General features: G+C 43.0%; 3 protein-coding genes and 2 long non-coding RNA genes across 5 annotated transcripts; all 5 read right to left on the bottom strand.

Annotated features, from left to right (window-relative positions):
- Nucleotides 1-19019: 19019 nt before the first annotated feature.
- Nucleotides 19020-48952, bottom strand: LOC143518344 (neoverrucotoxin subunit beta-like). The gene is made up of 4 exons (XM_077010782.1): nucleotides 48871-48952; nucleotides 26728-26828; nucleotides 26205-26452; nucleotides 19020-21284 (listed from the first exon to the last, which is right to left on the bottom strand). The coding sequence occupies exons 2-4, from the start codon at nucleotides 26825-26827 to the stop codon at nucleotides 19782-19784; spliced, it is 1851 nt and encodes a 616-aa protein (XP_076866897.1). The 5' UTR covers nucleotide 26828; nucleotides 48871-48952; the 3' UTR covers nucleotides 19020-19781.
- LOC143518377 (uncharacterized) lies at nucleotides 24244-26134 on the bottom strand. The gene has a single exon (XM_077010824.1). It carries the CDS (start codon nucleotides 26001-26003, stop codon nucleotides 25086-25088), a length of 918 nt encoding a protein of 305 aa, XP_076866939.1. The 5' UTR covers nucleotides 26004-26134; the 3' UTR covers nucleotides 24244-25085.
- Nucleotides 48953-73641: 24689 nt separating the features above from the next.
- LOC143518355 (uncharacterized) lies at nucleotides 73642-74727 on the bottom strand. Its single transcript, XM_077010795.1, has 4 exons — nucleotides 74474-74727; nucleotides 74162-74359; nucleotides 73887-74080; nucleotides 73642-73731 (listed from the first exon to the last, which is right to left on the bottom strand). Exons 1-4 carry the CDS (start codon nucleotides 74664-74666, stop codon nucleotides 73687-73689), a joined length of 630 nt encoding a protein of 209 aa, XP_076866910.1. The 5' UTR covers nucleotides 74667-74727; the 3' UTR covers nucleotides 73642-73686.
- A 9131-nt stretch (nucleotides 74728-83858) lies between these two features.
- Nucleotides 83859-118320, bottom strand: LOC143518164 (uncharacterized). Its single transcript, XR_013132065.1, has 3 exons — nucleotides 118148-118320; nucleotides 117930-118023; nucleotides 83859-84050 (listed from the first exon to the last, which is right to left on the bottom strand). It is a non-coding gene; the product is annotated as an uncharacterized LOC143518164 (long non-coding RNA).
- Nucleotides 118321-128471: 10151 nt separating this feature from the next.
- On the bottom strand, nucleotides 128472-131325 carry LOC143518163 (uncharacterized). The gene is made up of 6 exons (XR_013132064.1): nucleotides 131307-131325; nucleotides 130629-130694; nucleotides 130231-130265; nucleotides 130086-130100; nucleotides 129821-129845; nucleotides 128472-128643 (listed from the first exon to the last, which is right to left on the bottom strand). It is a non-coding gene; the product is annotated as an uncharacterized LOC143518163 (long non-coding RNA).
- Nucleotides 131326-144179: the final 12854 nt, after the last annotated feature.

Raw genomic sequence — 144179 nt, 5'->3', positions numbered from 1 at the left:
CGGTAAGTGTTTTGATTTATTCATGGCTGGTGTTGGTTTGTTCCCGTGTTCGGAGTGTGGCATGTTTAGTCTAGACCCTTTCGCCACTGATAGTAATAGTGATAGTATTTGTGAGAGGTGCCAGTTAGTTACTTCTCTTGTGGCGAAAGTGGAAAGTTTAGAGCGACGCGTCCACTCATTATTGAGGGATAGAGAGACAGGGTCTGTAGTAGGTGTGGACGCGCCAGGGAGAACTAGCGCCTCCGCGACTCCGGCGATAGAGCCCTCACAGCGGGGTGAATGGGTGACGTCTCGGCGGCGTAGTCGGAGAGCGAGGGCTGCAGCTACCGCTAACGCCAGCGCTAGCCCACCAGAGCACCACTCCCCGGTTCACGTGTCCAACAGGTTTGCCCCGCTGAGTGTTACACCCGCTGAGGAGACTTTGGTCATAGGAGACTCTATAGTCCGACACGTGAAAGTAGCTGTACCTGTAGGGGCACCAGCGGTTACAGTCAGCTGTTTACCGGGAGCCAGAGCGCCGGACATTAGTGGCAACCTTAGATTGTTAGCTCATAGGAGGTTTTCTAGGATAGTGATTCATGTAGGGGCCAACGATATACGTCTGCGGCAGTCAGAGGTGACTAAGGCTAATGTTAAAGAGGTGGTTAAATTAGCCCAGACGATGTCCGATGCCGTAATCTGCTCTGGCCTGTTGGAAAAAAGAAAATTAAAGGCTAATAACTTGATGTGTCAATTTAGTGTTTTTCAGGAAGACTGTGGGAAAGCAGGAGTAAGGAGGCCTCAGTGGCCTTGAGGAGAACAGAAGGGGCCTATTCAGTGCAGGATGTGTAGCAAGCAGTTTTTAGATAACCAGGCACACAGGCTGGGAGAAGAGGAGCAGGTGAATTTCCATGGAGAGCAGCCAAGATTGGGGAGTTATCGAAACTTAACAATTCGAAACTTATGGACAGAGAGTATGAAAGAAAGGACATCGCCCAGCACGAGAGGCTTTTCGCTTGGACACTGCTGAGATCCACTTGGGTTAGGTAGATTCCTAGGCAACTAGCACCAGTGCACTGAAGAGTTTGTACCACGTATACTTCTATTATATTGCATTCAATTATATTCTATATAAATCATTTTAAAAGAACTTTTGTTGTCGAGACTTTGCTTGGACCACTCAGTCAAAAACCAGCCGGTTCATCGGGGCGGTGTTGGGGCCCGTCTGGGTCGGAGAAGAAAATTCCCAACAAATTGGTAGCAGAGGATGGTTTTGGCTGGAGTCGAATTCTGCAATTAGGACAAGAGAGGAGGTCAATCCGTCCGTGAGGTGACTGAACTAAACCGCGCGGTCTGAAAAAAGGTAAGGAGCCATTCTCTCCTATTGGCTGATGTTACTACGTCATAGGCTAAATTAAAGTTCAGTCACTAAATGGTCGAGGCGAAATACTCTCTGTAAATTTAGTATTGAAATTGTATACGTGTTACAAATTCGATATATAGACAGGAGGATTGCCCTACGACTCATAAAGTCGTAGGAGGACGCCCTGTAAACTGCAGTAAATTTGGCAGGTAGCCCGATTATTCTTGGAACAATCGGAGGTCGCGCCCGTTTGTTGTTTTAATTAAGGCAGGTAGCCTGGAATTCTGTGAATTCCGGAGGACGCGCCAGTTTGTTGTTTTAATTAAGGTAGGTAGCCTGGAATTTTGTGAATTCCGGAGGACGCGCCAGTTTATTATTTTAATTAAGGCAGGTAGCCTGGAATCCTGTGGATTCCGGAGGACGCGCCATTTTGATTATTGGGGGCCCCGTGTGTTTTGGTAAAATTCCGTGTGTGATTGGTGAGATTACGGCCGTGTGTGTGTGTTTGCAAATTTGCAGGGTTGGGTTGGTTTTCATGTATCGTGTGGTTTTATGCTGAATAAAGACCTGTATAAGTTGTTTGAGCATACGTGCTATAATAAAACTTGAGAGCCTTTCATTGGGGGACTTATAAACCCACGCCCATAAATCCATGAGCCTCTGTGAGGACATTTGAACCCCTGAGTAAGTTGCATGAGTCCCCAAGAAAGACGTTCGTCATTGTGTACACAAGCACAAGAGAAACATTTCATAAGAGGTTAAAGTGTAAAACAAAAATTATTATATATTTTTTCATGCATGAAATTATAATTTGGTTTATGACGCTCCGTAAACGTACGATTTAAGTGCTGGAAGTGAAACTCGCGCGAGCTGTGTTGAGCTGAAGTTGTTTGGAGTGTGGAGATATTAACTTGTGTCTGTCTGCCCTTGGGGTGCGCGCTGGCGAGTTAAAGCGCTTGCGAACACGACGATAAAGTGATAAAGTTTACTGAATTAATTTGGGGGTATTAAAGTGCTAGTGAGTACAACGAAAAAGTTTTAAAATTTACTGAATCGAAGCAATAGTGATTTGGAAGTAGTTTAAAAATCGGAGTTATATCATGGATAATATTAAGGGTTTGGAGGATTATTTGGTTGATACTATGGAGAAACGTGCTGTGCCGAGAATGAGGTCTGACACAGTGATGTATGTGAAAAAATGTTTTGAGAAGATGCGATCCGAAGGGTTGTGGCCAGACCCGGACGACCGTGGTGTGTATCAGGTTGATTGGGAGCACATCGAGAAGCATTGGGTCACACAGGTTAATAAAGAGAAAAAAAGATTAGAGGCTAGCGGAGCCCTAACTAAGCAAAAGCGTAAAATCCAGCTGGAAGAAGCTGAAACTTATTTGTCGTACGTGAGAACATTTCGGAAAATTTGTCAGAAGATTAACGATAAAGAACGAGTTGAAACCAAAAAGACAGAACTGCCTGTGCCCCCTCCCTATGGTAGAAAAAGCGTGTGAACCCAGTGCTCCTCAATGTCCGCGTGCAGCGCTGATGGCGCCTGTGTCTGTGAGTGAAATGAGTGACGTTGGTGTGGACGGGGCTTCTGCACGTCCAAAATCAGTGAGAGAGCGTGAATGTGATGAGGGGAGACAAGTGGTAATGGAGGTTGTCAGTGATGTGGCTATGGACAAAATAGAAGTAGACTAGCGAGGCTCGAAGACTGTGCGCGTGAGAAAACTGGAGAAACAGAGATAAGTGATGCATTGCAAAGAATTGAACAGCGAATGGCTGAGAGTTTGAGTCTGAGTGCCCCCACACGGTTCGAACAGACGTTGAACAGAGCAGAGAAAGTGGTCTGTGATGTGGAGAAAGCCATCAGGCAAGAAGAAGCTAAGTTGGAAAAAGAGCATGCGAGACAGCTAGAGGAATGCGCTGCGGATGATAGGAGGAGAGATAGAGGTGCACCTGACAGAAGAGATACATTGATTGTGACTGGTGAAAATTTAGAATGGGAAGTGGAGAATGACGAGGGTGTGGCGAGCAGACGAGTGAAAACTCCCTCTTCAGAGGAGAGCGAGGTGGGAGATGAATGTATAAACCTGACTGAATCCGAGCAGTGGGTGAGAGTGCCCGCCTACTATGACAGGCACGGTGTGGTCACGCGATCGAAAGCCAAGAACACGTCGACCCCTGGTGGCCATTATCCGCTAATGGCAGTACCAGGGAGCAGTTACGCACACACATACGCACCGTGGACACACAGAGATTTGCACACTATGATAGATAAATTACCCAATCCTAAAAAGGGCGTTCAGTATTTCTTGTCTAAATTTGAACAGTACACGGCTGGGGACATGTTGTGTTTGGGAGATATAAGGACATTGTTTAAAGCTATGGGAGTTTTGAGTATGTTGTCTACAGCCGAGAAGGCGGCTGGAACAGAGCATCTGGCTGATGAGGCCCCGTTCGGTAGAATAAGAAGTGCTTTGTGGGGACAGCTGAGATTGCAAAATCAGGACACGTTTGACACGGCAGCCTTATCAGGGGTTAAACCTAAAGAAGATGAAGACCCGATGTCGTACTTAGATAGGTGCAAAGAAATCTGGCAAGCTAAAACTGGCGTTAGGCATGATAAATCAATCCCAGTGCGGGCTATGTACAGAGCAGCGGTCGTGGTGAGTTTATCTGAGGGAGTGCAAACGAAACTAAAAGATGTGGTCGCGCTGGATCAAAAGGAAGAAGGTGAATGGGAAGCTGTAATTACACACCATATGAAGCGTGAGGCAGAGAAGGGCGAAAACACTGATAAGTTAATGAAGGATGCATTACTCAAATTGTTGAGGGAGAAGGACAATTCAAAGCCTAAAAAGCAATTAGTGTCAAAGGAGGACACTCCAGTACAGGTAGCGGCCGTACAGCCACCCGCGCAACCAGTGATGCAACCCATACAACCCATGATGCAACCTTATGTTATGCCACAACAGGTCAACAGCTGGGCGGTGCCACAACAGCCCGGTTACTACGCCCAGGCAGGCCCATACCGAGGCAGAGGCAGAGCCAAAGGTAGGTTCAGGGGAGGCAGAGTAGGGAACTTCCAAACCACACAAAGCAACGGCTGTTTTAGTTGTGGCCAGATGGACCACTGGGCAAGAGATTGTCCGATGACGCAGCAGCAGCAGCCAATGCAGTACCAGCAGCCAATGCAGTATCAGCAGCAACAGCCAATACAGCAGCAACAACCAGTACAGTATCAACAGCCAATACAGTACCAGCAACCCCAAAATGTAAATTACCAGCAGAAACCCGCACTCACACAAGGACAACAGGTTGTGCCTCCTGGCATGCAATACATGCCAGCGCCACCTGGTGGCCAATGAAGCTGCCCGATGTCCAGTTCCCCCACATGCAGTGAACCAGTTGTATGTCTATTGGTGGAGGGGGAGCCAGTGGAGTTCTTAGTCGACACGGGAGCCACCACGTCAGTCTTAACAGACAGGAAGTGGAAAGGCTACTTGTCGAAGATGTCACTATCCACTACTGGATTTCTGGGAAAAACTACACTGCAGCCACTGACTGTGCCCTTGAAGGTGTCAGTGGGCTCAGGCCCACAGGTCGAGCACACATTTTTGTTTTCAGAACAGTGCCCAATTAATTTGTTAGGTAGAGATTTGTTGTGTCAATTTTCAGCCATTATCGAATGCACACCGAGTGAAGGTAAATTAGCTGTCTCTGTCACCAACCACGATGAGCGCCTCAGAATACTTAATCAACAAGCAGCAGACGGCCCAGCTCACATTTACTGGGCCACATTACAACATCCTGAGGAACAAGCAACTGCAAAAAATTTGCTTTACACGTTTAATTTATGGAAACCATGGTTCCTGTCACTTCAGAGTATGACCCCACCAATAGACAGCACACACTGCACTTTTAATTACATCAGAGGGGAGGATGGGGTTTATGGACAGCTGTGGAATAACATTGAAGGTCAATTACAAAATATAAATTGTGAATCAATGATTTTTGGACCTGAAGGTGTGGCTGCACTAGTTGTGTTAACAGGAGAACAGATGACGTACTGGAGAAACCCGGACCAGCAGGATTCACTACCACATGTCTCGCTGTTGGTCTCGGCTGGACACGAACCTCGTGAGCTGGGCCCCATGCTGGCCACTGCCATGAAGGAACAGTTTCGCCCAACCTGTCTGCCAGGGGTAGAGGGTACGTCGGATGGTAAGTACTGGAGAGTCGCATGTGACACCAGTGACTTGGCGTACTTCTGTAACCAGCCCCTGACAGCCACACACGGCAGAGCACTGTTGGATCACCCCCAGGCCAAAGAACAACTAGAGACGGTCCCAGCCAACTTGTGGACCACGACAAAGGTAGATGTAGGATGTGCATCACACCACATGGCTCCTATTAGGTTAAAGCCAGGAGAAACAGTCGTTCATCAGCCACAGTACCGAATCAAGCCAGAAGCCATGGCAGGTATTACAGACACCATTGCAGATTTAATCAAAGTTGGAGTTCTGAAACCCACGACATCACCGTGGAACACGCCCATACTACCTGTTAAAAAACCTGGAAAAGATGAGTATCGTATGGTGCATGATTTGAGGCGCATTAATGATGTCACTGTAACTGAGAACATACCAGTACCTGACCCCTATCGATCTTTGCAGAACCTAACGACTGAACACTGCAGCTTTTCATGCATAGATTTAGCTAATGCTTTCTTTTCTATACCAATTGATGAGAATGTGAAAGACATTTTTGCGTTTACCTTTAAAGGTCAACAGTACACATACAACAGGCTACCTCAAGGCTACAAAGACTCACCAGGCATCTTCAATCAATGTCTGTTGAAAGATCTGTCTAGATTAACTGACAATGATTTGATTGACTCTAACACCGTACTAATACAGTTCGTGGACGATTTGTTAATAGCTAGTACTTCACCTGATAAGTGCCTTAGAGACACCATAACCATTCTAACCTTGTTAGCTGAATTAGGTTACAAAGTGAACAAGTCAAAACTCCAGGTGGCCAGGCCGATGGTTACCTTTCTGGGGAGAAACATCTCACACAAAGGTCACACCCTGACTCCAAATCAGAGACAGTCAATACTGTCATTTCCAAAGCCCACTACAGTGTCCCAAATGATGTCATTTTTAGGCCTGACAGGCTACTGCCGCAACTACATACCTAACTACAGTGATTTAGCTCACAGCCTCAGAAAACTTGCAGTGTCAAAAGGTCTGAGTAACGGGAAGGTGGAGCTTGACTGGACGGTTGAGGCAGAGAGGGATTTCATAACTCTGAAACAAGCACTTGCTAGCGCTACTGAATTAGCAGCACCAGACTACACACAACCTTTTCATTTAAATGTTTCTGTAAGAGACAATCATGTTCATGCTTGTCTCTTTCAGAAGGGGGAGAGTGAAGGAAGGAACATTTTATTTTTTCACAGTTCCAAATTAGATCAACCAGTGATAGGAACAGGACCATGCACAACATACATGGCAGGACTCACCACAGCGATAGAGAAGACAGCACACTTGGTAATGTGTCACCCACTAATAGTCAGCACCAATCACGGAGTAATGGCGTTCATAAACTCACAAGCCTTTTCTTTGTCAAGAGCACGACAGAACAAGATAAAAGCCATACTCACACAGCCACACATCACGTACAACACTGCGTCAAAACTTGTGAATCTGACTGATAACATTGAAGTAGCCGAAGATGCGACACCACATGACTGCGCTGACGCCACAGAAAGATACATTCAGCTCAGACCAGAACTGCACAAGGTCAGAATTACTAAACCAGGAGCATGGGAACTCTGTTCAGATGGGAGTTGTTGGAGACAAGGTAACGAACTGAAGGCCTCTTACGCTGTGGTACAAGCATGTGGGGAAGAGTGGGAGGAGGTGGAATCAGGAGTGGTTCCACAACCAGCTTCAGCTCAGCTGGCAGAAATGGTCGCACTCACTAGAGCACTGGAACACGCGTCAGGTCAGATTGTGAACATTTACACAGATTCAGCATACGTGCACGGGGTCATCCACCATGAACTAGTCAGGTGGATGGATAATGGGTATACTAACGCCACGGGACAGCCAATCAAACATTTGAGAGCAGTACATGAGTTGAGTGAAGCTATCATGTTACCCAAAGAAGTGGCTGTGATAAAGGTAAGAGGACATCAGGGTAATGACAGTTTTGTTTCTAGAGGTAATGAAGCTGCTGACAGAGCAGCCAAAGCTGCTGGAGGGTACAACCCACAGAGCTTGTTGTTGCTGGAAACTCATAACATGCCTGAGTTGACAGAGAGCCACCTGGCACAGATCCAAGAACAGGCCACGGTCTATGAGAAGCAATTGTGGATAGACCGGGGAGCCACTGTCACTAAAGGACTCTGGAGGAGTCCAGAAGGGAGGGTAGTTCTGCCCTTAGAGAAGATGAAATTGATACTATGCGAAGCACATGGGCCAACTCACTCCGGAGTGTCGGCCATGGTGACCAAATTAGAATGTTTATGGTGGCATCCATACCTCAGAGACCACGTGAAGCAATACGTGAGCGAATGCGATATCTGTCAGTCATACAATGTGAAGAAGCCATACCGGGTGAGAATTGGAGGATACCCAGTGCCCACGGGGCCATTTGAGGAGATTGTGATCGATTACACAGACATGGGGCCAGACAACAGGGTAAGGGGGTACAGGTACCTGTTGGTCATGGTAGACAGATTCACCAAGTGGGTAGAAGCTATACCCACCAAAAAGGAAGATTCAAAATCAGTCATAAAATGGTTGCAAAATGAGTTGATTCCCAGGTACGGCCTACCAAAAGTGATTAGGAGTGACAATGGGTCCCACTTTGATAACAAACACTTGGCAGAAGTAGAACAAAAGCTGGGCCTAACCCACAAGTTTGGCACTGTCTACCACCCACAGTCACAGGGGTTGGTGGAAAGAGCCAACCAGACCATTAAGACTAAACTGGCCAAGGTGTGCGCAGCAGGAGACATGGACTGGGTTCAGGCGCTGCCACTAGTGTTGATGTCCATGAGAGCGACCCCCACGGGAGAATACAATCTCTCACCACACCAGCTCATGACAGGACGACCCATGCCAGGGTGCCCTCGACCAAGGATTGAGGGACCAGCTTTGGAAATCCAGGAACAGGAGATGTCAGAGTACATGAGAGAATTAACCAAGTTGCTTTGTGAAATCAATAAGTCTGTTCAACAGGAAAAAGGAGAAGAAGACCTGGAATCACCCAAGGTGAAGGTGAAGCCAGGGGATTGGGTAAGGATCAAGGTGCACAAGAGGAAGTGGAACGAGCCACGGTGGACAGGCCCGTGGGAGGTCGAAGGTGCCAACGAGCACTCAGTGAAAGTGAGGAAAGACAAAGGTAAGACTTGGTACCACATTTCACACTGTGTTGCAGCAAAAGAACCAACAAGAACCACAGGAGAGATCAAGACACACCTGGAGGAGACAGGAGAAGCCCCAGGGAAGGAGTTGGTGGTGAGTACCGATCCCAGTGTAGCTTTTTACAGAGAATACATCACAGCCGAGGACTGGTGGGAGGAAGGTGAAGGAGACCTGTTGGAGACTGACTGTGAGGCTATAGCACACTGTGTGAGCGCGGACCTGAACCTGGGAGCTGGAGTGGCTCTGCAGATCAGACAAGCGTTTGGCACTACAGGTATAGCCAAGGTGCCCATAGGCAAGTGTGCCACACAAACCACACAGACACACATTATATTCCATTTAGTGACCAAAAGATACTACAGGGAGAAGCCAGAATTAGGAGATCTGATTTCAAGCATACAACACCTGGCCACATTGTTAATATCATTGAACATTAACACTCTAGCCATACCGAAGCTGGGTTGTGGACTAGACGGATTAGACTGGAGGACTGTGAAACCAATCATTAAAACTTTACTTAAACCAACCGGTACCAAGGTGGTGGTGCATCATCTTCCATCCTAGGATGGAACTGTGGGAAATAAGAGACATGTTGTCGGGACGTGTCGGACGTCCAGATGAGGCTCAGTACCAACAATATGTTAGAGTAGGGAGATTAACTTTGAGAACATGGACTTGGCTATGGGGGGGAACATTTCTAGCCGCGGTGATAATAGGAGCGGTGGTGATATTTAGTGTAGGAAATCAGAAACAACCCAATAACGTGAACGTAACTTTGTGTCGGTGGGACGACAATCACACTGCCTGCAAAGAGGTGAGGCCCGATGAGATCCACAGCCCTAACCCGCTAGTAAACGCGACCAAACCAGAGAAAATAGACTTTAAAGTAAGAAAACCAAGAGGAGCTGGAACCAGGCCAGTAGGACAGTCCAAGGACCGGTGTGTACGGACATACGGAGGTGTGGAATTGAGTTATAGAGATGGTACAGCCTCGAGCTGGACTTTTGACTTATGTGAGGTAGTGGACTGCGGGGGAGCCAATGCCTCATACAGAGGATGTGATTTGTACATATGTTGGACCAATCAAGTTAATGCGGGCTGTCATGGAAGGGGGAGTTTCTATAGTGCAGACTGGTGTCCTGGTTGGGGGTCAGTGATAAAGTACTCGGGGAGATGGAAACCGACATTAGGAGATAAGAAAGGTAACCCTTCCACGACCTCTTTGAGCAAATGGTGGGTCGATGTGTCGTTTCAGCGAGATTATCACGTGTCCCAAAATCCAGTGACTTTTTCTGTCAAATGGAATGGGCAGATATGGGGTAATAACAGACCGTTGTACTTCACCCTGGGGGTGGAACAATCAGGACGTGACATATGGGGAATAATTAAACTCAGCTATTTAGCCAAACCCAAGCCACTCAGCCCAGCAAAACCTGAGGCAAAAATAAAAGAGGTGGAGGATTCAGCAGACAAGTTCACTCTAACCACAGATTTCACTAAATTAATGTCCCAGCAGTTAATAGAATTAGCAACCGGTTACAGCGGCTCGAATTTGTGGTTGTCATGGCTAGAACAAAACAGTAGAGAAAATGGGTTAGAAGGTTGTGTGGCCTGTGCAGCGGCCCGACCCGCATTAATGACCTCACCAGCCCCACTGAATCCTGAAACAGATCCAGTAGGATATCAGTGTATGTTGAATTTAACTAAGGTGAAAAGTATTACGACCTCAAATTGTTCCAGCCTGGACAGTATTTTTCCGTACGTCAAAAATTTGGAAGGAGGTAACGCTCCTTTCGTGCCAGTAAAACTTAAAGGACAGTACCAATGTTTTAACTTGACCGAGAAAGACGCAATCATGAGTGTGGGAGAAATTGAACCAGATTGGTTTAACGCCACAACGAAGGTCCCGGGGATAGGGAGAGTAGCCCGGGCAGGGATCTGGTGGTACTGCGGAGGACACACTCTGTTGGCATTAATACCAGGAAGAGCTAAAGCAATCTGTGCTATGGTTAGACTAATCACACCAATAACAATGATAGGGCTGAGGGAAATCACACCGCAGCCTGCTATAGCCCAAGGGAGAAAGAAGCGTGATGCCTTTGATTTGTCCATAGGGTCACCAACATACATTGACTCCATAGGAGTGCCTCGGGGGGTTCCCAATGAATACAAGCTAGTTGATCAAATAGCTACGGGCTTTGAGAACATTCCAATTATATCAGCCTTGTTTCCAGTAACACCGAACAAGAATGTAGATAGGATCAACTTTGTCCATTACAATGTGCTGAGATTAACCAACCTAACGAGAGACGCAATAGAGGGGCTGAGCGAACAACTGAGAGCTACCTCACTGATGGCCGTGCAAAACAGAATGGCTCTAGATATGCTCCTGGCGGAAAAAGGGGGTGTATGTTTCATGTTTGGCGACAACTGTTGTACCTTCATTCCCAATAACACCGCACCGGACGGGTCGGTGACCAGAGCTCTGGACGGACTGAAGGCTTTATCTAAGGAGATGCAGGAGGCCTCAGGTATCAGTAACCCCATGGAGGAGTGGTTCACGAAGGTGTTTGGGAAATGGAAGGCACTGATTATGTCCTTGTTTATGTCAGTAGCAGTGTTCATTGCAATTGTTGTTATTTGTGGATGTTGTTGTATACCATGTATCAGATCTCTCACCCAAAGGTTGATCACAGCCGCGATTGAGAAGGGGGATGCAAAGAACCCACCACCATACACCATGCCACTGATGGTGGAGGATGATGATGACATATCATCTGAAGAAGACGATTCTGTGTGAAAAACTTGTTGTTTTTGATTAATTATGCTTGCTTTGTAGGTATTGGCAGCGTCAGCGACTGATGAAGAATGAAGACGCACCACACATTAGAGCACAACCAACAGCACATGAAAGCTGATTCACTAGTTTAAAAGTAATATGCATGACACATGGGCACATTAATAGAACGGGTCGAGGTGATCTCCCACCAGGCGGGACCTGGGTCTCAGGGACAACGTCAAGTCACGAGACCGTGGGAGATGAAGGGGGGCATCTCCGAATAGTCTGAAAGGTCTCGGCCCACGACTGGGGAGTGATCCAGAACCCACAAATCACATAAAAGAACACATAGACGTTGTACTAACTGACATAGTCACACTATGAATGTATACACATTTAGGGATTTTTATGATTGTCTTTCTGTTAATAAGTGCACTGGGCTAGATAGATTTTAGTATTAGACTAGAGTTAGACCAATGTTTTGGTCTAAAAGGGGGAATGTTGGAAAAAAGAAAATTAAAGGCTAATAACTTGATGTGTCAATTTAGTGTTTTTCAGGAAGACTGTGGGAAAGCAGGAGTAAGGAGGCCTCAGTGGCCTTGAGGAGAACAGAAGGGGCCTATTCAGTGCAGGATGTGTAGCAAGCAGTTTTTAGATAACCAGGCACACAGGCTGGGAGAAGAGGAGCAGGTGAATTTCCATGGAGAGCAGCCAAGATTGGGGAGTTATCGAAACTTAACAATTCGAAACTTATGGACAGAGAGTATGAAAGAAAGGACATCGCCCAGCACGAGAGGCTTTTCGCTTGGACACTGCTGAGATCCACTTGGGTTAGGTAGATTCCTAGGCAACTAGCACCAGTGCACTGAAGAGTTTGTACCACGTATACTTCTATTATATTGCATTCAATTATATTCTATATAAATCATTTTAAAAGAACTTTTGTTGTCGAGACTTTGCTTGGACCACTCAGTCAAAAACCAGCCGGTTCATCGGGGCGGTGTTGGGGCCCGTCTGGGTCGGAGAAGAAAATTCCCAACAGGCCCCATCCCAATGCGGCGCGGTGATGAGCAGTACAGCAGGCTCACGTCGCTAAATCGCTGGATGTCCAAGTGGTGTTCAGAAAATCAAGTGGGCTTTATTAATAATTGGGAAGAGTTCGAGGGCAAGCCTGGTCTTTTAGGCAGGGACGGTGTCCACCCCACCCGGGATGGCGCTGCCCTGTTATCTTGCAGCATAGCCCATAGCCTGTTAGCTAGTCGGCAGAGTAGCACTAGGAGCTGCTGACTGTCCAGGGTCGCGACCAGGCCGCAGACTAACGGGTTAAACCTGTCTGCGAGCTGCTTAGAGGCGTCACCAAGTTCCCTTAGGATTGAGACTGTGTCTGTGCCCCGGGTTAAACTAAATCATTAGAAAATAGTCCGCCCGAAGTTTTTAACTAATATTCAGACTTCACATCAAATTATTACAACCTATATGACCGATCTGAAAATTGGATTAATCAATATTCGATCGCTCAACTCAAAAGCAGTTTTTGTAAATGAACTTATAACAGACCAGAAAATTGATATTCTTTGTCTAACTGAAACGTGGGTTCAATCTGGTGATTATTTAACTCTAAACGAAGCCACTCCTGTGGGATATAGTTATATACATAGACCTAGACTGTCAGGCAGAGGGGGTGGAATATGTATAATCTATCGTGATTGTTTAGAAATTCATCAGAAATACTTAGATATCTCAAACTCATTTGAGATGCAGTCTATTAATGTAATTAGTCCATCTGAAAATAAAAGTTCATTCTCCCTAACTAATGTATACAGACCACCAGGGCCTTACTCAGATTTCTTAAACGATTTCACCGATTTTGCAGCAAATTTAGCAGTATGTAGTGACAAAATAATAATGGTAGGAGACTTTAACATACACTTTGATAATGCGGAGGATCCACTGACAAGGGCTTTTACTTCTATATTGAACTCTGTCGGCATTAAACAAAACGTAGTAGGACCTACACATTATCGAAATCATACCCTAGATCTAATATTAACGCTGGGTATCGACGTAGATAATATAAACATACTCCCGCAAACCGTAGCAATCTCCGATCATTATTTAGTAAAATTCGATTTTCACCTTAACATAAATACCCGCCCGTCTCCTCGGCAGTGTATAAAGCGCTCAATAAATTCATCAACAGCAACACAGTTTATTGAAACCCTCCCTGACTTAACTGCTTTAGCCCACTCGCCATCCGATCCAGGAGAGTTAGATAGTCTAACCGACTACTTAGAGAATACCTGCAGATCAGCTCTAGATATAGTAGCTCCACTAAAATATAAAAAAGCTAGATCCAAAAAGCTCGCCCCATGGTACACCGACCAAACTAGAAACTTAAAACAAATAGCACGTAAATTAGAGCGGAAATGGCGATCTACTAAATTGGAAGTATTCCACTGTGCCTGGAAGGATAGCATTATTGACTACAAACGGGCACTCACTAAAGCACGCTCAGCATACTTAGCCTCACTGATAGAGAAAAATAAAAACAATCCTAGATTTCTTTTTAATACTATTTCTAAACTTACAAAAAATCAAGCAGGCACAGAACCTCAGATTCCAGTAAACCTCACTAGTAATGTATTTATAGATTTCTTTGATAATAAAATAGAGAATATTAGACAAAATATAAAACCCTTTATTAGCAATACAACTGGTATGTCATCTGGTTTGGTTGATATTGATTTAAATTACATACCGGGAGAAAAACTTGATGCTTTTCATCCACTCCCAAAATCAGAATTAGAGAAAATAATTTCTTCCAAACCATAATTTCTTCCTTAAATTGTACTACCTGCACATTAGACTCAGTTCCCTCAAAGTTATTAAAAGAGGTATTACCAGCTGTAACTGAACCTCTTCTAACTATAGTTAACTCATCCATTACAATAGGTCACATGCCCAAATCATGTAAATTAGCAATTATCAAACCTCTGATCAAGAAACCAAATCTTGATCCGACTGTGCTATCTAATTATAGACCCATTTCAAACACATCATTTATATCTAAGATCATAGAAAAAGCTGTTGCCCAGCAATTATGCCTATATCTGCATAGGAATAACACATTTGAAAAGTTCCAATCTGGTTTTAGGCCCCATCACAGTACTGAAACAGCATTAGTTAAAGTAACAAATGATCTCCTCCTTGCATCAGATCAAGGCTATGTATCACTGTTAGTGCTTCTTGATCTTAGTGCAGCTTTCGACACAATTGATCATAGGATCTTGCTAGAAAGGTTAGAACGCTGGGTTGGAGTCTCAGGCACAGCCCTTTCATGGTTTCAGTCTTACTTAACAAATCGCTATCAGTTTGTAGAGCTCAATAATATTTCATCCAAACGTACAATGGTTAAATATGGGGTCCCGCAAGGCTCCATCTTAGGACCACTATTATTTACATTATATATGCTACCATTGGGCACAGTTATAAACAAACATGGTGTCAACTTTCACTGCTATGCGGATGACACTCAACTTTACATATCAGCCAAACCCGATGACAAACTCAGTTTAGGAAAAATTGAGGCCTGTGTAAGAGATATTAAATGCTGGATGTCTCTAAACTTCCTACAATTAAATGAGGACAAAACAGAAGTTCTCCTTGTGGGCCCTAAGGCCGCAAGACAGAAAATTCCAAATTTAATGCTTAATCTTGCAGACTATCCCATTACACCTGGCACAGTAGCCAAAAACCTAGGCGTCATACTCGACTCCGACCTATCATTTGATAAATATATAGATAATACTACTAGGATAGCTTTTCTACATCTCCGCAACATTGCCAAATTAAGAAATGCATTATCACAGGATGATGCAGAAAAATTGGTGCACGCCTTTGTTAGCTCTAGACTAGACTACTGCAATTCACTACTGTCAGGATGTTCAAATAGGAATCTAAATAAACTTCAAGTAGTTCAAAATGCCGCAGCTAGAGTTCTGACCAGAACTAGAAAATTTCAGCATATTAGACCAGTCCTATCAGCCCTGCATTGGCTCCCAGTTAAATTTCGTATTGATTTTAAAATTCTATTATTAGCATATAAAGCACTACACGGGCTTGCTCCTGAATACCTCCAGGAACTTATTTCCTACTATGAACCCCCACGTCAACTAAGATCACAGGGTGCTGGTCTGTTATTAGTTCCACAAATTAACAAGGTAACAGCAGGGGGAAGAGCCTTTTCTTATAAGGCCCCCCAGCTTTGGAATAATCTTCCTAAATGTGTCCGGGACTCTGACACAGTCACAATCTTTAAATCTAGGTTGAAAACCCACTTATTTAGTCTAGCATTTGATAATTAATATCCCCCTTAGATAAAGGTACAGATCCAGGGGTTCATAGACGAAGGGTTTTATGGTAGACTGGGGTGCTGGTGCTGTCATCCTGTCACTGCTCGTGGTCACTCAAGTTTGTTGACAGTGCAGTGGACGGATGCCATTGTCTCAGAATGCCCCCAAGCCTATGTTACCTTCTGGTTCTGCCTTTTTTTTAGCTAGGCTGTAATAATTTAACTTGGTGCCGGAGTTGCTGCCACACTCCAGAAATGTTTATAATTTTACCTGTCCTGTATATGTCCTCATACAGAGCTAATTTTCCCTGTTTCATTTCTCCACATGGCTGCCCGCCTGCTTGAGGTATAATGAGATGAGGAGAGACAAGCGATCCATCCTGGCCGGCCACCTCCTGCCTAACCGGATGCCTACACCATGATGGACATTATTACATCTTTTTCGGTCTAAATGGACATTATTGCATCTTTTACATTCTGTCTACATTCTGTCTATATTGTTGTTGTTGTCATGGTGACCGGTGTCGGCCAGAGGAGGATGGGCTCCCCCCCTGAGTCTTGGTTCCTCTCAAGGTTTCTTCCTCATGCAAAAACTGGGGAGTTTTTCCTTGCCACTGTCGCCCTTGGCTTGCTCACTGGGGGCTAGGACTCGGCACTTGTAAAGCTGCTTTGTGACAACAACTGTTGTAAAAAGCGCTATATAAATAAAATTTGATTGATTGATTGATTGACTTCTGTTACCACAAAGGGGGTGGTTCTTATGCCCATTATCTACCAGAGCCTGCTGAAAGGACTGAAAGTGAGCACTACAGCAGTGCATTAGAAGCCACTCCCAAATGTCCAGTGTTAGGGGTTAAAGGTCCATCTCCTCTGATTAAACTTGACAAGTTTCAGATGATCAATGAATTTGTGCCTGAATATCAACACAGTGTCTGTTTAGGTGTAACAAAACAGCTTGCTGGTCTTTGGTTTGATTCTTGTCACCATGAAAATCAATGGTACATTGGTACCAAAAGAAAATTGATAGACAAGGAGCTGCTAGCAATTCAGCCTCCAGTGGAGATTACTAGAACTCCTAGGTCAGTGGAGGAACATAAATACTGGAAAGCTTCTGAATGGAGAGCATTTCTCATATTTTATGCATTGCCAACAATGAAGGGTATTCTACCAAGAAAATTCTGGAACCATCTTGACAAAGTCAAGCAGTGTGATATAGACCTTGCAGAAAAGGCACTGAGGAAGTTTGTAATTGAGTTCCAGAAGCTTTATGGAACAAAAAATGTGACCTTTATTGTACATTTGTTAATGCATCTAACTCAAAGCGTTCGAAACTGGGGTCCTCTTTAGGCAACCTCAACCTTTTCCTTTGAATCATTTAATGGCGTACTTTTGAAGTTCTTTAATGGAACGACTCATGTTCCTTTACAGATTGTTAAGCGATTCATGCGGTGGAGGAGTATCCCAAAAAGAGCTAAAACATGCATGTCCAATGGTAACGACAATATTCAGCAGTTATTCTGTGAAATACAGAGTAGCAAAAAAGCCAGAGAGCCAGCTAGGTCAAAACATTTAAATGGAGACGTTCGGGTATTTGGTAAGCCTTCAGCACAAGCTAGTATCTCTGTTATAGACAGAATTGCAGTGGAACACTTAGTAGGTTTGAAGATCAGTCCTAGGTGGCACTACAGTCGCTTTATTGTGAACGATGTGCTATTTCCTTCAGCTGGAAAAAAGATGGTGAAAAGGAATAACTCAGTAGTGAGGTTAGATAATGGAATGATTTGTGCTATTAAGGGTCTTATAACATTCAAAGTAGAATGTATTCATGGCAGTTCAGCTGATTGTGACTGTAGACAGGAATGCTGTGTGGTGGTAAAGGAGCTTACGAAATTACCTCGGACACTGTGTAGAAATTCTGAGCTTCAAATCTCATCAACTTTTGTTTATGAAGTTGAGGAGTCTGATAATGTAATCGCTGTCTACCCGAAAACATTAAGGAATAAATGTATTGTGGTCTCGGTTAGAGAAAACACATTCATAATTCCTCTGCCTAATCCATTCGAAAGAGATTAGAACAGTCAAGGAACTGCATTTGCACAAATGTAGTATTTAACAACATGCAGGTATGCCTAGGCTTAGGCACTGAAATCAGTACTTTTATTGTATTTTCTGAAGTATTTGTCTTTGTAAAGAATATTGAAAAATTCCAGATTTTATGTAAACTAAGTCCGCATAGCTTAGTCAATAAGCATTTTTCTTGAGGACTGATTGTCTGAATAACTTAGAATGGGTTAGCATAACATTATTTTGTAATTGTTATAAAGTCTGCTGCAGTCAATAAAATACAGCAACTACTAGTATCTCAATCTTTTTTCTTGCTCTCAGCTCTAGTTGTGCTTGAGTATATCTTATAAATGTGTTCAATTTCTTTAAACTTATTGCATGACCTGTAGCACCACTATAACTGTGGTGTTATAAATTGTTGGTGACTTTGAAAGCAAATGTATATGCACTATATGTCCAAGGGGTTTTTGGGCACACCTTGTATTGAACATATGGCTGACACTTGTTCAGATTCACATAAAAAGCTTATATAGTAGAAATTTACTTCCATTGGAATATGAATAGGAATAGTTGTCATAATACTTTTGACCTTACAGTGTACTTTTGAGTTTTCAATTTTATTTTTATATTAATGTATATGTATTTGTGTTGTATTAAAAATGAGTTCACACATATGCTTTCACATTTCTGTCTGTTTTCAATCATTTGTTATAAATTGCATTTTGTTAAAGATGTTAAATTCTATTATCACAACGTTTGTCATGGAATATTCATTTGAAATTGTAAATACCCATAGATACTTTCACTGAAGTACAGCACAATAAGTTCTATTGCAAAAATATAGGCTCATAGGACACATTTAGTAAAAGGATAGGTTTATCATAAAAAAGCACAGTTTAATACTAAGTATATTTTTATTAAGTACATAGCCAGTACAAAAGTAGCACAGCCAAATAAAGTATACTTTTTCAAAGTATACTGAAAGACTGATTAAGTAGGTAAAATTGTAAGTATAAGAAGAAAAAGTATACTTTAATTATTCCGCATATAGTTCAAGTATACTATTATTGTATTTAAATATACGACTTTTTCTTTATCAGCAATTAACTCACATACAGACCAGACCAGACCAGACCAAATAAACCCTAACCAACAGAGCACTACAGGATTACATCTGGAGAGAAGGAGACACTTGAGACATGGGAGACCCCAACGTAGGAGTAAGAGCTGTTACCATGGCACCAGCCAGGCCTTGTGTTTTAACTCTGAATCCCAACACAGAGCAGATGGCTATAGGAGAACCTCAGTTAAGTCACAGCAGGTCCAGGACACATATACTCTCAGCAGACATGTCTTCAGCTTCCACTCGCTTATGCCATTACTCTCTCTTTCATTTTTTTGTCTTCTCTCTCCTGATGTTCCCCTGGTTGTGTTTCAGGTTTACATTTACAACATTGGTCTTGTTTTTCTACCTTAGCTTCTGCTCCAGCATGGTGAAGAATGTTCATGGTATCATTGGAAACTTTCTACTGACTCCAGCTTGGCCACTTCATTTGTGGTCTGTTCTTCTCTCTCTTACTTGGTCTTCTCCTGCTCATTGTTCTTCACACCTTCTGTACCTCCTCCTGGATGATCCTGATGTTGAGTTTTCTATTCATGTGTAAAATGTTATGTGCATTTTATTCAGTTGACATATAAAGCAACATGCCGCATGATGGAACAGCCCCTGGATTCTGAAACAAGCAATAAAGTGATATTTTTCTGTGTAGAATAAACTAAAGAGGGAATGTTTGTTTTCTGTCATACCCTTTAAATGACTTTCTGTGTATTTCTGAGTAGATCCTTGTCTATGACTCTCAGACAGATCACATCACTTTCAATTGTGTAGCTCAACTTGCCCACTGCTACACATTTTATCTCATAAATTGTGCTGTAGTCCAGATCAGTCAGAGTAACACTATCTTGGTTTTTCTCCAAATGCTTAACATTCCAGTGATTCTGCTGTTGAGTCTTGTACAGTAGTCTGGTCTCCACTGTGAGAGGACACGAGGGACCCAACTTTATTGTCACATTGTTATCCGTCATGTGATCCACAACTGGACAATCTGGTTTTGATGGAGGATGAAAACACACTGGTTCATCTGATCCATTTTCATAGAGCAGAATGAATGAACCTGTATGATTATCCACTGGTTTTGAAATGACAGTAAATATTGTTTTTTGATTACTCTGATCACACTCGTGTTTTTTCTTTAACACTTTAAACACACACAAGTTATTCTTCATGATCTTTGTAATGTCTGATGACAGCCATGATTTCTGTTTGGGACCAGGTTGAGATGGGTTATCGATTTCCTTCTTTGCTGTGGGTCTTAAGTATTTCTCTTGTTTGGTTAAGAGAATGTCTGCTTCCTGCAGAGATGTGAAAGTGTAACAAACTAAATTCTCTACTTCCAGATCCATTAGTAGACTGTCTATATCACCATCAATATATTCTTCATTCAGTTGATTAAGTAGAGCTTTAATTGTTGTAGATTCGTTTTCTTTGTCTTTTATCCACTGCTGAAGATCCCTGATATTAAAAGGAGACTCTTCATAACCACGCAGAAGATCTGTCACAGCACTAATATCTGTTTTACCTCCACGGACATTTGGCAGCAACAGTCCAAGTTTTGTCATGAAATCCACTTTGTAATTACAGCAGTACTTCTTAAAGTCCAGCACTTTGTCTTCAAATGCTTTGAATGATTTTGCTACTGTATCTTGCAGCAGGTCATCACATTTCATTTCTATGGCATTTGAAGTCTCAATTACTGACTCCACAGCCCTGATGATCTCTGTGCTGATGTTTCGCTCAAGTCTGGATGCTCTTGAGTCTAGTTTGACTAGAGGGTAAAGCCATACTTTGAGTGGTACAGCATGTTCTCCATTCACTCCAAGCATGTTGGGAAGATCTGTGTAAACCTTCATGGCATCTTCAAATGTGTTTGGGTTAGAGGGCAACTTGAAATCACCATAAAATGTACAATTAAATTTTTCAAATGCTGCCATTTCATTTTGAGCCATGGCTAATGTTCCCTGTGATCCTACAGAAACACCTTTCAGTTTAGCAACTGCAAGGTCTACTTCTCTGTTTACATCTTTTTTCTTCTCATCTGCAGAAACTTGTCTATCAAACACAAAGTAGGCATTAGCTCCATATAGCACCACATGTGTTGCTATATTATTTACAAAGACATCAGGATGAGCCACACTTCCCAAATGATCCATTGTCAACTGTGTAAACTTGGTGTTTGAACCATAGTGCAGTGTCAAGTCAAGTCAAAGTTTATTTGTATAGCGCTTTTAACAACTCAAGTTGTCGCAAAGCAGCTTTACAGGATTTACAAGGTTAACAATACTATGGGTCCAGAACCCTAATGAGCAAGCCAAAGGCGACAGTGGCGAGGAAAAACTCCCTATGATGGTGGGGAATAGGAAGAAACCTCGGGAGAACCAAGACTCAAAAGGGAACCCATCCTCCATTGGGCGGCCCGTTAACACACAAATACACAAGTCACACATAATTCACACAATCAGACTAGGTAAAAGGTAGAATTGAAAGTTCTGGGTTTTGATATTGTCACTGTAAATGTCTGTTGATGAATGCCAGGCTTTCATTCCGTGTCGGAGCAGTGATGCTGGTATTGTAGGCTCCGACTGCAGTGTTACTCCCCAGGTGAACCCCGGTATCAGCACATCCACCGGCAGCCAGACCATCCCCCAGGTGCCTGCAGGTGCCTGTATCCAATCGTCTTGGGTAGAGCCATGCAAGAAGATAGATAATACAGACTGAGTGGACGTGAATTTAAACCACCGTTGATTTAAATGTACGTAGCTCACGTAAAGTGATCAGCATGTGGCTCCGGCAGACTAATCTATAGCAGCATAACTAAAGGGAGAGGTTCAGAGGTGACCACAGTCATGAGGGCTCACTGAGACATTGCTTTCCAGTCAAGTCATAGTCACAAAATAGAGTGATGCCAAGACACAGCTGGATGACAGCATCAACATCTCAGATCACCAGAAATCTCAACGTCTGGGGGCCCCCAAGCCCCTACACCTTACAAGGGGAATTTTAGCTGAAGGCTTGACTAAACAGGTGAGTCTTAAGTCTAGATTTAAAGATTGGAACTGTGTCAGAGTCTCGGATTGGAGCTGGAAGGCTATTCCATAATTGAGGGGCTTTAAAAGAGAAAGCTCTGCCTCCGGCTGTAGTTTTACTAATTTTTAGAACTACGAGAAATCCAGCATTTTGGGAGCGCAAAGGGCGAGATGGGTTGTAATAATCAATGAGTTCACTCAGATATTGTGGGGCAAGACCATTTAACGCCTTATAGGTTAACAGGAGAACTTTAAATTCAATGCGATATTTAATTGGCAGCCAGTGTAGTGCGGCGAGAGTGGGACTAATATGATCGAATTTCCTAGCCTTGGTTAGGACTCTAGCTGCGGCATTTTGTACAAGTTGTAGCTTCTTTATGGACTGTTTAGAGCATCCAATTAGAAGACTATTACAGTAGTCCAATCTCGACGAGACAAAAGCATGAACTAGCTTCTCTGCATCAGCTAATGAAAGTAAGTGTCTCAGCTTGGCAATATTACGTAAATGGAAAAAGGCAGCCTTAGTGACATTGCATACATGTGTGTCAAATGAAAGATCAGAATCAATAGTGACACCTAAACTTTTTGCAGTAGATTTTGGTGTTACTGAAAAACCATCTAGGGTAAGGGGAATATCAGCCCAATTGCTTCTAACAGCTTTAGGCCCAAGAATCAGTACCTCAGTCTTGTCAGAATTTAGTTTACGAAAATTAGACGCCATCCAGTTTTTAATATCCTGGACGCAGTTCTCAATCTTGAGAGTTGTGGTGGTATCATCTGGATTAGAAGATATATACAACTGAGTATCATCTGCGTAGCAATGGAAGCTAATACCATGCCTACGAATGATAGTGCCCAGTGGTAGCATATATAATGAGAATAATATGGGGCCCAGTACAGATCCTTGTGGGACACCATACTTTACTTTAGAATGCTCAGAGCATTCGTTATTTACTAGCACAAATTGGTAACGATCTGTCAGGTAGGACCTGAACCAGGAGAGTGCTTGACCTCTTATGCCAATGAGTGTCTCCAGTCTATTAAGTAGAATATTATGATCAATGGTGTCAAAAGCAGCACTGAGGTCTAGCAGTATGAGAAATGAAATGTGTCCTTTATCAGAGGATATTAAGAGATCATTCAGTACTTTAGTTAGTGCTGTTTCAGTGCTGTGATGAGCTCTAAATCCAGACTGAAATAACTCTAAGACATGTTCTGTCTGTAAGAAGGAAGAGAGTTGTGAAGAAACTACTTTCTCTAAAATTTTGGATATGAATGACAGATTAGAAATTGGCCTATAGTTGGACAGTTCTTGGGGGTTAAGACCAGGTTTTTTAATTAGCGGCTTGATGACTGCAAGTTTAAATGAACTGGGAACGTAGCCCAGGCTCAGAGAATAATTTATTATAGTAAGCAACGGTTCTACATTGCTGTGCAGTAATTCTTTAAGTAGATGGGTTGGTACAGCATCTAGTATGCATGTGGAGGGTTTAGCAGATTTCACCAGTGAAATAAGCTCCTCACGACCAATTGGGGAGAAGGACTCGAACAGGGCATCAGAGCTGACCAGACAGCTGTCAAGGTGCATTGGCATGTTGACAGGCTCTGAGATAGCACTACTAATGTTTTCCCTAATTTTATCAATCTTATCATTAAAGAATTTCATAAAATTGTTACTGCTACACTCTAGTGGAATAAGAGAATTGTTTTGTTCATGACTCCTCGTAAGGCTGGAAACAGTTTTAAAAAGGAGTCCTGAATTGTTTTTATGTTTTTCTATTAAGGCCGATAAGTATAAGGACTTTGCCATATGGAGGGCATGCTTATATTCAATAAGGCTGCTTTTCCATGATAGTCTATACACTTCTAACTTCATATTTTGCCATTTACGTTCCAGGATCCGCGCGGCTCGTTTGAGGCTACGCGTGTGCTCATTGTACCATGGCGCTATTCTTCTCTCCGTGGCTCTCTTATATCGTAGTGGTGCAACTTTGTCTAAAGCTGTACGAAGGGAAGTCTCGACGTGCTCGGTGAAATGCTCTAGGTGCTGGGTGTTATAGCTCGTTTAATTTGATAGCGAGGTGGCCGATGAACACAGTCAGTTAAACACAACTCGTATGTTATGAGGCTGTGGTCAGAAACAGCCTCACTCTGAGGAAGAATTGCTAAACTGGATATGTCAATACCAAATGACAAGACCAAGTCTAAAGTATGACTACAGTTATGCGTAGGACCCACCACATTCTGAGTGATACCCATTGAATCAAGAATTGCTTGAAAATGAATGCTAAAAGAGTCACACCGATTTTCAAAATGGATATTAAAATCACCCACTATAATCACCTTATCGGCTGATAGCACTACATGAGACAGGAAGTCTGAAAACTCCTGCAAGAACTCAGAGTATGAACCAGGGGGGCGGTAAATAGTAATTAACATAAACGACTGTGACACTTTGTTGCTTGTTAAATTTGAAACATTTGATACAGTGAGGATGAGGTGTTCGAAAGAATTAAACTTGAAGCCAAATTTTTGAGAAATGCCTATATCAGAGTCATATATTGTGGCGACCCCACCTCCTCGACCATTTGGACGGGGGTTATGGACATATCTATAGCCAGAGGGAGAAGCTTCATTTAGGGCCATATAGTCGTCTGGTCGGGTCCAGGTTTCCGTCAAGCAAAGCATGCATAGATCATGATCGGTAATCATTTCATTAACAAGCAATGCTTTAGATGACAGGGATCTAATATTTAGTAGTCCTAGTTTCAGATTTAAACTGCTCTCTGAGGGAGCATAGTTGAATTTAACATTGATTAAATTTTGTCTACTAACTTTACGAGAATTATTTTTTGGTACTCGAGGAACAGACACAGTTTCAATCTGGTGTGACCTAGGTGACGTCTCTTTGCAGCTCGCAGACAGTCGGATTAGCCTGTTTGTCTGCTGCCTGGCCTCGGTTCTGGTTTGTCAATCCCCATTAACTACACCTACACTACCACTATTAAGCCTAGCAGATATGCTATGAGAAATGAGAGCAGCACCCTCCCAAGAGGGGTGAATGCCGTCTCGCTTCAAAAGGCCAGGCCTGCCCTCAAAACGTGTCCAATTATCTATATAGCCCACTTTGTTATCTGAGCACCATTTAGACATCCAGCGGTGTAACGCCCATAACCTGCTGTAGGTTTCAGCGCCACGCCGAACTGGAATGGGACCAGAGCATATTACGGCATCTGACATCGTCCCCGCTAACTCACACACCTCTTTAACATTATCCTTGGTGATCTCAGACTGTCTCAATCCCACATCATTGGTGCCGACGTGTATAACTATCTTAGAATATTTACGTTTAGCCAGCACCTTTAAATTAGCCCTGATGTCAGGCGCTCTAGCCCCCGGGATACACTTGACTATGGCCGCTGGTGTCTCTAAACTAGTCGCTACGTTCACGTGTCTGAGCTGTGAATCTCCTATCACCAGAGCTCTTTTAACAGGTCGCTCAGTCGGTGTATTACTGAGTGGGGCAAACCTGTTTGACACGGGAACCTGAGAAGGACGGTGCTCAGCCCTACGGTTATGCCGCCGAGACGTCACCCATTCGCCCCGCTGCGAGGGCTCTAATGCCGGAGCTGAGGGCTCGCTAGCTACAGCTGTGCAACCCGGGCCTGCTACGCTAGCTGCGCTAGCCGCTACGCTAGCTGCGCTAGCTGCTACAAACTTTCTAGGACTTTCTAAAGCCCGGATGCGTTCCTCTAAAAGCGAAATCTTCTCCGTCATACTAATAACTAACCTACACTTCACACAAATATAATTATTATTATCACTACTGACGGAAGAAGAGTAGCTATACATGCCACACTCAACACAAGCAACAAGGGACTCAGACATGATGAAATACTTAGCTTCGGTTAAGATGTCGAAATGTCGAAGATGTTTCCAGTCGAAGAGAGTAGTCAACTGTCTTGATAGTGGAAGCACTACCTGTAATAGTTGTCTAGGGAGGCAAAAAGTAAAGATTAGTACGTAAACAGATTATCACACTTTAGAGAAACAATCAAAATTCGCTCCGCAACAGCGTCGGCAGGAAGCAGCGTCGGCAGGAAGCAGCTGTGTCAATCTCTCTTGTCTAAAAGATTTCTTTGTATCCGCGAAATACTTGGATGCTCCATTTAAATTAACTAATCCACCCAAAATACTCAATTTAAGATTACCATCAACCTTTAGATTGTAAAATTTTTCATCAATGGAGTCCTCTGTTGAGACTTTGAATTCGGTATTATGCTGAGGACAAACATCTGTGTTGTGCTTCAATTGTTCATGTTTCCAAAGTGTGATTCCTGTGAGCAATCAGAAAGATTACATATGGGACTTATTGTAGTTATCTTTTCAAACATGCTGTAAGAATACTAGACTCATGCATATAGACTTGAACTGTATAAAAAGATCTTCAAAAGACATTATGTGAATGTACCTGTTGCCTCACTATAAAACATTGCAATCTGTTTAGGGGGTGGGAGTATGTACTGTGGAGTGTGTACTGTGGAGTGTGCACTGTGGAGTATGCACTGTGTATCTTGTATGCTTGCGTGTATTTGGTGTTATTGGGTAATACCTGGTACTAGTGCATCCTTTCGGATGTCATAGAGCATTCCCAGCTGGAAGGGTCTCCCCAGGGTTGCAATTTCTAACATATCCTCTCCTGTAGCGGCCATCCTTAAACCAGAGCACCATGGGACACAACAAATATGATTAGACACCTATTTTATGTTGTTGGCTTTAATGGTACACTTCTAATTCAGCAAAGCTAAAAAGAAATGGATTTGGTGCAAGAACCTAATTTTCTTTCCTAAACCTGTGACGCGCGGGCAGGGCGAAGGATGAGAAACTGGAATCCTTGCTTTCTGTTGGTCACTTTAATTATTAACAGATATTGCGCAATAGCGCACGAGTAACACTGAAACATTCACACAGAAACGTGTAGACTCTAGACAACGACAAGCACAGGACACTGCGCGAACGCACATTAAATAGACAAACCACATTAGCCACACGTGATTACGAGACGATTCACAGGTGAGACAGATTATCACACGACATAAGTTTTTTGTTAAAACTATAGAAGTAAAGCATTGGTGTGTTAAAGAGATAATGCGCTTCACATAAAAATATGAAATAATATAAAATGTGCTTTTCAAAAAAAAATATTGAGAGAAAAATTAAGCAGCAACAGGCAAATAATGACCAGCATCCGGTGCCTCAGATTTATATTCCAAAATGCCCTATCTTAATCTTTCTTCATTTGAATTTCATTTTGTAACTGCAGTTTATTACACGTAACTATTTTGTGGTCTACCAACACCCTAGGTCTAAAGGTAACTAGGTCTAAAGGTAGGTCTAAAGGTAAGTTCATAGTTAGACAAGCTATCATTAAAATATATTTTATTGCTATTGTAGTGAAGATAGCGAAGGCCACTTCACTATTATGCACAGAGATGACATCTCTTTCTCAGCGTGTGAGAGACTGACTCATCTAATCCCTTTAATTGAAGGTAAAGAAGGTTTTCTACCATCACCCATGCCCTGAGAAACTCAGAACTCACAATGGTCTTCTTCTTCAAAGCTTAGAATCCTTAGCTTAGAAAGGCAATAAAAGGGTTCTGGTCATGGTCACCCTTCCTCTGAAGGACACAAAGCTCACAACTCAGGAAGGACCTAATCTCAAACTCTAAATTCCAGCCTTATCTGATTCCCCAAGGCTTCAACTCAATTCAATTTAGCATCCCTTGGAAGTCCGTTGTTAAGACTCATAACTGAGGATGCAAATATTTCAGAGGTCTTTATAACTTCAAATCTAAAATGTAACATGGAATCAAAATCCAATCTACAGGAACGAACTATGCGAGGTCAATCTAAACACACCAAACTCGACAGCCTTCCAACCAAGGGAAGGGTAATTATTCTTGAAACCAGTGTTCATTTTTACCAGCCCTTAAGGACCCTGGACAAAGGATCAATGCAAAAGTTAAACCATGTGCCTATGAGATTTGAACATTATGTGATCTGTGGTTGATATAAACACACAACGTATGATCTCTCATGTATTCAGTATTAACACTAGAAGCGCCGCGCCTCATTTACATACTTATACCTAGAAGCGCGGAGGGCCGGTCATCTGACCGATTTCACCACCTCCTACTAGCGCCGTGTTGTTTTCACCTACTTAAAGCGCGCCTCAGGCGGTCAAAAGACCGCTGAGTCTTTACACAGGGGAGCTGGTACTGACACATAATTAACGCTAGATGGCGTTTTGCACAAAAGGAAGAATGAGCCGCCCAAACAAAATATTCGTAATGGTGACATTTGCACGTAACGTCAATATGTTAACAAATTAATGTGACTAAACCTTTTAGAATCAGTGCCTTGTGACCTTGTTCTCAGTAGCTTTCCCATTGTCAGTTTTGTTTAGTTTCATATTGCATTTCCTGGTTTGTGCGAAAACGTAAATGCAAAATATAGTTTCAGTTTTGTTTCTTGGTTAGTGTAATAGTTTGCTTGGTTAGTGTAATAGTTTGCTTATTTGTCTGTGTGTTATTCTGTTGGCATATATGTCACTATATTATCATGTACGTTCGCCACACCACTAACCCACTGGCCCGCACCCCCACTGTGAAGCGTTCACGTCTTTTGTCTTGCTAATGAAACAGACTGCGCTGCAGCCTTCCACCCCCACATCCACAAAAAGCTTGTTCGATACTCGAGTAGCAAAGTGAAGCCCGTAGACCGAGCTAAAGCAAGTTTGTTTGTATACTCAATGTTACGCCATTTCAAGTTTTAATGTCTAAAAGTTGTGTATGTTAGTGAATTGTAGGCTATGGTGAACATAACAAATCTACAAATAAATGTCTATAATGTTTTGTGTTAGACAAAGAACAAAAAGCATAAATAGGCAAAATAATTACAAAAATATCATTATAAAAGGTAGGCTATGTACCTTTGCGTAACAAAACGCAAAATTATTAAAATGATACGGATGGCTTCACGAATATAGTTGCCTCTGTCCTCTCTAATGTTCACTTTTTTATCTTGCCGTATTGTGTTGCCGTTTCAAATGAGGTGTTTGATCGGTGAATAGCCGATGTGTGATCCCACGTCCTAACGACCGTGTTATCACCGAGCGTTATCACCATTCGGTGATTTACATGTATCGTATATTGCATAAGTTTCGTTCCCCACCTCAAATTAAGTTCCATTTATGTAGTGAATTGTGAACTTGAGAATAAACCTCCGCCACTGTGGTTAATGTTCATGCACTTGTAACGGATTTAAATTAGTTTATTTATTTTTCACACAAAATCTTCGTATTTCATGTGTTGGAAATTATCTTGGGTTGTGTTGGGCAGAAAATGTGTTTAATACATATATTTTTTTATTTTTATAATTATTATTTCAGTGTATTTTATTTCTCTCCGTTTCCCTTTGTGGGCGGAGCTACTGCTGTATCGGCCGCATCTGCCACCCTCTCCTCAGTTGGCTGTGAGTACTGCAGGAGAGAGGTCGGTGAAACTTTGGCTTCTTGTAAAAATATTTAAAATAATGTTCAGCACAGTGTTAAAAATGTTAAAAAACAGTACAATATGAAGCGAAATGACTTTGTTTTATGTCATGAAGGTATTAGGGGTGGATGGTATGTATTTAGGCGGAATTTTACAGTATAAGGGTGAGAATTGTTAGCAAGCTACAGCTGCTAGCGCCATGTGCAATGCTAACTCCCCTCCCCCACCTTTTCTGTGATTTTGCGGTCACGCAGGAGGTTGTGTAGGCAGGCACGAGGCTGGATGTTATTTCTCACAGATTGTTGTCTTTTACATACAGGTATGGTCTTAAATTCGCTTCATTAGCTCAGAGGGTTTATTTCTTTTGTTTGTTCTCATGTTTTTAAAAGAGTTTCATATAAAATATAAAAAGCAGGTATTTAAAAGGGGGATTCATTAAAAACATTAAAAATGAGGTAAAACTCATATGGAAACTAAGTAATATTGCACATATTTCTAGTTTTTGTTTTACAATTTGGCACTTTATCATTTATCATCTTATAAAGATGTATTATATGAAGTAACATGTATATATATATTGAATGTAATTTTTTTTGTTATATCTGTACTGGTTATGTCTTCGGGTTTTTTTTAAATATTTTTTTTATTACAGTATGATTGTTGGTTTCTTTCATGTTACTGATCATATTGAGTTGGCTGTGAGTACTGCAGGAGAGAGGAGGTTGTGTAGGCAGGCACGAGGCTGGATGTTATTTCTCACAGATTGTTGTCTTTTACATACAGACAATAAAAGATCCCCAGTTGGTACCGGCATTGGAGGTCACGAGTTTTCCCTTCTCACAACACAACGCAGAGTAGTCGTGGCCGGGTTCCCTTTGCATGTTCGCTGCATGTGAAGTTTGGACCCGCTACATTGGTGCCGTGACCCGGATTCTTCAGAAGGATCAACACCAGTTTGACCACCGGGAGACGCTGCAGTATTTGCTCATCATAGTGACTGGTTTGAAAACTCTTTTTCCAGAGAAAAAAAATTATTTCCTGATAGGCAATTGTAATCCTTTGGATATGAAAATGTATTATGTGTTGGAAATGGAGAGTGTTATGCAACATGACGATGTAGAACTTGGTCTTGGTAGGACGGGAATTCAGGGGGAGATAGTTCAAACACCAGATGCTAGAGGCGTATTTGATTCTCCAGCATTATGTTCCACTCGTATGCCTGCTAGCCATCAACCTCGTAATACAGATATGGGTTCTCCAGATTTGAGTAACCTTATCACTCAGTTAGCTCATCAGATAGGCCAGTCTATAACTGCTCAGTTGCAGAAAGGATGTGAAATCAAAGAGTCAGGGGTAGTTGAGGCTCAGAGTACCCAAGTAGAACAGTCCCCAGCTGATTCACGTACACTCAATTTGACAGGTGTAAAACTGGTCATCCAGGCAGATGTAAAAGAACCTCCTAGTTTCCATGGAGATGGGTCTGATAAAGTGTCAATTCATGAGTGGGAGGAGCAAATGAACTCATACTTGAGGAAAAGGGGTATACCACTAGAGGAAAAAGCTCAGGAGATTTTGTCTAGGTTGTCGGGGAAAGCTAGAGACGTGATTAAAATCACTCTCCGCAACAATTCCTTCCTGAAGCCCAGTGAAGATCCTAACGTGATTATTGACATATTGAAGCAACACTTTAGTGAGTTGGCTTACTCATCTATGCCCCTTGCTGACTTTTATAACACGTTACCCATTGTTGGAGAATGCGCCATGGATTACTGGATCCGCCTGCACAAAGCTGTCGATGTTGCTGAGGAGTGCTTGAAAAGGCAGGGATGGAAACTTGAGAGCCCTGGTAAGGAAGTGATTATGATGTTTATAAAGCATTGTCCTGACCCCGCGCTGTCAGCAGTTTTGAAATTTAAAACGGCTGATAAATGGACAGCGAGTGAAATTCAGGAGCGGCTTGATGTTAGCCAGACTGAGTGCAGGGCACAACAGCAGCAAGCGAGGCAAGGACGTAGCATTACAGGGAAATGTGTAACTGTGCACTCACAGACATCAGTATCAGCCAAGCCTGAACTGCCATGTAACCTGGAGAGTACCTCAGAACAGATTGGAGTGATATCTGGAGCTACTGCGTCAACTGAGAATAGTACTGTCCAAACTCTCATTGGTCTTCTCGATTGTGTGATGAAACAGAACAATCAAACGACAGCTAATGTATCTAATTCCTTCAACCAGCAACAGCCATTTCGAAAACCATGTAGAGTCTGTGGAGCTACGGGGCACTCCACCACCATGCACTGCAGACGAGAGGGATTGTGTCTGGCATGTTTTCAGTCAGGGCATTGGAAAAAGGATTGTAGAAACCGCAAATCGGGGGCTGCTGATCCTAGCGCACAGGTCTCCCAGGGATGCCAGTCTTTAAACGCCTGAGCCTACATTTGGAGAGGGAACGTGTAGGCAGTGATTGTGAATCCCTCAAGAGAGTTGAAAGCGATCTTTTAGAGCAACAGTATGTACATGCATGCGCTTCGATTCCTGGAGACGTCAAAGTGGTTGTACAAAATTCGCAAAGAGTCGAACCAGTTAGTGAACTTTTCTATACTTCGGTTACGGTGAATGGAGCGTTCCAGGTGAAGGGCATGATTGATTCTGGTTCAATGGCATGTACGCTGAGCGAAGAGGTAGAACAAAAGCTGCGTAGTGAACATGTCATCTCCAAAGAGCAACAGATGAACGAACACATTGTCTTGGTTGGCTGCGGAGGTCATCAAACACGCCCCAAATGTGTTTACGAAGTGGAACTTCAAGTTTATGGGATAAGCTGTATTGTTCCCGTCCTTGTCGTTCCTGGGCAAACGGATGACCTCATTCTTGGCTCCAACGTGCTAAAGTTTATCATTCAGAATTTAAAGAGCAGTGAGGATTATTGGAGGTTGATTTCTCAGAATAATGATCAGCCATGTGGCGATGTTGCTCATTTCCTCGATATGATAACTGGTTTGTCTAGGTGGAGAGAGAAAGATCCACCTCCCAAGATTGGAACAGTTAAGCTGACCCAAGCCATCACACTTCTTGCTCAGCAGGAGCACCTTGTGTTTGGTAAGCTGCCAAGTAACGTTCCTGTTTCACCTGGAAGTACGGTGGTTGTCGAACCTACTTCTTCAAAAACAATGCCACGAAACATCATGGTAGGCCGGGTCATTACCTCTATGTGGAGCGACCGGTGGGTTCCAATGAAAGTAGTGAATCTTTCAGACAAGCCAGTAACATTGAAGAGAAACTGTAAGCTGGCCGATGTTTCACCGTGTTTAGCCGCCGAAGATCTCTCTTTGTTCCAGAACACCAATTCAGTCAAAAATGCTTCATCAGAGTTTGGTACTGTTACTAGCTCTGGGGATCTAAAGAGGAGACTTGAAGAGGTTGGCTTGAAGGATATTGACACTGAGTCATGCCAAGTCAGTTGTTCTACCAAGCAGGAGCTTTCACAGCTTCTTGTTAAGTACCATGATGTTTTTTCTAAACACTCCTTGGATTGTGGTGAGGCCAAAGGGTTTACCCACCGCATTCGTTTAGTGGATGAGAGGCCGTTCCGTCTACCGTACAGAAGAGTTCCTCCCGCACATTACCAGAAATTGCGTCAGGTCTTAACGGAAATGGAGGAACAGGGCATAATACGGAAGTCTGTAAGCGAATATGCTTCCCCGCTGGTAATGGTTTGGAAGCGAGATGGTTCACTAAGGATATGCACCGACTTTAGATGGCTCAATGCACGCACCCTGAAGGATGCACATCCCTTACCCCACCAGTCAGATTGTTTGGCCGCTTTGGGTGGTAACACCTATTTTAGTACAATGGACTTGACCTCTGGCTTCTACAACATTCCGATGTGCGAGGAGGACAAAAAGTACACAGCCTTTACTACACCACTGGGCCTACACGAATATAATCGCATGCCACAGGGTTTGTGTAATAGTCCAGCCTCGTTCATGCGGATGATGTTGAGCATATTCGGTGACTTGAACTTCAGCAGCCTGTTGTGCTACCTGGACGATCTGCTAGTCTTTGCATCCACAGAGAACGAGGCATTGGAAAGGCTTGAAGTAGTCTTTCAAAGACTTCGCCAGCACAATCTGAAGCTGAGTCAGAAAAAGTGCCATTTCTTGCGCACTTCAGTCAGGTTCTTGGGGCACATCATAAGTGGTGGTGGAGTGGCTGTGGACCCTGAGAAGGTTAGTGCTATATCTGAGATGTCTGTAGCTAACCTTATGGAGGATGATGGTATTACCCCATCTGTCAAAAGAATAAAATCCTTTTTAGGGATGATATTTTATTATCAACACTTCCTCCCGAACTGCTCAGCTATAGCAAAGCCTCTTTTCGCCTTGACTGCTGGACAAAAGCGGAGAAACATGAAACAACGGTTGGCCAAAGCTGGTACATACAGAAGGCTCAAACCCATGGATTGGACATCCGAGTGTGTTCAGGCTTTTGAATCTCTCAAAGAGAAGTTGTTGCACTGCGCTGTCTTGGTACATCCTGATTTCTCCAGACCTCTGATTCTCTCCATTGACGCCTCCCTAGATGGGTTAGGAGCTGTGCTCTCACAAATACCACTTGGTGAGACCAAAGCAAGGCCTATTGCCTTCGCCAGCAAAACTCTCAGCACTTCACAGAAAAGATACCCAGCTCATCGCTTGGAGTTTTTAGCACTGAAATGGAGTGTCTGTGAAAAATTTAGCCACTGGCTTAAGGGACATGTGTTTTCTGTATGGACGGACAACAACCCGTTAACGTACATAATGACGAAGCCTAAACTTGATGCGTGCGAACAACGTTGGGTTGCCAAGTTGGCACCGTACACGTTTGACATTAAGCATATCCCAGGCAGACAAAACGTTGTGGCTGACACGCTCAGTCGAGACCCTTTCGCCAAGACGGTAGGTCACAGACTCCTCAGTGAACAGTATAGCAACCTCCTGTGTGAAGCCGAAGGTGTCAGTGAGGATGGAATCCAAGACACATTCCGACTGAAAGTGCAGTGCTGCAAAACAAAAGCAATGGCTGTGTTGTGTCCTGGCTCTCTTAGTTCAGAGAATGTGCACGCCCTTTATGAATCCCATAGCAGTTGTGACATAGCAGCGGAGACCCGTGCAGCACAGTGTGTTCAGTCGGTTCAGCAGTTTTCCATGCCAGGCCAAGACGCACTCCCTACACTCTCCTTGCAAGAACTCCAGCAACACCAAGAACAAGACCCTGTCATATCCTCAGTTCTTCCATTTGTCATGCGCAAGAGACGCCCCTCCAGACGAGAAAAAGCTAAGCTCTCTTCAACCTCTCTTGGGTTAGTTAAGCAGTGGGAGAAACTCCATGTGCAAGATGGCATACTGTATAGACTGTCTAAAGATCCTCTGAGCAAGCACAACCGATATCAGTACATCCTTCCACTGAGTTTAAGAGACAAGGCACTGAGTGGTATCCATGATTTAGCAGGGCATCAAGGACAAGCAAGGACGCTTCAGTTGGCTAGGCGAAGGTTTTATTGGCCTAGGATGGAGCAAGATATTCAGGGGTATGTAAAATGCTGTAAGAGGTGCATCCTTGCTAAGACACCGGAACCATCTGCTAGGGCTCCACTAGAGAGTATTCAAACATCAGCACCCATGGAACTTGTGTGCTTAGACTTTTGGTGTGCAGAGGATTACAAGCAGCGTGCAGTTGATGTATTAGTGGTCACAGATCACTTTACTAAACTGGCTCATGCCTTTCCATGCACAAATCAAACGGCTAGACAAGTAGCCAGAAAACTGTGGGACCACGTCTTTTGTGTGTATGGTTTTCCACGGCGGATACACAGTGATCAGGGAGCCAATTTTTAAAGTGACCTAATTGCTGAACTGCTTAAGTTGTCTGGTGTTGCAAAATCACACACCACAGCATACCATCTGATGGGAAATGGATGCACTGAAAGGTTTAATCGCACCTTGGGCAACATGCTGCGCTCCTTACCCTTGAAAGCTAAACACCAGTGGCCTCAGCAGATTCAAACACTGACATTCGCATACAATGCTACTGTCCATGAGACAAGTGGTTTTGCACCATTCCAGTTGATGTTTGGGAGAGTTCCGCGACTTCCTGTGGATGTGATGTTTCAACATGCCCTCAAGGACCCCATCGTTGTTGGATATGATGCCTATGTGGAGACCCTCATGTCCTATCTTCAGGAAGCCTCAAAAATCGCACAGCAACATGCCACCAAGGAACAAAGGAAGCAGGCTCAAAATTACAACAGGAGAGTGAAAGGCCTTCACCTTAATGTGGGAGACCGTGTGTTAGTTGCTAATAAAGGAGAGCGGGGAAAGAGGAAGCTTGCGGACCGCTGGGAGGCAACCGTATACACCATTGTCGATCAGAATCCACAAACGCACACCTACAAGTTGCAGGGGGAGAGTGGAGCTACGAAAGTAGTACATCGCAATCTTTTGTTGGATGTAAGCTACCTGCCTGTTGGATTTGAATCAGAGGAAACGGATATGGCTTCAGATGGTGATTCCGAGAGCTTGAGAAATAGTGAATCCAGCTTTCAGCATTCAAACACGATTGATTCTTTAGAAGAACAGAGCTCTGAGGCCAGAACAAACCTGTGGGTTATGGAAGGTTCTACTCACTCCAAAAGTCAAGAGTCTTGTTGTGAGAGCAATCCTGCGTCAAATCAGAACCGGTGTTTGTCAGAGCAGATCCCTAGTCAATGTAGCGAACTTCCTGATGACAGGAGTCTGACTTCAGGATATCCCCAATTGAGTAATTTTGACTCAGATAATAGAGGCAATACCTGTAGTGTTCCTGACACAGGTTTTAGAGGTCTGACAGACTCAAACTCAGAGGCTATTCCTGGCCAGATAGTGCCTAGTCAGAGTGCAAACCAAGACACCCAGGGTGGGGAAACCACACACCATCAGGTTACACGGACAGGTAGGGTAGTCAAAAAGGTCAGTCGCCTGATTGAGACTATGGCCCAGAAGCAGTTCAGTCTAAAGTCACTTAGAGGTTCAATGAGTCAGAAATCTCAGTCACTACTGACTGTTTTGAGCAGTAAATGATAGAAGTAATGGGTTACTCCGTTTTAAGTTGATGTTTTTTTTTTTTGTATTATTGAAAGATTCATAAACATATGGACATTTAATAGGCTGAAAAGTGGTGTGGTGTACGCGGCATCATATCAATTCTGAGAGGTTAACTAAGGCCTGATCACCCTTACTAGCTTCTTAACCTTTAAGAAATAGGTTGCATCCATTGCAGAAAAGGAATTAGATTTCAGGGATTCTTAAGTCTGGTCCAAGAGAAGAGTCTTCTCATAATTAGAAGATTTTGGTGAATTTTGTAGGGGGAGAATGTAACGGATTTAAATTAGTTTATTTATTTTTCACACAAAATCTTCGTATTTCATGTGTTGGAAATTATCTTGGGTTGTGTTGGGCAGAAAATGTGTTTAATACATATATTTTTTTATTTTTATAATTATTATTTCAGTGTATTTTATTTCTCTCCGTTTCCCTTTGTGGGCGGAGCTACTGCTGTATCGGCCGCATCTGCCACCCTCTCCTCAGTTGGCTGTGAGTACTGCAGGAGAGAGGTCGGTGAAACTTTGGCTTCTTGTAAAAATATTTAAAATAATGTTCAGCACAGTGTTAAAAATGTTAAAAAACAGTACAATATGAAGCGAAATGACTTTGTTTTATGTCATGAAGGTATTAGGGGTGGATGGTATGTATTTAGGCGGAATTTTACAGTATAAGGGTGAGAATTGTTAGCAAGCTACAGCTGCTAGCGCCATGTGCAATGCTAACTCCCCTCCCCCACCTTTTCTGTGATTTTGCGGTCACGCAGGAGGTTGTGTAGGCAGGCACGAGGCTGGATGTTATTTCTCACAGATTGTTGTCTTTTACATACAGGTATGGTCTTAAATTCGCTTCATTAGCTCAGAGGGTTTATTTCTTTTGTTTGTTCTCATGTTTTTAAAAGAGTTTCATATAAAATATAAAAAGCAGGTATTTAAAAGGGGGATTCATTAAAAACATTAAAAATGAGGTAAAATTCATATGGAAACTAAGTAATATTGCACATATTTCTAGTTTTTGTTTTACAATTTGGCACTTTATCATTTATTCAAAGTCAGTCTTATAAAGATGTATTATATGAAGTAACATGTATATATATATTGAATGTAATTTTTTTTGTTATATCTGTACTGGTTATGTCTTCGGGTTTTTTTTAAATATTTTTTTTATTACAGTATGATTGTTGGTTTCTTTCATGTTACTGATCATATTGAGTTGGCTGTGAGTACTGCAGGAGAGAGGAGGTTGTGTAGGCAGGCACGAGGCTGGATGTTATTTCTCACAGATTGTTGTCTTTTACATACAGACAATAAAAGATCCCCAGTTGGTACCGGCATTGGAGGTCACGAGTTTTCCCTTCTCACAACACAACGCAGAGTAGTCGTGGCCGGGTTCCCTTTGCATGTTCGCTGCATGTGAAGTTTGGACCCGCTACACACTGTTTGAACAATATTTATTAATTACAGCCAGGTTTTGGAGGTTGTAGAACACAGCTACAGGCCAACAACGGGTGCATCCCGTCTCTCTTTAGCGTATATTGCATAAGTTTCGTTCCCCACCTCAAATTAAGTTACATTTATGTAGTGAATTCTGAACTTGAGAATAAACCTCCACCGCTGTGGTTAATGTTCATGCACTGTTTGAACAATATTTATTAATTACAGCCAGGTTTTGGAGGTTGTAGAACACAGCTACAGGCCAACAACGGGTGCATCCCGTCTCTCTTTAGCGTATATTGCATAAGTTTCGTTCCCCACCTCAAATTAAGTTACATTTATGTAGTGAATTGTGAACTTGAGAATAAACCTCCACCGCTGTGGTTAATGTTCATGCACTGTTTGAACAATATTTATTAATTACAGCCAGGTTTTGGAGGTTGTAGAACACAGCTACAGGCCAACAACGGGTGCATCCCGTCTCTCTTTAGCGTATATTGCATAAGTTTCGTTCCCCACCTCAAATTAAGTTACATTTATGTAGTGAATTGTGAACTTGAGAATAAACCTCCACCGCTGTGGTTAATGTTCATGCACTGTTTGAACAATATTTATTAATTACAGCCAGGTTTTGGAGGTTGTAGAACACAGCTACAGGCCAACAATGGGTGCATCCCATCTCTCTTTAGCGTATATTGAATACGTTTCGTTCCCCACCTCAAATTAAGTTACATTTATGTAGTGAATTGTGAACTTGAGAATAAACCTCCACCGCTGTGGTTAATGTTCATGCACTGTTTGAACAATATTTATTAATTACAGCCAGGTTTTGGAGGTTGTAGAACACAGCTACAGGCCAACAACGGGTGCATCCCGTCTCTCTTTAGCGTATATTGCATAAGTTTCGTTCACCACCTCAAATTAGGTTCCCTTTGTTTTGATTTGTGTGTCAGCTTCACACAACTCAACATTCAAAACACAGCTTAGGTGCAGTCTTTGCACATTTGCCACAGACCAGTCGCTTACATGTCTGGCAGATGTCATACGTTTTGTTCCCTGAACATCTGCCGACTTGGCATTGTTTTCTTTTTGAGGGCGGGCAAGGAGCTTCAGGTAAAATTCGCTTTTGTGCCACTGCCCTAGCCGCTTTCGCCATTTTCTGCTGTGCACACAGCTCCTTTACCAACTCGAGAATAAACCTTCGTCTGCTCAGGTTAACGTTCATGCACTGTTTGAACAATATATGTGCATTTATTGCAGCCAGGTCTAGGAGGTTGTAGAAAACCGCGACAGGCCAACGACGGGTGCCTCCCTTCACCGAATACAGTCGTGCCATTTGATCCATAACATCAACGCCACATTTAGTCGTGTTGTAATATGAAACAGTTTCAGGCAGTTTCTTTGCGCCATTATCAATTGAAACTGTCTGATGCATTGAGCTCAGGATGCATACATTTTTTTTAGGTTTTGCCTGGTAAATCGTTAAGAGTTATTTTTCCAGCCCGCAACACCTTGGTGGAAAATCTTTCAGACTGTGCCTGTGTACATGGGGGCATCTCACGTCTCATTTTATTCATCGTACCAACAATAGTGGTTTTGTTCGCCAAAAGGGTGTTTGCAAGTGCCAATGAAGTGAAGAAATTGTCAGTCGTTACATTTCTTCCTTTACCCGTGAAAGGCTCCATCAAACGCAACACAATATTTTCAGACAACCGTTGACCAGCCGGCCTGCTTTCATCTTTTCCTAGATAGGGAATGGCGTTCAACATATATTTTGTTTCAACATCAGCGGCCACCCAGAACTTAATCCCAAATTTATCGGGTTTATTGGCCATGTACTGAGTGAAACGACAGCGAGCTTTAGTTGGGAACAGTTGCTCATCAACAGTTATGTTCTCACCGGGCGTGTAAGAAGCAATACTGTTTTTCACAAATTTATCAAATATCTCCGAGATCATAGCAAATTTATCAGTCGCAAGGCGGGCAGCCCTTGTGCTCTTGTCATCAAAGCGCAGATAGCGCATGATATCTCTGAATGTCTGTCTAGACATTGTCTCTTTGAAAATGGGATTTCCTAAGTCAGCAGACCAGTATTCATCAAGTTTCATGCTTTTACCGGCTGTTATACCTCTCAAATAAACGAGACCCACAAATGCTTTCAATTCGTCAGCTGTTAGTTTGAACTGAGCATTATTTCGTTCAGCCTCTGCCTCTGTGTATTTCAGAATTGCGCCCCACATTTCTGTGTCAATCAAACACAGTAAGCTGGTCAGTGGACTTTTAATTTTGTCCTTGGCATAACACGTAGGCCCTGGGGTTTCTCTCACAATATTGCACTCTTGTGCTCTACCCCGAGGTTTGCCAGCAGTTTCAAACCACACCGTACCGTCTTTGGCCTGAAATGAGTCACCACCACACTCAGTTTCAGAGTCCGATTCTGAATCAGATTCAAGATTCAGATCCATTTCACTTTCGCCCTCTCCATCCGACACCTCACATTGTTCGCCCTCCGATTCCATCTCATCAATATTGCACAGCATGTCCAGCACTTGCTTTGGGGTGTACATGATTCTCTGTGCCATTTTTATAATGCACTATGCAACCTTTCAAACGCCCAAACCGAGGAGTCACGCAAACTGTGTTGCTGTTCGATCACACAAACCGAGCTTTCAAGCAAACTGTGTTGCTGTTCGATCACCCAAACCGAGCTTTCAAGCAAACTGTGTTGCTGTTCGATCACCCAAACCGAGCTTTCAAGCAAACTGTGTTGCTGTTCAAACGCCCAAACCGAGGAGTCACGCAAACTATGTTGCTGTTCAAACGCCAAAACCGAGCTTTCAAGCAAACTGTGTTGCTGTTCGATCGCCCAAGCAGAGTTTTCACTCAAACTGTGTAGCCGCGTCCCGACGAATTTATAGCTCACGTTGCCTCATGAATGCTATTGTGAATAAAGTGTTCATAACAGCACCGCCCATGCCATCATCTCAGTTTCGCTCGCAAAGGTATGCATTTACATACGTAACTTGCATTCTGCTTAATTCTTTTGTAATGCCAGTGTGTCAAAAGCAGCTAGCCCTGGCGAAGAGGGATTATACCCGAGAGATCATTTCTTTGAGATATTGACTTGATAAGTAGGCTAATTACCATTCGCAGAATTCCTGCAAACTACTGAAGTATTTAATAGGCAAAGCAAGACGCTCTCACGGTTTGAAAACCATTGATGTAAACTTATATATAGTATATATTAAATAATATTAATAAATAAAGTATATATTTTAAGACTTTGGAAAGTGAAACACTTTCACTTTCGTTCAACGGACGAATTCCGTTTTGTCTTTACACAATAATCAGTTTGAACTTTGAATAATTTAGTTTTGAAAACTATTGATCTTTATTTAGTTATACTAAATATTAAATGACATACGAATCTTTGCGACACCCGCTGGCAGAAAAGAGAATCACAGTCTTGAAGTGTAGGCGACGACGACAATATTACAGAGATACGAGCGAAATCGATTGAAACTAGCATGTGCAGGGTTTCTTTTAACAATGTAAAAATACTAGTTTATTAAAAGGACAATTCTGGGAAAAGTCATGAAAGGAGGGTTCTGAAATTGGATCCAGTGCAAAGATATTATTATTTTTTGTGCTGCTGCGGTCAAGTGACCGGTGCTCAGCGCTTCTAGGTATAATAAGGTCGACCAGAGGCGGCGCTTCTAGTAGACGTCACAGCGGTCAAATGACCGGAGCTTTGGCGCTTCTAGTGTTAATTGATTCCATCAGAATACCTTTTATTGTATAATTGATTGCAATTTGATGCATATTGTCACATCCAGCTCCGCCCTCTTCCCTTGACCCATCTCGCTTCCCCGTTTCCTTGGTTTCCCTTCTGTCTGCCATGCCCCAGTCCTCAGTGTTTCCACCTGTGTCTCGTTTACCTCCCTAAGTTTCTTGCTTATCGTGTTTCCTGTTCATGTTCTCTGTCTTGTCTCTAATTCCTTTGTAGTATTATGTTTTCTCCTCGTTGCCCTGCCTTTCCGACTCCACGTAGTCTGTCTCGGTTTAAGTTTGTATTGGGTTGTTAGTTTCCCTTTCGCTATGTCTAACTCTAGTTAGACACGTTTTCTGTAGTCTGTTTAGTTATTTGTCTGTAGCCTAGTTTTGTTATTTTATCTCTCTCTCTCCCTTTCACCGCTGCTCCCCTTGTTGTATATGGTTCGCTCCTTTGCATTTTCATAGTGTGTTGAGTTGTAATGTTACCATGTGTTTTCCCTTTCCCTAGTTGTCTTGTCTTTCTGTTCCACAGTATTATCCATTTGTTGTATACTGTAGCTCTTTTTGCCTTTGGTGTTTCTGTATAGTGTTTTGCTGTTTCCTCTTTAATAAATATTCATGCATTTGCGTCTCTCCTGCCTCTGACAAACGCTACACATATCTATGTATTCCTGTGTGTTACAGTAGTTTAGCTATACATGTCCCTGTATTCTTGAATTGTATTATGAATGCATGCATGCATATATATTCCTGTGTGCTCTGCTATTTTAGAAATGCATGTTTATTAATTTTGTGTGTTAGAGTCATAGAGACATGCATCTCCCTATATTCCTGTGCTGCTCTATTTTAGACATATAGATACCCTTGTGTTCTGGTGTAGTATTATTTCAGATTTATGTATAACTAAGTATCAACTTGTAATGTGCTATATTATGCATATGCCTATCTATGTATTAGTTGTGTGCTATTAGTTGAAATTTAAGCGTATTCATGTGTGCTTCTGTGATCTCAGATTTAGGCCTGTCTGGGCATTATGTGCCATTTATTGTCCAAAAGTGGAAATTAAGAATGGCTCAATGTTTAGAATGATAGAACGACACTAATACTTCAATTTATTGAAGAATAGGGGATTCTCTTTGTCTTGAATTGTGCTGCAGTTCTATACCTAGTTTGCTTTTCGTAACCCGTTATCTGTACCTGGGGGGAAGGGCAGTTGTCACGAGGCTTTCTCTCTCTCTCTCTCTCTCTCTCTCTCTCTCTCTCTCTCTCCTCCTCAAATTATCTCTGTCTGGACAGGAGATTCTGAATATTCAATAGTCAAAATCCAATGGTCAACAGTGTAAGTGACCAATGGGTACTACCATGGACGTAATTTTGATTTCAAAAGTGGGGGGGACATGGATTCGTCGCTATTTAAATATTCGGTTTTAACGTAAAACGGGGGGACCAAAGCCGGCTTTTGAAAAAGTGGGGGGGACATGTCCCCCCCCCCAAAATTACGTCCGTGGGTACTACGATTACGCCCCTAAAAGTTTAAAACCGTTTCTCGAAAAGAAACTTCGAGTATGTTGGATTCTGTTGGAAAAAAGAAAATTAAAGGCTAATAACTTGATGTGTCAATTTAGTGTTTTTCAGGAAGACTGTGGGAAAGCAGGAGTAAGGAGGCCTCAGTGGCCTTGAGGAGAACAGAAGGGGCCTATTCAGTGCAGGATGTGTAGCAAGCAGTTTTTAGATAACCAGGCACACAGGCTGGGAGAAGAGGAGCAGGTGATTTTCCATGGAGAGCAGCCAGGATTGGGGAGTTATCGAAACTTAACAAATCGAAACTTATGGACAGAGAGTATGAAAGAAAGGACATCGCCCAGCACGAGAGGCTTTTCGCTTGGACACTGCTGAGATCCACTTGGGTTAGGTAGATTCCTAGGCAAACTAGCACCAGTGCACTGAAGAGTTTGTACCACGAATACTTCTATTATATTGCATTCATTAATATTCTATATAAATCATTTTAAAAGAACTTTTGTTGTCAAGACTTTGCTTGGACCACTCAGTCAAAAACCAGTCGGTTCATCGGGGCGGTGTTGGGGCCCGTCTGGGTCGGAGAAGAAAATTCCCAACAATTCACGCCAAGTTATTGCCACCAACTGAGAGTTCGAGTGATGCCAAGAGACCACCACCAAGTTCGAACCTGAGTCCAACCTACAAGAAGATCTTCTTTATTTTTTTTCTTGAGAAAAGTATTTAACCTAGTTTATATGTGTCGTCATCGGAACTTGCTTTCCTTCATCTAGTCTTATGTCAGGGATGGGCAACTTCCATGATAAAGAGGGCCAAAATTTTTTCAGCACTATTATTGGGGGGCCACATGACCACGCACTTAAAATAATTGGATATGTAAGACACTACTGTCACGTTGAGGACCCCGGCCCCTTTTGGGCATGTGTTTACATCGTCCACGTGCATCGTCTGCGTCTGTGGATCTATGTGGTTATGGTTATGTCTTGTGATAATCCGTCTCACCTGTGACTCGTCTCGTAATCACGTGGGGCTAATGTGGTTTGTCTATTTAATGTGCGCTCGCGCATTGTCCTGTGCTCGTCGTTGTCTAAAGTCTACACGTTGTGTTGTTGTTCTACGTGCGCTATTGCGCAATATCTGTAGTAAATTAAAGTGACGTGTGCTCTAACCAAGGATTCAGTGTCTCGTCCTTGGCTGCGCCCGAACGTCACAGAATGACGAGCCGACAAGAGACACCAAGACCATGCCAGGCTATGCAACCTGGCCGAAAAAGGCAAAGCGCCTCAGCAAGCGGCATCACCGCGCTTCTTCCTCCCCCCCGCAACGCGAAGCCATGCCGACTCTGGCGCAGCTCAAGCAAGACCCAGAGTGCGCCTATATGCTGTGCGTGGCTCAGGAAACCGCTATTCCCGAGTTGGCAGAAGAGTACCGCCGGACAGCTGTACGAGTGTGGCAAGAGAAGCACCCCTCTCCTTCCCGGGAGCTCTCACCCCTGCGGGTGGGCGTCCCCGAGCTTGAGGGGGACTCTCCCTGTCGTGAGGAGGGAGGAGAGGAAGAGGATTCCTCCCCGCGCCACGAGCCCACGCCCACGTTGGAGCAGGTCCCAGTGTGCGCTGCTCAGCTGTCTTCGGCTCGTGCGTGCACAGACCCCGAAGTGGCAGAAATGTTCCACGAGGGCGCGGTGAGGATTTGGAAACATCTACACCCCTCTCCTTCTTGCGACCTCTCACCTCTGAGGGTGGGCGCCTGCATGATCGGCGCCACCGCGTCAACCCCAGAGGAGGAGTTCGGGGAGGAGGACTCGGAGGAGGAAGCCTACCCTTCGTCGATATGCGACGCCTCCACTGTCGACTACGGTGGGGAAGGAGAGGAGGACTACCCCCCCTTCGGTGAGCGACGCTTCCACCGTCGACTACGGTGAAGAGGAGGAGGAGGAGTCGGAGGAAGAAGACTACCTCCCTACGCCCGTAGGTACCTCTCCCACCGTAGAGGAAGGCGGGGAAGAGGAAGAGGAGGAGGACTACCTTCCATCGGAGTGCTCCGCACCCACCGTGGAATACGGTGAGGTGGAGGAGGACTCCTATACGGAGGATGAGGAGGACAGTCCGCCACGCTCGGAGAGATCTGCCGGGACTGTAAAAGGGAGTGCGGAGAGGAGTCCACCCCTCGAACACTCCGGCGAGAGTGCAATGGACTACTCCCGGGGTGGCAGCCCGGAGCAGTCCATGGAGTGGAGCCAGAGGACAGAGGAGGAGATGGACACTGAAGGGGTGCTCCCATGCAGCCCGCATGGGGCGTCTGTCAGCCGCGCTGCCCCTGACGCATCCGCCAGCCACGCTGCCCCAGGTGCGTACGCCAGCCACGCTGCCCCAGGCGTGTACGCCAGCCGCGCTGCACCAGGCCGGGCCGCCAGCCACGCTGCTCCCAGCGGAGGCTTCGCAGCAAAGGCTGGAGGAGGAGCGACCACCGCAGTGCCTGCAGCTCCCGAGTTCTCTCCCCTCATCGCTCTACTCCTGGCACGTAGCTTGGCGCCTGTTTCAAGTTTCTGTCCCAGTGTTTGTGAGTCTTCCCGTATTTGTACCAAACCCCTTTTTCCCTTTTGTTCCTCTATGTGTGAATGTGCCTGTGTGTGTATTCGTGTCTGTTCCCTTGTGTTTGTCTAACGTCTTTTCCCCTGTATTCCCAGGGAGGATGTTCTAGGCGGTTCGTGGCGGACGCTTCACCGAGGGCGGTCACCTCCCAGATGCAGGACTGATCGCGTCGGATCCGCCCATTGTCGTGGATTCGGGGCACTCGGTCCTGTTGGCACCCCGGGACGGGTAGTGCCCTTGGAGGGGGCAACTGTCACGTTGAGGACCCCGGCCACTCCCTTTTGGGCGCGTGTTTACGTCGTCCACGTGCATCGTCTGCGTCTGTGGATCTACGTGGTTATGGTTATGTCTTGTGATAATCCGTCTCACCTGTGACTCGTCTCGTAATCACGTGGGGCTAATGTGGTTTGTCTATTTAATGTGCGCTCGCGCAATGTCCTGTGCTCGTCGTTGTCTAGAGTCTACACGTTGTGTTGTTGTTCTACGTGCGCTATTGCGCAATATCTCTAGTAAATTAAAGTGACGGGTGCTCTAAACGAGGATTCAGTGTCTCGTCCTTGGCTGCGCCCGAACGTCACAACTACAAATTATTCTCAATAAGAACACATTTAAAATGAATTCAGATCTGCATGTTTATTGCACCAACATACATATATTTTCTGCATATAAATGCATTAACATGTCCTTAATAAGCAACAAAGACAAAACATTTGCTTAATAAAAAAGTGCAAAAAGGAATTTGAACTCCTTCATATCAAAGAACTGTAACGCGTAGCACGCTGCGGAGCGAGGAGGCTGACACAAACGCAGAGAAGAGTGAGATTTAATAAGGGGAATTCCATAGGCGATGTCGTTTGTACAGGCACGGGTCAAAAACGGGAGAGCCGTCCAAGTGGTCAACAGGACAGGCAGGAGTTGTAACAGGAGAGCTATTCACAACGGAGAAACACAACAGAGATGGAAAATACCAGAACAGCGATGACAGATAATCCACAAAACCGAACAAACCACAAATAACCGACAACGGGCGAAACACAGAGATACAAGTACACAGGACTAAACTAGACACAGCTAAACACAATGACGACACGGGTGTGGCAGACAGAAGCAAACCAGGACAACAGACACGCAGGGCGGGATAACCGGGCAAGGAACAACACCGACACGGGAGAGGGGGGCGTAGCCCTACGTGACAAGAACAAAAAAGTCCTGCTCTTTTCAGTTTTTTTTCTTTTAATTATTAAATTATTATTGATCTATTTGCGGGCCGCACTGAGTGAGGACACGCATACGGCCCACACGACCCGCACGCGGGCTGCCAGTTGCCCATCCCTGTCTTAAGTCAATTCCATTTTCTTTTCTTAGTTAAATTAAAATAAATTCTGTTTGACCAACAGGCATTGATTTTAGTTTAGCTTTGAATAACCCTCAGCAAAATAACCAGCGCAAACAGATTTTTGACGGCGCCTCGCCAGCTGTGACTGTGACGTCACTGCTAAGTCTTCGCCTTTGGGCAGTTTCTGAGAGGCCGGCTCCGCGAGATTTTAGCCACCGTGGGAGCAAGCGGGTCATGCACATGCCCCATTAGGAGCCGGATATCCACGTTCCCTACGGCGTGTCTACATCCGCCTTCACAACCTACCCGGACCACCCACGGACGTGTCCTCCCTGCACCAGAGTAAGCCGTTCATCATTCATGTGCTGCTTTGGGGTTGCCAGTCTAATTGTTTCCCTCCAAATACTTCTATCTCTCCCTAAAGTCCGGTTTAGTGTAATCGTGGTCGTTCATTAGCCTCTGTCAGGATTCTTCAGGACTCTCTTTCTAACTTCTTTCTGAGACCTCGATTCCCTCCTTGGATCCTATGCTAATTAGTGATGTCTTATGTTAGCTATATATTTATTTATTTATAATCAAATTACTGTCAATAGTTGTTTATTATTCTCTACTGTTTAATTGTCTGTTCTTTATTATTTATTATATCTTTGGTTTATATTAGTAGATTTACATATAGGTTTTGTCACGTTGCAGTCCCCAACCCCTCCTTCTGGGCGTGTGTTTGCGTCGTCCGCGTCTACTCGTCTGCATCTGTGGATCTCCGTGGGTGTGGTTGTGTCTTGTGATAATCCGTCTCACCTGTGGCTCGTATCGTCATCACGTGGGGTTTATGTAGTTCGTCTACTTAATGTGCGTTCGCGCAGTGTCTTGTGCCCGTTGTTGTTTGAGTCAACGTGTGTCTGAGTGTTCTACGTGCGCTGTCTGCGCTTATTTGTACATTTAAATAAAAGTGACGTGTGCCTAAGCCGAGGATTACTGTCTTGTCCTTCGCCGGGCTATAAACGTCACAGGTTTAGTTCCATTCTTGAGCTAAATCATTCCACATGTTTTTCGTTATAATGCATTAGTTATGACATTAACCATTCAATAATTTATTCATTAATACATATTTTGATCGATGGTATTAGGTCAATGCGTGGATTCAGAACTCAACCCCTTTGGTAATGACACTGATTAAACAATATTCCACCTGTTTTTCTGTTATCAACATATTGGTTCCTGAGCAATCAGGATGGTGCACCGTTTCATAATTCATAAATAACCATCTGCTACACTATTATTAACACTATCATATTGTTTCTTTGAAGCAACATACAAATTTTATTAATTTAAAAATACTTTTGACAAAAACATTATAAATTGACAAACTGAATCCAAAATTACATCATATTATGAAAATATGTTTGAGGCTGATGGTATTAATTTATCTTACCTTCAGACTTTTTATTAAACGTTTGTCCAGTTGAGTCTTGTAGTATTATTATCAAGCATCACATTCTTAAAAGACACACAACCTTTGAACAGCTTGTAGCACAAAGTTTCAGAGAGAGAGGGGCAGCACCACATTATATGTGTCATTGTAACGATTGTGAATCAGGAGACGGACACAATTGCTGGAGAGAGGCTGATTTATTGACGGAACTAGCTCGCAGTTTCACTGCGCCAATGCGAACGGTGCGAGACCGGCGAGGCATAACGACTCACATTACTTTAACACACAACGATGAGATAATGAATACAACAACTCGTAGCGTTTTGCACTGAAGTAACAACTCGTAGCGTTTTGCACTGAAGTAACAACTCGTAGCGTTTTGCACTGAAGTAACAACTCGTAGCGTGCTGCGGAGCGAGGAGGCTGACACAAACGCAGAGAAGAGCGAGATTTAATAAGGGGAATTCCATAGGCGATGTCGTTTGTACAGGCACGGGTCAAAAACGGGAGAGCCGTCCAAGTGGTCAACAGGACAGGCAGGAGTTGTAACAGGAGAGCTATTCACAACTGAGAAACACAACAGAGATGGAAAATACCAGAACAGCGATGACAGATAATCCACAAAACCGAACAAACCACAAATAACCGACAACGGGCGAAACACAGAGATACAAGTACACAGGACTAAACTAGACACAGCTAAACACAATGACGACACGGGTGTGGCAGACAGAAGCAAACCAGGACAACAGACACGCAGGGCGGGATAACCGGGCAAGGAACAACACCGACACGGGAGAGGGGGGCGTAGCCCTACGTGACAAGAACAAAAAAGTCCTGCTCTTTTCAGTTTTTTTTCTTTTAATTATTAAATTATTATTGATCTATTTGCGGGCCGCACTGAGTGAGGACACGCATACGGCCCACACGACCCGCACGCGGGCTGCCAGTTGCCCATCCCTGTCTTAAGTCAATTCCATTTTCTTTTCTTAGTTAAATTAAAATAAATTCTGTTTGACCAACAGGCATTGATTTTAGTTTAGCTTTGAATAACCCTCAGCAAAATAACCAGCGCAAACAGATTTTTGACGGCGCCTCGCCAGCTGTGACTGTGACGTCACTGCTAAGTCTTCGCCTTTGGGCAGTTTCTGAGAGGCCGGCTCCGCGAGATTTTAGCCACCGTGGGAGCAAGCGGGTCATGCACATGCCCCATTAGGAGCCGGATATCCACGTTCCCTACGGCGTGTCTACATCCGCCTTCACAACCTACCCGGACCACCCACGGACGTGTCCTCCCTGCACCAGAGTAAGCCGTTCATCATTCATGTGCTGCTTTGGGGTTGCCAGTCTAATTGTTTCCCTCCAAATACTTCTATCTCTCCCTAAAGTCCGGTTTAGTGTAATCGTGGTCGTTCATTAGCCTCTGTCAGGATTCTTCAGGACTCTCTTTCTAACTTCTTTCTGAGACCTCGATTCCCTCCTTGGATCCTATGCTAATTAGTGATGTCTTATGTTAGCTATATATTTATTTATTTATAATCAAATTACTGTCAATAGTTGTTTATTATTCTCTACTGTTTAATTGTCTGTTCTTTATTATTTATTATATCTTTGGTTTATATTAGTAGATTTACATATAGGTTTTGTCACGTTGCAGTCCCCAACCCCTCCTTCTGGGCGTGTGTTTGCGTCGTCCGCGTCTACTCGTCTGCATCTGTGGATCTCCGTGGGTGTGGTTGTGTCTTGTGATAATCCGTCTCACCTGTGGCTCGTATCGTCATCACGTGGGGTTTATGTAGTTCGTCTACTTAATGTGCGTTCGCGCAGTGTCTTGTGCCCGTTGTTGTTTGAGTCAACGTGTGTCTGAGTGTTCTACGTGCGCTGTCTGCGCTTATTTGTACATTTAAATAAAAGTGACGTGTGCCTAAGCCGAGGATTACTGTCTTGTCCTTCGCCGGGCTATAAACGTCACAGGTTTAGTTCCATTCTTGAGCTAAATCATTCCACATGTTTTTCGTTATAATGCATTAGTTATGACATTAACCATTCAATAATTTATTCATTAATACATATTTTGATCGATGGTATTAGGTCAATGCGTGGATTCAGAACTCAACCCCTTTGGTAATGACACTGATTAAACAATATTCCACCTGTTTTTCTGTTATCAACATATTGGTTCCTGAGCAATCAGGATGGTGCACCGTTTCATAATTCATAAATAACCATCTGCTACACTATTATTAACACTATCATATTGTTTCTTTGAAGCAACATACAAATTTTATTAATTTAAAAATACTTTTGACAAAAACATTATAAATTGACAAACTGAATCCAAAATTACATCATATTATGAAAATATGTTTGAGGCTGATGGTATTAATTTATCTTACCTTCAGACTTTTTATTAAACGTTTGTCCAGTTGAGTCTTGTAGTATTATTATCAAGCATCACATTCTTAAAAGACACACAACTGCAACAACCTTTCTTTAGAGCGTTCAATGGAATTACAGCCCCGTACCTTTGAACAGCTTGTAGCACAAAGTTTCAGAGAGAGAGGGGCAGCACCACATTATATGTGTCATTGTAACGATTGTGAATCAGGAGACGGACACAATTGCTGGAGAGAGGCTGATTTATTGACGGAACTAGCTCGCAGTTTCACTGCGCCAATGCGAACGGTGCGAGACCGGCGAGGCATAACGACTCACATTACTTTAACACACAACGATGAGATAATGAATACAACAACTCGTAGCGTTTTGCACTGAAGTAACAACTCGTAGCGTTTTGCACTGAAGTAACAACTCGTAGCGTTTTGCACTGAAGTAACAACTCGTAGCGTTTTGCACTGAAGTAACAACTCGTAGCGTTTTGCACTGAAGTAACAACTCGTAGCGTTAACATACAGCAATCATACGCAGAATGGAAGCCATGAAGGCTATTTTACATAACATGTCAATACAATGAAAATTAAACAAACACTGTACACACACTTTAAATATTCAAATACCCAGACACAAAATGTCGACAAAACATTAAAAAACACAAGCAACCAATTCCAGAGAACACTCGACTAAAGAAACACGAAATGTGGAAAAGAATCAACAAACGAGAACTACACACTACAATCGACGATGACACGCACTAAACTAGAAGGATACAAATCACGCTAACCAAGGAACAACTAACTGTTCCGACACATACACCGAGGAGATTAAATCAGTTAGAGACCGGGACATAAACAAACGATACCGCTGATATCCATACATAAATGACCAAACGCTGACCATGTAGATACTCAGTTAACATGACTAGGAAAAACAGATACTTAATCAGACGCGGAGAACTCCGACCTAACAGGGTTACGTGGCGTGAAACAAGAGCCTGATGGTTACACAAACAACGACCTCCAACGAAGGAATGAGAACACAGGGAATAAAACCCCAACTCATTACACAAACAAACACGAAACAGCTGATGAGACTAACACTGGGCGGGGGAAACAAAACAGGGCGTAACCACGGATGATTAAACAAAACAAAATAACTAACAGCACGATCTAGGAGGAGGGCCGAGTCAGACATTACAGTCATGGTACAGTCCCTGACCCCTCCCTTCAGGTGTGTTTATATGTGGTTTCGTTCATCTAAGTCCATGTATGTATTTCCATGTATGTATTGTTATTCTGTGTGTGTGCGTGTGTTAATTCGTCCTACTTGTAACTTGTCTTGTCACCATTATGTGCCATGTATTATGTGCCATGTTATTTGTTATGTGCATTTGTTCCTTGTTTGTTAGAGCATTTCTCTAACGCTAATGTAGCGAGCGTGTTATATTATAATGAATAAACCTTTTCTTTAAATTTTCTTTAAATTAACATATGCATCCACAGAACTAATAATCAGATGAGATATGAATCTGGTGTTGGATATGCGGGATAGGTCAACATTACAGGAACCCCTAACCCAGTCAGCTAAATCACTAAAGAAAGAAATACTGAGTCATAACCTTATAGACATGGAGAGAATCAAATAAAACCAAACAAGAGTATTCGTTTTATTCACATAAACACAATAGTTACTCTAGAATTGATCTTTTCCTTATACACACCGGGAGATAACCTAAAGTATTATCATGTGAATATCTAGCCAGAACTATCTCAGATCACTCTCCTTTATTGCTGACAATGGATAGTGTTGCGCTGAAACACATACTTTTCCACCTGTACTTTATAGTATGATCTGGGTATAAGCCCCCACCTTTGCTACTCTGCGATAGAATCTCCCTGTGTCTGAAAACTTGTCTGCCTATTTCTCAAAATAGACTACCTGTCAGCCCCACCAGTGCACTTGATCTGACCTTTTACTGTTTTGCACGTCTCGCAGAAGCTGACAACTTGTTTTCAACTTAAAACATATTCTTTGAACTTGCACAGGTGTTAACACATTCTGTGGAACATCCTGTTTGTCTGTTGCAGAGAGCACACTAATATGCTGCTTAACTCTTGCAATCCATCCTCCAAAATTATGAATATACTTTTGTAATTTAATGCTCCTGATGCAGCATTCATATCTAACTTTAATATCAAGTTTACTGGTGAGCACAATATATTGTTGCTAATGTTACTGCTATGCAAAAACCCATTATCTCAACACAATAGATGAGGTCATTCTATTGCAGTTCTCTTCACACCTAGGGGTCACAGACATCAAATACACATACAATTCTTGTCTAGAACTAAATGCAATGATTCCAGCCTTCCATTTCCAAATGTCAACTCGGTTTGCAAATACAATGAAGAATCCTGTTATTACAACTTAGAACATGCTTTGATGGCTCTTTTAGTGTCTGTAAGACACTTTTGATAATAAACTGTAATGCAGGGTTGGAGGCAGCAGGAGGCAGAGGTTGAGAATCGAAGGTTTTGTTCTCCATAACAAAACAAAAGAACTCAGGCCACTAGGCAGTACAAAACAGCAGGTTTAACGAAAGTAAGAAAGGCAGGAACGAAGTGTAGAGCAGAGACCAGCGAAGCGACGGGAGACTCTCACGTTGCGAGGCGAGGGGTGCAAGCAGTATGCGCAGCACTGGACGGCGCAACCTGTTGGATTATAAAGAGCCCGAGGCTGATCAGTAACAGGTGTCAGTACTCAGGCGATTGGGAGCGAGGGACTGACCGTGCGTGAGGAGGCGTGTGCAGCGCTAGAGTGGGTGTGTGGGTAGAGGAAGGTGTGTGTGTGTGCGCCCTCAGGCGGCGTCTGGGCTGACCCACCGTAACAGAGCCCCCCCCCCCCAAGGACCCCTTCAGCCGAAGCTTCCTCGGACGACCCGGGCGGCGAGGAGCCGGACGACGTGGATGCTCCCGATGGAAGGAGGCGATCAAGGAGGGGTTCAGCACCCGGGAAGCCGGAACCCACGACCGCTCCTCCGGACCGTAGCCCTCCCAGTCGACCAGGTACTGCAGGTTCCTGCCCCTGCGCCTCGAATCCAGCAGCCTCCACACTATGTATGCAGGACCGTCACCCATCTGCAAGGGGGGCGGCGGACTGGACCCAGCTTCTTCACTCAGAGGCCCCCTTCGGACCAGCTTTAGAGTTGAGACGTGGAAGGACCGTGAGATCCTGCGATTCCCCGGCAGGCTCAACCAATACGTCACCGGGTTAACGCGCTGCTGGATGACGTAGGGACCCGTGTAGCGGTCCGCCAGCTTACCCCTGGGTCCCAGCCGACCGTCGCCGGTAGACACCCACACCTTGTCACCCACCTCGTAGGCAGGAGCCTCACTCCTTCGGCGATCCGCCTTAGCCTTGAAGCGCTTCACAGCCGCTCGCAGCTTGCGATGTGTGTCTGCCCACACACGTTCGCTTTGCCTACACCAGTCCTCCACCACGGGCTGGTCTGACGCGGCAGTGTTCCAAGGATACAAGGGTGGCTGTCTACCTAGCACACACTCAAACGGCGTCTTTCCGGTGCTTGCCTGTACTAAGGAGTTTTGTGCGTACTCCGCCCAGGTGAGCAGAGAACACCAGGTATCAGGGTATTTGCTACAGAACGTCCTTAGGAATCTCCCCAGCTCTTGGTTCGCACGTTCCACCTGTCCGTTTGCTTGCGGGTGGTACCCGGATGTAAGGCTGACGGTGATGCTGAGCTTCGCCAGGAACTCTCTCCACACCCTTGACGTGAACTGAGGACCTCTCTCTCTCTGAACAGCACCTCTGCCGTCTCCCAAGCTGTGGGCAACCCGGGCAGAGCTACAAACCGTACCAATTTGGAGAACCGGTCTATGATGGTGAGTATGACGGATTTTCCCTCAGACAGAGGTAGGTCTGTAACAAAATCGACAGCAATGTGAGTCCAGGGCTGGTTAGACACAGGGAGGGGCAGCAGCTTACCTGCCGGAGGTGTGCGTGGCACCTTGCTTCGGGCGCACTCCGGGCAGGAGGCGACGTGCTGCAAGACGTCTCTGTGCATCCTGGGCCACCAGTAGCACGCTCCCAGCACCTGAGAAGTCCGGGTGGATCAGGGGTGATCTGTGCCCAGAGAGGTGTGTGCCCAGCTGATGAGAGGTGTGCGCTGAGCCGGCGAAACGAACTTATGGTGAGGAGGGCACCGCGGATGGGGATTCGCGGCGCTGATGGCTCTGTCGATCTCCCAATCCACTGCATTTAGGAAGCAGTCAGCCGAGAGAATTGGCTCCTCCTCCGTGGACTCCCGACTCTCTGGGAACGATCGGGAGAGGGCATCAGCACGTCCATTCTTGGCACCGGGGCGGTAGGTGACCTGGAAGCGAAACCTGGAGAAAAACAGAGACCAGCGTGCCTGCCGCGCATTCATTCTCTTGGTCGTCTTGAGATACTCCAGGTTCTTGTGATCTGTGATGACATTGAACGGGTGTTTCGCTCCCTCTAGCCAATGCCTCCACTCCTCCAAGGCTAACTTCATGGCTAGTAACTCGCTGTCACCTACCCCATAGTTCTGTTCTGCCAGGCTTAGCTTCTTGGAGAAGAAGGCGAGTGGTTTCGGTGAGCTGTGCTTCTTAATGTTAGACAGTAAGGCTGTGACCCAAACAGCACACTCTGGAACATTACATACTGCACTACTGAAAACACTTTTATGTTTATGGAATTTGGCAGATGCCCTTATCCAGAGCGACTTACATTTTACCTCATTTTTATACTAGTGATCAATTGAGGATTAAGGGCCTTGCTCAGGGGCACCTCAGTCATGGCCTCAGGTCTGGGAATCGAACCCACGACCCTCCGATCACAAGACCAGTTCCCCAACCACCAGGCCACGACTGCCCCATATATTTATGGTTATATGATTAGTTAGGGTGACCAAACGTCCGTATTTCCCAGGACATGTCCGTATTTCACGTCCGGCGTCCCGGGTTTTTTTTTTTAAGTGAGGAAATGTCCTGGTTTTGAAATTACCTTCATCGGGCCATTAATTCTACAGGCACTAGGACCCTGAGCATGGCGCTGCATGACACGGAATCCCTGAGGCTCATCAGTGAGGGCAGTCCTGTTTTTAATCAGATCGCTAGCATGTCAAAGCGCAAGTGTGTTCGGGGTGCGGGTGAGTCAAGAGAGAGAGAGAGATTTTTATTAATTAATTTATTTATCACAAAGTGTCCTGGTTTTCCCCAAATAAAAATATGGTCACCCTATGGTTAGTTATTCATTGCTCTTATCACTGACCTCGCGTTTAACACTGGCGCAAACTACCCGACGCTCCAGTGAGGCGAGAGCTCGGGTCAGTGAAGCTATGAGTGCGGGATATTTCTGAACAGGTATCTCAACACAAGCCTTAAGAAAGCGAAAGACCCAGAGAGCACCTGACAAGTTGCTAACAACAAACACAGCGTGTGAATTGCGAACGCTGCCAAACCGCTGTGACGGGCAGGGTGAGCGAAACAAAATGGAAGCGATTACGTCAAGTTTCAGGGAAAAAGTATGGTTTAATTGAAATAGTGCGCAAACCAAAACCCATGAACTGATCCAAATGAAGGATATAATGACCAGCGGTCAACTGGTACAAAGACAAGACATATATAGACAAATAAACGACCCTCAGGTGAGACGGATCGCGGGCCCCGCCCACCTGAGGGACAAACACAACACCACAACCACACAACAACTGCCACTGTATACGGAGGCGACCAGTAGGGGGCCCGCAGTACCGTGACACCTACAAATGAAGGGGTCTACCTGACTTTCAGCTGTATTACTGGGCTGCCCAATCAATGACAATTTGGGCCTGGCAAGCGGATTTTCAAAATCCCCCCACCTGGGTGCAACTGGAACAGCATTTCTCTATGCAGTTTACCCTACATTCCTCAATATTACACTCTTAAATCTGCCACTAGCAATCCCCATATTATACATAATTGTAAGTTGTGGTTGGAAACCCATTAAAAAAACCAGAAACCAGAAACTAATTTCTCCAGCCATGCCATTCCATAACAACCTGGGCTTACCGGAACCATTGAGAGACAGTACCAGTCATATATGTGTGACCGGGTAGAGGTTCCTTCCTTCTTCACAATCCTATTCCACTGCTTTACCAACTCCCTCACTCTTGGCACTTCTTTGTTTATTTCCAGCGCAGTTGGCCCCCGACCCCTGTTCCAATACACTGAAAATGCAGCAATACATGGATCTGCAGCCTGTAGGACTTTTAGGTAAGCCCTACTACGGACAGGAAAAGCATCTATAGCCCGAGATGCCACACATGGCATATCCCCTTCTGCAACAGGCCCAACTGGGGGAAACTCACAGGTAATGGAGATCCTTGCCATGCCTTCGACAAAAGAAGAGTCCGTAACAGTAGGAAGTCGTGACAGGGCATCCGCATTGTGGTTGGCTGTCCCAGGACGATACTCAATATTGTAATTAAACAAAGGTAACGGGGACACCCACCTCTGCTCAACTGCACCCAACTTTGCCAACTGCAAGTAACTCAACGGGTTGTTGTCAGTGTAAACTGTAATCTTGTTACCTAAAAGATACTCTCATAACTTCTCCATAACAGCCCATTTAAGAGCCAACAACTCCAGTTTCATGGAGCTGTAATTCGACATGTTACGTTCACTAGGTCGCAAACCTATGCAGGAATAGAACAGCCCCCAAACCTGCGTGGCTAGCATCAATCTCTACAATGGGTAGAGTAAAGTCAGCATACCCCAACACGGGAGCACTGACCAACCTGCCCTTCAGAGCCAGAAACGCTCTCTCACAAGCTTCGTCCCAGTGCTGGTCTATATGGCCCTGTCCCCCAGGCTTAGGTCGCTTCTGGGAACCCTCTAGGGTACCCACTAGTTTATGCAGGGGTGCCGCCAAGGAAGCAAACCCTTCCACAAACCATTGGTAATATGATGCAAAGCCCAAAAAGGACCTTAGTTCTTTAACTGTGGATCGTCGATTCCACTCAGTAACTGCCCGAATCTTTTCCGGATCAGTGGATACGCCAGCGGAAGAAATCACATGACCCAAATAGCTAACTTTAGTTTGAAAGAAATTACACTTTTGCAACTTCAATTTCAAGTTGTAGTCCTGTAGGCGACCCAGGACCATCTCTAACCGCTGGATGTGTTGCTGCAAAGTCTGGGAGAAGATGACTACATCATCCAAGTACAGTAGTAGTGCATGGAAACTCTGATCCCCAAATATATCTTCCATTAGCCTCTGGAATATGCCGGGCGCATTACATAACCCGAATGGCGTCTGGTGGAACTCGAATAGGCCAGAGGGCGTACAAAACGCAGTCTTTTCCCTGTCCTGCTCTGCTACAGGGACCTGATTGTAGCTAAATCTAAGGTGCTAAACCACTTAGCTCCATTCAAGGCATCCAGTGAGTCCTCTATCCTAGGCAGGGGGAATGCATCTTTATGGGTCTTGGCTTTAAGTTGGCGATAGTCCACACACAAGCGTATTGACCCATCCTTCGTTTGAACAACCATCATAGGGGAAGTATAAGGGCTAGTGCTGGGACTCACAATTGTATTGTCTACCAGCTCCTGGATATGAGCTTTAACCAAATAATATTGTGAAGGGGGGAGCCGCCGATATTTCTGCCTCACTGGGGCAGAGTCTAAGAGTGGAATGGTATGTTGGACCAACGTGGTACAGCCTAGGTCTTCATCATACTGACTAAGAACGGTCTTGTGTTTCTCCAAAACAGCACAAGCTGTCTGCTGTTCCTCAGCTGACAGAGAAGGCCAACTAAGCTGGGAAAAATCACAGTGACCATTCTCTTCCCTCTGAACAGACTGGATAGTGGCAATCTGATGTTGCTCGTCTCTACAGACCTGTATGGTACTACCACTATAAAAAGACGGGATCACATGAAGTTCCCCCAGCACGACCTTGGGCTGGAGCCATCTATCTTGTGGGCCAACATTGACCACTGGCACCTGCACAACCCCATGCACCACAGATACAAAAGCAGATGGAATGAGAAGGTCACTAGGCAGCTTTCCCTCGATAAAAGACACTGGTTCCAACAACCCTGAAGAGAGAGCAGATCTCAGCTCCTCACAACATGATGCAGACACTATTTTCATGATACTTGCCGGTACTCGTACCGCTGGACCCCGCTGCACTCTGACCATGCCTACTTTACCATGCTGTAAAGTCTGCTCCAACTGCTGATGGAATGAGAAGGTCACTAGGCAGCTTTCCCTCCATAAAAGACACTGGTTCCAACAACCCTGAAGAGAGAGCAGATCCCAGCTCCTCACAACATGATGCAGACACTCTACTGCCAGTGTCAGTTCCCAAATCAGCTCTACAAAAACGGGCAATATGACCAGGTTGACTACAGCGTAAACATATAGGTCTCCCATCGGCTTGGAACTGGTATCGAGAGTCACGATTGGAAGGACCACCCCTAGAATTATTAGGCACTACAGGGGCCTCTAACTGCTTCAGAATAGCATCCAATTGGGTCTGGTGTTGTCGAAGACTTTCCTTTAGCTCTGCCAATTCATCTGACGCCAGGGCACAAACAGGGGACATTATTACTTTTATGTCCTCTTCCAACTCTCCATGTAGTGGAGACAGCTAAACGCCATTTCACTGTGACACCCAAAATGGAATCCTTTGCTTGCCAAACTGAGCGACTGACTCACCCAGATTTCTTTGATGGTATGTAAAGATAAACACTGATTCTTTACAACAGCAACATGCACCAAAGGACCCACATCCACAATGGTGTTTGCCTCCCAAAAGCCTACAATGCTGACCTTATGATCTCCTGAGCTTGGGAGAGAGGCCATCTAAGAGAGGCTGGTCAAAACCAACCTTCGTCGGAAGACACTTGGACCACAGTCAGGAAGGACCATAAAACTCTAAATTAGAACCTTCTGATTGCCCACAGTTTAAACCCATTATAAGTCCTGTGTTAAAATCCAGAGCTGAGGATACAAATATTTCAGAGATCTCTGTAACTCCAAATCTGAACTGTACACGGAATTGGGATTCAGCCTACAGGAACCAGCTCGGCAAATGCAGTCTAGATACACCGAACTTGACTACCTTCAATACAAGGAAAGATTAATTATTCTTGAAACCAGTATTCAGCTTTCCAGCCTTTAAGGACAAAGGACCACAGGACCATGTGCCTCTAAATGTGAACACTGTGACATGTGGTTGATATAAAGACACAACTTATGATCTTTCATGTATTCAGTATTAAGTGATCTTATTAGAATACGTGTTACTGTATAAACACACCACATTGATGCATCTTCATGTATTACTTTGTGTATCAGTAGTTAGATATACCTGTTCTTATAGTCTTAAATTGTATAATGAATGCAGGCATGCATATATATATATTACGGTGTGTTCTGCTGTTTAGACATACATGCTCATTAATTAAATGTGTTAAAGTCATAGAGACTTGTGTACTCACATATTCCTGTGCTGCATTATTTTAGACATATCAATACACTTGTATTCCGATGTAATATTAATATAGATTCATATATAACCAAGTATCAACATGTAATGTGCTATATTAGACATACACATATCTATGTATTAGTTTGTATGTTACTCATTGAATGTAATCATTCTCATATGTGCTTAGGTGACCTCACATTCATGCCTGTCTGTGCATTATGTGTCATTTATTGTCCAAAACTGGAAATTAAGAATGGCTCAATGTGTAGACTAATAGAACCAAATTAATTCTTGTTTAGGCAGAGTATGTAAGACTATACTTATATATATTTATTTAGGAATAGGGAATTCACTTTTGGCTTCAAATTGTGTTAACCTGTCTTCTTTGGTTGGCATTAACTAGACCTGGAAAGACGGACACTCCTCGCTGCCCCCCCCCCCCCCCCCCCCCCTCTCTCTCTCTCTCTCTCACTCTCTCTCTCCCCTGTCTGGGCATAAGTGATGAATATTCATTAATAAAGGCCAATGGTCAATGGCCTGATGAAAATGAAAGCGCCTTACAATTACGCCCCTAAAACTTGTTTTAAAAGCCCTTGCTCCAAGGAAACAATGAGCTTGGCAGCCTGGTAATTTGGGAGGACTTGGAGAACTTCGCCAGACTCGCCGAGACTCAAAGACTCGAACACGCCAAACCATCGCGACTGTTTGCTGGACTCACGCCGAACACCGCAGTGTCCAGTAGAGCAATGTCAATAGACCGCAACTAAAGCTCTCACCGAGTCCAACAGAAGATTCTTCTTTATTTTATTTTATTTATTCTACGTGTCGTCATCAAACGTACTTTTATTTCGTCTAGTCGTTCAGGTCAAGCTCATTTTCTTTCTCAGTCAAGTATCTGCACAAGTCGGTCTGCGACCTCCAGCTGCGACTGTGACGTCACCGCTAAGTCTCCGCAACTCGAGCCGTCTCACGTGACCTGCTCCGCAGACCTTAGCTGCCTCAAGAAACGAACTGTGAACGCGCACCGGTTGGTCTGCGTAACCACGCCTCTTCTTCGAAGTAAGACGCTCAGTTCATGTGCTGTTTTGGGGTTGCCAGCTTCTATTTCTTCTGGAGTCCAAAATAGTAAATACTGTTACCATTAACCTGCCCAAACCTTCTCTTTCTCCTTTCTATTCTCTCTAAAGACCTTGTGTCCGTCCCTGGGTCCTACGCTAGTTAGGCAAGCCTTAGGATAGTCAAATAAATAAATCTCATGATCACCGACAGTTGTTTATCATTCGCTGTTGTTGTTTAATTTTATGTTCTTTGTTGTTCACTATTATATCCCTGGTTTAGATCAATAGATTCACATATAGGTTTAGGTTCATTTTGAGCCAAATCATTCATATGCTATTCTTTATATCAATTGTAATGTTAACCATTTAATAAGTGTGGACATTTATTAATCAGGTCATGGTGGTAAATGCATATTTTGGTCGATGGTATTAGGTCACTGCGTGGAACCAGAACTTAACCCTTTAGTAATGAGACTGATCAAACCATTTTCCACCTATCTTTGTTATCACAATACTGGTTCCTGAGCAATCAGGATGGTGCCCCGTTCATAATCCATAAACTAACATATGTACCCGCTACAATAACCATCTGTTACAGTTTTCTCAGTCGATTCGGTTCATTTCTCAGATCAGAATTGAAATTCTCAAAACTGTTCATTCAGTCTCCACATCTCCTTGTCACTTGTGCACATCATAATTGCATTTCTCATTGTGTTTAACATTTTGCAAATGCTTTTGTACATATTGCAAATGGACATGGACAGTTGTCTGTTGTTTTTTACATTATCAGTTGCTTATGACATGTTTATCAATGTGAGGTTCAGGCGCAGCCAAGGACGAGACACTGAATCCTCGGTTAGAGCACACGTCACTTTAATTTACTACAGATATTGCGCAATAGTGCATGTAGAACAACAACACAACGTGTAGACTTTAGACAACGACGAGCACAGGACACTGTGTGAGCGCACATTAAATAGACAAACCACATTAGCCCCACGTGATTACGAGATTATCACAAGACATAACCATAACCACGTAGATCCACAGACGCAGACGATGCACGTGGACGACGTAAATACACGCTCAAAAGGGAGGAGCCGGGGTCCTCAACGTGACAGACGCCCCCTCCAAGGGCACTACCCGTCCCGGGGTGCCAACAGGACCGAGTGCCCCGAACCCACGACGATGGGCGGATCCGACGCGCTCAGTCCTGCGTCTGGGAGGTGACCGCCCTCGGTGAAGCGTCCACCACGAACCGCCTAGAACATCCTCCCTGGGAATACAGGGGAAAAGACGTTAGACAAACACAACGGAACAGACACGAATACACACACAGGTACATTCACACATAGAGGAACAAAAGGGAAAAAGAGGTTTGGTACACATACGGGAAGACTCACAAACACTGGGACAGACAAACACAAAACAGGCGCCAAGCTACGTGCCAGGAGTAGAGCGATGAGGGGAGAGAGGTCGGGAGCTGCAGGTGCTGCGGTGGTCGGTCCTCCTCCAGCCTTTGCTGCGAAGCCTCCGCTGGGAGCAGCGTGGCTGGTGGACCTACCTGGTGCAGTGCGGCTGGCGTACGCAGATGGCGTACGCGCCTATAGAGGGGTAAGACTGTGGTGTAGAGGGGTAAGACTGTGTGGTGTAGAGGGGTAAGACTGTGGTGTAGAGGAGTAAGACTGGTGTAGAGGGGTAAGACTGTGGTGTAGAGGGGTAAGACTGTGTGGTGTACAGGAGTAAGACTATATGATGTAGAAGGGTAAGACTGTGTGGTGTAAGGCTGAGGGGACAAAACAGTGAAATAGAGTAAGGGCAACAATTGTGGACCATGTTTTACATGTAAGTCATGGTCTTACAATGGCTGAAGCTGGTTGCTGGGTGCAGCCGAATATTGGAAAAATAACTGTGTCCTTAATCATTCAAACATTTCATAATGAAAACATGTATGTAATTCAGAAATGTGCTCTCTGCTGTAATGCTGCACATTGACATACATTCTGACGTTATTCAATTTTTTTTTTTTGCATTTTTGCATTCTTATATCATATATATATATATATATATATATATATATATATATATATATATATATATATATATATCAAGATATATATATATATATCAAGACTAGCTCATAGTGGTAGCAGAGGTTCCATTTTCACACAGCAAGAGGAGGCTGTATGTGCTCAGGTTGTTTTGAATGTGTAGAATAAGTTTCTAATTTTGCAGTTTTTCCAGTCAGTTGTCTGTCTTTTCTGAATTTCAATCAGATTTGTTTTTGTCAACAAATTGCAGTGCGAACAATACAGTCAAACAATATTACTGTACAAATTTGATTTCAGTCCAATTTCTTGCTATCGGTCTCCCACATACAGTCATGTGTAACTTTGTGTTCCATGTAAGTTTGTATGTGTGTAACGTATTTGATATACCACAGAATGTGCAGCGTTCTTGAAATCAAAAGCTTAGCTAGTTTCCATCAGAATATACAGTCTGCACTGACTGTGACTTATAGTTGCACTGACAACATGACTTAAGTATTTTGACTGCCTTGTTCATAGGCAATGGCACACAGACTAGATACTCTGATGGCACTGACAAATTGACTGGCCTAAATATTTGCTTTTGATGCAAAAACAAAGAATTTTGAGTGAAGTATGTGCTTTTGCAGGTATTTCATTGAGTTTTGAGGTTTGCACTAATTGTTTTGAGAAAAGCACTAGTTGTGAAGCCAATGTAAATCATGATGTGAGAAATGAACCGAATCGACTGATTCGAAGAAGATTGGTGTTTACAGCTACTAAGGATATGAAGCTTAACATTGCTACAGTGCTATCTCTGATATGTGAATATAGACATTGCAGTGTTTCCTTTTTTTGCCCTTCCTTTGTTCGGGTGTGGGGATGGGGATAATTTTGTCAACTTTGTTAACTCTGACAATTGAAACACCTTGCCGGTGCAGCTTGGACACATCGTTAGTGATGAATCCAGGATCATTCGGTGTTTCGGGTCTTAAATCATCAGATACCCTCAGCCGGCAAAACTTCAAGCCGGTTTGCCAGAACCTTGAAGAAGGTTCTGAGCAGGGAGATGGTGCGGAACTGTGAGATGTTACTTACATTCTCCTCCTTAGGTATCCAGACACCTTCAGCATACCGCCACTGCTTAGCAACTCTTCCCCTCCACCATACTACCTTGATGAGTCTCCACAGCCTTACGAGGAGTCTGGGGCAATGTTTGTATACTTTATATGGCACACCGCTCGGTCCTGGAGCTGCACTGGCCCTAGCCATTCTCACTGTTTCCCTGACTTCTGCCAGGGTAGGTTCTTTGATGTTGAACTGAGTGGAGGGTTCTGGAGGTATAAACTCTCTACAGGGGGGCAGATCTTCCTCTCTCCTACTGTCGCTGTATGATTTCTGGAGGTGTAGGTTCATTTCATCCTCTGGGCAGAATAAGGTTCCATTCCGCTTCTGTCCTAGCAGCTGCTTAGTGACTCTAAAAGGATTTGCTATGAAGGCAGTGCGTTTGCGGGCCCTCTCTCTGCCCCTTCTCCTGTGACACTCAGCACGTCTGAGGCAAATGAGCTTCTGTCTTAAAATGTCCCGGAGCTCTGTAAGGGCTTGCCTTTCCTCCTCGCGTCCCTTCCTGTACTGTTGTTTAAGGGCCTTTAGTTCTTTCCTCAGCTGAGTGATCTTTGTTTCTCGCCGGTTTGGCCTAGCTGGGTACTTGGCCTTTGGTTGTTTTATGCCAAATCTCTCAGCACCAATACTGACGATTAAAGATGACATCAACTGGAGTCGCTGGTCAACACCCCCTCTGGACACTGCCTTCAGGGTAGCATCCACATCTTCATCCAACTTCCACCATTCAGCCTCCTTGTGTGCAGCAGGCCATAAAACCCGGTGATGTTCAGATGGTATGCTAGGTGGAACAAGTAGAGTGTGGAGGCTCTGGACGCTGTGGGGTTGCTCCTCCTCCTGCTCCTCCTCCATCTCACAATGCTAAGCACTGGCTCCGTGCGGTGCTCATCTTGCTTCCTCCTTGTGCAGCCCATCCTGGCCTGCTGGATCCTCAGGCCTCTCAGGTTCTTACAGACCTTGCCACATAAACAGGTTGCTCTCATTGTCGATAATCCGTCGCACATGTCTTGTATCCTTAGTTCCGTCCGTTTGGGGTGCTCATTCTCCCCCCCTCTCGGGCACCCCTGGGGGTATCCTTCCTTAGAACTGTCTGTAGCTTAGAAGGTGCTCCCTCACAGGAGCTGCAGCTCGGGGTGCTAACCCTTGCTGCCCTAGTTGCCGTCTCTCCGTGCTGTCCACTGTCTTTCCAGTCGTCACCGCACTATTCGTGGTTGTCATCCAGCCTTTCCTGGAAGTCACTGGCCTAGCCAGTCATGTTAGCAATTGAAACACCTTGCCGGTGCAGCTTGGACACATCGTCAGTGATGAACCCAGGATCATTCGGTGTTTCGGGTCTTAAATCATCAGACACCCTCACCTGGGCGACCAAACTGGGGGTGATCAGTCCCCGGTTTGTGTCCAAGCAGCATGCTACTCCATTCTTCTCCCCTCTTGATCCACAGCCACCTGGAGGCTTTTTCTGCTGCCTCACTGATGTTTTTTGTGGCTCTTCTCTCAGCCAACCCTCTAATCTGGTAACATTATTGTGTACAAGTAATATTTAATGTGTGACTAATAAAGAAAAAATATTTATTTAAAAATGTGACGGGCGGTGTGAGCAACTGAAAAGGAGGCGATCACGCCAAGTCTCAGGGAAAAAGCATGGTTTAATAGAAAATGTGCAAACCAAACCCGTGCAAAAGATCCGAATTAAGGATATAATGACCAGCGGTCAACTGGTACAAAGACAAGACATATATAGGCAAACAAACGACCCTCAGGTGAGAAGGATCACGGGCTCCGCCCACCTGAGGGACGCACCTGACGTCACCAAACAACAACAACAGCCGCAGTGGACGGAGGCGGCTGATAGGGGGCCGCCTCACCGTGACAGACCCCCCCACCAAGCCGCACTCCCCTCCACTGGGTGTGTGGCACACAGCGGCTGCACACAAAACACGAAGGGGCAGAACACACCTCCTGCAGTCTGGGAGCTGGAACATAAAACACACAACATTAAACAGCTCACCTCCCTGGGCGGGACTCTGGACCGACTGGGCCGTTAATAACACAAAACCACGCCCCAGTCGGTCGCAGGGCCTTCAGCCGGTGAGCCCCACCGGTGTGAGGACGAGGAGCTACGGCTCCTTTCTCGTCCCTCGTGCATGTGTGTGCGTGCAGGCTACCTCTCCAAGGCGTGGCTACTTCACCTCCTGGACCTACCTCCTCCCAGAGCTGACCCCTGCCTTCTGCTAGGGGTCACCCCAGCCTCCTGGGGAGCCAACCCCTCCTGGGGCCTCTCATCGCAAGGTGGACTCCTCCACCCAACCCAGGAGCGCCAGAGACCGAGACCCAGAGCACCCCCGACGCAGGCTAGGGAGCAGCCCCAAGGGCCTCCTGGTCACCCCGGGCAGGAGGGAGGATCTCCCTCCTCAGCAGGAGCTTTTCAGACCGGAGCCCCATGGTCCCCAAACATCCGGGGGCCCCAGCCCTCTAGGGAGGGGCTCTTCATGACCGGGCTCCGGTCACTCCACAACACAAGGGGGCTCCGGCCAGGTGGAGATACCCACAAGGTCCAGGAACACTGCCAAGGAGAAGCACCTGCACAGAAAACACAAACACACACACACATATATACAAACACAAAACACAAACGCGCCTCAGACACCCTCCGTGCCATACCCCGTGGCACGGGACCACAGCCGCCCCCCCCCCCCCCCCCCAAACACACATTTAAGGGGAGGAGCATGCGTGGAATTACAAGCAACAATAACATTTCACAAGCACGCTAGGACACAACGAACACGCAAAGACTAGACAAACAAAATAGTGCTCAGACAGTAAACTAACGGGACAAACACGTGCGCGCTCGACATACATATAATAGTGACGCGCCGCTCAGAGTCGTGATCGCGTCACACACACGGAACAGGCGAGCACGCACACAGATCCTCCGCTCATTCACCCGTACACACTCACAAGACACCACAAGAGAGTTTTCACAGGCAGACACCCTGGTCCTCGCCGTGCCACACACAAACAATCGCACGGCGGAACTCTCGCAACAAACACCAAACACGAAGAGCCTTCTTAGGGCAGACTGCCTTGGTCCTCGCCGTGCTACACACACACACACACACACACAAAACACAAAAGCACGGCGGAGCTCTTCAAACAAAACACCACGCAGACAAACACTTACCACGAGACATGACCACAAAAGAGACTGACGGCTTCCGAAATGTGGCTGGTCATTCTGTGACGGGCGGTGTGAGCAACTGAAAAGGAAGCGATCACACCAAGTCTCAGGGAAAAAGGATGGTTTAATAGAAAGTGTGCAAACCAAACCCGTGCAAAAGATCCAAATTAAGGATATAATGACCACCGGTCAACTGGTACAAAGACAAGACATATATAGGCAAACAAACGACCCTCAGGTGAGATTGATCACGGGCTCCGCCCACCTGAGGGACACACATGACGTCACCAAACAACAACAACAACAGCCGCTGTAGACGAAGGCGGCCGGTAGGGGGCCGCCTCACCGTGACAAAAAAAAGGAATTGAACATTCCAGTGTTGATGAGATAATATCACCACACTAACTGTGCTGGACATGCAGAGGCACATATACAAGAATAAAATGGAGCACCTTGTACCAAATCAAGAAAGAGGCAGTTGTGTAGCATGAAGACTCCATGAAAGAGGTGCAGGAATTTTATTGAACAGAGAACAAATCCAAACCTCAAATCCAGCAACATGCTGAATTGTGACTGAGGCTGACTAGGAAGATCACAGATCCAGGCTGTTGACCTTCAGTACCACATGCTTCTCTTCTGATGTACAGTAGAACATCGGCAGTATCTCCAGTGGTTTACAGAAGTTTATTTTTGTTTTTAATTTAAAAATCAAAATGTGTCAAAGCAAACACTAATGTTTGATTCACTCCTCCACATCCTTCATCTCTGCTGTGTTCATATCAATGTTATTGTCTGGAAACAGAGGAGCACTAAAATCTGTACACACCTTCACCATAGTCTAAAGATCACAGATTTTTTTGTGTTTTACAGTTTAAAATTTCACAATCAAGTGAAATAAACTATGTGAACTTTGGATACATTTTGTCAACCCACAGATAAATACAGGTAATACAGGTTTATAACAACCCCACGTACCCTCATATGAACATTAAATGTTTATTACTTTACCAGAGCAAATCTAAACACATCAGTCACTGATTATAGTTTCTTATGTAACTGCAGGTCGAGGATCAGGATGTCCAGAATGTCTTCAGCTTCCACTCCTTAATTCTCCTACTCTCTCTTTCATTTTTGTATTCTCTCTCCAAATGCTCCCCTGGTTGTGTTTCAGATTTGCTTTTACAATATTCGTCTTGTTTTTCTACCTTATCTTCTGCCCCAGCATGGTGAAGAATGTTCATGGTGTCATTGGAAACTCTTCCTCCTGAATCCAGCATGGCTTCTTCATTCTGTGTTTTAACTCCACCACTAGGTGGCACCACTTCATTTATGGTCTGTTCTTCTCTCTCTTCGTTGGTCCACTCCTACTCATTGTTCTCCACACCTTCTGTACCTCCTCCTGGATGCTCCTGGTGTTGAGTTTTCTCTTTCTGTGTAAAGTGTTATGTGCATTTTAATCAGTTGACATCATGACATATGAAGCAACTTACCACATGATGGAACAGCCCCTGGATTCTGAAACGAGCAATAATATAATACTCCAATAATACAAAATCAACACATTTGCAAACATTTCTGTGTAGAATAAACTAAAGAGAGAATGTTTATTTTAGATCATACCCTTTTAAGGTATTCCACAACTCTGCTCACGGCTTCATTGTTCCTTGTGGACTGCAGCAGACCCTGATCGTGAGCGATCAGACAGTCCACTATGGTCATGTTCTTCCTGGTTATAGATCTGCTGCTGTCTGGTACAGTGCAGTTTGGGTCAAATGTGTGATGGAGCACCACTAGAACAGCAGGCTTGGAGACTGTGTGGACATATAGAAAGATTTGATCTTGTTAGCAGGACTTTATCTTGTCAAACATGATGGAGCAGGTTGTGCCCAATATCTTATGTGTTCACAGTGAAGAGGCTCAGAGTTACCTGCTTCAGTAATGAGCTTCAGTGCTGCTTCAATATCAGTTCCAGCCCAAGACACAATGGGGCAGAACAGCAGAATAACATCACACTCCTCCACTGTAGACACCTCCTGCAGGTCTGGTATTTGTTCGCATTTGAAGAAATTGTTCATGAGAACCAAGTGTTTTTCCAGTTATGATGGAGACGTATTTCACTATCTGGGGGGGACGGGGGCTCCATGTCCCGCTGGCATCTAAAAACAAATGAAAGAAACTACTACAGGCTTCACTTAGCGGTTTGCATAACCGTACATACTGCACATACATCTTTATATTGGATTAGATATATACTCTATTATATTCTATTGTATTAAATTCTATATTATCTATGTATGCACTCTATATGGCACAGAGCAGGGAATGTAATAATTGTTATTGTAGAACAGGAGACAAAGGGCACACGTCCCTAAAAGCTGCTTTATACCTTCGGACATGGACGAATTTCGTCCGTCCGTACCAAACGTAGCCTCCGTAGGGGGCCACTATACCTCTTTCCGGTTCCAACGTTGTTATGATTTTTTTAAATACATACTCTAGAGGGCAGTATAGTCAAATTTCCGGCACCGGTCTTCAGAAAAAAGGCGTTGGTAAACAAGTTGGTTTTGCTGTCTTATTAATAGAAAAAGACAAAAGCAGAAAAAAACACGGTCTATGCATCGCTGTTTATCTCGATGACCTGGCACCGTAGCATCATAGAGGTGAATGTAACCTCTAACCAACTCGCAAAGTTTCTCTTCTAACTCGAGCGCCATTTTTAAAAGTCCAGTACTCTTCTTCATTGACTTTCCAGAATTGGTGTACTTCCGATGCTTCTGACTCTCTACTGCCCCCTGATTTCCGGTTTATATTGCTCCGTTACTACAGATTCGTAAGCGCTCTGGCAACGGACCCACTGACGGATGAAACGACCCCCGGAACCAGACGAAAGGGTCCGTATCCGTAATTACCGTAGGGTGTGAATGGGCCTTAACTCTTAGGTTACGTGGTAAGGAGGTCCACGTGACTTTGTGTGTTATGCTCTTTGACGCTTCACCCAGCGCTGGTCCTGTGCTGCCACGCCCTCTTGTTAACCTTGTTATGCTGTTATGTACTTCACCTGCCCGACATCATTAATGTATGTATTTAAATCCTTATGTGTATTTCTGTCAAAGTCTGTCTTTGTACACACTTTGTCTGGACTGTGTATCATACAGCTTGTGTTCTATTCTGGAGTGCTGTTTTGCTGTGTGTAATGATGTCTTATGTTCAGTTTGATGTTCATTGTTCACCTTTTACTTTCGGATTCAAAGTCAAACATCTGTTGTGTTCACAGCTCACATTTGCATCCTCAACGCTCCCCGGCGTCACAGAAACATTCAAGTATTACAATAAAATCACTTACCTTCTGTGACGGGCAGGGTGAGCGAAAATAAATGGAAGCGATCACGCCAAGTCTCAGGGAAATAGGATGGTTTAATATGTAAAGTGCGCAAACCAAAACCCGTGAACTGATCCGAATTAAGGATATAACCAGCAGTCAACTGGTACAAAGACAAGACATATATAGACGAACAAACGACCCTCAGGTGAGACGGATCGCGGGCTCCGCCCACCTGAGGGACGAACACAACACCACACCCACAGGACAAGCTGCTGCTGTAGACGGGGGCGACCAGTAGGGGGCCGCCGTACCGTGACAGATCCCCCCTCCAAGCCGCACTCCCCTCCACCGGCTGTGCGGCCTACAGCAGCAGCACACAAAACAAAGGGGCAGGCAGGCAGGGACAAAGGACACACCCCCTGTAGTCCCGGAGCTGAAACACAAAACACAAACACAGGTTAGCTCGCCTACCTGGGCGGGACCCTGGACCGACTGGGCCGTCAACAAGACAAAACCACGCCCCGGTCGGTCACAGGGCCCTCACGCCCTAACCGGCATTAAGCCGCATAGCCCCACAGGTGCGAGGACGACGGGCCACGGCTCCTTGTCCGTCCGGGGTGTATGTGTGTGCAGGTTACCTCCCTAGGGCGTGGCTACGTCACCTCCAGGACCCCGTGGAAGGGTCTCCGTCTTGTGCAGGAGCTCTTCAGACCGGAGCCCCATGGTCCCCAAACATCCAGGGGCCCCAACCCTCTAGGGAGGGGCTCTTTAAGACCAGGCTCTGGTCACCCCACAACATAAGGGGGCTCCTGCCAGGTGGAGACCTCCACAAGGCCCAGGAACGCCACGATCCACCGCCAGGGAGAAACACCTGCACATAAAACACAAATGCACACACACACACCCACACCAACACAAAACACATACGCGCACTACCCTGATCCCCCCTACAATGGGGGAGGGGTCTCCGTCTCAGCAGGGGACTTCCACCTGCTCAGGAGAACCCCCCACGTTCCTGGTCAGGGCCTCCCTCAGGAGTGACGCCCTCCGTGCCACTCCCAGTGGCATGGGACCATCACTGGTCCACCCCCAACACACACTCAAGGGGGAGGAGCATGTGTGGAATTACATACAACATATCACAGGCACGCGAGAACACACACGCAAAAACTAGACAAACAAAAAACAGTGTACAAACAATGAACGAACGGGACTCTTACATGCGCGCTCGGTTTAATTTTGTGACGTGCCGCTCAGGTTCGCAGTCGCTCCCCCACACAAAACACAAGACGACAGGGGAGCGAGGCGACAGTGACGAGCGGCACCCGCGTCACACACGAAACACTAAACATATAACACCACGAGCACGCACACTGGTCCACAGGCCCATTCACACGTACACTTCACCCACACAAAACATGAAGAGTATACAGGGAAGACGCACTGGTCCTCGCCGTGCAACACACAAAACAAACGCACGGCGAAACTCTTCCGACACACAAACAACGGACATGAAGAGCTGTCTCAGGGCAGACTGCCCTGGTCCTCGCCGTGCTACACACACACACACACAACACAAAAGCACGGCGGAGCTCTTCAAACAAAACACCACGCAGACAAACACTTACCACGAGACATGACCACGAACGAAGGAGAAAGTAAAGGAGACTGGCGGCTTCCGAAAGTGGCTGGTTATTCTGTGACGGGCAGGGTGAGCAAAAATAAATGGAAGCGATCACGCCAAGTCTCAGGGAAATAGGATGGTTTAATATGTAAAGTGCGCAAACCAAAACCCGTGAACTGATCCGAATTAAGGATATAATAACCAGCAGTCAACTGGTACAAAGACAAGACATATATAGACGAACAAACGACCCTCAGGTGAGACGGATCGCGGGCTCCGCCCACCTGAGGGACGAACACAACACCACACCCACAGGACAAGCTGCTGCTGTAGACGGGGGCGACCAGTAGGGGGCCGCCGTACCGTGACACCTTCACTTCTCTGTGTGACACTTACCTTGACTTATCCGTATGTAAATAAAATAAATGCTCTCTCATTCAAAGAATAAACAGAATAAATTATAGAGTTACACATACGTGTCAAGACAGACAAGACTGAATTTGCAATGAACTCAAATATTTTTTACGTAGTCTCAGCAAAATCTGTGACACAGAATCAAGGTTTATTAAAGGTTACTGTACCTTTTTCATTTTTTCAGGATTTGGTCCCCTGTTATTCTACCATGAAGATAAATCAAGTAAATGAAGCAAATCAGTAAAGTACAGTTCTAGAGGATTTTCATAACCTGGTAGTTGATTCATCTGTTCATGTTTCCAGACTAAAATAATAAGTAACTATAACAGGAATCACGTAACTGTTGAAGTGATGATACCTGATTCTCGATCCATGTTGAAACTCTGCTGAAAGCCTCTTTATTCTTCACACAGTCTAGAAGTCCCTGATCCTTAATGAACAGGCAGTCCACTGTGGTCGTGTTCTCCCTGGTTACAGATCTGCTGCTGTCTGGTATTGTGTAGTCTGGGTCAAATGTGTGATGGAGCACCACGAGAACAACAGGCTTGGAGTCTGTGGACAGAAAGCAGTTTCTATTTGTGTTTTGTGTAAATTTGTTACGTATAAGCAATATTTACAGTTAAAGTGTCTTACCTGCTGTTTCAGGGAGTTTTTTCAGTACTGCTTCAATCTCAGTTCCAGCCAGAGACACAATGGGGAAGAACAGCAGAATTACATCACACTTCTCCACTGTAGACACCTTCTGCAGGTCTGGTGTTTGTTCATGGAGCATTTTCATGAATCCTTCATGGCTTTGTGAAGAGTTTCCAGTCATAATAGTGGAGTATTTAACTGTTAGGGAAGAGAGAGATATTTCAAAGATTAATCTGGAAATTATTAATCTGTAAAATAAAGATAAAATATTGAATTTCTAACTTTAACATTTAACTAGATTACTTTTCTTACCTTTAGAAATGGTGTTTTGGAGATTTCTCTCTTTTTCATTTAACTCATTTTCTCTTTCCTTTAGCTTTCTTTCTCTTTCATATAACTCATTCTCTCTTTCCTTTAGCTTTCTCTCCCTTTTATCTAACTCATTCTCTCTTTCTGTTATGTTACTCTCTATTCCAATTATCTTTCTCTCTCTCATGTAACTCATTCTCACTTTCTGTTATCTTGTTCTCTATTCTAGTTATCTTTCTCTCTCTTTCATCTAAATCATTCTCTCTTTCCTTTATCTTTCTCTCTCTTTCATCTAGCTTTTTCTCTCTTTCCTTTATCTTCTCTTTATCAGGTAGCTCATTCTTTTTTTATCTAGTAGTTTCTCCTTTTCTTCTTGATCTTGGTGGTTCTTTCTTACTTTTTCTTCTTCTGTTTCTTGTTCCACCACATCCACCTGTTTGAGGTGTTGATCGTTTTCTATCACACCAACTTGTGCTCTATCATTAGGACTGTGTTGTGTGATGGGTACTGGGTCATGTATGTCAGCATCTCCTCTCACTGTATCTTCAGCACCACAGTTTGGGCTCTGATCTGCTGTGATCCTGCTGTTTCCACTTATTTGTTCTAGTTCTCCAGGAGTTCCACTCTGGTCTTCTTTACCTGCTGCTGTAGAAGACAATACATCCTATATACATATTGTACACATGTAATACATACACTCACACTACAATGCCTCATAACTGTACACTACATGCTAATGGTATAAACACATGTCAAGGACCAGCACCTTCTCTGAGCTGAACTAGACTACTGAGGAAGAGAAACAAGCCTCCAGGATGTGGTGTCCAGGACCACTGTTAGAACTTTGAAAGGTTTGGAGAACCAAACCAACAACACACCTGCTGAATGTTCATGAAGGATATTTTGAATATGTTGGGCTATTGGCTCAAGGAGGACAGTGTGATAAATGTAGCATTTATGTCAAAACAAATTCTCCATCAGTTAAATGAAACTTGCTTCTATTGTTATTTGCTTCTTTCTTTCGAACCTTTGGGACCACACTGTGTAAGTCCTGAAGGGCTAAACAAGGGGGCTCCAGAACTGATGTAGAATATCTGATAGTAAACTCCACCTTCTTCTCCACCTATGGGAGCTAACAGAACTGATGGAGTATATCTGATAGTAAACTTTTGCATTTTGATGACTGTAGAATTAAGAATAAGTTAATTGAAACTGATAAATTTGATTCCTTGTGAATTTGTATACTGACCTACCATTATTTAGTTTTACAAAGTTATTGTTACATTCAAACATTGCTGAAACAGATCATGTTAAACAACTGATATCTACTTGCAAGAGGTAACAGCACTGTTGGATTATATCTGATTTTATTTGATAGCTATGAAAGCGTTCATTCATCTTTAGATGAATGACTTTTACAGTATGTGAAAGTTATTAGCATTATAATTAACAGACTACAGTATACTTATTATAGTTCTTATTACGGCTAACTAGGATTCACAAACAAAGTGTTAAAGAATTAAATAACAATTGAATGCGTTGAACAGAAACGTTCAAGCATTACAATAACATCACTTACCTTCACTTCTCTGTATGACACTTACCTTGACTTATCTGTATGTGGGAAAAAAGCTCTCTCATTCAAAGAATAAACAGAATAAGTTATAGAGTTCTACATAAATGTCAAGACAGACAGGACTGAATTTGTTATGAACTCAAATACTTTTTACATAGTCTCAAAATATGTGACACAGAATCAAGGTTTATTAAAAGTTACTGTACCTTTGCCATTTTTTCACGATTTGGTCCCCTGTTCCTCTGCCATGGAGATAAATGTGATTAATACACCAAATCACCTTGTTTACATCAAGTACAGTTCTAGAAGATTTTATAACTTGGTACTTGGTCCATCTGTTCATGTTCCCAGACTAAAATGATAAATAACTATAACAGGAATCATAGGAAGACGTCACTGTTGAAGTGATGATACCTGATCCTCAATCCATGTTGAAACTCTGGTGAAAGCCTCTTTATTCTTCACAGTACCTGACATTTTAGCTTTTCTACCACTTTCTTTAATGCTTCCTCATTTTTTAAGCACTTCAATAATCCACAGTCCTCATAGAACAGACAGTCCACTGTGGTCATGTTCTTCCTGGGGACAGATCTGCTGCTGTCTGGTACAGTGCAGTCTGGGTCAAATGTGTAATGGAGCACCACTAGAACAGCAGGCTTGGAGTCTGTGGACAGAGAGCAGTTTTTATCTGTTTTGTTCAAGCCAAATTTGTTATTTATAAGCAATATTTACAGTTACTGACTAAAAAGTCTTACCTGCTGCATAAGTGAGTATTTTCAGTGCTGCTTCAATGTCAGTTCCAGCCCGAGACACAATTGGGCAGAACAGCAGAATGACATCACACTCCTCCACTGTAGACACCTTCTGCAGGTCTGGTGTTTGTTCATGGAGCATTTTCATGAAACCTACATGGCTTTGTGAGGTGTTTCCAGCTATAATGGCGCAGTACTTAACTGTTAGGAAAGAGAGAAGTATTTCAAATATTGATTTGGAAATGAGTAACCTGTAAAATAAATAAAGTGAAAAAATTAGTTTAGTATCTGTCTAAATAAATAGCTAGCTACATTTAAAGAGCTTAAGTTCTGTTCAGCGTAATGAGATACTGTATAACACAACTCTTGTTTCTGGCTAAAAACCTAGTGTCACTGCCTAAAATAATTTGTCCAGAAACACTTCTTCCATTGTGTTGTGACTGGATTTGCAGCGTTTCTGAATTTGCAGCGTTTCTGAATTTGCTGCAAGATGGGCTTTCTGGCCATTGTCGTCCAGAACGTATGGATTTTATCTGATAGTAAACTACACCTTCTCCACCTACAAGAGCTAACAGATGGAGTATGTCTGATATCGCCTTCATCTCCACCTAAAAGAGCAAACAGAACTAATGAAATATGTCTGATATTAAACTCTTTATTTTATATTGTGATGAATGTAGAATTAAGAATCAGTTAACTGAAACTAATAATTTTTTTTCAGTGTGAATTAATACACTGGTCTACTGTCATTTAAAGTTTTACAAAGTCATTGTTACTTTCAACCCTTTCACCTTCGTAAGGTACCAGCACTGTTGAAGTAGATCTGATAAACACCCCTGTTCTTCCTACAAGAGGTACCAGCAGTGATGGATTATATCTGATTTGATTTCATAGCATTGAATTTTATTTTATTTGAAAGCCATGAAAGTATTCACTCATCTTTAAATGAAAGGTGAAAGTCATAAACTTTATAAGTAAAAGACTAGAATATAATTGTTATAGATAGAATTATAAGAAACTACGATCCAAACACAAAGTGTTTAAAATTTAGGAATTTAATAGCAAGTGACAGTACAGAGGAGCAGATCCAGACAGAACTGAACCAAGACAGACACAGTTCCAAATAACCAGAGAACAAAGATACAAACGCACCAGTCAGAGTCGACACAGACAAAACGAAAATCAAACACACCAGACCAGGATAATAAGCCATGACAGAATGATTACTTCACAATGAGGAAGTGGGGACAGAGGGGTTCAGCCAATAGGAAGTGACATGTGCAGGACATTAATATTCAGGACATGGTGAACGAGTTGGGTGTGGTTTGTTTGATTGGGTTGGTTCAAGTGTTCCAGGAGTGTTTTGTAGAAGTGACCACTCACCATAGCACCTTATGCAGCACATTCTTTCTGCAGTGAAAAATGAGAAAGACCCAACGAGGACGTTGGGAGAGAGGGGTTCAGCCAATAAGAAGTGACATGTGCAGGACATTAATATTCAGGAGATGATGAACGAGGTGGGTGTGGTATGTTTGATCGAGTTTGTTTAGTTGTTCCAGGAGTGTTTTGTAGATGTGACCACTCACCACAGCAACATTCACAGCCCTTTATTTCTGCAGTGAAAAATGAGAAGGACCCTGTTATTTCCATATTATTATTCCATGTATTGTTTCATATTCAAATTAAAAGTCTAAGATGAGAGAACTCTGCAGGACATTAATATTCAGGAGATGATGAGTGAGGTGGGTGTGGTTTGAATAATCAGGTTTGTTTAGTTGTTCCAGGAGTGTTTTGTAGATGTGACCACTCACCACAGCAACATTTTACACAGCAAATTCTTTCTGCAGTGAGAAATGAGAAAGACCCTTTTATGTCCATATAATTTTTATGTGTTACTTTCCATATTCAAATTATACTAGTTCCTTAAAAATAGGATAAGCAAGCAGTCATCAAACAGTAATGATATCTTCAGTGAGACATTACAGTATGATAAACGTAATATCAAAGTCTAAGTTGAGAGAACTCTGCAGGTCATTAATATTCAGGAGATGATGAATAAGGTGGGTGTGGTTTGATTCATCAGGTTTATTCAGTTGTTCCAGGAGTGTTTTGTAGAAGTGACCACTCACCATAGCACCTTATGCAGCCCATGATTTCTGCAGTGAAAAATTAGAAATATTATTATTCCATGTATTGTTCCATGTTCAAATGACACTAATCTCTTAAAAACAGGCTGAGAATGTAGTCGTACCAAAAAATTAGGGAAATGTGCAGTGTGACATAACAGTAAATAAACGTAAGATCAGAGTCTGAGAGGAGAGAACTCTGCAGGACATTAATATTCTGGATATGATGAATGAGGTGGGTGTGGTTTGATTGATCAGGTTTGTTCAGTTGTTCCAGAAGTGTTTTGTAGATGTGACCACTCACCACAGCAACATACACAGCCCATTTTTTCTGCAGTGAAAAATGAGAAAGACCCTCTAATCTCCATATTATTCTTACATGTTAAGTTCTATATTCAAATGACACGAGTTCCTTAAAAATAGAATAAGTATGCAGTCATCAGACAGTAATGAAAGCTTCAATGATACATTACAGTATGATAAATGTAATATCAAAGTCTAAGATGGGAGAACTCTGCAGGACATTAATATTCAGGAGATGATGAACGAGGTGGGTGTGGTTTGATTAATGGGGTTTGTTCAGTTGTTCCAGGAGTGTTTTGTAGATCAAAACCACTGTGACCACTTACCACAGCAACTTGTCATGCAGCCCATGATTTCTGCAGTGAAAAATGAGAAATACCCTGTTATCTCCATATTATTATTATTCCATGTATTGTTCCATATTCAAATGACACTAATCTCTTACAAAAAGAGTGCAGTCGTACCAAAAATTAGGGAAATGTGCAGTGAGACATAACAGTAAATAAACGTAACATCAGAGCATGGACGTAGTTTTGATTTCATAAGTGGGGGGGACACAACCTGGGGTGGCGAACTGTTGAGCGGGGGGGGGGGGGGGGGGGGTGGTTGAATGAAAATTGTTGAGCGCTGTGAACAAAAATTGTTGAGCGGGGGGGAGGGGGGGGGGGAGCTCGGAGCTGCATGATCCTAGTGCTAGATTTGTCGCTATTTGGATATTGTTTTTTTAACCGTTAAAAAGTGGGGGGGACATGACTTCGTCGCTACTTAAATATTTGGTTTTAACTGTAAAAACTGGGGGGGACCAAAACCGGCTTTTGAAAAAGTGGGGGGGACATGTCCCCCCCGTCCCCCCCCAAAACTACGTCCGTGCATCAGAGTCTGAGATGAGAGAAGTAGGTGTATTAGTAACTACATGTGCTCCTACACCTGTGATCATGTGACCAGCATGATCAGGGTTTATGACATTAACCCTTTACTGGACAGACTGCTGCATTACACATGTATGGTATATTACGACACATCAGAGAAAAACCATCTGGGATTTTTTAGACTGGGTTCTACAGCATGTCACCAGGAAGGTCTTACTCGAGGATTCAGTGAATTGACAAAGCAACAGTGAACAAGTCTTTTAGAAATTAGGAAAATCACAGAATCACAATCACATCAGCACACTTAAAAGGAAATCTAATTCAACGTCACATTCTCCCACGGAAACTCCACTGAACTACCCATGTACACAGGCTGCTTTAACGGTAACGCACCTAAGAACATGGTCTGTTATGGTTTATTATGATTACATTATTATATTATAATCATATAATAATATAATCATGTAATAAATTAATCATGTAATAATGATATTCTGATATTCCATATATCCATTTACATTAAGCAGAGTCCAGCACACTTCTCTGAAACAGTCCCAGTAGCCCACACCAAGGGTACATATGATAACCCTGTGATTGACACCAACTGAAGCCATTAGATAAAACTGAGATTAGGATAATTTAGGCTGTGATCATGCCGTGTTTGCATAGATTAACACATTTCAGTCTGAAGTATCTACTCACCTCCGTTTGTCTTCCTGTCATGAGACACAAAGTTAATGTGCTTTCTCTTTCTGTTTGTGTTTTATATGACACAGACAACAGCAGTTGAATAGTCCAGTTAACACTGTACATCAATATACAGGACAAAACACATTCACAAACATTTCTGTGTCAAATTAATCAAGGCATTTATTTCATATTTATTTATATCAGACCATTTTAATGCATTTCACAACTATGTTCTCAGCTTCATTTTTTTTCTATACTGCATCAGGTCCTGATACTCAAATAACTGTTAGTAATCCCCCTTTGGCCACCAGTGGTCCTCCATAAGACTGGTAACCATGGCTACCTGCACTACCTGCCTTAGGGTCGTTTGCCGGTCTATATATGCAGAGCCGGCCCTGACCAATGTGGTGCCCTAGGCGAGATTTTGGTTGGTGCCCCCTGTATCATCAATCATCGGGTTGATTGTGTCACAAAATGAGAGACCAATGGAGCACGCCCCCACGATTCTAATTCGATAATATGATTGGTTGATAAAACTGCCAATCTATAATAAAAGCTCTCAGTGTAAAAGGGCCTTTCTCTCTTTTACCTAAAAACAACGGTGTGAAATATTCTGATTGGTTGATTTTTTATTTCACCGCTGAGGTTTTTTTCAAGCACAAGTACGAAAAGTGGATTTGAATGTTGTTTAATGTGCCATATTTTGTCAATTGTGATTTTTTACACCCCAATCGAAATTTGTCCTCCGCTTTTAACCCATCTGTGCAGTCAGAACACACACACACACACTAGTGATTACTAGGGGGCTGTGGATCACACGTGCCCAGAGCGGTGGGCAGCCCTAGCCCGGCGCCCGGGGAGCAGTTGGGGTTAGGTGCCTTGCTCAAGGGCACCTCAGTCATGGCCTGCCTGGGAATCGAACCCACGACCCTCCGGCCACAAGACCAGTTCCCTAACCGCCAGGCCATGACTGCCCCAAAGCCGATTTATAGGAAAAATACAAATTATTGGTGAAGCGTTATTAACATATATTACATATAATAGATAAAGCATCCTTTTTAAGATCAATTAACCTTCAGAGAAGGCGTTGAAGTCCCTGACGGTTCGCCAATGGTATAGTGTTAATTCACCACATATTACCATTATATTACCTGTTTTTTGCCGCCTTTCCTCCTCCACGTTTCTCATTTTTCTACCCTGGGCACCAGAGGACTTCTGCCTTGTTGACGTCTTTAGGAGGAGATGTCACTCACTCTGTGGTGTCTTTTCTCCCCACAGAGAAACAGTAACGAGGTGCGCAGAGCGCGCGGGGGAGGGCGGGTTGGCGCGCGGGTGATAGGTGTCGTGTGTTGTTAATATAAGAATTATTAATTTGACTAATATTATTACAGTAAACAATAAAATTATGATTATGTGGATTTTGCTTGGGCCATGCGGTGGACTGGCGACCTGCCCATGGTGTACCCTGCCTTCGCCCGGAGATGCTGGGATTGGCTCCAGCCCCCCCGTGACCCCGACTAGCAGGATTAAGCGGTTCAGATAATGGATGGATGGATGGATGGATGGATTTTGCTTGTTTTCACATTTATTAATTGCGCCCCTAGCATTTGCCTATATCGCCTAATGGAAGTGCCGGCCCTGTATATATGTCTTGTCTTTGTACCAGTTAACTGCTGGTTATTGAATTCTTCATTTGGATTAGCATCACAGGTTTTGACTTTCAAGTGCAGAAAGTCAAAACCTGTGATGCTAATCCAAATGAAGAATTCCGTTAAATCATTTTTTATTAGATTAGACTCTGTGCCTGATTTCATACCAATTGTGGTTATCCTCCATTTTATTCATTCTTTAATTATTTAACTATTGATGTGAAAGGTTGCATATATACCAGTGACAGAGACCAGTTTACATTTTTATGCATTTACTGTACAAAAAATATTCTGAAAAAATATTAATATGACTATTTGTTTTGCTGGATCTGAATAGAAGTTACAATGTGTTTTGAAACATTCAGTGTAGACATTAAGATTTAGGAAAATTATATTTTTTCTATTTTTATTTTATTTGTCTATTAGGTCATTTGTGACGCCGGAGGTGTCGGGACAGAGGCAGCCGGAGGCATAGGTTGCAACGAAGGGAGTTTATTCTCCATGTCAGTGGCAATAAAAACAAACAACGAAAATCAGGCAAAAAGCAAAACAAAGGACGTAGGCAGTAAGCAAAAGAACAGCCAGAGAGGTCCAGTGTGGCTTCCAGCGGGGCAATGTGCAGCACTGGACCGAACGACCTGCGGGCTTAAAAAAGAGACACATAATTGCGTACAGATGTTAATAGTCAGGAGAACGGGATGGTAGGAGTGGCTGCGTGCTCGGGGGTGTGTGCTGGGATCGGCTGCTGGCCGGGACGTGCGCCCTCTGGTGGCGACCCGACCCCCTCACTGTGACATCATTACTACAAGCATGAACTAACATTTAGACTACACCATAAAATCTGTAGAACACCAGTTTGTCAGTAATTGTTTTAATGGTTTCATAAACACATCAGCATCATCATAGTGCAGCAGGATGTGAGATGGTATGTGGAAGTGTACTACATCTGCAGTTCAGGTCTACTCCTGAACAAGCAATAATTTGATATTCCATCTAATAGTGTACATTATACACGAGAAACGATTCCACAAGCATTTGTGTAGAATGAACTAAAGTTCAATGCTTATTGAAAATGTTTTTCATCATACTCTTTTAATGTATTCCACAACTCTGCTCACAGCTTCATTGTTCTCTCTGCACTGCAGCAGACCCTGATCCTCATGGAACAGACAGTCCACTGTGGTCGTGTTCTCCCTGGTTACAGATCTGCTGCTGTCTGGTACAGTGTAGTCGGGGTCAAATGTGTGATGGAGCACCACTAGAACAACAGGCTTGGAGTCTGTGGACAGAGAGCAAGACTTGATCTTGTGAGCAGGACTTTATCTTGTCAAACATGATGGAACAGTGTGTGCCCAATATCTTATGTGTTCACAATGAAGAGGCTCAGAGTTACCTGCTTCAGTAATGAGCTTCAGTGCTGCTTCAATATCAGTTCCAGCCCGACACACAATGGGGCAGAACAGCAGAATTACATCACACTCCTCCACTGTAGATACCTCCTGCAGGTCTGGTATTTGTTTGTGGAGTATTTGCAAAAAGTGTCCACGAGAACCAAGTGTTTTTCCACTTATGATACAGAATAATTTTATCCGGTTTCTGAATTTCCTTCTGGAATCTAAAATTCGATAAAATTTATTGCAGGCTTCACTTCTGTGACTTAGGAACAGTATATAATTCACAAAAAAACCTTTATACCTCTACAGCAGAGATCTCACAAATTCCAACAAAAATATTGTCATTTAAAGCAATATTTTATTTTCAGAAAATGGTAAACTGGTGTATGGAAGTTATTCTGTGTCAATATTCAAATGAAAATGTAATACGCATTTACATTTACATGTTCCACTCTTACAAGCAACTTTGAGCTCAAAATTCAAATTCAAATGCAATAGTTCCATTTACATTTGTAATGTGATAGACGTCTATTCATATAGACGGCAGCCAGATAAGTCGGCGGTTCCCCAGTTGTGTAATTCGTGAGCCCGCGTTGCCGATCAGTCATGTAGTGTGAAAGCCACAACAACTGAAAGACTCGCGATTACAGCACAACCAGTCGTGTAGTGCGAACGGCACAAAAACCTGACGACTGAAAAGTCATGCAGTGTGAACCTGGCATTAGGGATCATAAATCAAGACCAAAACTCGCCTGTACTGCTGAGCCAGAGCCAGAAACTATATGGCTCTGTGCTGAGCGTGCTTTAGTCCCGTCCTGATTGGCTCCCTGAGGTGGAAAGGGGAACCCGATTGGCTGAATAAAGTGGAGGGCTGTGGAATCTGATTGGAAGGCTGACGGGATCTAATTTGACTATAATTTGACTATAGTGGAAGACCATGGAAATGAAAATGCAATCTGCTCGGATTGCATTTTCAAGATGCGTTTTGACACATTTTGAGCGCTGTTGGTATCGTAATGTTAGTGCAAACAGGGGTGGCACTATTTCTCCATTAACGTTTGAATATTGACATCTTTTTAGCGTGGTGGTGAGGTTGAAAATTAAGTTTCAATCGTGTTATCACGAAATGCCCAGCTCCTTTACGGCGATATAAAACATATTAAACATTAATGAATCTCCGAACAAAAGCGCTTAAATCAAAATTTCCTATCCCATCTACATGCCTACCGAGTTTTAGACGTCTACGTGCAGCCGATCGCGAGATATCCGGCTTTGAAGTTGACCACAAAAGTGCACCCCGCGAGGGGGTCTCCCGACATATCCGTTTACAAAACATTTATGTTGTGAAATGTCTTAATGTTTTGTCACCTAAAAATCGTTTACTAATAAGGCTTTAATTTAAGACCTTAACAGCGTAGATCCGTTGTGGTTAAGTACCTTAAAAAGCTTGCTCACCTCACTGCAAAAGTTTCCGAAATCCGCTTCCTGAATGAGACACTCCGACAAATCTGCCCCCTAAGAGTCACAGAAGCATTTTTAACGCTGATTTGATCCCTCATTACAAAGCTGCAGCGGTTCTGCTTTGATTTGAGTGGTTTCTATTGGTCTAAAGTGGGGTAGTGACTTTGAATGACAGGTTTTACAACCTCTCCCCCGGCGAGGTGCGAAGGGGAGGGGGAGAGCATGAACCAATAAGCCCACAGAGACAAGCTGGAGCCTCAGAAGTGATTGAAAGCTGTTCTAACCAATAGTTTACTTCCTTCCGAAGCCAACCAGCCCTCATATGACATGATTGGTCAAGTATATTTTTAAATTGAGCCCTCGGAAACTGGCGCTTCATTTCCTATTTCGGCCGCTAGCATAGCAACATAAGCTAACCCTTTGCTAACCTAAGCTAAGCTCCCCAGAACACACTGTTCGGCAAAACTGAAGCAGCCATGGATTATTTTGTTCGTTTTTATGCGGATTGTGGATACTTTTGAACATAAACGGATTACTTTGTGTGGAATATATGGGCAATTTTCGGAATTTTCGCCAACCCGGAAGTGAGATGGTACACCAGCTACGACGCGATTCTACGTACTGTGAGTAACAATGGATAATTTTTCATAAGCGATATTGTACAAAATATATATTCTAATACTAAACATTAACTAAGCGTTAGATTATAAACAGTTTTAGAGCGTTTGAGTGCTGCAGCACTCTGTATCGTGTCGGATGCTACCGGAGTTGGCTACGGTAACCTAGCTTATGCTGTCGGACTATATTGGACATAAATATGATATCATAACGTTCATATTTGGACATGGAATTTAGTCATTGGAATTTTCTGGTCTTTCTGTAATATGTGCAGCGTTGTTGTTTGAAATGGCTCATCGGTTTCGTGTATGGAATTTGTTAGTATGTTAGCTTGGTTGACTAAGGGTGTGTACCGGGTGTGGCACATACTTAGCACATTTGGACAGGGTGTGGTGAACTGGACATTCCTTGGAACAAAGTGGAATAACTTTGCAATGCTTGCATGGATTTGCTTCATTTTTTCTGTGTTGTTAGAAAAGACCCTAGCGAAACTTTTTGCAATTTCCAATAAGAGATTTGAATAACTATGTGAATATACATTCCAGTCATGTGTTGTGATTTTCATCTTAATCCCTTCATAGTTTGTTTACATTACAGTATTGAATCAACAGCTTATCATAATTTATATATTTTGACAAGTCATAAAGTATTAATCAAATCTCTAATATTAATTACTATATGTGTTGCTTACATTATATTAAGGATTAAGTTGCTTGTTAGTAAGAATGACTGTGTACGTGCTTGTGTGTATGGAGCTATTATAGTGTCACCAGAACCTGAACCTGAAATCATTATTACTTGAAAAAACAGTCTGTAAAATCCTCGCAGGTATGCAAAAATTCGAGTTAAAATTCAGGTTCAGGTCGAAATTCAGGTTCGGGTCGCAATTCAGGTTCGGGTCGCAATTCAGGTTCGGGTCAAAATTCAGGTTCGGGTCGAAATTCAGGTTCGGGTTGTAATTCAGGTTCAGGTCGAAATTCAGGTTCGGGTTGAAATTCAGGTTCAGGTTGAAATGCGGTTCATCCGGGATACGTAGGATGAGCAAACAAACTCAGAGCTAATCGAACTGCATCTGGCCAATCACAAAACATATCAGAGGTCATTAAGAGGCGCGTCTTTCTGCTAAATTTCCTGTAAGAGTGCGGTCCCTGTTTGGCGTGTAAGTAGCATGTAAGCAGCACGAAAGTGACCACTGTGCCACCCAGAAATGGCACCTTGTGGCAGCTGCCACATAATCGTGGCACTTAGTGTGACCAGTGCTGCGTGACTGTGGTCTCCGTTGTCCAGAAACGCCGCCTGCCTCTGCTGACAGACATCTAAAGACTCTTGGGTGACTCTGCGTATCGGCCACTCGCTTAAAATCATCCCGACGAGCTCCGAATCGCCATTTGTTGAAATGAAGATGGTTCATAACTTTTGTTTAAAAATTATGTTGAGTGAAATACTAGCCGACATCCAGCTAGACAGCTCTATATTACTAGTTCAGAATACTGTTTAGCGATAACGTCGAATTAAGATTATAGGAGGGTACGTGAATCTACAGTGGTAGACCGTTAACGACAGCACTAAATTTAAAGGGTTTATTATTATAGTTGTATGGTTATCAGTGAATGTTCCTACACGCCATCAGCGTCATTTAAACCTCTGCGAGCGAATGGCATCGCATTTAGTATTTGTGCAATTTGTAGTATATTTCGCTTTGTATTGGTTTATATTGTTAGTCTAGATTGTCAGCCGAGCGGCTCCCGACATAATCGTTAAACAGCATCCTGAACTCGTAGTTTGGAGCTGTCGGTCAGCTCCGAATCGTTCACCCAACATAAATTAACAAACAAAAAATATAAACCATCTTCATTTCCACGAATACTACAAATGCGATGCCACTCGCTCGCAGTGGTTTAAATGACGCTGATGGCGTGATGAACGTTCACTGATGAACAATCTGTAATAAATCTGTTTTATGTTGTGACGTGGGGGTGAAGTGTTATCAGTGGGAGGACACTTGATGAGAAGAGCATTTTATATAAGGGGTTTCACATTTAACATTAAATTAACTACGTTAATATAATAGAAGACACACGGACAGCACGATCATGATGAAGCATGACTAAACTAGACGACACCACAAACCACTACAGCGACACAACACGGATTGTAAATGACAGCCTTATGTTTATTTATTTGTTTATTATTGAATATTTGATTATTCTGCTACCTCCTGTTATCGCTGAACTAAACTTTCGGCACGAGACTTTCAGCGCGAGCTCTTCAGCGCGAGTTCTTCTGTGCGCGTTCGATGTACGTTGCTCCAGAGTTTGAAAAAACACAAGAACAAACGAATTACTTGTTATATTCCTTGTTGACACTTGTGGAAGATATTTTACTGTAGTTGGCTTCGTTTTTTGTGTTGTTGTATGTCAAATGTAAAACAAAGTTCAAACTTGGCGCCCTTGGAAGCAGAAGGAGGTAGGAAGAAAAATTGTATTAATCCAAAAGAGTGATTTATTTAATTTGAAACGAAGGGAGATGTGATTGTTGTTTTGTTTTCAGTAAGAGCTGCGGCTCATAACATAAAGTTGAGTTCATGTGCAAGTTTGCTAGGAGTGACGCATTTAAAGTTTGGACCCTGTTCTACACATTATCTATGAGGTATGGTGCCGTCTATTTAAAGACCTACTCCCAGCCACTGCAGGGCCCTTACTTAATATGATTAACTCCTCCCTTAACCTAGGTTACATGCCCAAACAATTAAAATGCGCCGTAATTAGACCCTTGATTAAAAAACAGAATCTCGATCCGCAGATTTTAGCCAACTATAGACCCATTTCTAATCTCCCATTTATCTCTAAAATTTTAGAAAAAGCAGTTTCCAATCAGTTAAACCACTATCTCCAATCAAATAGTATCCATGAAAAGTTCCAATCAGGATTTAGACCAAACCACAGCACTGAAACAGCTTTACTCAGGGTAGTGAATGATCTACTAATATCGGCCGATAATGGGCTCGTCTCGTTCCTTATACTGTTTGATCTTAGTGCAGCTTTTGATACTGTAGACCACAACATTTTGCTGGATAGACTAGAAAACACAGTAGGTATTAAAGGAGTCGCACTCTCCTGGTTTAGATCATATTTAACTGACCGCTTCCAATGTGTAAGTGTTAATAATAAAACCTCTAAATCTGTGCAGGTTAAATATGGTGTCCCACAAGGGACAGTCCTAGGACCACTTCTATTCACACTGTACATGTTACCCTTAGGCGAAATTATGCATAAGCATGACATCAGTTTCCATTCCTACGCAGACGACACTCAGCTATATTTATCGGCAAAACCCGATGATTTAGGCGCAAACAGTAAGATTGAGAAATGTGTAGAAGAGATAAAACATTGGATGGCATGTAACTTTCTAGCACTAAATGCCGATAAAACAGAATTGATAATAGTTGGGTCTAGGGCTGCGAGAGACAAGATACATAATGCAGCATTGAATCTACATTCTTTTACTATAACCCCCAGCGCAGAGGTAAAGAACTTGGGCGTCACAATAGACCCAGATCTCTCGTTCGATACACATATTAATAATATAACTAGGGTAGCGTTCTTTCACTTGCGCAACATTGCCAAAATTAGAAACATATTAAATATTAGTGATGCAGAAAAACTAATCCATGCATTCATATCCTCTCGTTTAGATTATTGCAACAGTCTCCTAGCTGGATGTTCTGGTAAATCGATAAACAAACTCCAGCTGGTTCAGAACGCAGCAGCACGAGTTTTAACAAAAACTAAAAAGTTTGATCACATTAGTCCCGTACTATCGTCATTACACTGGCTGCCAATTAGATTCCGTATTGACTATAAAATACTTTTATTAACATATAAAACGCTGCATGGCTTAGCTCCAGACTATCTTAGTGAACTTATTGAACAATATAACCCAGCGCGTTCACTTCGCTCGCAGGACGCAGGGTTATTAACTGTTCCTAGGATCAAAAAGATCACAGCAGGTGGAAGAGCCTTTTCTTTTAAAGCTCCACAATTGTGGAATAATCTTCCTGCCTCTATTCGGGACTCAGACACAGTCTCAATGTTTAAAACTCGATTAAAGACTCATCTGTTTAGTTTGGCCTTTGATTAATCTGTTACATATTTACTACATCTCGTATCTTTTCTCCGAGGTTCACCTGGAGAGTAACATTGCAGTCGGAGCCTACAATACCAGCATCGCTGCTCCGACACGGAATGAAAGCCTGGCGTTCATCAACAGACATTTACAGTGACAATATCATAACCCAGAACTTTCATTTTTACCTTTACTTAGTCTGATTGTGTGATTTGTGTGTGACTTGTGTATTTGTCTGTATTTTGTGTAATCTGTGTGTTAACGGGCCGCCCAATGGAGGATGGGTTCCCTTTTGAGTCTTGGTTCTCCCGAGGTTTCTTCCTATTCCCCACTATCTTAGGGAGTTTTTCCTCGCCACTGTCGCCCTTGGCTTGCTCATTAGGGTTCTGGACCCGTAGTATTGTTAACCTTTTAAATCCTGTAAGGCGCTTTGTGACAACATGTGTTGTGAAAAGCGCTATACAAATAAACTTTGATTGATTGATTGATTGATTGCTAGGGCATTTGTGTTTATTTTTTATTTTTTGCCACATTTTGTAGTTTTCACGGTGTCAAATGTCAGTGGCGAAAGGAGGAGAGAATAAAGATACACCAGTCGAAGCTCCGAGCATTGTTTGTGTGATTAATCCAAGTGGTCCGCTACACGGATGACTAAAGCGAACATACCAGAGAACGAGTACAGATAAACACGAAAACACTCAAACTTACCCATGCACAGTGGCGTGCACAATTAGACCCCAACTCTGCCCTTTATCAACGAAAGTGCCCTTTTGAAACTTCGTTTTTTATTATTATCATTTTACTGAGGTCGGTTTGAAATGATCTTTTGAAAACCTGAGCGATTAAAAACAATGCCCTGAAATGCGCCACCACCTCGCACACACCCGACCTCTCTCTTCCTTTAACATCAGATGTGCTGCAGCAGCAGTTCAGTTCAGCGAGTGGAAGGAAGCGTCTTCAGCACAGCACACACGCTCACATAGACTTCTTCTCCCGTCCCCACCAGCCAGGTCACATACACATCAAGTCAAATCGTACCGTTTGTCCTCTAAGCCCAACGTGAAATCATTTTGTTGTGCAGTAAAATGTCTCATACAGCACCAAACTACTAAGCATTTTTAGCCGATGGTCACCTGATAAACTAGTCGCACTAGCCCAAATCAGTGATAGATAACGTGAGGACGACCACATACAAATAATTAAGGTAGAGTTTGCAAATCTATGTGTTAAGCTGAACGTTTTCTGTTGTATACGTTTTGTTAGGCAACATAAATTAACACATTCGTTTGTGAAAGAAGAAACGGGAAGTTCCCCATTACCTGTGAAAAATGTCCATCTGCATTCGTGTAATGACAACAGTCAGTAGCCTATAACTCATTCTCGTACTTTTTGGTCTTTTTACTGTCTTAATTGTAAGCCTATATTGATTTACTAATTGCAAAATATATGCAACAATGCCTGCAGACAGTGGAGGGTAAACAGAAGTTAACTGAAGGACAATGACTATAGTTAATATTGGATATGGATTTTATCAGTTGGCGGTGTGACTTTTTCCATTGAAAACTCACGTTTAGAGAATGTTACTAATAAAAGTCAAATTTCATTCAACATGCGCTTGTAATTTTTTTATAATGAATTGTTCCACGTGCGCTAAAAAGTGCCCCCCCCCTTCCCCCCAGCACTTGCCCCCCAAAATGTCTGTGCACGCCACTGCCCATGCACACACCACATACTCTCATACAGAACACATACTCTTTAACGATAATGTCGAATTTAGATTAGTGGTAGACAATGAGTGGCAGTAGCCGCTCGGTGGTTGATGGCTGATGCTGCGGTGTTACGTGAACTGTGGATTTTGGGGAGGTTGTTTTCTCTTTCGGTTAATTTTGGTTTAACAGGTGGATTGCCTCGGTACGGGTGGATTATGTCGGCCAATCGAAGATCGTGATTTGGATGAGGGGGAGGATATTCGGCTTCATAATCTGCATGACGGAGTTGCTGGAAGTTGCCGGGAGGCGACGCGAGCATTTATTGCCTTTACGGTTGTGTGTGACTTTTGAGAAACTGTAGCTCATGATTCTCATGTGAGAGGTGAGGGTTTGTGCGATAGCTTTTGTCATGAATAGCGTTGTGAAAATCGCCACCATGGAGTAAGAACGTAGTAGCATGTGCACAATTATATAGACACCCATGCAGGGATATTTTATAAGAAACACCAGTATAGAGGCGGGCACCGTGTATGTATATTTGTTTGAGATTATCGTCGTAGATATATTTTCTTTATTTATGTTAGTAAGGTGTGAGTCTTGCTTTGTTAACTTAGTGTAGTATATTTTGTTTGTTTCTTTTCTTTGGTGCCGTCTACTGCTCCTTTCCTTGGTTGGTTTATGGTCAATCGTGTATTTTTGTACGTACGTGTCTGTTCAGTGTTTTGCTGCGTAGAAAAGGCTCTTCTACCCATTACCACTCTGCAGTAAAGCGTTTTCTTACGTATCCGTCTGGTTTTCGCGTTCTTCTTTAATTTCATCTTGTCCACTACGCACATGCTACTACCCCACACCCCAAACCTAGACCCATGACATCGTGGGGTCGTAACAGACGTAATCTAGACTAACAATATAAACCAATACAAAGCGAAATATACTACAAATTGCACAAATACTAAATGCGATGCCATTCGCTCGCAGAGGTTTAAATGACGCTGACGGCGTGTAGGAACATTCACTGATAACCATACATCTATAATAATAAACCCTTTAAATTTAGTGCTGTCGTTAACGGTCTACCACTGTAGATTCACGTACCCTCCTATAATCTTAATTCGACGTTATCGCTAAACAGTATTCTGAACTAGTAATATAGAGCTGTCTAGCTGGATGTCGGCTAGTATTTCACTCAACATAATTTTTAAACAAAAGTTATGAACCATCTTCATTTCAACAAATGGCGATTCGGAGCTCGTCGGGATGATTTTAAGCGAGTGGCCGATACGCAGAGTCACCCAAGAGTCTTTAGATGTCTGTCAGCAGAGGCAGGCGGCGTTTCTGGACAACGGAGACCACAGTCACGCAGCACTGGTCACACTAAGTGCCACGATTATGTGGCAGCTGCCACAAGGTGCCATTTCTGGGTGGCACAGTGGTCACTTTCGTGCTGCTTACATGCTACTTACACGCCAAACAGGGACCGCACTCTTACAGGAAATTTAGCAGAAAGACGCGCCTCTTAATGACCTCTGATATGTTTTGTGATTGGCCAGATGCAGTTCGATTAGCTCTGAGTTTGTTTGCTCATCCTACGTATCCCGGATGAACCGCATTTCAACCTGAACCTGAATTTCAACCCGAACCTGAATTTCGACCTGAACCTGAATTACAACCCGAACCTGAATTTCGACCCGAACCTGAATTACGACCCGAACCTGAATTTTGACCCGAACCTGAATTGCGACCCGAACCTGAATTGCGACCCGAACCTGAATTTCGACCTGAACCTGAATTTTAACTCGAATTTTTGCATACCTGCGAGGATTTTACAGACTGTTTTTTCAAGTAATAATGATTTCAGGTTCAGGTTCTGGTGACACTATAATAGCTCCATATGTGTGCCACTTCCAATACTCCATGCGTTTGCAGTAGGCTAAAAATGGGATGTGTGAGAGGAGGCTCACTGTGACCTTATGTGGTAAGGCCAGGTAGTAAGACCTCGCTTCCAGAATAGAGACAGCTGTAGGTTGAACAATGGAATGTGCAGTTCCTATGTTTAGGAAGGAAAGCATATATAATGGTGAAGAGAGCAGACAGCTTCAGAGCTGCACATGGGGTGACATGATTAGGTAATGTGAGCTCTCCAGAGATCTCTGTATTAATTAATAGGCCTATGTGTATTTTTTAATAAAAGGATAAAGACAAGACTGGTAATGTTTTCTTTTGCAATCAACGAACACGCTGCGCTGAGGTAAGAAAAGGTTAGCGCAACATTTTGGTGAGCCCCGACGTGATTGCAAAATAATTTGGAACTTTTTTCTTTTCATCTAATGACTGACAGTTTGACCGTGCCGGCACAACAATAGTGGTAAAGCAGAACCTGTTAAAACAAATCTGCAAAATTTGAATTGTAACTAAATTGTGGTGAACTGACAGTACTTGGATGATTCTAAATTAAATCCAGTCTTGTCTAAAAAGGTAAAAGTATAAGTATACTATGGAAAATGGGTTTGAGTCCCATAAAGGTGATTTTAGGGTTCGAGTCCCTACCGGCAAAATGAAAGCTAACAAGTTTTTGTGTAATAATGAAAACTAACAAGTTTTTATTTAAGGTTTATTCCGTGGTGTGGCGGCCGATCCGTTCCTTTGACGAGAGGAACGAGACCTACGCAAGTTCGAGTCTTGCTAGCTAGGTATTGATATTAACCTTTGGATCTTGAGGAGTCCATAAATTAATATTATTTCGATAAAGCAAAAAGCCGGATAATGCACCTGAATTGATTGAGGATGGTAAAACCTCACGGTGTCAGAACGGAACTCTCGTTCTATATTTAGAACTTCTGGGTGAGTATCTGTTTTTATCAACGTATGTAACTGGTGAGGAAAATGCAAGTTTTATAAATGGTTTTAAGTAGAATATAATGTTAGTTTTAAGGGTATGGAATACCTTAGTGGAACAGATGAGTGTGACTAGTAAAGTGATTTATACTATTGAAGAATATCATAAGCAGTGTGATATTTGAAGGGCTGGCTGTTATGTGACAGTATGGGTGACCAACACAGAATCGTGTGTCCTCAAATGTAATTAATTATAAAACATTAGAGTCTCGTATGTAATATGTGACTCCTCCCTCATTCGTATTTAATTTATTCAGGTTTCCCCTTTGGTTTGGTCCTGCATATATTTAGTATCAGCTGTACCTTGTGTCTTTGGCGATTACGTTGAGTATTCATTTGCATAGTAAGTAAGGCGTGCTGTGGGTCATTTTGTATAATTAAGTATATTGCATTTGTTTCTGTTCCATGCATTGCTTGCATATTGTATATAAGTTCTCCTTGTGTCTGGTCGGTAAAGCTTAGTGATCGTGCGTGGATGTTTTCTCGTCCTGAGATTACTTGTGTTTTACTTCCGAGTTAAATTTCTAAATTTTGCACCCTCCCCTAGTCTCAGACTATACTTTGTAGGTTCATATATTGTCATTGTTTGAGTGTTGAATATGTTTCAGGCCAACCCATAGTCTAAAACTATACTTTAGGGATCATAAAACAAGTCCGGTTGTTAATAAGTTCGTGTGTCGTTTATTGTGTTGAATAAGTTGGGCTCGCTATGCTGACGGTCTTTTTTATACTTTAAATGGTTGCTGGGTTTGTCCTGTTAATGACAGTTGTTTCTCTGTATCCCATATATATATTGGCTATAAGTCATCGGATAAATTTCTTCCTTCGTTGTTTAACAAATAGCATAGTATGTGCTTTGTCTGAGGTGTTATAGTTTTGATTGTAAGTGGGTGTATTTAATTTCCTCATAATTTCTTATATCTTAACGCTAGGTTATGTCATTTAGTATTGAAATCAGGATTGTTTGTACACAGTATGGGTTTTGTCCCTCCTCTGTATTTAGTAACTAAGTAATTAATCTTAGTTGAACGTCTAGAGAAATGCCTCAGCGCGCGCACCTGTTGCGTAGGGACAGTGTGCCTAGACAAGCAGACAAGCGAGCAAAAAGTAAAATTTAATTCGTGTATTTGCCTCCGCCTCTTAACCGAGAATTGTTACATCGCCGCAAAATAGACCAACTGGCTAAAGTGCACACGTTTAACTCGTAAAATTATCAAACGCTGAGAAGATTTAGCTCTGTGACACATGTACAAATACTGTTTGCTGGGGGTTGTTCATAATCAACTAGAAGGAGTGGGGTCTACACAGCAGATATTCAGGAAGATACACCACCACCGTATGAGTTAAACTCGGTAATGCCCACTAACTAAGTTATCCAGGAATTAATGTAAAAACAGGAATCGTACAAATAGATAAAAACCGACGACGTGGAGTTTAAAACGCGCGAGTTACCCTTGACATTGAATATTAGTATTTAAGGCTAAAAAAGGGAACGCATGCCGTGGGGTGAAGTGTAAACTGCATTTTAAAAGAGACTTGGATGGAGTAGTTATAAATAGCATACACACCGGGGTAAGTAAAGCGAGTGTGTGAGGTGGAAATGTCAGTGAAACGGTGAGGTATTTGGATAGCTAAAACTGGACAAGCTGACAGCAGCTAGAGAGCTTGGCTCTGGGACACTTAGAGGAGTGGTGGTAATTATAATAATAATAAAAATAAATACTTTAAATCGTTTACACTGTGGGCCTTGAAAATATAATCCAGGAAAGTAGCTTTTTGAATAATAATCAATGTTTCTATGTTTTTCTAATTTTGGAATAGGTCTGTATGTTGTCAGTTTAATATGAGAAACCTGATGCCAGTTAAAGTGACTAGGAAATGTTTAATAATAATAATAATAATAATACTCTGTATTGGTATAGCACCTTTCAAACATACATGCAACTCGGTGTTTTAAAGAATAGACAAAAAGTGAAATGTTAAAAGAAATTAAAGATAAAAGAAATCAAACATATTAAAAGAATGTAATAGAGTGACAAATTATAAAATAATATTGCAATAAAGAAAGTAAGATGGCAATTAGAATAAAGTTGGAGTTTCTTAATTAAAAGCAGATCTAAACAGGAAGGTGTTGAGACTCTTCTTGAAGCTGGGCAGAGATAAAATGTCTCTGATCAAGCTGTTGCAATCTAAAAGATCTCAGAGCACAGGGGATCCGCCCTAGAGACCTCAATATGTCCCCTAAGTGTATTATTTTATGCAGTAGTATTAACAGTATGGGTTTAACCTAAATTTTAGAGGAAGGGGTTTTGGGAAGGGGCAAGGAAGGTCACAGTGATCCTGGCAACTTCGTTGTGGCAGGTGGGGTGGATGCTTTCTCTTTGTGTTCAGGAGAGTCATTGGGCGAAAGAGAGTCCCCACAGAACCGTAGGATGAAGGAGGGCCAGAGGTCAGAGGTCCAGCACCAAACCCTTCTGCAGTACCAGGGCAATGGCGGGGCCCTGATGAGAACTCGGACAGCAAAGCTACGGCAAACCCTATGTTGTCCCTCACTGGCGGTACTCAAAGACTATCATTTCTGGCTGGAGAATATCAAAGTCTGCACAGAACTGTTCAAATGACTGTACAATGTGGCCAGCAGGCCACTAAACACAGGTTCCTGAGATCAAAGACTGTACCTGTTAACCTGTGGAAGAGACATTACAAATGCACTGTTTACAGACAGCAGACACCTGATGCACCTGAAGTCCACAGACTGGCCTCCACGGTTGCTATCTACAGGGGTTTCCTGAAGTCTCACTCATGAGCCGCGAGGGGCGTCCACTCCCAGTTCATTTCCTGGAAGCCAGATCACTTTGATTGAACCTTTGTCCTGCCACCCGACCCAGTTTATGTTATTTTGTCTTATGACATAGGAGGGGATCCAATTCATGGGAGGAATTTGAAGAACAGCTACAGGATCAGGTAAACTAGGTTACTGGGGCCTGAGGGGCGGCAACCCTGCAAAGCTGAGACATGCGCAGCAGTGCTGGTAGATAATGGGAGATTCAGCCACTCCACACATCTCATTATCTTCACACCCTGGTCACATGGGTAAGGAGTAGGTAAGCATGATAAGGAAACCAGGACAACAGGGCATCGGGTAACAACTATCTGAGTGTGAGCTAATTTAAATCTTGTAATAACTAGTGCATTAAAATAACTTCATTTGACTAGTATTTTCCATCACAAAGAAAGACTTATTTTAAATTTAATTTATTAAAGTTTGATTTGATTTATTAAACTAAAACAGACATTGGCATAGGCTGTGGACTTAGCAAATTACTGATTAAAACTTATTACTCTTTTTAGAAGTTTCTGAAATACATTCCTGAATGATATTTCAGTAAAGGGGGAGATACACCTGTTAGACAACACCATGCACACAGCATAAATCAGAGGTTGTACGCACAGAGTGACAAGATAACAAAAGGGGGTAAGTTGAGAGACAGAGGCAAATAGGAGCACATTAGATGGTTTGCAAGGCAGACCACAGGACCTAGAGCTATGTAAAGTACAGGAAAATTGACCCCAGAGAAAAAATTTAAGAAATAGAGTACTTAAATAAAATTTTTATTATTAAAATAAAATAGCATTGCTGAGTGAATATGGTAAGAAATAAGGAACTCTGGAAAGGACCAAATGGGAAACTAATTATATAGAATCTATTGATCAAACCAGTGTTAACTGAGGCACACAGGGTAGCATGTGGGTAGAAATAAATTAAGAAAATTTTGGTTAACTGATGGCACCTATACTGACGTAATAGCAGTCTGGACAGAGTAATGTGATATTTGAAACATGCATAACAGCTGTCATGCTTTAAGGAAAGGTCTAAGCAGGCTCCCTGGACCAAAGGAGCTAAGATAGGATATGATAATTCTTTGTTAATCACTCAGTGGGGAAATTTGCATTGTTACAGCAGCAGAGAATTGTGTAAGGAAATACACATATGTGAGGTTCTGTACAAAATGCAATGAAAATAGGAGATGAAGTTCAGATTGACTACATGGGTATGGAAATACCAATACGGGGATTAAGCTATTTGTTAGTGGCTGAGGATAAATTCTCAGGTTGGGTAGAAGCATTTCCACCAGGGCAGATGACTCGAGGTCAGTCTGCAGAATGTTGATAAAAATTACTGGATACTGCACCATTGTATACTAAATTAAGTATGCTTAGATAATGAGATGCACTTTACTAGCTAGGAGCTAAAATTTGTGGAACAAAATTTGGGTTTGAGACACAAATGTGGGTTGGTTTATCATTCTCAATCTCAGGCTAAAATGGAGATTATAAATGGTAAGTATAATGGTAAAGGTAAAGGAAAAGGTATGTGCACAAAGGTATTTATATGGTTGGCCAGAAGATCTTCAGTGAATTTTGTTGCAGGATTCACTTCGTTTGAGCTCATGACAGTGAGAAGTTTTCGGGGGTCCCCCAATGCGCTTGCGAAACCTGACAGGTACACTCGGGGTCGTACAAGGAAGGTTACAGTGAACTAAAAAAGTAATTTGTGAAGCTTATTCTGTCCAGGTACCAGGAGAGGAGTTAGAACCAACGGACCTGCCGGTAACCAAATGGGTCCTGCTTAAGGTCATCAAAAGAAAGTGGTCAGAGCCCAGGTGGACCAGTCCATTCAAGGTCACTAAAGAGAACATCACACGCTGTCCGATTGAAGGGCAAAGGAGAAACGTGGTACCACCTCAGCCGGTGCTGAGCATCAGAACCAGCGCGCCGAGATACGGAGCTCTCAAACGACAGGTCAAAATAACACCTGAGAGCGGAGGTTCAACAATCAGGTAGTCCACCCTGACCTCCTTCGTGGGATAAGAAGATAATCTTGCCTCCAACAGGGCAGAAGAATAGATGATGCTGCAGTAAATGTTTTGTGATGTATTTGGATGTTCAGTAATATTGTCTAATGTTGTTTTACAGGCCTTGTGTAACATTGTTTTTTGTCTATATGTTTTTGTATTATCATTGAAAGTAGTAGCATTGTGATTGTTAGTATTTAACAACATGTTAAAGGACCTTACAGGGGACTGCCCCCTGTGCATATGGATCCATGGTGGGTCAAGGCCAATATTGTTGTAATAGTAGCTGCATAACTGAGATCCCTTGGAGAGTTTCACATAAAGCTTTAGGAGTTGATAATCATACTACTGGCCGGCTGGGACGGCCATTTAGCAATAATAAAGTTCAAAGGTAAGCATTATTGTTCGGAGAGACGCACATCGTACCAAGAACCTAGTTATTCTATCAATAGAATTGGGATGTTTTCATCTGGAGTACTGGCACATCTCTAGTACAGGTCATGTACCGTATATCTAGTAATAGGAGTGGGCCAATCGGGTTAAGACCCCTTAGGCCTAATTAGGATAAACATAGTATGGTTTAGACCTGCCCCAACACTGGGACCATCACTGGAAAATACGTCAGAAATTAAGATATAAGGCATTCATGGATCAGATTATACTAAATGGACACGACAGCAGATAATTGAATTGACTGTCTTATTATGTCTGTGTTAACTTCTGTGGGAATACTTTTGACTTATGATTACAGGTGAATGTTGTTGTCCAATGTAGAAGAAGCTTAGTTGGAAGCTTAATCAGCAGTAAGATTGAGAAGCAGGAACCACAAAGGTGTTTGGGTATGATGTCATAGTTGGAGTCAGAAGATGAAAAGGTAGTTTTGGATTAACTTAAAGTTTGATCTATTTAGAGATCAAAAAGGGGGAATTGTTGTGATTTTCATCTTAATCCCTTCATAGTTTGTTTACATTACAGTATTGAATCAACAGCTTATCATAATTTATATATTTTGACAAGTCATAAAGTATTAATCAAATCTCTAATATTAATTACTATATGTGTTGCTTACATTATATTAAGGATTAAGTTGCTTGTTAGTAAGAATGACTGTGTACGTGCTTGTGTGCCACTTCCAATACTCCATGCGTTTGCAGTAGGCTAAAAATGGGATGTGTGAGAGGAGGCTCACTGTGACCTTATGTGGTAAGGCCAGGTAGTAAGACCTCGCTTCCAGAATAGAGACAGCTGTAGGTTGAACTATGGAATGTGCAGTTCCTATGTTTAGGAAGGAAAGCATATATAATGGTGAAGAGAGCAGACAGCTTCAGAGCTGCACATGGGGTGACATGATTAGGTAATGTGAGCTCTCCAGAGATCTCTGTATTAATTAATAGGCCTATGTGTATTTTTTAATAAAAGGATAAAGACAAGACTGGTAATGTTTTCTTTTGCAATCAACGAACACGCTGCGCTGAGGTAAGAAAAGGTTAGCGCAACACATGTTCAAGTTCAAGTCAAAATTTTTGACATTCCTGGCATTTTAGCATTTGTAATAGAGGCTCTAAAATAAACCAAATTATGTGAATATGATATTGAAGTGAATCAGTATGTTCCCCCAACTGTCTACTTCAGTTTGAGCCATGAATGATAATTTTCCTATATGTACAACTTGAGATATCTAGTGTTGAAGTGTACTAGTACCATTCGCTCAAAGATGGCTGCCAACCAGCGTAAAGCATCAAGGGCTAGTAAAACTGCAGCATAAGGTTAAGCGAATAGCATTTTAATTATACAAAATTATAATTAAAATGCTATTCGCTTAACCTTATGCTGCAGTTTTACTAGCCCTTGATACAACCTTTGCATGATCACATGAACTTGATAATTCAAATGGGAAATACATTTTCATTTCAATAAAGACACAAATAAAGCATCAAAATGTATGTGTAAATGAAATATGAATAGACGTCTATCACATTGCAAATGCAAATGGAATTATTGCATTTGAATTTGAATTTTGAGCTCAAAGTTGCTTGTATGAGTGGAACATGTAAATGCAAATACGTATTACATTTTCATTTGAATATTGATACAGAAAAACTTCCATACTGGTGAACCCAAAAAGATGTGGTGTTTTGAACCTTCAGTGTTACAAAGAAAACACCACATTTATAAACACCACAGTACTAATGCTTTAACTTGGAGTTCAGGAATCAGTATTTGGTAAAATAACCCTGATTTTTAACCTGATTTCCAATCTCAGATTTCAAGCATCTTAGAATGTCCCTCTGTCATTTCAACACTGCTCCGTAAACTTGGTGTAGTTCAGGTGATCACCTAATCACTAGCCCATTAGGTAGAACAGACATGCTCGTGATTAAACAGATACTTGAACAGAATCTCAGCACCTGACTTCTCCAGTGAATTGTTCACGTTCTTGTGGTTATTTTAAATATGCAAACCCAAGTGCCAAAGTAAACAACAAGTGGGTAAAAATTCATGAAGAACAAAAAACTCGCAGAAAACTCAATATGAAAAACAAATAACTTCAACAACCAAACTAAAGATGCCAGGGGAAGTAGCTGGCTAATTGACTGTCGCAGTAAGTAACAGAAAAACCCTTACCAACGCAACCAAAAAATGACAACATAAATGGCCTAGAACAGGCGTACTCAACTAAATTTGTCCGCGGTCCAATTTTGGCAGATACCTGTGACCTGAGGGGGTGGCGAACGTAAGTTGTTGAGCGGGGGGGGGGACGGTGGAGGCGTTTATACTTTCGCGAGCGTCACTGCAGTGTTCTCCGAAACGATAGGCGTTTTGTCCGAAACGATATGTGGTAGAAACACCCCTCAAAACAGGGGAATGAACATTTACCTGACCAATTTTAATGTTGCTATATGTTTCAGGTTTGAAAAGTGCTGGAATTTAGGTTAAAGTACTTTAAAATGCTTGAAATTGTAACTACTTGGTTTCACAACAAATAGCTGTCTGACTGAATAGTTCTCTTGTATTAGGTTAACAAATACGAGCCTCTTGTAATTCCAGGACGAAACATGAGAGAATGTGAAGACGTGAAGATTGGGCGTTTTTTAAATAAACAACCATTAAATAATGTGATAAAAAGCGAATTATTTCGAGTATATGTATAAATATTTAACGTAATTATGTTTAACATGCTGGGAAATATTGAAATGGACCTTGAAAGTGACGTACAAGTGCTTTAATTGAGTGAAACCACTTGAAACAGTAGGTGTAACGAACCAACCAGGCAGACAAGCATCCAAATGCGGAATATAACTGCTTTTATTTGATACGTGAATACAGAGCACTCAAATGAGCGAATGACTCCGCTGAGCATGTGTGGTTTATGGATGCTGTAGTCGAAGTCAGGATGGTCCAGGGTCACGCCGGGTAGACAGAAGGCTGAAAGTACACTGGGACTAGGCTGGGAACGAGGTCTGGAATGAGAGCAGAGGTTACAGGGATAGAACGCTTGGTACGTGGCATGGCAACAATACTTCGCAACCCGGAAGTGAGAGGGGGAAGCTTAAGTAATCGTGGAATTGGTTAGGTAACGAGCAGCAGGTGTACGGACTATTCCGGGAGGTCACGTGCTGTTTCTAACAGTACCCCCCCCTCCGACGAGTGGGACTAGCCGCAACCAAATGATTAAACCGGTCGCGGCCACGATGAAGCAGGGAAGTTCGGATGGGCAGCGTGGAAGTTCGCGACGAGCGTGGGATCCAACACGTCCCGTGCGGGGACCCAAGCCCTCTCCTCGGGTCCATAACCTTCCCACTCTATGAGGTACTGAAGCTCACCACGGTGCCGACGGGACTCCAGGATGTCTTGGATGAAGTATGCGGGACGTCCATTGAGCTCCAGCGGTTCAGGCAGCTTGGCAAGCGACAGTGTAGTGGTCATGGGGCTGTAAAACACTGGCTTAAGCAGAGAGACATGAAAGACAGGATGAATACAATACTGAGGGGGCAGCTGCAATTTGTAAGAGACGGCGTTGATCTGATGCAAGACATTGAAGGGCCCGATGTATTTAGGGCTAAGCTTCTTACAGTTCCGCAGGTTTAAGTCACGTGTGGACAACCACACTCTCTGACCAGGGTGGTAGACTAGAGAGGGTAACTGGCGATGATCAGCGTGGAGTCTTCGAGTGTGTAGAGCACGCCGCAGGTGTACGTGGGCTTGCTCCCAAGTACGTGCACTGTTCCTGAACCAGTCGTCCAACGCCGGAATGTCTAACGAACTATTGTCCCAGGGGAAGAAGGCCGGTTGATACCCATACACACATTGGAAAGGAGTCATTTTGGTGGAGGAATGCATTAGCGAATTTCAGGCATTAGAAACGCAATATTGTCTCAGAAACCTCCCTATTTCCTGATTGACTTGTTCCACCTCACCGTTAGACTGAGGACGGTAGCCGGAAGTCAGACTAACTGCGACTCCAAGCAATTTGCAGAATTGTTTCCACAGCTGCGAAGTGAATTGAACACCTCGATCTGACACAATATCCTCAGGCAACCCGAAGACTCGGAAAACGAAAGAAAAAACTGCCTGGGCAGTTTCCATGGCAGTAGGTAACTTCGGGAATGGGATCAAGCGACACATCTGAGAACCTGTCGACTACTATTAAGATAACAGTATTACCCTCAGGTCAGTGATGAAGTCCATCGCGATATGTGTTTAGGGCCGGCGAGGAATAGAGAGCGGTAGCAGTTTCCCCACAGGGAGAGTTCGAGGGGTGCGACTATTCGCGCAGACGCTACAAGCCAATATGTAATCCCAAACATCATCTTTCAGAGATGCCCACCAATAAAGCCGTGATAGCAGATGTACCGTGTGTGTAATCCCTGGGTGACCAGTACCAGCAGTGTCGTGAGCCAGTTGCAAGAGACGTCCTCTTAACGACACTGGGATGTACTGTTTCCCTGCCGGACAGTCGTCAGGAATCGGGTCAGTGCGTAGTGCTTCTTCTATTTCACCTTGTAGGTACCAATGAACGGCGGGCAGGAAACAGGTGCGTGGCAATATGTACTCTGGTTCCTTGTCTGCTGGGTCTTTATCATGAATGCGAGAGAGGGCATCGGCTTTTGTGTTCTTCAAACCGGGTCTATAGGAGAAAGAAAAGCGGAAACGGGAGAAGAATAACGCCCACCTGACCTGGCGAGGATTTAGTCGCCTGGCTTCCTTCAGGTACTCTAAGTTCTTATGGTCTGTGTACACAATAAAGGGGTGTTCAGCCCCCTCTAACCAGTGTCTCCACTGCTCTAGGGCGAGCTTTACTGCCAGGAGTTCACGATTACCGACATCATAATTCTGCTCCGCCAGTTGCAACTTTTTGGAGTAAAACGCACAAGGGATCAATTTAGGGGGGTTTCCTTGACGCTGAGAGAGGATTGCTCCCACCCTCATCTCAGATGCATCAACCTAGACCATGAAAGGAACCTGGGGATCAGGGAGATGTAGGATGTGAACCTGAGGTGAGGTGAACGCTCCTTTGAGTAGCAAAAACGCCCGGGCAGCATCAGCTGTCCAGTTAAGGCGCAGATGTTGCCAACCCCCGAAGGAGATTCGTAAGAGTGGCCACAGAACCAAAGTCTCTGATGAAGCAGCGGTAAAAGTTAGCGAATCCCAGGAATCACTGTAGCTCCTTCCTCGTTTGGGGAACAGGCCACTGCGTGACGACCGACACCTTGTCCATGTTCATGGAGATTCCCCCAGGGGACAGAGTACAACCCAGGAAGGTCACGGAAGTCCGGTGAAACTCGCACTTTTCTGCTTTGGCGTAGAGGTGATGCTGCCGTAAACGGGCTAACACTGTGGCGACATGCCAGACATGGTCTGCAGCTGATGAGGAATATATAAGGATATCGTAGACATTGACAAACTGCCCTATCATGTCTCTGAATATTTCATCCATAAACGCCTGGAAAACCAATGGGCTGTTGGTTAGTCCATACGGCATCACAAGATACTCATAGTGACCTCGTGCAGTGATGAAAGCAGTTTTCCACTCGTCTCCCTCACGAATGCGAATTAGATTGTACACTGTAAAAAAACATTTTTTTACAGATATTTACTGTAAATAAATACAGTATTTTTCTGTCTTTTTCATAATAAGAGAATATACCTGTAAAATACAGGAAAATGACTTTTTTTAAGAAAACTCCTTTAAATATACAGTCAAAGTCTGTAAATTTAAATTACAAGAATTTCTTGTTTTATAACAGGATTGTATATTTTTTTAAGGGTCTTGAGTTTTAATTTAGTAGTTATCAGTGTAAAAATACAGTTTTCAGTGTAAAAACACAGAACAATGCCTTTTGTAATTTCACAGTAATTTTCCATTTTCAAACAGTAAATTCATGGCATATTAAAATTGCATGTTATCAAAGAAATTATATTTAACCAAAAACAGCAGCCTAACATCAACATTTGACCAAAGCTGGAATTATAATGAATTAAGATTTGAAGTAAAATATTATGTTAAATTTCCCATTTCCAATTCTCTAAATATACATTAATAACTCTACCAAACCAGCTGTAAATTGAATCACATACACTAAGTACTGAACAACAGCCTTTTATTTGAAATGACATTTAAAGCAGAACGCAATACTGCTCCACTCTGCTCAAGCAAGTGAATAATATAAAATATTTGGTCCCTCAATCCCGGGCAATCAAGGGCTTTTCGTGAGAAGGCGCAAAGATATAAGGCATTAGGAGATTTTTTTCAGAAAGGCCCATAAAATAACCTGTTAAAACTTTGCAATATATAGCAATAAGTTTGCGGAGGGGGGTCAGAGAAATAGAGAGAGAGAGCGAGAGAGAGAGAGAGCGCGAGAGAGAGAGAGTGAGAGAGAGAGAGCGAGACAGAGAGAGAGAGAGAGAGAGAGAGAAGAGATCGACCCATCCACACGTTCATCCCTCAGGAAACAGATCAGCAAACAGTTCTGTGTGGTGATTGTGTCACGGGTGACAGTATTTTAAATGTTATTTTTTATATTGTATGTATTTTATCAGTGTGTGAAGGTGGGACTTTTATTGTGATGGGTTGCAGCAGCACTGAGACATGATGGGCAAATGGGCTGCAGCTGCAACTCGGAACTAATTATTGCTGATAAAACAGCCGTTGGAGTGCAGAATCGGGGAGCAAGCAAAAATCTTGGACAAGGAGGGCGCATGTGGACACTGCTTTGGACTCTGCTTAGAATACACAAAAAGCACAGATTGAGGACGGAAATAGGAAGGACTTCCTTCATGGATGGCTGAGTTGAGTGAACCAAGCGGCGCCCTGTTGTCCGACTGATCCAGGAAGTTGGGACGCACTGAAGTATACGGCTGAGCAGCCGGTGGAAGCGAGAGTGTGAGGGACGTTGCGGTTGGAGCTGTCTACTCACGAGAAGCACATTGAGACAACGGAAGGGTGAGGATACGCTCACCCTTCCCAAAGCTAAGTGAAACTTCCCCACCTTACTTTCCCACCTTCCCCACATTTTAGAAGAATTTTAGCCTCCGGCCATCCAGCAGTCGCCATTTTAAGGCAGTACAATTTAATCATTTAAGTTGTTGGAGTCAGTGGTGATACACCGCCAAGTTGCTTCCTATTAGGCTGGGTACTGCTATAGGTTTACTTTATTTTGAGTTTGGTTGTGTGCAAGAGATTTGGGTTTGTTTGGTTTAAATTATTTTGGGGTTTATGATTTGGAGGGTTGCTGTGGTCTTTTAAAGTAGTTCTTTTCAGTGCCAGCCTTATAGGGGGACATTTTATTTGGCTAAAATATCATAGATCCCGTGGGCTCCATTTTTTTTGTGTTTGTCTTTGTGGGTGTGTGAGGTCCATCCGTTACAATTTTAGTTCTGTGGGTAGTGACTGCATTGTTTGTTATTCTGTCCTTTGTTTGCAGCACTACCTATCCAGAGCACTAAGCGGACTGTTGCGTGTTTCTCCCTGGAACTGGCTGCCGAGGGTCTGGACTGAGACTGGGTGGACTTGGAGTGGATGCTTTTTTTTTAAATAGATTTTATAAATTTTATCTTTTGTGTGAAATAATAAATTGTGAATTTACATCCTCTCTCTGCATCTCTGTCAACTTGCGACTCCCCAAGGTGTAGTGTTGGGCTTGAGTTAAAGGAAATATACATTCTGCCCTTTGTTGGGAAAGGCCGTGACAATTGGACAGAATCGTGGGTGCCTGGTCTGTTCAGCCAATGAATGCCGAGAATCACTAGTTTGAATTTGAGCGCCAGGTGCCTGCAGACGTTACGTTCAGTTATTCACGGAATCGCAGGTAAAGACAGTTCAGTTCACGCCAAGTTCACGCCAAGTGTCTGTGTTCAATATCAACTGAAGGTACGTCTTAGTTTAAAATTTTTTTCAAAAATCGCTGCTTTGCCGGGAGTGTTTAATTATTTTATGAGCATTATTATATTATATTATAGCATTCTGACGACAGGTTGTTGTCTGACAGTTGTTATAGTAGTTTTGGTTTCAAACGTGTTTTAGCCAGTTTATTTCAATCTGTTCATGGCGTTTTTTATCACATTATTTAATGGTTGTTTATTTTCAAAACGCCCAATCTTCACGTTCTCTCATGTTTCGTCCTGGAATTACAAGAGGCTCTGTTAAGGTAATACAGGAGAACTGTTCAGTCAGACAGTTGTGAAACGAAATAGTTTCAATTTCAAGCATTTTCAAGTACTTTAGCCTAAATTCCAGCACTTTTCAAACCTGAAACACAAAACAACATTAAAATTCATCAGGTAAATGTTTCTTCCCGTTTTTGAGGGGTGTTTCTTTATAACTACCACTTATCGTTATGGACAACACTGCAAAGAATGTGACGAGAGATGTGCGGAGTCGCGCGCTACGGTCAGTCTCAAAAGTATAAACATAGTTAAAAAAATGAGCACAGCCAGACCAAGTGTTTAATCAACTTTAAATAAATACTTTTAATGTCTTTTTTAGGTTTTACAGACAAACAGCATTTTAGAGTATACCTAACTTTTAGAAAAAACTGCACGTTTTTGTGCTTTTATGTTGGCTATGTTGCTTCTGTGATGCTGAGCTCTAGCTATAAAACGTTTGTGCTATTACCAGAAAAGAGAGCTTTTGTTTGTATTTTATTTTTTAACCTTATTTTTCTATTATTTACTTATGTTTTATTATTATTTATTATTACTAAATGTTGAGAGAACACAGCCTTGCACAAAATGTTTGCACTATTATTACTTGTACACGTGTTATCTAATTTTAGATTTCATCTATTGTTGAATAAACCTGCAAAATATTTGGAATTATTCTGGATTCATTACACAGTAAAAAACAAAACAAATTAACATGCTGCTGTTCAGAGAGACATTACATTTCTGTATTTGAATCTTAATTTATTGTTTCACATCGATATCAGGATATCCAACAATGTTAAAGTGTTGAAATGTAAATTGGTTAGATCGGCAGCCTCCTTAAAAATAACGCAAACCAGTATCCTTTGACAGTGTGGTAGTGTTTTTTCCATGTACGGAATGAGGGAATATAAAAATAAGTCAGATCTTTCCCTTTTGTTCATAGCTTGCTTTGACAAGCTCTAAAAGCAGACAGCACTCAGTGGAGTTCTGTCTGACCCTATCGGTACTTGTCCATCCTCAAAGCAAAGTTGGCATCTGTGGTGCTCTTTCTTGGCATGACACCCTGCTGCTCACAAATAGTTCCCTCTTGTCTAAGTCTAGCTTCTACAACTCTCTCCCAGATCTTCAATGTGTGGCTCATCAACTTAATTCCATTGTAGTTGTTACAACTCTGTACATCACCCTTGTTCTTAAAAATGGGTACCAGCACACCTCTCCTCCATTCCTCTGGCATTTTCTCACTCTCAACCATACCATTGAATAGTTGAGTCAAAGACCTCACTGCTATCTCTCCTAGAGATTTCCGTACCTCCACTGGTATGTCATCAGGTCCATCTGCCTTCCTTTCTTCATCCGCTCCAAAACTTTCCAAACTCTACTCTTTGTTCCATTTCATTCTCTTCATTCATTAGCTCCTCAAAGTACTCCTTCCATCTTCTCATCACACTCTCCTCACTTGTTAAAACATTACAATTCCTATCCTTAACAAGTCTAACCCAGCGCCTTTAACAGCTCCTCTATTAACTCTACCACATTCCTTACTTCTTCAGTTTCCACCATTTTGGTCTTCTCTGATTTGACATTTTTTTGACATCATTCTACACACCACCATACGATGCTGTTTGGCCACGCTCTCTCCTGTCACAATCTTATCGTCTCCAATCTCTGTCGTGTTTCGTCTTCTACACAGAATGTAGTCTACTTGTGTACTCCTCCCTCCACTCTCATAGGTCACCCTTTGTTCCTTTTTGGAAATAAGTGTTGACTACAGCCATTTCCGTCCTCTTGGCAGAATCCACCACTATCTGTCCTTCCTGGTTCCTTTCCTTGACACCAAACCTACCCATTGCTTCCTCATCATGTTTCCTTCACCATGTCCATATGGGTCTGTTACAATCACCACTCTCTCCTCACTGGGAATACTTTCACTTCATCTAGATCCTTCCAAAACTTCTTTTTCTTCTTCCTCACATCCAACCTGTGGAGCATAACCACTGGCAACATTCAATGTCAGACCTTCTACTTCTATCTTCAGACACATCACCCTATCTACACTTGTTTCACCTCTACTATGTTCTTTGCTAACTCCTCTTTCAAGACTAGTATGTGCACACAAATCAAGGCACCAGTATGAGTAATACTATTTCACTACTTAACTTGATAAACAGCTATTTTTTCTGGTTATGTATACAAACATTTGTATGACTTTTAAATGGTCCCATGATGAGCTTATGTGCAGTCACTTTTGAAAGTTGTTCCACTTTAAGCAATCACAAACTCCAATAAAAGCCTGGTCAGAAATGGATGGGTTTACTTTAGAAACTGAATAATGGGGCAAGAACTCTACAGCTGCAAGTCAAAACCATACACAGCTGCCAAAATCAGGCCCAATTCTGACCAACATGCCTTGTATCTTCCTGGATGTCAAACAAAACTGTCTGATATTTAGGGTTATTGTGATTTCAGAATTGATTTGCATTTTACTTTACAATGTTATGCATTCTAAATTGATTAAAAAGTGCACACGATGTCCCAGAATTACTATATAGCCTACAGGTTGCAGGTTAAAACAAACATTTGATTTTCTCTTTTCACAGATGCGGCAGTGGGCACTGGTTTAATGATGCTGTAACAATCTGCGCGAGGCAGAACAGGGAGGCGGACACAAACGCTGAGGAGAGCAAGATTTATTCTAAGGAATTCGACATGGTCAAGGTAACAGGAGCGGGTCAAAACGGGCAGGCAATCCGGACATGAATTACAAACACAACTAGGAGGACTCACGGACCAGGCAGGAACACACGGAGATCATGGGGAAAACAACGAGACATGAAACGGAAAACTACGAACGTTAGAGATCACAAGGAACATGAATGCACAAAACAACCGATAACCAGACATGGGAAATACACAGGACTAGACTAGGACCAGGTGACAACACTGACAAGGGCGTGGAAGACAATGGGAAACCATAGAAACAGACAAGCTGGGCGGGACTAACGGGCAAGGAACTACAGACACGAGGAACAGGGAAATTGGAGTGACAGCTAGGAGAGGGGGCGTAGCCCTACGTGACAGATGCCTAACAAGATCATTGAGAGAAACTGCCATAATGTTCAAAACCTGGAGTTATGGAATTTTCTTCCTTCTGGATGGGTCCTAATACGACATGTTTTTTGATAAAGTTAATGATAAACTGTTATGTAGTGACAGCTAACAGTGAGTGAACTGGGACTGAACACAAGTGCACAGTGATAATGAAGTGATGTTGTTCTATGAGATATTTGATGTGATCGTTTCATATAGCTAGGCGCAACTCTTAAAATTATTTCAGCACCTTTACCATCTTACTGTTACTGTTGAAAATGACTTAAACAACTGTGTGTAAGCCCTTTTATGATCTGTAACAATTATTGAAGTATTAGATTCTGTGATTGGCCCTTGTGCTTTGTATTAGCCAATTAAAAGTTCTCGTTGTAGAAGCATATTCAGTGTAGCTAAATTTTTCAAGTTGTTGATTTTCTACTGGGTGTGTAAATGAAACAAAAACATTTTTCCCAAGCAATCCTAATCTGAATCTTTTAATTGGCACGTGCTGCTACAGTCTATACTACACAATAAACTGAGAATGATATAAGATAACTAGTGCTGTTAGTTCACATTATTGTTTATTTTAGAATCCCATTTAATATAAATCTTTTCAACTTTGAGAACATTGTAAAAATCCATAGTAACCATCTTTTTGTGTTTTTTATATTTTTTTAGTCAGTTCAGTTGTCATGATTGTTGAAGTTCAACTGTCAAAATAAAGAGATTGAAAGTATGTATTATGGCTGAGCTTTTATTATTGCTTTTATTGTTTTGGTTAATGTTTTTACATTGTTTTAAATGTTGTTTATTAATTTATGTAAGTACACCATTCTTTTATCTGCTGAAATAAAAGGTAACTGTAAAATGTTCATGTAAGCTGGAATTTAAAGACCAAAATAACCACAAAAATATTTATGTTTACAGAAATGTATTGTAATATTGGTAGTTTTAACAGAAACTTAAGATGTTAATACATCCCAAGCACCGTAAATTAATAGGAAAGAGTAGCATATTTATTGGACCATTGGATGTTAAATTAAACACAACTTTTGAAACTACTTTTATATAGGGTTAAAAATATATAATTTTACATTATTTTTGTGTATTTAAAAAACAATCCAATTATTTTAATGTTGAAATCTCATTGATAAACAGTACATTGTAAGAGTTTGTGCGTTGATCAACCAACATTTAACAGTTATCCACTGTAAGTTTATAGGATATGAACATATATTCACAGATTACCTCTGTACTTTGACAAGTTCATTTGTAGATTGTTTAAATAATACCATGACATGAAGTAACCTATTATTAGTAACCTGTTATTTTAACATTCCAGCTGTTTTCTTACAACGAAAATTTGTAATTTTACTCAAATTTGGCTGTGAAATTACAAAGAATAAATACAGGGAAAATCTGTAATTTTACAGTAATTCATTGTTGAATTATGTGTGGTATTTTACTGTAATTTTACGGTAACTGTTTGGCAACTTTTGCTGCCGGACATGTTACCGTTTTTTTACGACTTTTTTTTTTACAGTGTAGGCACTCCATAAGTCCAATTTTGTGAATATGCTCGCCCCTCGAAGATGCTCCTGTGACGCTGAGATGAATGGAAGAGGATAAACAAATTTAGAGGTGACAGCATTGAGAGAGCGATAGTCTATACAAGGACGTAGTCCCCCCCCCCTTTCTTTTCCACAAAGAAAAACCCCACGGCCACGGATGATGTGGACGGACGGATGAATCCCTTCTAAAGAGCCTTGTCTACATACTGCTCTATTGCTAGGTCCTCTGGACGGGACAAGGGGTAAGGCTTCGTCCGACATGGGAGAGGAGACCTGGGCAGTAGCTCAATCACACAGTCCCATGGTCTATGTTGCGGCAGGTGACTGGCGTTTTCCTGATATTGTACGGGATAAGCAGTTTCGAGAGGAGAGTCAGGGCTTTCTATGGACGTGGACCAGAGAGGTAAGTGTATACAATTTTCTAGACAGTGAGAACCCCACTTCGTGATTTCTCTAGTCTTCCAGGAAATAGTTGGGTTATGCAGAGACAACCAGGGAAACCCGAGAACGACCGGATCGCGAGGTGATGGCAGGAGAAAGAACTGGATTGTTTCGGTATGGAATATTCCTACTTGGAGTGTAACAGGCAGACATGTGAACAAGTCACTAAGTTGCAAGTAACAAGTAAGTCTCAAGTCAAGTCCCAAGTCAATACAATCAAGTCTCGAGTCAAGTCCCAAGTCAATACAAGCGAGTCTCGAGTCAAGTCCCAAGTCAATACAAGCGAGTCTCGAGTCAAGTCCCAAGTCAATACAATCAAGTCTCGAGTCAAGTCCCAAGTCAATACAAGCGAGTCTCGAGTCAAGTCCCAAGTCAATACAAGCGAGTCTCGAGTCAAGTCCCAAGTCTTAAACTTCAAGTCCTAGTCAAGTCACCAGATGTAATTTCAATATTTAACACAACTGATGCAGTTGATTAGTAGTATATTAAGTTAGTCAGACTAACTAACCTACCTCCCCCACCCCCCCTCCCCCCCACCACAGTTACTTTCGTCCATCTGTCTGTCTGTCCCTGTTTTCGAATTATTGTTGGTTCGGACAGCTGACAAGTCAAGTTGCTCATGTGGACCCCTGTAAAAGTAAATTTTCGACCCCTGAGTTATCACATCCCAGCTAGCTAGCTAACCGTTATAGCATTATGTTAAATATACATAGCAGAGACTTACTTTTGTTTGTGCAGCCTCAAGTTTGAAGTGGTTGCATCTCCATCTCTTATCCTGACTCCACATGTCTTGCATGTCGCAGTTCTTCTTTTATTCACAACAGCATAATCTTTATAATTGAACAGGATCATTTTTGGGAGCTTGTTGCTTGTCCTCTCCGCACAAATTCAACTCTGCTGTCCCCCCTCCCCCTCTCCCCCGATTGGTTATGGATCAACTGAGCAGAGCAGTTCACATTTTACAGCACAATTTAATACAAAATAATCTAGTTATGTGATTCTATATTACTTATTTATTATGTTAAAATTAAAATTTCAAGTCTTCAAGTCTTAAAGCTCAAGTCCAAGTCAGTAAAGGTAAGTATAAGTCAAGTCGCAAGTCTTCAGTGATGTTGTTAGGTCAAGTCACAAGTCATCAGTTTAGTGACTTGAATCGGACTCGAGTCCACACATCTGGTAACAGGTATGGTACACTGAATGATTAGCCCCTCTCCAATAGGCTCGCAATTCAGAGCATTAACCCACAGAGAAGGACAGACAGATGCCGTGGGGATGTGCAAACGGCATGCCAGATCAACATCAAGGATGTTTCCTGCAGCCCCAGAGTCTAAAAGTGCTGACAGGTGAGTGGACATGCCCCCCATAGTGACTTGTACTGGTAAATTAAGCTGATTATTATGGCCTAAACAAAACACTGGGTTGCTCACTCGTTTGTTTGTGGGATTTTCCTCTTGAGTGCGAGTTGAGCGAACAGGACAATGATCGCGGAAGTGGCCGCTCTCTCCGCAGTACAGACATAAGCCCTCTTGCAGACGCCGAGACCTCTCGTGCAGGGACAGGGGTGTTCTACCCAGGCGCATGGGTTCCACACCTTCTCGCGATGTGTCAAGCGGTGGTCAGTTTAGATGTCGGACGGCGGGTGAGCAACAGCTTGTCTACGTTCACAGCTGTTTGGATGAACTCTGTCAGCAATTTTCCTTTGCCGCGGCAGGCGAGCTCTACTGGAAGATCTTGTCTTAGTCCCCTACAGAACACAGTCTTTAAGGCGGGTTCGCTCCACCCGCTACAGGCAGCCAGGGTACGGAACTCCCGAGCGTAATTAGCTGCACTAAGTTGTCCTTGGTGAATTTCACATAAGGTGCCCACGTCTCTGCCTGCAGCTGGGTGATCAAACACAGATTTAAACAACTTGCAGAACTGTGTTTCGGATTCAAGTGATGGGTCTTTGCTGTTCCAAAGGGCTGTACTCCAGGCACCAGCCTCCCCCGTGAGGTGTGACAGGACAAAGTGGATTTTTTGCTTCTCTGTCTGGAACTGGGCTGGGTGACAGTCAAAGTACATGGAGCATTGCATTAGAAAGTTCTGACAACGCTCCGGAGAACCATCATACCGCTCCGCTTCTGCCACAGGAACACAAGGAAGAAAACCAGGAGGAGCGATGGCTACAGCAGCCTGGTGTTGAGTAGCCTGCTGCTGTATGGTTGGTCTATACAAGTTGCTGTATCGTCAATACCTGTTGCTGTATCGCCTGGTGCTGCGCCACCTGTCGCCGAGCGGTCTGTAGCTGCGCAGCCTGGACTTGCAATAGCCTCCGTGAGCTGTCGAACGTCATCTTGGAGCGAGGCAATGGTATTCCCTTGTTGAGCCAGGAGTGCAGGTACATCCACTGGATCCATTTCGAAAGGCGAAGTATTATGTAACGAACCAACTAGGCAGACAAGCATCCAAATGCGAAATATAACTGCTTTATTTGATACGTGAATACAGAGCACTCGAATGAGCGAATGACTCCGTAGAGCGTGTGTGGTGTATGGGTGCTGTAGTCGAAGTCAGGACGGTCCAGGGTCACGCCGGGTAGACAGAAGGCTGAAAGTACACTGGGACTAGGCTGGGAACGAGGTCTGGAACGAGAGCAGAGGTCGGTACACAGGAGCGTAATCACAGGGATAGAACGCTTGGTATGTGGCATGGCAACAATACTTCGCAACCCGGAAGTGAGAAGGGGAAGCTTAAGTAATCGTGGAATTGGTTAGGTAACGAGCAGCAGTTGTACGGACTATTCCGGGAGGTCATGTCAGTGGGGAACCGTCAGGGCCCTCTATGCCTTCTCAGAGGGCCTAAAATATTTCTTAAAACATATAATTTATCCAATTTTATTTTATCTACAGTTTGACAATCGACATCTAAACAATTACAAAAACATAAGCAAATAAATTATTCACCCGTGTCTATTCAATCTGTGTTGGAAGGTGAGGGGTTAAGTTAAGTGGAAGCCTGTGAGCCTGTGTCCCCCCCATCAGGACTGTGATGCCAGCTGTTCATTTACAGAGGGCCTGGCAGTTATAATTCAGTGCAATACTGAATTATAATACATATCTTACAACATTACAATACATATCTTCCCTCTTAGTGGGCGGGCTTAACTGTTTGATAATTTCTGCCTGCTGTGGCGACGCTAGCTGGCATTAGCGTACCACCACTAGCTAGTTTCGATTCATTCCTTTGATGCCCTCGTGCGTGTTGTTTACATATTCCGCTCATATCTGTGGAACCTTATTTTGCTTAAGTAGTTATCCAGTACATATGTTATTGTTTATTACCAGTGTTGCGAATAACGCCGTTAAAAATAACGGCGTTAGGTAACGGCATCATTTTGTCAGTAACAGGATAATATAATTAGTTACTTTTCCTGTCGTTACAACGCCGTTTACGTTACTGGTCATTAAAAGCGGTGCGTTACTATATATTGATATACTAATGCGAGCGGACCGCTGCCCAGGCTAGTGAGGAGTAACAGATCCCGATAGGACACAAGTTCTCGGTCTAACGCCTGTTTAACTTAACAAGTCAGTAAGCGATTGGCTAAGGCCGCGTTATGGTAGCCAATCAGAGCCAGTGTTTTTACACGCGCGCCGAAGCATGCGAGTGATACGACTCAAACGGAGAAGAGGCCGAAATGGCGTCAGGTGCAAGCCGAAGAAAATTTAGCATTTTCAAGGCGATATAAACATTATTTTAGAAAATACTTGAAGTTCCTGAATGTCTACCAGACTGGGTATTTGATTTATTTAATTAAGAATTGAAGTTTTATTGTTAAGTTACTTCTGTTGTGAACAAACCAGGGGTGGGTTTCCCGAAACGTTCGTAGCGCTAAGTAGATGTAAATGCACTTTATATAGTGTAAATGTTTACTTTTGCTTTTTTTTCCCCAAAGATTTGGGATTTTAAAGGATTTTATCCTGCACTGGTCTGTGGATGTGCAATAAATATCAAAAGTTAAACAACTTTCTGATCTACTAATTTCAACTGACTGTGAAAACTGCTTTAAAAAAACTTAATTAATTGGCATATAACCTTTTTTAACTGTAACGCAAATAGTTACTTTCCCTGGTAACGAGTTACTTTTATTATAGAGTAATTCAGTTACTAACTCAGTTACTTTTTTGAACAAGTAGTGAGTAACTATAACTAATTACTTTTTTAAAGTAATGTTCCCAACACTGTTTATTACGTATCTAAAGCTGTACTGTCATCTCTATTTTTAATTATTTTTTTATTGCAGTTAATTAGGAAAGAAAACAAATTTTTTTTTCCGGGGGGGGTGGGAGCGGGCCCAGGTATAATGGTCACGGTCACGTGCTGTTCCTAGCAGTAGGATAGTGAAACATCTCCCAATGGAGAAACAGATGACACGAAATACTGTGGTGACGATACAACATAGGCAAAACAATGCCAACATGAGAAGTACAGTTGGACATCACATGATGCCAATTCAGAGACAGAGAAACTGGCTGCGTACTCATAGCAAGGCTACAAACAACTCGGCAACAATAGTAAGGGAACAGACAGCTGCAGCTCATCACCGCTGATTGCAGGAGCTGACTCGTGGGCTCCCCCCAGTGGCCGCAGGTGGAGCGACCCTGGAGCCAGCCATAACAGTTCTACTGCGTGTGTCCTCTTAGCAGACATACCTTCAGCTGTCCCTCCTTTATTCTTTCGTTTTTTGTCATTTCTCTTCACTTTAATTTTTGTCTGTTCTTGAAATGATGGACCTGCCACTGGTTTCTGAAACAAGCAATAATTTGATATTCCCATAATACTGTACATTATTATACAAAATATACAGCATTTCTGTATATAATTAACTAAAGAGGGAATATGTATTATTTAATATATATTTCTGTCATACCCTTTTAATGTATTCCACAACTCTCCTCACAGCTTCATTGTTCCTTGTGCACTTCAACAGACCCTGATCATGAGAGATCAGACAGTCCACTGTGGTCATGTTCTTCCTGGTTACAGATCTGCTGCTGTCTGGTACAGTGCAGTTTGGGTCAAATGTGTGATGGAGCACCACTAGAACAGCAGGCTTGGAGACTGTGGACAGAGAGCAAGACTTGATCTTGTGAGCAGGACTTTATCCTGTCAAACATGATGGAGCAGTGTGTGTCCAATATCTTATGTGTTCACAGTGAAAAGTGTCACCTTCATTGGCTTCCAGTGCAGTATCGCATCCAGTACAAACTGCTAGTGTTGGTTTTTAAATCCCTGCATGACCTTGCTCCTTCCTACTTAAGTAGGTTACTCCAGCCATACTCCCCGATACGTACGCTTAGATCCTCAAGCCAACACTTGCTTGTGGTTCCGCCCTATAAGTTAAATTCCACTGGGAAAAGAGCGTTCTGTGTCGCGGGTCCGATGCTGTGGAATGGGCTCCCTGATGAAATGCGGGCTTGTTCATCTTTAGATATTTTTAAAGCTGGTCTTAAAACTCATCTTTTTAAAGTGGCTTATGGGTGAGATTTAAAAATTGTAGTGTTATTCTATTTTTATGCATACTTATTTGTATTTATATTGTATCTTATTTTTCCTGTGTGTACAGTGTCCTTGGGTGTCCAGAAAGGCGCTTTACAAATAAAATGTTATTATTATATTATTATAAAAGGATCAGAGTTACCTGCTTCAGTAATGAGCTTCAGTGCTGCTTCAATCTCAGTTCCAGCCCGAGACACAATGGGGCAGAACAGTAGAATAAAATCATACTTCTCCACTGTAGACACATTCTGCAGGTCTGGTGTTTCTTTGTGGAGTATTTGCAGAAAGCGTTCATGAGCACCAAGTGTTTGTCCACTTATGATACAGACGTATTTGACCCTCTGGTGGTGATGGGGGCTCTGTGTCACTCTGGAGCCTAAAACCAAATAGGAGAAAATGCTGCAGGCTTCACTTCATAACTGTGGATGTAACATGTAGGAACAGAACATAATGGACATAAACCTACATACTGTATATAAACTTTATACATTTCATAGAGGACCAGTGATGTGTACTGAACAGTAAAAAACAAAAAAATATGAAAAGATGAAAAAGCACAGGGAACATGATCTCTGTCATGGCAGAAAAAGGGACGGACTACTTACAGCTCTGGAAATATTAAGGGACCACTGGAAAATTATTCCTTTTTTTTCTCTCCCTGTCACATTAGCCACAATGGACCTGTACTCTGGAACTCCTTACCAGAGCATCCCTGTACACCTTCAAGAAAAGCCTCAAATCCTCCATGTTTAGATCTGCATTTCCTTAGGGGATTTCCATTATTTTATCATTTTATCTTATTAAATGATTTTATTTAATTATGATTAGATTACATTTCAGCTACAGAACACTGAGCTACACAAATTTATACAGCAGCTCTTTGTGAACCCTGATGGCTATGAGCTATGTCTAGAGACGATTTCAAAGCCTAACAATTTAAGGACTCTCCACCTGGTCCTTTCTAGGTGAACTACCGATCGTTTAGCACTTTTGACTCTCTGACATGCTGATTTTTTCCCCTCTAAATTACATATTCGTTTGAATAATTACATATTCATTTTAATAATTACTTTAATTTAGCATTTACATTTTCAACCTATTTAATTTTAATTTTATAAATTGTCTACAAATTGTCTGTAAAGCACTTTGATTTGCATGTATGATAGGTGCTATATAAATAATGATAATTTCTTTATTATTTTAATGCTAATGTTTTCATTACTACTTCACTTGCTGGAGCATCACAATCTTCTTCCTCCAGTGTGTCAGTCACTTCCATCTGTGTACGTTTCCTCTCACCTGTCATGTATCTTTCCATTGTTTCACCTGATACTTTTCTTGCATTTTTATTAATCTGTTTTTTGTCTTCTACTTTCTGGTCGGAGCTAGCATGGTGCTGCATGTTTCTGGCATTTCTGGAACCTCCTTCTGCTGACTCTGTCGTAGCTCCTTCATCCTTCATGCTTACACCAACCTTTGATGTCCCTAAAAGAAAGAAACATATAAACAGACTGCTGCTTTTGGACAATTGATTTTTACAATCCGTGAATCTGGCATTAGCATGATACATATAAACTACACACAAACATGGGGTAAAAGGTGCAGGTACGTGACCATGAATTAGGCCTTTCTTTCTAGTGTAGAAGACGGGCAGATGAACCTATCATAGTGGAGGATATTCATGATGAACGAGGTGGGTGTAGTTTGTTTGATCGTGTTGGTTCGGGTCAGTGATGCCAACTTAGCGACTTTGTCGCTATATTTATTTATATATTGAGCCCGCCCCACAACACTCAGTGCAGTCTCACACTCAGAGCAGACCCTCACCACTCCACGTCCACACTGCAAATGAATTGCGCATGCCCAAAGCTGCCGCTGACACCCCACCCCATATTTACAGAGCGGGATGTAGGCTAAATATAAATGCTTAAAGGCCCATTCACACCCTACGGTAATTACGGATACGGACCCTTTCGTCCGGTTCCGGAGGTCGTTTCATCCGTCAGTGGGTCCGTTGCCAGAGCGCTTACGAATCCGTAGTAACGGAGCAATATAAACCGCAAATCAGGGGGCAGTAGAGAGTCAGAAGCATCGGACGTACACCAATTCGGGAAAATCAATGAAGAAGAGTACTGGACTTTAAAAAATGACGCTCGAGTTAGAAGAGAAACTTTGCGAGTTGGTTAGAGGCTACATTCTGCTACGGTGCCAGGTCATCGCGATAAACAGCGATGCAAAAACAGCTGGCAGGAGATTGCTGGTGCGCTGGTGCCGGAAATTTGACTATACTGCCCTCTAGAGGATGTATTTTAAAAAATCATAACGTTGGAAACGGAAAGAGGTATAGTGGCCCCCTACGGAGGCTACATTTGGTACGGACGGACGAAATTCGTCCGTGTCCGGAGGTATAAAGCAGGCTTTAGTCTTCAGTGAGACACGAAAAGAAATCACCGCATTTAACTCACACAGTCTCAGTCATTCTTCACCTCATTCACCACGTAGCTGGTCACTCGACTCATCCAGTGTGTGTGTCTCTGTGAAAGCTTAACATCTAGCTAACTTGCTCATCATGTCTCACTCTAAACTCTATTCTCAAAAATACAGGAAAGAGTGGGAATCAAATCCTGAATTTAAAGGCTGGTTGAAGCCGTGTATTGGAGATGATACATGGGCATACTGCCTGTATTGTAAGGTTGATTTCTATGCCAACTAGTTCCTGCTAACTGCTACTTGTAACGTCCGGGTGTAGGAGGCAGGCACCAAGACGGTCACGGTGAACATAGAACGTTTATTGTGATGACACGAGTGTAAGCTCCGTACGTAGTGAGAGCAGCACATGCACACTCATACAGACACGTAGCTTTAGACAAAGACGAGCACATGACACTGCGAGAACGCACATTAAATAGGTGAATTACACAGACCCACGTGACCTCGAGACAAGGCACAGGTGATACTAACGAACACGCTCACAAACAACCCACACCCACAGAAGTACAAACATGGACATAACGACACGCAGACAACGTAACAGCACGCCCACAGGGAAGGGTCCGGAGCCGTTCCGTGACAGAACCCTCCACCAGGGGCTCGCTACTCCCAGCTGGAGTAGCTGGAAAAGCCCCGAACCAACACCGACGAGCCGGTCCGGAGTCGCCGGGATCAGTAGCCTCCGAGAGCAGTCACCCCTGACGGCGGGAACAGCCGCAAACAGCCCTAGAACACCCTCCCTGGGAAGACAGGGGAGAAAACATTAAACACGGGCACGAGGACAAACATGCACACCGAAACAGTAAACACAAAGGGCACAAACGGGAACAGTGGGTTCGGGAGACACAAGGGGACAGACAAAAACACAGGAACACAGACATTCATCCCCGGAGCCAGGCCTCCCGCCTTGGGCACAGCCTGTAGAGGCGAGAAAGCTCCGGAGGCTGGAGACGCTGCAGGAGGCGGTTCTCCTCCTGCCTGTTCCGCCCGCTCCCCGCCAGGTGCCGCACGGCTGGCGGACGCGCTGGGTGCAGAGCGACTTGTCGACCGCTTGGGGGACGCACACCTGGCGGACGCGCGGGGTGCAGCGCAACTTGCAGCCCGCTTGGAGGCAGCGCGACTGGCGGGTCTCGCGGCAACCTTTCTCCCGGGTCCGTGGCTCCCTCCTCCGGGAGAGCCGTAGGGGCTTGCCGCCCTATAGGCCTGCCGGCGCTCCCTCTCCGAGAACCCCCCATAGGAAGCCGCTCCTTTGCCAGGCCAGCCCCTTCTGGAACCGGTATCAGGGGTGGTGTCCATCGCCGGCTCCTCTTCCTCGGCCACGCTCCAGTCCATGGACCGAGCGGGGGTCTCGCATCGGGAGTGTTCCATGGGCTCCTCCTCGCAGGAGTCCCCACTCTCCGACGCGGGCGGACTGTCCGGTCCGCTCCCTCCCCCTTTACATACGGTCGGAAGCGAACACACTGACGGAGGGCTTTCCCCTTCACTCTCCTCGCCGTAGTCAGATGGTAGGGGACTGACGTCTTCCCCTCCGTAGCAAACAGTGCTTTTTGAGCACACCGACGGGGAATATTCCTCTTCCTCGGAGTCTACCCTCCTCGCCTCACACTCAGACGGTGGGGGACTGACGTCATCCCCCCCGTAGTAAACAGTACTTCTTGAGCACACTGAGGGGGAACACTCCTCTTCTTCCGAGCCTTCCCCTCCGGACTCATTCTCCGGCAGCGCAAACACCACCTCTCCGGTGGCGAGCATGACTTCTCTCTCCTCGGTGCTCTCGGGCACCCGTACGGGAGGAGACGCGCGCTGGAGCTTGTCCCTCCCCTCCCTAGAAACACAGTCTCCCACCGCCCTGGGTGGCAGATCTAGGGACGCGGCGAGGACCTGGTCCTTCTACATACGCACCGCGGATTGGCGGAGGTGTTCGGCCATTTCCGCGTCCTCCGTCTCTGGAGCCGCGCGGAGCATGAACGCGCATACGGGGTTCTGCATCATCTCCTGCTCGGAGATGGAGGCTTCGTGGCGCCGGACTGGGGAAGAGCCATGGTGGCGTCTGCTCTTTCTCCTCCCTTTGGGTGCCCGGGTGGCGTATCCTGGCATCCTTAAGGCTCGTCTTTCTGTAATGTCCAGGTGTAGGAGGCAGGCACCAAGACGGTCACGGTGAACATAGAACGTTTATTGTGATGACACGAGTGTAAGCTCCGTACGTAGTGAGAGCAGCACATGCACACTCATACAGAGACGTAGCTTTAGACAAAGACAAGCACACGACACTGCGCGAACGCACATTAAATAGGCGAATTACAGACCCACGTGACCTCGAGACAAGGCACAGGTGATACTAACGAACACGCTCACAAACAACCCACACCCACGGAAGTACAAACATGGACATAACGACACGCAGACAATGTAACAGCACGCCCACAGGGAAGGGTCCGGAGCCGTTCCGTGACACTACTCTTATACAAACATTTAATAACACAGCAAAAAAACTATTTATGTAATTTACATAACATTTATTTATACAAAGCAATAAAGTCATGTAGTTCTTTTGACTGCCTATTTCAAAGGCAACAGATGTTGTTCATTTGTAGTTCTAACATATTTTTTACTCACTTTTTTCTCTCCCAACGTTATTCATTTACAGCTTAAAAAAAACATCATGCAAATTATGTAATGACATCATTTAGCGACTTCTAGCAACATTTAGGACAAAAATAGCTACTTTGCTTACTGAGGAGTTGGCAACACTGGTTCGGGTGTTCAAGGAATGTTTTGTAGATGTGACCACTCACCACAGCAACACTCACAGCCCTTTATTTCTGCAATGAAAAATGAAAGACCCTGTTATCTCCATATTATTCTTACATGTTAAGTTCCCTATTCAAATGCCACTAGTCCCTTAAAAACAGTCAGTCTGTAACGCTGCTCGCGGAGCGAGAGGACGGACACAAGTGCTGAGATGAGTGAGATTAAATAACAGGAATACCAAAATCAGAGTCGACAAAGCAGGCAGGGGTCATAACATTAAGGCAGTCCGAACAGGAACGAGAAACAGGCATGATGAGACGAGAACAGGGAAGACTCATGGACCAGGCAGGAACAAACAGATGACGGGAAACACAGGGCTTGAAAAACAACGAATGTGAAAGCACAAAGCACAAACCGACAGATTAGACAAAACCACGGATACTAGACTGGGGAAATACTGGGACTTTTATACAATGACACTAACTAGGGACAGGTGATGGCAATGACACGGGGGCGTGGTAACAAACAAGGAATCACGGAGACAAACGAGCGGGGCGGGATAAACAGGCACGGAACACAGACACAAGGTAACCCGGAGTGACAGCTAGGAGAGGGGCTGTAGCCATACGTGACAGTACCCCCCCTCAAAGCGTGCCACTCCGGGGCACGCAAGGGCAGACAGTACAGGGAACCAGACTAGGACAAGACAGGGAACCACAGTACATGGCGAGGGACAGGGACAGCAGACACAGGACAGACCAGAGGGACAGGACGTGGGACCTGGGGCATGGCAGGGACAAAGACAGGAGACATGGAGACTGGCCAAGAGCTGGACTGGGACACGACACGGGACACAGGGAGACTGGACAGGGCCAGGGCGAGGCACAGGAGCAGGGCCAGACAGGACAGGACTGGGGACAGACACGGGAGTGGGGCCAGGGGACAGGGCAGAGACACACACGGAGGCAAACACGGCTTGGACAACTGAGACTGGGACAGGAACAAAGTGGGTCACAACTTGGGGAACAGACATGGGGACCGGGACAGAAATGACACCACAGGACACAGACACGGGCACAGGAACACAGACCCTGACAGACACAACCACGGGGACAGGAACCAAAACAAAACCAGGGACCGGACATGGGAGCAAGGGGAACATGGGCATAGAGACAGGAGTACAGGGCAGAGCAGGGGGCACACAAAGTCCATGCCCAACAGGGGGCAGCACAGTCTCTGGGGTAACAGGCGGGGACCGCTGGCGGGCAGCGGGAACAGGCGGGGACCGCTGGCGGGCAGCGGGAACAGGCGGGGGTCCGCTGGCAGGCAGCGGGAACTGGAACCGACGTGGACGACCCCTCCTGGGTCGCGGGGACAGGAACCGGCGTGGACTGCCGACGGGCAGCGGGGACAGGAACCGGCGTGGACTGCCGACGGGCAGCGGGGACAGGAACCGGCGTGGACGACCTCCTCCGGGTCGCGGGGACAGGCCGCCGACGTGACGAGACGTCCTCGGGGGGCGTGACCGCCATACTGACGTCCTCGGGGGGCGTGTCCGCCATACTGACGTCCTCGGGGGGCGTGTCCGCCATACTGAAGTCCTCGGGGGGCGTGTCCGCCATACTGACGTCCTAGGGGGGCGTGTCCGCCATACTGACGTCCTCGGGGGGCGTGTCCGCCATACTGACGTCATCCCGGGTCCGAGCCGGCCACTCCTGGGGTGAGTGGCTAGTACTCCCCCCCAAAAAATTCTTTGGGAGCCTTCGGGGAGTGGCTTCTGGGAGTAGCGGAGGGAGGTCCTCTTCCTCGGGGTCTTGGGCGAGCCTGGCGGAACACAGACACACAAGCTCTTCGGTTGCTCTCTCTTCGACGGCTCCGCCTCCCTTGAGGCGTCGGGAGCTCGCAGTGGTCATAGAGAGTCAACCGAGGGTTAAGCAAATGCTCGTCTGTGCGCTCAAACCATCTGCCCGTGACTTGCACTACGGGATACTCCTCCCCGTAGTGTTCACCAAGCCGGGCAGACACACAGCCCTCGATAGGAGTCTCGTTGCAAAAGCCAGTTGAAACTGAAAGCGGCTGCGCTTTCTTAGGTCTGCGACGAGACCTCCTTGTTCCCACAGCTCCAGGGGTATTCCTGTCTCTGGTTTGTTCGTACTGTAATACAGGAGAGTCGAACCGAATTAAACCAGCCAACATTTCATTACAGCAATCGAACTTACCAGAGTCTCGCTCTCTCGCTGTGTCCTTGGTTGGTCATTTATTATGTAATGCAGCTCGCGCTGCGGAGTGAGGGGATGGACACAAACACTGAGAAGAGCGAGATTTATTACAGATTTATTATAAACTCCACTCAGATAGGGACTTTAACCCAAGACCCCAGTGCTGAGAGGGCAACGTGCTAACCACCAAGCCACCATGTTGCCCACAGAAAACTCCTTAGGTGAAATATGCATTGCATTAAGGATCTTCTGTATGCTGCCTGTTACTGTTACTGGTATTGAGAGAAAATTCAGCAACATGAAGCTGGTGTTGTGGGGGGTCCATGGTACTGGTTGTTCTTGGGGCCCCAAATTTGGTGCTACGCCCCTGCACTCATCAATTACACACTTGCTTCCTCTCTCCCCCTGCATTCTATGCCTGTGACATCTTGTAATTGGTTATTAAATATAACTGGTTATTAAATATTGATTTAATATTATTGGTAAATACACTCCTGCAGCTCTCAGCTATGTCCTTTTTCTTCCTCACTTCAAGCACTTTGCTGTCAGTGATGGCTAAGTTACCTTGAGAAAGTAATCCGATTACTGATTACTCCTTTTAAAAGTAACTTAGTTACGTTACATATTACTTGATTTTAAAAGTAACTACGTTAGATTACAAGTTACTTTAGTAGTTACATTCAGCAGCAAAATAAAATTTTCCAATACTCACTTTATTGGAAGTGCATTTTTAACAGTAACAATGTATTGAAGCAGGTTCGGTAACCGAGGCAGAAATTGCTTAATCCAAAAATCCCGAGGAGGGAAACTTTATTGATAACGCAACCCTGGCGCGCGCCGTCGTCGCCCCCCCCCCCCCCCCCCCCCCCCCAGCGTCACTTAAAGGGCAAGACTTGCCGTGAGGAGTAGGAGTCGCTACAGTATCTCCTGACATTACGTTTGTGTAGCTGCGCTGTATTATTTGTACATTTGTTTGTAAACGTAATACAAGCGAACTGGGGTGGGTTTCCCGAAACGTTCGTAGCGCCAAGTACTTCGTAACCTCGTATGAAGCTACGAACGTTTCGGGAAACCCACCCCAGTTCAGTCAGACAGCTATTTGTTGTGAAACTAAATACCATTACAATTTCAAGCATTTTAAAGTAGGCGACGTTAGTCAAAATTCCAGCACTTTTCAAACGTGGAACACAAAGCAACATTAAAATTCATCAGGTAAATGTTCCTTCCCCTGTTTTTGAGGGGTGTTTCTTTATACTACCACATATCGTTACGGGAGGACACTGCAAAAAATTACTTGTAAAACGTGCTTGCGCTCTCACAGGGTCGCGCGCAGCGTGCGGAGTCGAGCGCTACGGTCAGACGCAAAAGTAGAACTGAGCCAAGAAGAAAGCAAAAATATATATTTTACTAGGGAAAATATAAATAGTAACGCACAGTTATTTGGATAAGTAACTTTAATCTGATTACTGGACTGGAAATAGTAGCGCGTTATATTACTCGTTACCGAAAAAAGTGGTAAGATTAGAGTAACGCGTTACTAAGTAACGCGTTACTGACATCACTGTTTGCTGTTACTTCATTGAATCTCTTTTCTCAGCTGTTGAATGATTTCCTGCAGTGTTGTGGTTTAATCTTCAGTCTCTGGTGTTGTCCTGCACGGTTCCAGCACACAGACATGTCCTCTCTGTCCTCTACAGCTGTTCTCTCTGCACTCTCGTGGGTCTTTAGTCTCTCTCCTCTTACTGGGCCTCGAGGGCTCAATAGTTATTATATTTCAATCTGTTACTTTAATCCATTTACATTTATGGCATTTGGCAGACACCCTTATCCAGAGCGACTTACATTTTTATACAAGTGAGCAATTGAGGGTTAAGGGCCTTGCTCAGGGGCACCTCAGTCATGGCCTCAGGTCTGGGGATCAAACCCGGGACCCTCCGGTCACAAGACCAGTTCCCTAACCACCAGGCCATGACTGCCCTCAATCCACTTTCCCTGTGAGCAACATCACATTTCTTTCACTTTATTTCTTAGTCTCGACATGTTAAAGACTTACACAATACACTCGATTGACAGCATAAACAAAAATACATAAACAAAAACCAAAATTGACAGGGGAGGAGCCAGGCAGGACATGTATAAAGTGTTTCAAATGCACAGATCTGATTACATTATTTATAAGAGTGAAACAATATAACAGTGGAATTGATTCAGCATCTAAACAGTAACAGCAAATATACTAGGAAAAACAGCTTCAACAACTTAACCCATTATTTTCAGGACCTTATGATCTATTAGTGAAAAGTTATACACTCAGAAATTCCAGTTCTGTCTACTTAATCCCAAATCCATGAGCAAGTATCTGGGAAGTAATGTGATAAAATCCTCATGTGAGTTTCTTCTTCTTCATCTAAGAACACACAAAAGAAGGTACATATTACATTTTACTATAACACAATTACTGTAAGCAGCAGAGCCAATTAACTGTGATTAATTAAATCTTCAAATCTACAGAACATACATCTCCATTACTGACTCATGCCCACACTGAGAAACAGACCAAAATCTGTTTTTGTAACATTTCCGAAAATTAGCTTTAATTCCTCTGTGTGTCTGTGTATTTTTGTGCTGTATGTGTTTGATTAATACTATTATATGTGTCACGGTGGCGAGGCTGGGTCACCACCAGAGGGCGCGTGTCCCCGTTCAGGATCAATCACAACACACGCCCCCGAGCACTAAACCACTCCTACCGTCCCGTTCACCTGAGTACTAGCACCTGTTCCCCATTATGTTGTGCACCCTTTTTATTCCCGCAGGTCGTTCGGTCCAGTGCTGCACATTGCTCCGCTGGATGTTCCACGCTGGTCCTTTCTCCGCTGGTGCTACCTTTGCGTGCTCGTTATTACTTAAAGTAGTTCTGACATTGTCTGTTTGCAGTGCTATTTGTTTGCGCCTTTTCTGTTAAGCTTATGGATAATAAACTTCCTCCTTCAACCCTCGCCTCCGGCTGCCTCTGTCCCCGTGTCTCAGACGTCAATATGACCAATAGAGATGTATTATGTCTCCAGTCTAAGGATTTTAAATTATGTAAAACGTATCATGCTATCACAGAAGCATCCAGATTCTGCTAACAAGAGTGGACATTTATCAAACACATTTTCTTATGACAAATTTAAGATGCACAAGAGAATCTTTCTTTCAGAAAAAATCCTGAACTGGGTTTCATAAAACAAGCATTTAAGAACTTAATTTAATTATCCTATTTTAATTTAAGTTAATTATTTCATGTGATAACACAATCAAGCAAATTACAATTCTGTCGTGAATAAAAATGCAGTTAAAATTTCATTCAAAAAACAAAGAAACAACAATGAAGCAATGGAAGAAGCAACAATGTTAGGCTTTCATAATTAGCAAATAAACAGGCCTGATTTCATATTGTCAGTGTCAGTGAGAGTCTGAATAAATAGTGTATACGCAGTCAATACACAATTACTGTACATGCACACTGATCATCTGGGATCACACAGCAAGTGTAAAAACCATTAATGATTAAATCAATTGAACAGTAGACAGACACTTACTTGACTGTGGTGGTGTCACCTCTTCCTAAAATGGGAATATGATGAGTTTCTACATTAATATAATGACTAAATCAGTAAAAGCTGTTAAAGTGAAAACATTCAAATCCTCAACCGTGCTAAGGTGAGTCTCACTAAGATGATCACTCTGTACTAGTGTCACACCCCACTACCTCCTCCACTCTTGTGACCCTCATATTACACTCATATTACCTCAATATTACTGTAATGTTATACTACATAACATTATATTATATATTTCACTTACCCAAAAACTATTACACTGAAAACACAGAAAAAAGCAACAGTTAGTCGCTCTCCAATAAACAGCCAAAGAAGAAAGACACATTTGTAAAACTGAATGAGTTGATTGGTGTGTTTTATGAATTCAGGACTGTAATGGGTAAACTCACTGGGTGGAACTCTGATGCACTATCCAAGTCACTGCCTGAAAAGGATTCAGATGGGATAATTTTAAAGACTTAATTTGTATTGTTCCATAATAAGCAGACTTCATTTCATATTCTCAGTGTCAGTGAGAGTTTATATGTGAAGGGTGAGGGAGTGCAATAAAAAAAGGAAGCCATCATGCTATTCTCCAGGAATATGTATTTTTTATGGATAAAGTGCACAAACTCAAAACCTGTGAACTAATCCAAATTAAGAATACAATAATCAGTAGTCAATTGGTACAAAGACAAGCCATATATAGGCCAACAAACGACCCTCAGGTGTCGGTAATCCTAATTTACCCCACCCACCTGAGGGACGAACACAACAATTAAATGCATTGAACAGCAGTAAGACTTACCTGACTGTCGTGGCTTCTCCTGGTCCTAAAAATGGAATATCATGAGTTTCTTCATTAATGTAATAACTAAAACAGTAAACAAATGTTCAAGTTAGTGTTCAAATCCGCTGCAGCTGCACTGATCATTGGCCACACCCCTGCACCTGTCTCCATTACCTACACTGATCATTGGCCACACCCCTGCACCTGTCTCCATTACCTACACTGATCATTGGCCACACCCCTACACCTGTCTCCATTACCTGCACTGATCATTGGCCACACCCCTGCACCTGTCTCCATTACCTGCACTGATCATTGGCCACACCCCTGGACCTGTCTCCAATTAACTACCCTGATTAAATTTGGTTGTTCAGTTTCCAGTGTGGGGAGTCTCCTGTCTCCTGATCACATGACCTGCTGTCTGTTTTCCACTTTGAGTTCACCTGCTTCTTTGCTTTGTATGATTACTGAATAAACTCCAATTGTATCCTGTAACTCTTGTCAGGTCTGACAACTCTTTTCCCTGTTCTGGATGACTGGAGACTGTAGGTGTAGGAGACTGTAGGTGTTGTTTGTTTCACCCAAATAATTAACACTCTAAAACTAACAACAAACGTCTTCACCCTACATCAGCACTCAAGTTCAGAGGTAAATTGTAAATTAAATTGATAAAATTTTTAGAGTATGTAGGCCTACCTGACATTTTAGCTTTTCTACCACTTTCTTTAATGCTTCCTCATTTTTTAAGCACTTCAATAATCCACAGTCCTCATGGAACAGACAGTCCACTGTGGTCGTGTTCTCCCTGGTTACAGATCTGCTGCTGTCTGGTACAGTGCAGTATGGGTCAAATGTGTGATGGAGCACCACTAGAACAGCAGGCTTGAAGTCTGTGGACAGAGTACGTTTGATCAAAATGTCTTTTGTTCAAGTCAAATTTGCTATGTTTTTTCAATAGTTAAGAGTTAATATTTCAATAGTTAAGACTGATGCATGTCTTACCTGCTAGTTCATTGAGTATTTTCAGTGCTGCTTCAATCTCAGTTCCATCCAGAGACACAATGGGGCAGAACAGCAGAATGACATCACACTCCTCCACTGTAGACACCTTCTGCAGGTCTGGTATTTGTTTGTGGAGACGCATGGTGAATCCTTCATGACTGTTTAAAGTCTTTCCAGTTATAATCGTGCAGAACTTAACTGTGAGGAAACAGAGCATTCAAACATTGAATGTACATGTAAATTGTTTGAACAGCAGAGACACTTACTTAACTGTCCTCTCTTCACCAATGAACAATGGCCAATAAACAATTAATATACATGCACATTGATCATCGTCTGGGTTTGCACAGCAAATGAAAAAATAATTAAATAATTAAATGCATTGAACAGCAGACAAACACTTACTTGTTCTTGACTGTGACGGCTTCTTCTGGACCTACAACAGGAATATAATGTGTTTCTAAATTTAATTGACTAAATCATGAACAAATATGCATACAAATGTATAAGAGAATTCATTCAAATCATCAACTGTGCTAAGGTGTCTCACTAAGATGATCACTCTGTACTAGTGTCACACCCCATACCTCCTCCACTCCTGTGATCATCATATTACACTCATATCACCCCAATATTACTCTAATGTTACACTAATATTACATTACTATTACACCAATATTACTCCTGTCAGTGAATAAAGCATTATGCCAATATTACACTGATATTACTCTAGTAACTGGAGTCAGTATTACTTATTGGATGACTCCTTTGATTCAGCAGGATCATAACTTTGTTTGAACAGAAAAAAACATTACTGCATTATCAACCAATTCAGACATTCTGCAATTAGACTACAACTATGTGGAATTGCACAGAGTGAATCTGACTGGCTGACCAGTAATGATGTGAATAAACTGACCAATCATAATGTGAATAATCTGACCAATCATGATGTGAATAAACTGCTAAATGAAAACTTGATTTTATTGCAGTCCATTACTACACAAATATTGCCTGGAAACCAAGACTTCATTTGAGTTATTTAAGCCTTGACTTGACAGAGAAAAGTGAATTAATTAAAAGATGAGAACACTGGTACCAGTATAGAAGAGGACTAATGAAACAGAGTTGTTTACACTTACCAAAAATCTTTTCAACTGTAAACACAGAAAAGCAACAAATAACTCAAATAATCAGCCAAAGAATAAAAACACATTTGTAAAGATGAGTGAGATGTTTGGAGTGTTTTGTGAATGCAGGACTGTAATGGAGAAACTCACTGAAGGGAACTTTGACGGACTATTTGAGTCACTGCCTGAAAATGATGCAGATGGGATTGTTTTATAGTCTTCATTTGACTTGTTCCATAATAATCAGACACCATTTCATATTCTCAGTGTCACAATGAGTCTGAACATATAGTGTATATGAGGGCAATAAACAAAGAATGTTATACACACTGATCATCTTGTGGGTTTGCACCGTAAATGTAAAAATAATGAAACAATAAAATGCATTGAACAGCAGAAAAACACTTACTTATTCTTGACTGTCGTGGATTCACCTCGTCCTAAAAGAGTAACGTGTTTCTGCATTAATATTATGAAAACATCATGAACAAATATTCAAGTGAAATCATTCAAATCATCAATGGCGCTAAGCTGAGTCTCACTAAGATGATCTAGGAGTCAGTATTACTTATTTGATGACTACTTTGATAGAGCAGGATCATTAAATTGTTGGAACAGAAAAAAACGTTACGGAATTATCAGCCATGTGTTTTGTGCATACAGGTGTCTTTTGGGAATGCCGGACTGTAATGGATAAACTCACTGAAGGGAACTTTGACGGACTATTTGAGTCACTGCCTGAAAATGATGCAGATGGGATTATTTTATAGTTTTCATTTGCCTTGTTCCATAATAATCAGACATCATTTCATATTCTCATTCTCAGTGTATATGAGGCCAATAAAAAATTTATACAATGCACACTGATCGTCTTGTGGGTTTGCACAGCAAATGTAAAAATCATTCATATTTAATTGCATTGAACAGACAGACACTTACTTGTTCTTGAGTGTGATGGCTTCGTCTGGTCCTACATTAGGAATATAATGTGTTTCTACATTATTATGACTAAATCATGAACATCTGTGCATACAAATGTATAAGTGAAATCATCAAAATCCTCAACCATGCTAATTCTCACTAATATGATCACTCTGCACTAGTGTCACCCCACTACCTCCTCCATTTACCTGTCATTCCCCTGCACCTTTTCCCCATTACCTGCTCTGATCATTGGCCACACCCCTGCACCTGTCTCCATTACCTGCACTGATCATTTGCCACACCACCGCACCTGTCTGCATTACCTGCACTGATCATTGGCCACACCCCTGCACCTGTCTCGATTACCTGCCCTGTTTAAATCTGGTTGTTCAATTCCCAGTGTGGGGAGTCCTCTGTCTACCTTTGAGTCTCAGCTGAGTTCTCCATCATGTGTGTTCTCCTTCTGTGCAGTGACCTCTACCATCTAACCATTTCCATTTGAGGTTGACACCCATAGACTCTGTTTGCTGATCACAAGACCTGCTGTCTCTTTTCCCTGTTCTGGATGACTGGAGACTGTAGGTGTTGTTTGTTTCACCCAAATTATTAAGACTCTAAAACTAACAACAAACGTCTTCACCCTATATCAGCACTCAGGTTCAGAGGTAAACAGTAAACTAAATTGATAAAATTGTTAGAGTATAATATCAGTACCTGACGTTTTATGTTTTCTACCACTTTCTTTACTGCTTCCTCATTTTTTGAGCACTTCAATAATCCACAGTCCTCATGGAACAGACAGTCCACTGTGGTCGTGTTCTTCCTGGTTACATATCTGCTGCTGTCTGGTACTGTGTAGTGTTGGTCAAATGTGTCATGGAGCACCACTAGAACAGCAGGCTTGGAGTCTGTGGACAGAGTACGTTTGATCAAAATGTGTTTTGTTCAAGTCAGATTTGCTATGTTTTTTCAATAGTTAAGAGTTAATATTTCAATAGTTAAGACTGATCCATGTCTTACCTGCTAGTTCATTGAGTTTTTTCAGTGCTGCTTCAATCTCAGTTCCAGCCAGAGACACAATGGGACAGAACAGCAGAATAACATCACACTCCTCCACTGTAGACACCTTCTGCAGGTCTGGTATTTGTTTGTGGAGACGCATGGTGAATCCTTCATGACTGTTTAAAGTCTTTCCAGTTATAATCGTGCAGAACTTAACTGTGAGGAAACAGAGCATTTTCAATGATTAATCTAGAAATATTACACCAACACCTGATCAATTCTTGATGTTTTCCCTTCTAATCCACAATGAAATTAAGCCATGTGAGGAAACTCCGCACAATTCAGGAGGCTTTAGTCCTAAATCCACCACTCTAAGACTGTAAGGTATGTGAAAAAGAAGAGTGCTAAAGATTACTGAACATCAGAGCAGCAATCCAAGATGAAACAACCAAGAACCAGGAGTACACCAGAAAGTTGGTCCACGTGATTAGTGAAACAAGCTCTGAATACAGGATCAACAAAAATCTTCTTTGTGTTGTATCATTTGGTATTAGCATTATAAATAAAAACTACACAAAAACATTCAAACATTGAATGTACATGTAAATTGATTGAACAGCAGAGACACTTACTTGTTGTTATATTAGAGACACTAATGAACAATGGCCAATAAACAATTAATATACATGCACACTGATCATCGTCTGGGTTTGCACAGCAAATGAAAAAATAATTAAATAATTAAATGCATTGAACAGCAGACAGACACTTACTTGTTCTTGACTGTGACGGCTTCTTCTGGACCTACAACAGGAATATAATGTGTTTCTAAATTTAATTGACTAAATCATGAACAAATATGCATACAAATGTATAAGAGAATTCATTCAAATCATCAACTGTGCTAAGGTGTCTCACTAAGATGATCACTCTGTACTAGTGTCACACCCCATACCTCCTCCACTCCTGTGATCATCATATTACACTCATATCACCCCAATATTACTCTAATGTTACACTAATATTACATTACTATTACACCAATATTACTCCTGTCAGTGAATAAAGCCTTATGCCAATATTACACTGATATTACTCTAGTAACTGGAGTCAGTATTACTTATTGGATGACTCCTTTGATACAGCAGGATCATAACTTTGTTTGAACAGAAAAAAACATTACTGCATTATCAACCAATTCAGACATTCTGCAATTAGACTACAACTATGTGGAATCGCACAGAGTGAATCTGACTGGCTGACCAGTAATGATGTGAATAAACTGACCAATCATAATGTGAATAATCTGACCAATCATGATGTGAATAAACTGCTAAATGAAAACTTGATTTTATTGCAGTCCATTACTACACAAATATTGCCTGGAAACCAAGACTTCATTTGAGTTATTTAAGCCTTGACTTGACAGAGAAAAGTGAATTAATTAAAAGATGAGAACACTGGTACCAGTATAGAAGAGGACTAATGAAACAGAGTTGTTTTCACTTACCAAAAATTTTTTCAACTGAAAACACAGAAAATCAACAAATAACTGAAATAATCAGCCAAAGAGTAAAAACACATTTGTAAAGATGAGTGAGATGTTTGGTGTGTTTTGTGAATGCAGGACTGTAATGGAGAAACTCACTGAAGGGAACTTTAATGGACTATTTGAGTCACTGCCTGAAAATGATGCAGATGGGATTATTTTATAGTATTCATTTGACTTGTTCCATAATAATCAGACATCATTTCATATTCTCAGTGTCACAATGAGTCTGAACATATAGTGTATATGAGGGCAATAAACAAAGAATGTAATACACACTGATCATCTTGTGGGTTTGCACCGTAAATGTAAAAATAATGAAACAATAAAATGCATTGAACAGCAGAAAAACACTTACTTATTCTTGACTGTCGTGGATTCACCTCGTCCTAAAAGAGTAACGTGTTTCTACATTAATGACAACATCTTGAACAAATATTCAAGTGGAATCATTCAAATACTCCACAGTGCTAAGGTGAGTCTCACTAAGATGATCACTCTGTACTAGTGTCACACCCCACTACCTCCTCCACTCCTGTGATCCTCATATTACACTCATATCACCTCAATATTACTCTAATGTTACACTAACATTACTATTACACCAATATTACTCCAGACACTGGAGTCAGTATTACTTATTTGATGACTACTTTGATAGAGCAGGATAATTATATTGTTGGAACAGAAAAAAACGTTACGGAATTATCAGCCATGTGTTTTGTGCTTACAGGTGTCTTTTGGGAATGCCGGACAGTTATGGATAAACTCACTGGAGGCAACTTTGATGGACTATTTGAGTCACTGCCTGAAAATGATGCAGATGGGATTATTTTATAGTTTTCATTTGACTTGTTCCATAATAATAAGACATCATTTCATATTCTCATTTTCAGTGTATATGAGGCCAATACACAATGAATGAAATGCACACTGATCATCTTGTGAGTTTGCACAGCAAATATAAAAATCATTCATATTTAAATGCATTGAACAGACAGACACTTACTTGTTCTTGAGTGTGATGGCTTTTTCAGGTCCTACATTAGGAATAATAATAATAATAATAATACATTTTATTTCAAGCGCCTTTCAGGACACCCAAGGACACTTTCCAGGAAATTAGAAAACATGCAACACCTACAGTAGCACAACAACACATACAAAATGTGACGCTCGGGCTGTCCCGAAGGATGAGACACGGAATCCTCTTGGACTGACGTCACGTTTGTTTTATTTATAACAAATAGCACTTTCTAGCGCACAGGCAACACTCACACTTGCACACAGACGTGTAAACATAGAAAACGACAAGCACAGGACACTGCACGAACGCACATTAAGTAGACAAACCACATTAGCCCCACGTGATGACGAGACTAGGCACCGGTGAGACGGATAATCACTAGACGGAACCACCACCACGAGTATCCACAGACGCAGACGATGACACGCGGACTACGTGAACACGCCCAAAGGGGAGGGGCCGGGGTCCTCATTGTGACACAAAACAAAAACAAACAGACAAAAATGATCAGTGCAGGTAATGGGGGAAAAGGTGCAGGGGAATGTGTTTCTACATTATTATGACTAAATCATGAACATCTGTGCATACAAATGTATAAGTGAAATCATCAAAATCCTCAACCATGCTAATTCTCACTAATATGATCACTCTGTACTAGTGTCACCCCACTACCTCCTCCATTTACCTGTCATTCCCCTGCACCTTTTCCCCCATTACCTGCACTGATCATTTGCCACACCACTGCATCTGTCTCCATTACCTGCACTGATCATTGGCCACACCACTGCATCTGTCTCCATTACCTGCACTGATCATTGGCCACACCCCTGCACCTGTCTCCATTACTTGCCCTGTTTAAATCTGGTTGTTCAATTCCCAGTGTGGGGAGTCTCCTGTCTACCTTTGAGTCTCAGCTGAGTTCTCCATCACATGTGTTCTCCTTCTGTGAAGTGACCTCTACCATCTAACAATTTCCATTTGAGGTTGACACCCATAGACTCTGTTTGCTGATCACATGACCTGCTGTCTCTTTTCCCTGTTCTGGATGACTGGAGACTGTAGGTGTTGTTTGTTTCACCCAAATTATTAACACTCTAAAACTAACAACAAATGTCTTCACCCTACAACAGCACTCAGGTTCAGAGGTAAATAGTAAACTAAATTGATAAAATTTTTAGAGTATAATATCAGTACCTGACGTTTTAGGTTTTCTACCACTTTCTTTACTGCTTCCTCATTTTTTGAGCACTTCAATAATCCACAGTCCTCATAGAACAGACAGTCCACTGTGGTCGTGTTCTTCCTGGTTACAGATCTGCTGCTGTCTGGTTCTGTGTAGTTTCGGTCAGATGTGTAATGAAGCACCACTAGAACAGCAGGCTTGGAGTCTATGGACCGAGTACATTTTATCAAAATGTGTTTTGTTTAAGTCAAATTTGCTATGTTTTTTCAATAGTTAAGAGTTAATATTTCAATAGTTAAGACTGATGCATGTCTTACCTGCTAGTTTATTGAGTATTTTCAGTGCTGCTTCAATCTCAGTTCCATCCAGAGACACAATGGGGCAGAACAGCAGAATGACATCACACTCCTCCACTGTAGACACCTCCTGCAGGTCTGGTATTTGTTTCTGGAGATGCTTGATGAATCCTTCATGACTGTTTAAAGTATTTCCACTTATAATGGTGCAGAACTTAACTGTAAGGAAACAGAGCATTTTCAATGATTAATCTATAAATATTACACCAACACCTGATCAATTCTTGATTGTACTCCCATCTAATCCACAATGAACTGAAACCATGTGAGGACACTCCACACATATGCAGGAGGCTTTAATCCTAAATCCAGCACACTAAGCCTGTATAGTATGTGACAAAGAAGGGTACTAAAGATTAATGAGCATCAGAGCAGCAATGCAGAATGAAACAACCAAGAACCAGAAGTACACCAGAAAGTTGGTCCAAGTGAAACAGGCTCTGAATACAGGATCAACAAATATCTTCTTTATGTGTTACTTCATTTGGTATTAGCATTATAAATAAAAACTACACAAAAACATTCAAATGTTGAATGTACATGGAAATGCATTAAACAGCAGAGACACTTACTTAACTGTCCTCTCTTCATTCAGTCCTACAATAGTAATATTATGTGTTTATAAATCAATATAATGACTAAATCATGGACAAATCTGCATAAAAATGTATAAGAGAAATCATTCAAATCCTCAACCGTGCTAAGGTGAGTCTAACTAAGATGGTCACTCTATTCTAGTATCACACCCAACTACCCCCTCCATTTACCTGCAACAACCCTGCACCTGTCTCCATTACCTGCATTGATCATTGGCCACACCCCTTCACCTGTCTCCATTACCTGCCCTGTTTAAATCTTGTTGTTCTGTTAACAGTTTGGGAAGTCTCCTCAGTCTGTACGTGTTGGAGACTGTCGGTCTTGAAGATTATTGATGTAAGAGACTTCAGGTGTAGGAGACAGATTAATATCAGTACCTGAGACTTCTCTTTAATGCTTCCTCATTTTTTGAGCAGTTCAATAATCCACAGTCCTCATAGAACAGACAGTTTTGTGTGTATAGCTTTATTGTGTATCCAGATAGAATGGTGAAGTGCGTTTGAACCAACTATATTGGATAACAGTTTCAACATTTAGATTTATTACAGGTACATAAATCTTGCAGTTTAAAGGTGGTTTAAACATTACTGAAGAATTCTAAATTAAATCTTAACTCAAAGTTGGACATAATCATATTACATTGAACTAATACTGGAGAAAGGATGGTGACCATAATACAGGAGAGAGTATGGTAACCGTAACACTGGACAGAGGATGGTAACTGTAACTCTGAACAGAGGATGGTAACCGTAACACTAGACAGAGGATGCTAACCGTAACACTGGAGAGAGGTTGGTAACCATAACACTGGAGAGAGGATGGTAACCGTAACACTGGAGAGAGGATGGTAACCGTAACACTGGAGAGAGAATGGTAACCATAACACTGGAGAGAGGATGATAACCATAACACTGGAGAGAGGATGGTAACCATAACACTGGAGAGAGGATGGTAACCTTAACACTGGAGAGAGGATGATAACTTTAACAAAGAAGAACATAAGCATACATAGCCTATTAAACATAAACTACACCCAAATATGGAGAGAAACAGGCATATAAGTGACAATGCAACTGGGATGACCTCTCAAGACCTTTTTCACATATTTGACTGGCACATTAATATTTTCAATATTCATATCTATCGACTAGGAATCTCACAAAGCAGGTCAGGTTTTAATAGGAGCTGCTTATACCATAATGCATCATGCACAAACAGCTCATGTTAATATGCTCCATAGTACTCCTCATGTTAATATCCACCATAACACTCCTCATGGCATGATGGTCCAGTAAGATGTGTACAGTCAGAATGAATGAAGCCATCTCCTACTCACCAGACAGGCTTTTTTTAAACATCTCCCTGACCTTTTCAAGTGGTCTGTCATCCTGATAACACACAGGGAGAAGTTAGAAGGTCCACATGAAGGATTCATGAACACAGAGAAACACTTATATGGCAGTAATATGACTGCAATATATAAACCATCTGGAAAATATTAACCATCTGACACGGCTTAACAAGTGCTTGACTTTGGTAGAAGTTTCATGTCTCCTCCATCCTCACTGATGTAGCAGATTTTTTTCATTGTTAAGTTTGACTATTTTATTATTACCACCTTTTTATACTTACAAACTCTGCATTTTGTTGTATGTTCTTTCATTTTGTAAGAGCAACCACCTGGATGTTAAGACTGATTTCAACCATTTCTGTTATGGCCATTTGGAGGAACTCACTCCAAGGGTCTTTGGAAATGTCAACAATGTGTGAACAGCTCATAGTGAGCACATCTTGGCCTATAGAATCACTCTTAGGGAGTATGGAACCCCACATGTTAAGTGATTTTTCATTTGGGGAAGGATTTCTGCATTTGACATGAACATCATGTCTCACATGAAAGTGTTTATGTAAGGAGGGAAATATCAGTATATATTACAAGTGAGAAACATGGATTTGCAACTTCTTCATTGGGAAGAGATTCCTGCAGAAACTTACATTCTCCTTCAGCTTCACTGTGGTGACGTTGTCTTTGACATCTTTAACAATCAGTTCTGGTGAAGGAAGAAAGCAAACTGCTTGATCAGATCCATTTTCATAGAGCAGAATGCAGGAACCTGGATGAAGCTCATGATCCTTTGATGCAACCATGAATTTGGTTGACAGACTTTTGTGTGATTTCATCAGTTCTTCAAATATCTTACAATGTTCCCTCATAGTTTTCCTGACATGATCTGTGATCCAAGTCTGCTGTTGACAGTCAGGGCCAGGCAACTCAAGGGTGGTCCTCCCCAGAAAGGTTTCTTGCTGAGAAATCAGTGGATCTGGCTGTCCAAGACTTGTGAATGTGTAACAATACACTTTGTTAATTTTACAGTCTGACAAGACTGCAGCCAAATTTTCATCCATTTCAGCTCCAATCCTCTGCAGTTGATTGAGAAATGCACATAAAGTTTGAAATTCCTGTTCCTTGAACTGGAACCACTGGTCACTGGCCCTGATGTTGAAAGGAGACTTCTCATGAAGATCAAAGAGACTGTTTAGAGCTCTTTCATCTTTCTTACATGCTCTGATAGATGTGATCAAGAAATCACATTTGTCTTTAAAATTTTTCCTATATTCCAGACAACCCTGTAGCATGGTTTGGATCTTCTTCTGTAGTGGCAGTAAAGCTGTTTGCTCAGTGACCTGTACGAGCTTTCTGCATTTCTCTTCAACTTCCATTAAATTATTAATGACTTCCTGTGTATTCCTGAGTAGATCCTTGTCTATGACTGTCAGACAGATCACATCACTTTCAACTGTGTAGCCCAGCTTGCCCACTGCTACACATTTTATCTCGTAAATTGTGCTATAGTCCAGATTAGTCAGAGTAATACTATCTTGGTTTTTCTCCACATGCTGAACATTCCAGTGATCCTGCTGTTGAGTCTTGTACAGTAGTCTGGTCTCCACTGTGGCAGGACACGAGGGACCCAACTTTATTGTCACACTGTTATCTGTCATGTGATCCACAACAGGACAATCTGGTTTTGATGGAGGAACAAAGCAAACATCTTGATCAGATCCATTTTCATAGTGCAGAATGCAGGAACCTGGGTGAAGCTCATGATCCTTAGATGCAATCATGAATTTTGTTGATAGACTGTTGCATGATTTCATCAGGTCTTCAAAGGTCTTAAAATGTTCCCTCATAGTTTTCCTGATGTCATCACTGATCCAAGTCTGTTGCAGGTACTCGACACCAGATGTCTCAAGAGTATCCCTCTTCAGAAAGGATTCTTGTTGAGAAACCAATGGATCTGGCTGTCCAAGACTTGTGAATGTGTAACAAACCACATTATGTATTTTATAATCCAACATGTCTATATCCGTGTTTTCATCCATTTCAGTTCCAATGTCCTGCAGTTGATGGACAAAGCCACTTACAGTTTTAAATTCATGTTCTTTGAACACGAGCCATTGGTCAATGGCCCTGATGTTGAAAGGAGACTTCTCATGAAGATCAAAGAGACTGTTTAGAGCTCTTTCTTCTTTCTTACATGCTCTGATAGATGAGATCAAGAAATCACGTTTGTCTTTAAAATCTTTCCCATATTCCACACAACCCTGTAGCATGGTTTGGATCTTCTTCTGTAGTGGCAGTAAAGCAGTTTGCTCAGTGACCTTTACGAGCTCTCTGCATTTTCCTTCAATATCCATTAAATTATTAATGACTTCCTGTGTATTTCTGAGTAGATCCTTGTCTATGACTGTCAGACAGATCACATCACTTTCAACTGTGTAGCACAGCTTGCCCACTGCAACACATTTTATCTCATAAATTGTGCTATAGTCCAGATCAGTCAGAGTAACACTATCTTGGTTTTTCTCCACATACTGATCATTCCAGTGATCCTGCTGTTGAGTCTTGTACAGCAGTCTGGTCTCCACTGTGGCAGGACACGAGGGACCCAACTTTATTGTCACGATGTTATCTTTCATGTGATCCACAACTGGACAATCTGGTTTTAATGGAGGATGAAAACACACTGGTTCAACTGATCCATTTTCATAGATCAGAATGCAGGAGCCTGGATGATTATCCACTGGTTTCGAAATAACAGTGAATATTGTTTTTTGATTAGTCTGATCACACTTTTGAATGTTCTGTAATGTTTTAAACACACACAAGTTATTCTTCATGATCTTTTTAATGTCTGCAGAAAGCCATGATTTGTGTTTTGGACCAGGTTCAGATGGGTTATCGGTTTCCTTCTTTGCTGAGGGTCTTAAATATTTCTCTTGTTTGGTTAGGAGGATGTCTGGTTCCTGCAGACACGTGAAAGTGTAACAAACTAAATTCTCTACTTCCAGATCCATTTGTAGACTGTCTATATCAACATCAATGTCTGCTTCATTCAGTTGCTTAAGTAGAGCTTTAATTGTTGTGGATTCACATTCTTTGTCTTCTATCCACTTCTTTGTATCCCTTTGTTTAAAAGGAGACTCTTCATAACCACGCAGAAGATCTATCACAGCACTAATATCTGTTTTACCTCCACGGACGTTTGGCAGCAAGAGTCCAAGTTTTGTCATGAAATCTAGTTTGTAATGACAGCAGTAATTCTTAAAGTCCAGCACACGATCTTTAAATGATTTGAATGATTTTGCCACTATGTCTTCCAGCAGGTCATCACATTTCATTTCTGTGGTATTTAAAGTCTCAATTACTGACTCCACATCCCTGATGATCTCTGTGCTGATGTTTCGCTCAAGTCTGGATGCTCTTGAGTCTAGTTTGACTAGAGGGTAAAGCCACA

The sequence above is a fragment of the Brachyhypopomus gauderio genome, chromosome 7, assembly GCF_052324685.1.
Source record: "Brachyhypopomus gauderio isolate BG-103 chromosome 7, BGAUD_0.2, whole genome shotgun sequence".
Taxonomy (NCBI): domain Eukaryota; kingdom Metazoa; phylum Chordata; class Actinopteri; order Gymnotiformes; family Hypopomidae; genus Brachyhypopomus; species Brachyhypopomus gauderio.
This window is presented reverse-complemented; position numbering and strand designations above follow the sequence as displayed.

What these genes read in the sequence shown, in the direction of transcription:
- LOC143518377 (XM_077010824.1), bottom strand. Translation starts at nt 26,003, where the DNA reads ATGTCTGAGTCCCTTGTTGCTTGTGTTGAGTGTGGCATGTATAGCTAC.
- LOC143518344 (XM_077010782.1), bottom strand. Translation starts at nt 26,827, where the DNA reads ATGGCCGCTACAGGAGAGGATATGTTAGAAATTGCAACCCTGGGGAGA. An exon ending in AAAGGATGCACTAGTACCAG is followed by an intron (nt 26,453 to 26,727) that starts GTATTACCCAAT and finishes GATTGCTCACAG; the next exon opens with GAATCACACTTTGGAAACAT. An exon ending in AGCTGCTTCCTGCCGACGCT is followed by an intron (nt 21,285 to 26,204) that starts GCTTCCTGCCGA and finishes TGACTTGACTTG; the next exon opens with ACACTGCACTATGGTTCAAA.
- LOC143518355 (XM_077010795.1), bottom strand. Translation starts at nt 74,666, where the DNA reads ATGAGTTACATGAGAGAGAGAAAGATAATTGGAATAGAGAGTAACATA. An exon ending in CCAAAACACCATTTCTAAAG is followed by an intron (nt 74,360 to 74,473) that starts GTAAGAAAAGTA and finishes CTTCCCTAACAG; the next exon opens with TTAAATACTCCACTATTATG. An exon ending in AAAACTCCCTGAAACAGCAG is followed by an intron (nt 74,081 to 74,161) that starts GTAAGACACTTT and finishes TTCTGTCCACAG; the next exon opens with ACTCCAAGCCTGTTGTTCTC.